Source organism: Gopherus flavomarginatus, chromosome 1 (genome assembly GCF_025201925.1).
Source record: "Gopherus flavomarginatus isolate rGopFla2 chromosome 1, rGopFla2.mat.asm, whole genome shotgun sequence".
In the NCBI taxonomy this organism is placed as follows: domain Eukaryota; kingdom Metazoa; phylum Chordata; order Testudines; family Testudinidae; genus Gopherus; species Gopherus flavomarginatus.
This window is the reverse complement of record NC_066617.1, coordinates 71,693,363-71,812,747: the sequence shown is the minus strand read 5'-3', so window position 1 is coordinate 71,812,747 and position 119,385 is coordinate 71,693,363. Positions and strand designations below refer to the sequence as shown.

The following is a 119,385-nucleotide window of genomic DNA, read 5'->3' as shown; positions in this document are numbered from 1 at the left end:
TTTTTTTGCAGTTTGAAATGTATGAGTTATTAAAAAAAAATCTGTTGCATTTTGAAAGCATGTGACTGTGTTATCCATGTCACATTTCGTTCACCTGAACCATCCACTTCAGGCCAAATTCCAGGTGGCTATCAGGACCTATTTTCAGTTGTAGCATTAAATCTCAGCAGCTGGCCAAGATGTGAATATTTTATTTGAGGATATCATGTTTTGTGGAGGATATTTTATGTTAAATGAATTTAGTGGTTGTGAAAGGCTCTAGACTGACAACACTGAATTTGTATTTTTATTTCTTTTATCCACACATCAGCTACAGACTGAGGCAGTGCAAGCTTCCCAGAGTACTTCAACCCAGAGGGTCTTTATCTAGGGATGGGAAAGTAGTTTAGTCTCCATGCAGGTTTAATTTACAGGAGGCTGCCAATAAGGATGCCTATTCTATCTATGGAACCTTCACCATGGTTATGACAAGTAGAGACACACCTTATTAATTACTGTTTGGAAGCATTACCAAAATGCTATCTGTGTCCCCTGGCTCGTGTATTTTAAGCTACAGTGGAGAATCTGTTACTATCAACCAATCCCTCATTGAGAAGGAGGGAATATGCCTCTGGACTATTTCCAGAAATGAAGTATTCAGGGTTATGGATAAGAGCCACTTTAAAACAAAACTAGGATCATTTCCCTTGATGGGGTCTAGGTCCAAGCTGGTAAGTACTAGAAAAACAGGTTGAGGCAGGCAGTGCTTACCTCCCTGGAGATACTGTTGAAGCAAAGAAACTATTGGGCAATATTGTAAAGGATTTCCACTGAGTTAACAGGGAATCCGCTATATGTTTAAAAAGATATAGCCCGTGTCTTCACTGCTAAAAAAAGGTGGGTTTTTTACCTGGAGGTAACTAACATGTGTGAGCTATCCTGAAGTGAAAACATGATACTTTAGCTTGACCGTGAGGTAGCTAGGTGGGGCAGTATTATACCCCAACCTGGGACTGACCTTGCCTAGCTGATCTCACAGTAAAATTAAAGTGCCTTGTCTTCACCGTGGTTTTACTTCAGGATAGTTCATGCACATGAGTTATCCAGAAGAAAACATATACCCCAGTTTTCAGGAATCTAAAAGGGTGTCATAAGGAGGAGGGAGAAAACTTGTTCATCTTAGCCTCTAAGGATAGAACAAGAAGCAATGGGCTTAAACTGCAGCAAGGGAGGTTTAAGTTGGACATTAGGAAGAAGTTCCTAACTGTCAGGATGGTTAAACACTGGAGTAAACTGCCTAGGGAGGTTGTGGAATCTCTTGCTCTGGAGATATTTAAGAGTTAGTTAGATAAATGGCTATCAGGGATGGTCTAGACAGTATTTGGTCTTGCCATGAGGGCAGGGGACTGGACTCGAGACTTCTCGAGGTCCCTTCCAGCCCTGCAATCTATGAATCTATGAATGAACCTTTTTATGCAGTGAAGACAAGGTCATAGCCTCTTGTCCAGGCCAGGAAGACTCCAGGAAAGACAGTTGTGAGTGGGGTCGGGGGAGGAGCTGACTTTTTAAGAGAATATGAATTGATTCAGTTCTTGTCAGGCACTTAGGCTATATTCTCTTAGCAAATGGCTTGTAGTGAAATAAAGCATAGATTTCAGTGTGATCAACCATGCATTTAATGCTTATGGGTTATTGTTTTTATCAGTCTTTAAATTAACCTTGATTATAAAAAGAGAACTGCTGGTTGTCTGGAGAATTCAGACAGTCTTCTGCCTCCGATGAGAAGTAACAAAAAGGTATCCACCCACCCCTCCATGAACACACAGGGTCCTGTCAGGACACATGTTCTGTGATAGTGCACTCAAATCATGGGATCCTCCCATCAGAAGGTGGGGTAGCAAAAAGCCAGTTACCTGGGGTGATCAGAGACCAAAAGAAGAGACAGTGGTATAGCCAGACTTTTAAAGTTCCACAGTAGTGTCTAATCTGGATTATGCGTTTTTATCTATCATATATGAACATTACTGCAGCTGGATTAAACTCACAACCTCACCATATATAAGCCATACTGCCACCAGAAGGTAACAGCTTTTGAGAACTGTTGAGCTGGACTGAATTTGAACTAGCAACCTAGAGGTGAAAGCGTCACCTCATTTTCAGTTCTTTGAGGCAGCCAGTCCGCTCAGACCATGTGAAACTTTTTTGCAAATCCACTGTAGAAGAGAAGCTTCCCAATGAAGATTCAGACAAACTGGAATCTTTGTACTCTTCCCCATCCTCCCCCACTGTAGGTGAGGCAACAAAAAGATTCATAACAGGCAATAAATATTAGGGAAACAACAATTCAGTTTCACAAAGAAATCTGAGGTTTCAAAATTTCTTTTTGTTCCAGTGCAGAACCAAGATGAGACCTTTTGAAATTATTTTGGAAAAAACATGATAAGAGCAACCAACTGCACAATAGCCTGTGAGAAACCCAGGTTCCAGTCTCTGCTCCATACTCATCTGGGATGTGAGACCCAGGTACAACCCCCTGCTCTGCCTGATATGGAGTAGGGACTTGGTCTCCCACATCCCTGATGAGTACCCTAACTATGAGGTTATGGGCTATTCTGGTCTCTCTCTCTCTCCCTCCCTCCCTCCACCCCCATCCTGGACCTGATAAAATCATCCTGACAAAAATTTCATTGAAACAATTACCTTTCTGCAAAACATCCATCCTGAATAGAGGAAATGAAACAACAAACTATGTCTTTGTTTGTTAATGAAGCTTTGTATTTGCTGCAGTGTCTCAGATTGCTGTTTTTCATGTTAGATTCTGCATCCTGGTAAATGCTGAAATGCTTTACGTTCATTAAGATTAGGCCCATTTACTCTGTGCAAGCAAAGCAAGTACATATATCTCAGATACATAAAGCATCAGTCTGGAATTACACAGCAAATAAATGAGTCTAAGCCAGAAGTCCAGATTCCAGATCACTAAAGCTTAAAAACACCTTCGATAAATGAGACCTATTTTAAATGAAACATTTGTGTAATTTGACGACTGTCAATAATTCCCTCATTATGCCAAACGAGCTTGCCATCCATGAAGATGGATGGATGGCTGATCTTAATTTGCTGATAAAAACTGCAGAGAAATTTCTGCTAAGATGAAACTGATTCTTAAAAACACAGTGGTCCACTTTCTAACATGTCCTTCCTTGAGTCCTGGAGTCTGACTGGCTAAGGCCCCTAGACAATATTTTCCTCTAACCCTATCAAAATGCAGCTTTACAATATGAGAACAGTGAGCAATTGTCTCTCTAAATTACCATGATCCCCTCAGTCTATTATATTTAATTTATTTTTAATCATGGTGTATAATAGAAATAAAATCATTGGATTAAGCATGTATCTAGCAGTGGGAGCCCATTATCCTTTGACAATGTTCTGTTTCATTGACATTATATCTTCATCATAGCAGTTTCTTTTCCATCATTAGTCCTAAAATGGTTATTGGATTTCAAGAGTTTCTCCCTAATCCATAATAATATTTACTTGTTAACTGTACAAAACAAAACAGATGTGCTGCTATTGTTATACTGCTGCAGAAGCCTTCTTTCAAGCTATTCAGAACAGTTGAGAATAAATCCAGACAATATAAATATTAAGTGCTTCTCTGCAAGATTCTATAACAAGAAAGAAACCTCAGTACCTTTGTGAATGTTGCTTATGTGTTTCTCACAATGGCTTAATGTTACCTAAATGAGCAGTGATGATTCCTTTGTTCGATTACCTGACTCCTGAACCAAGTGGAATCTGTGACTCCCGTTCTAGTGATTTTCAGACCCATCAAAGGAAGATCGGGTAAGGTACATTTTCTCTGCAAAGCACTGAAAGAGGTTATCAGACTCCACTTGAAAGAGGAGGAGGAGATGAGTCAGAAAAACTTCTGTGCAGGATCACGAGCAACTCTCCAGTGATAAATGCCTGGCTGCATGGAGTCAGCACTAACATGAGTAAATAAAGAACTCCTTCAGCATATTGATTCCCTAGGGATAAGCCAACAGCTTCTGCTTTGCACCAATGGCAGTCGCAGTTAAATCTAATACTGGATTCTTCCTCACCATGTAGAATGAAGCAGGGATAGTTCAGAGGAGAGAGAAGGTCTATTAGTTATCTTACAGATCTCTTCAAGGAGATGGCAGCCTTCTCCATGATAATCATTATCCCTACAGATTACCTCCTCTTAAGGATGAGTTATTGATGTTAGGTAAGGGCTGGGGTAGGGACATGCACATCCTAAAGATAAATGCCTGGCTGCGCAGATGGTGTCCTCGGCCAAAGAATGCTGTTCCAGAAAGGAGTGCTGCTGGGAAGAGATGGGGTCCACCTGACCAAGGAGGGGAAGAGTATCTTCACACACTGAGTCTCCAAACTAGCAAGGAGGCCTTTAACTAGGGGACAGGTGACAAAAGCCAACAGGTAAGTATTAAAAGGTAACCTTAGAGTGCGAGATATTGGTGGGAGAGGAAATGGAAAATTACAGTAGAATCATAGGAGAAGCAAGAGGGAAAACCGAGGGGGGAGGGAATTTGCTCAACATCTTAGATGTCTATTCACAAATGCAAGGAATATGGGGAATAAATGGGAAGAACTGGAAGTTTTAGTATACAAGCTACATTATGACTTAATTGGCTTTACAAATTTGGTGGGATAAATCTCATGACTGAAATATTGGTAGAGAGGGGTATAGCTTGTTCAGAAAGGACAGGCAGGGAAAAAAGGGAGAGGTGTTTCATTATATATCAAGAATATATAAACTTGTTCTGAGGTTCAGAAGAAGGTGAAAGGCAGACTAGTTGAAAGTCTCTGAGTAAAGACAAAAGGGGTGGAGGAAACAGGGGTAACCTTATGTTATGTGCCTACTATAGACCACCAAATCAGGATAAAGAGGTGGATAAGGCCGTTCTAAAACAAAACAACAGAAATATCCAAAACCCAAGACTTGGTAGTAATGAAGGACTTTAACTACCCAGACATTTGTCAGAAAAGTAATATGGTAAAACACAGAATCTCCAGTAAGTTGTTGGAATGTGTTGGGGACAAGTTCTTGTTTCAGAAGATGGAGGAAGAAACTGTGGAGCAACCATTTTATACTTGATTCTGACCAACAGGAAGGAATTGGTTGCGAATCTGAGAGTTGAAGGCAATTTGGGAAAGAGAGATCATGAAATTATAGCTTTCATGATTCTAAGGAAATGAAGGAGTGAGAGCAGCAGAATAAAGACAATGGATTTCAAGAAACAGATTTTAACAAACTCAGAGAACAGTTAGGTAGGACTCCACGGGAAGATAATCTATGGAACAAGGAGTTCAGGAGAGCTGTCAGTTTTTCAAAGAGACAGCATTAAAGCAAACAGCAGCAAACTATCCTGATATGAAGGACAGTTAGGAAGAATAGTAAGAGGCCAATATGGCTCCATCAGGAGCTCTTTAATGACCTGAAAAACAAAGGGAATCCTAAAAAAAGTGGAAATATGGACAAATTGCTAAGGATAAATTCCAAGAATAGCACAAGCACATAGGGACAAAATCAGAAAGGCCAAGGGACACAAAAGTTAATAATAAGAGGTTCTAGAAATATATTAGGAGCAGAGAAAGACAAAAGAAAGTATAGTTAGAAGGGAAGCAGAGTTAATAACAAATGGCATCAGAAAGCCTGTGGTATTTAATACCTATTCTGCTTCAGGCTTCACTAAAAAGGTTAATTGTGTCCCGATGCTTAACACAGTTAATATTAACAACAAAGGGGAAGGGACACAAGCCAAAATAGGGAAAGATCAGATTAAAGAATATTTAGATAAGTTATATGTATTCAAGTCATCAGGGCCTGAAGAAATTCACCCTAGAGTACTTGGGAACTAGCTGAAGCAATCTCAGAACCATTAATAATTATCTTTGAGAACTCATGGAGGATGAATAAGGTCCCAGAGGACTTGAGAAGGGCAAACAGAGCACCTGTCTATAAAAAGGATAACAAAGAGGACCCAGGGAATTTTAGACCAATCAGCCTAACTTCAATCCCTGGAAAGAGTCTGGAAAAAATTATGTAACAATCTAGTTGTGAGCACTTCAAGAATAACAGGGTAATAAGTAATAATCAACATGGATTTGTCAAGAACAAATAATGCCAAACCAACCTAATTTCCTTCTTTGACAAGATTACTGACCCAGTAGATCGGGGGAGCAGTAGACAAGATATATCTTGATTTTAGTAAGGCTTTGGACACAGTTCCACATTTCATTCTCATGAGCAAACTAGGGAAATATTGTCCATCTGAAATTATTATAAGATGGGTATATATCTGGTTGAAAGACCATACTCAAGGGTAGTTACCAATGGTTTGTTGTCAAAGTGGTAAAATGTATTTAGTGGGGTCCCACAGGGGTCTGTCACTATTCAATATTTTCATTGATGACTTGGATAATGGAGTGGAGAGCATGCTTATAAAATGGGCAGATGATACCAAGCTGGGAGGGGTTGCAAACTCTCTAGGGGACAGGATTAGAATTCAAAACGATCTTGATAAACAGAAGAATTGGTCTATAACAATCAAGATGAAATTCAGTAAAAACAAGTGCAAAGTACTACACTGAGGAAGGGAAAAATCAAATGCACAAACACAAAATAGGAAATAACTGGCTAGGCGGTAATACTCCTGCGACACTGATCCAGTGAGGGTTAAGCAACCAACCAGCAGGTTGAGTGACCTAAAAGCAACCCTTAAGGACATAGAAGAATATTGAAATGATAAACAGGGCCATTCCTTGTAGATAGTTATCAAAGCCATGTTAAATAGATTAGAATCCTTAATATGTAGGTCTGCATTGTTAGAGGATCAAAAGTAGATACGAATTATATGTTTGTTTTTACCTATATATTGTTAGATGTTTAACAATGTGATCTAATTCTGTTCCTGTCTTTAATGATTCATTAGGTATCCTATTGATTCAGAGGTCAAAAGGGGATATTGCCATTTAAATGGGACTTGTGGTGTAATGATAATATGTCTTCATTTCTCTTTGAAATCTGTAACTCCACATAGTAAAACTACCTGTGAACTGTTTGAATGGCTAATTGCCTTATGCTAATGAATACAAACTAGTTACTGATGTATGCCTAGGAAACACACATTATCTTCCAAGCAACAATGTACATTACCTATTCCTCATCCAAGAAAGGCCTGCTGTGATCATTTGCTGTCAAGAGGCTTATCCGCTGAACTTCAGCTATACGGAAAGTTTGGGGCCTGATCCTTTCTACCTCAGATCTGCTTAGTCTTTGACAGGGAAAGTCTAAGCCTACAAGACTGAAGTCTCCAGGTCTACTCAGGATTAATTCAGCAATTCTCATGAAAGAATTTGAACAAACACTGCACATGGACTGCCTATTGGATTATAACCCTTTAAATCGATCCCAGAAGGATTTTTACAAATCAGCAGCCTCACCATCTCTGCTATGAAACTGACCTACGGACTTTATTCAGATCTGTATGTATATTGATCTTTTAACCATAGCAACTCTTTCTGTTTTATTTTTATTACTAAATCTTAGATTTAATTAATAAGGATTGGCTCTAAGCATATATTTGGGTGAGAGATGAAATATTCGTTGACCTGGTGGGCAATGTGTCTAGTCTCTTGAGATTGGTAGAACTTTATATGTGGTGAATAAGGTTGTTAGCAACCTGACTATACTAGACTTGGCTGATTGGGTGGGAACCAAAGGCTGGATTGCTTAAAGGGGACTGTATTTTGGCTTCTTGGTTACCAGTCAGAGCTGGCTCCAGGCACCAGCCCAGCAATCAGCTGCTTGGGGTGGCCAACAATGAGGGGTGGTACGTCCGGGTCTTCAGCGGCAATTCGGCAGCAGGTCCCTCACTCCCTCTCTGAGCGAAGGGCCAGCTGCCAAATTGCCGCCCAAGACTGAAGCAGCGGCGGTAGAGCTACAGATGGCGATCGCGGCTTTTTTTTTCTTTTTTTTTTTCGCTGCTTGGGGCGGCAAAAACCCTGGAGCTGGCCCTGTAACCAGTAAGGGATTACAGAAGATGTATAGTTACTGTCTTGATGAAATCTAATTATAGAATAAACCACCAGTTTGGGGGATTGTTTGATCTATTCTTTGCAGTTTGCCCTGAATTAGCATTCTCAGTGTAGCCCCTCCAGAAACCATCGTCACAACTCCTGAAAAGGACCTGGAGTTGTAGTGAACCACAAATTGAATGAAAGCTAACAATGTGATGCAGTTGCAAAAAGGCCAATATTCTGTGGTATATTAAACAAGAGTGTTGTATGCAAGACATAGGAGGTAATTGTCCCACTCTACTCAGCACTGGTGAGGCCTCAGCTACTGTATTGTGTCCAGTTTTGGGTGGAGTGTTTTAAGAAGGATGGGTATAAACTGCAGAAAATCCAAAGGAGAGCAACAAAAATTATAAAGGGTTTAGAAAACCTGATTTCTGAGGAAAGGTAAAAAAAAATCTGTATGTTTCGTCTTGAGAAAAGACGACTGAGGTGGGAATCTGATAATATTAAAATATGTTAAGGGCTGTTATAAAGAGGACAATGATCAATTTCAGCTGAAGGCAGGAGAAGTAGTACTTGGCTTAACCTGCAGCAAGAGACATGTAGGCTAGCTATTAGGAAAATTTTCTCATTATAAAGCTAGTTAAGAATTGGAATAGTCTTCCAAGGCAGGTTGTGGAATCTCCGTCATTGAGGCTTTTAAGAACAGGTTAGAGAAATACCTGGTCTAGGTATATTTGGTCCTGCCTCAGCACAGGGGACTGAACTTGATGACCTTTCAAGGTCCCTTCCAGCCTTACATTTTTATGATTCTGTGTTATCAAGTGGCACTCATTTTATGTTGAAATTGCTAGCAACATTTAGAGCATCTGCATAGATATTTCAGCTGAGAGAGTGGTTTCAATACATGTCTAAAATAGCTTTGCAGATGCTCAAAATGTTCCTAGTAATTTCAACATAAAATGAGTGCCACTTGATAACAGAGAATCATAGAAATATGAAATCCCTCTGAAAATATTTCTGAATAGGGGAATACGGAAGGCACATAATAATCATAGAAGGTTTTACATTGACACCTAACTACATGGAGTAATATCACGATCCTCACTATTATTTCCACTTTTCAAGGGAAGGATTTTTGGAATTATGTCACAGGTCAGTTGGTATTTCTGTGGCCTCCACAAGTAGCAGCAGGTGTTACGTAAAAATATCCTCCTATTTGAATTGTCAAAAGTTGTGAATTGTTTGCAATTATTCTGCTAATACAACTCAAAAGACCTTTTAACAACAATGTGTGTCCTTCCCTCCCTTCTCAGTATTATATAAATTCTGTTGTTCAGTCACAGGAGACACTCAACTACAGAGGCATAAAAGGAAAAGTTGTCCTCACCAGTAGAGAGAGAGAGAAATATGGATCCATTCAAGGGAAAAATAAAACTTGGAAAATGTTTTTTTCCCAGAGTCTAACACGGACAATAGGTTGTAAAGAACGAATCTGTATGTTTAGAATCCTAATGAAATCACGAGCCATTTCTTATATGTTGCTTTTAAGTGAACAGTCTCTTTAAGTAAACAAAATCATTGCCAGGTAAGCTTTTAATAGTATATTTGTACATGACATTCTCTTATGGAATTGCTGGTTATATGCCACCACATTTCTTGCTGAGTTTGCAAGTTAGCATCGCCTTGTTTCGTCTGCAAGTTACAATTAGAGCTACACAATCATGCAAGTCACTGACCAAGCTGCGGAGGGAAGATGGATGGCTCTGAAACTGGAGCACATGATGTTGCTAGCATAGCCATAGAAGCAGCAGTGGACAGCAAAGCTGCAGTGACACAGACATCAAATACCCAAATATCTGTTCATTTTGCTTAAAGCATCACACACCGTATTCAGATCACTCCGAAGATCCTGGACAACATTTTCTATACTTCTGGTGTCTTTCAGAATTTCAATGCTTTGCGTGTATGGGTTGAAATACACTGAAAAGGGACGATTGATTGATTTTGCAAAGTCCCTGAAAGAAAAAGAAAATTAACACCTATTTCTGCCACATCCAGAGAAGGGAAAATAAGATTTCGTTTTTAAGAGTCAAGGGAAATAAATTTACCTCATTTTTTCTTTGGCTTCTTCAAAACTTTCCGAAACAAAGTAAGCTTCCTGAAAAGTGGTGATAAGGCATTCTTGCAAGCAAGTAGTCTTTGGATCAAATGTTCTCACACTGGCCTTGTCAGACAAAGCATGCTGCAAAATACACCACACAATCTGTTAAACTGTGTTATGAGACCCCTGAATGCCTAAGCAGTGTTTTCTGTATACACTCAGCTTTTATATCACTGTTATTGTACACTTCCAGTCAATAGATAAGCTCTCATGTTTTACACACAATGGATATTCCATCTATTAGCTACTGTCTTTTTTTCCACTCAGTGTTATTACTTTAAATAACCAAGGGCAGTTCTGATATGTATCTACCCCATAGGTATAGAAATGACAATCTTCAGCTGGAAGAGGAGAAAGTAATAAAATATGTATTCCAGAAAAATAACCTATACAACTACACTCATCTATATTCCAAAAATCTCTCTTAAATGGCAGAATTGATAATTACATCTGCAGGTAAATAGAGTCTGACTAAATCATTCACATAATCTGTGCCATCCATTTTCAGGCCATATGTGCATGCAATTTTCATTACAATGAGTTTAGGACTGGAGCTATATATCTGAAGTCCATTACATAATGTTCAGTTAGTGTGTACTGATGAAATACATTACCTTTCTACCATGTACACTTGAGCAATAATGCACCAAATAAATATTGCATGGAAACAAGAAGAAACAGGCATATTTATGTACCAAACAGACATTAGAAAGACAAGGAAAACAAGTGTGATTACCTGGAGAATAGCTATTAGAGCAGTGTTCTTCCTCACATGATTGGCATGCATCCACTAGGAACAAAGACTCTGGATTTCAATGCTGAGAACTAGCTATTGCAAAATTTTGAGGCAGCTCACCTTCCACTCCTTCACTTTTTATTTACAACACCTCTGCTAGCTCCTGTATCTGTCTTATACCTTAAAGGACAAGTATATTTATTTTTGGTGCTCTGCATTGAGGTACCAGAACTGAAGGCAAATGCATTTGTTTTCAGAAGTGCAAGTCCTTGATTTATCTATCTGCACTGAAAGGTGTTGTACATAAACCTTAGATAGATAAATTACACACAGGGAACAGGCCTACTGAGTACAAAGGTTCCTCTTATTTATTGTTTTTTGTTTTTTTTTTAAGAGACTCTTCAGAGTAGCACAACACTAAGCACATGCTAATTCAATTATTCAGGTAGAATATGTTCATGTATATTTATGGATAGCCATAAATTTAAATACAACATAAACCTATAAAAAGGACCATGTTGACCTAACTGGTCTGCCTTAGCCAGCACCCATTTTAAAGAATATCTGCATTCCAATACCACTTGACATTCCTTGAATAGTCTGAACCCTTCCTGCACCTGGCAAGCCATGTCTCCCTTGCAGAGCCCTTTGGATACCCTCTACCTTTAAAGTGGCATTAGCAATTGTACCAGCAGGTTTGTCACATTTTCTTTTGGACCCTGGTGTCACAATTGTCTAAGGATACGTCTTCACTACCGGCCGGATCAGCGGGCAGCAATCGATCCCGCGGGGACTGATTTATTGTATCTAGTCTAGACGCAATAAATCGATCCCTGAGCACTCTCCCGTTGACTCCTGTACTCCAGCTCGGCAGCAGTTGACTCACCGTGGTGAAGACTCCACGGTAAGTCGATCTAAGTACATTGACTTCAGCTACATTATTCACGTAGCTGAAGTTGCATAACTGTGAGGCGGAGCCAGAGCTGAGGTGAACTGGGGGGCTGCCCGTGCCACAGCAGGTAAGCTGGGGGGGGGGGCCACAGGGGAACCGCTCCCTGCCCCAGCTCACCTCCACTCCGCCTCCCTGGGCCTGAGCGCGAAGCTGCCGCTTTCTTCTCAGCCCTCCCAGGCTTCCCACGCAAATAGCTGATTCGCAGGAAGTGGGGGGGCTGTGAGCTCGGCCTGACCCGGTGCTCCAGGCACTGCGCGCCAGGGACGGCCCAGCTCCAGCTGAGCAGCGCGGTTGTAGTGTCACCAGCCACCTCCAGGCAGCACAGTAAGGTGGCAGCGAGTAGGGGGGGCTGGATAGGGGGCAGGGAAGTTCGGGGGGGGGTGGATAGGATTCAGGGCGGTCAGAGGGAAAGGAACAGGGGGGTTGAATGGGGGCAAGGCGGGGCCTGTCAGGAAGGAGGGGGAGGGTGGATGGGATGGCGGGGGGCAGTAAGGGGCAGGGGTTCCAGGGCCAGTCAGGGGACAGGGAGAAGGGGTGGTTGGATGGGGCAGGGGTCCCATGAAGAATGAGAGGAGAGGTTGGATGGGGTGGCAAGGGACAGGGAAAGGGGGTGGATGGGGCAGGAGTCCCAGGGGACGGGTTAAGATTTTGGCAGCTCATCACTAGCCAGGGAGGTGGGAGGCTGAGGAAGCGAGCAGGCAGGCAGGCAGTGTGGGGGGGTGAATATGCGAGCCACGGAGGGGGCAGCTGAGAAGGCGAGCGGGGGGGGGCAGGTGAGTCGGGGGAGTGGGAGTCTGAGGAGGTGAGTGGGCAGGCAGTGGTGGGGGAGGTCAGGTGAGCCGGTGGCAGGGGAGAGGGGGCTGAGGAGGTGAGCAGGGGGGCAGGTGAACCAGCAGCAGGGGAGGGGGGGTGGAGGTGAGAAAGGGAGGGGGTCGGTGGCTGAGGAGACGAGCTACGAGTCAGTGGCTGACCTGTTCTACTGATCTAGTCTGGCTCCTATCCCCTTTCCAAGGGTTGCAGCTGTCTAGAGGTGCTGCCTTCCACAGGCCTGGTCTACACTACGCATTTAAACCGATTTTAGCAGCGTTAAACTGATTTAACGCTGTACCCGTCCACACTACGAGGCCCTTCATATCGATATAAAGGGCTCTTTAAATCGGTTTCTGTACTCCTCCCCAACGAGAGGAGTAGTGCTAAAATCGGTATTACCATATCAGATTAGGGATAGTGTGGCTACAAATCGACAGTATTGGTCTCTGGGTGGTATCTCATAGTGCACCACTCTGACCGCTCTGGACAGCAATCTGAACTCGGATGCAGTGGCCAGGTAAACAGGAAAAGCCCTGCGAAATTTTGAATTACATTTCTTGTTTGCCCAGCATGGAGCTCTGATCAGCACGGGTGGCAATGCAGTCCCAAATCCAAAAGGAGCTCCAGCATGGACTGTACGGGAGATACTGGATCTGATCGCTGTATGGGAAAACAAATCTGTTCTATCAGAGCTCCGTTACAGAAGACTAAATGCCAAAGCATTTGAAAAAAAATCTACAGGCTACACAGTGCTGCGTGACAAGCGTAACAGGAAGCCAGAGACTCAAATGGACACTCATGGAGGGAGGGAGTACTGAGGACTCCAGCTATCCCACAGTCCCCAGCAGTCTCCGAAAAGTATTTGCATTCTTGGCTGAGCTCCCAGTGCCTGTAGGTTCAAACACATTGTCCAGCGTGGTTCAGGGAATAGCTCGTCAATGTACCCCCTCCCCCTCACCATGTGAAAGAAAAGGGAAAAAAATAGTTTCTTGACTTTTTTTAATGTCACCCTATGTCTACTGAATGCTGCTGGTAGACGCGATGCTGCAGCACTGAAGAGCAGTATCCGCTCCTCTTCCCTCCCCGGTGGCAGACGGTGCAGCAGCACAGGAGCCAGCCAACAGAGCTGTAAACAGGGGAGTTTCAGTGGGAGTTTCCAGGGGGAGGTTGCAGGGGAGACTAAGATAGAGGAACCAACAAGCAAGTAAAGGGATAGGGTGGTGGTCTGGTGCCTGCTGGAGGCTTGTGTTGGGTTGACTACCAGGCATCAGGTGGGAAGGCCATGACTGATACTGAGGCAGCAGTGAAAGACACAATGAGGATGACTGGATGTGGAAGCTGCGGCATGTACATGATCCTGGAGGGGGCGCCTGAAAAGAGCTTTGTCTGCATGAAGTGCCACCTGATAGAGCTGATGGAAGAGAAGATCCGAGGACTGGAGGTGCAGGTGCAAACTCTGGTTGAGTTCAGAAGGGGATTTGAGCAGACGATGGAGCACAGACACGAGGGGGCTGAAGGGATAAGCTCAGATGTGCAGATGGAAGCAGGACCAAAGAATTCAGAGAGACTGCTGGGAGAGGAAAGTGGACAGTGGAAGCATGTGACTAAGAGAACCAGGCAGAGGAAAAGACGGGCCAGTGAAGGAGAAATAGAACTCAGGAACAGGTTTGCAGAGTTGGAAAATGAAGGGGCACAGCAAGTGGTCGCTGAAGGAGAGAGGGCAAGGAAAAAGAGAAGAGCTGATAGTCCTGCAAGAGGAGGGGAGGAGTCAATGGAGGCAACACCAAATATAAACCCCAGGAGGATTGCAAGGGGGAATAGGAATCGAGAGGACTTGCAGCCGGTGGGTGCGGGAGATAGACTGGAGAAGCGCATTGTCACCAGGAAAAGGCAGGTCTACGTGACTGGGGACTCCTTACTGAGAAGAATAGACAGGCCTGTGACTAGAGCTGATCGGGAGAACAGAAGGGTGTGCTGTATGCCGGGTGCTAAGATACAGGATGTGGACCTGAGGCTGAAAAGGATACTAGCAGGAGCGGGGAAGAATCCGTTGATTGTCCTTCATGTGGGAACGAATGATACGGCTAAATACTCTCTGGAATGTATCAAGGGAGATTATGCCAGACTAGGGAAGACGCTTAAGGAAATTGAGGCTCAGGTGATCTTCAGTGGGATTCTGCTGGTTCCTAGAGAAGGGCAACAAAGGTGTGACAAGATTATGGCGATCAACAGATGGCTCAGGCAGTGGTGCTATAAGGAGGGCTTTGGGATATACGGCCATTGGGAACCATTTACGGACAGAAGACTGTTCTCTCGGGATGGACTTCACCTGAGCAAGGAGAGAAATAGACTTCTAGGATGGAGGCTCGCCGACCTGATTAAGAGAGCTTTAAACTAGAAATTTGCGGGAGTTGGTTGGGAGATGTTCGGGAGATCTCCACGCCAGAATTTAACCTTGAGAGGGAAGTAAACAAAGTAAGAGGGGATACAGCCGTGGACAGAAGAATTGGCATAAGGAGGAAGGGTAGTGTAGATAACAGATTAACAGGTGATGGTGGTGGTAGAATGTCCATGCCTAACAGGGTACAGAATGTGAGTGAAGCCAAACGACAAAAATTAAGATGTCTGTACACTAATGCGAGGAGCCTAGGGAACGAAATGGAGGAACTAGAGCTACTGGTACAGGAAGTGAAACCAGATATTATAGGGATAACAGAAACATGGTGGAATAGTAGTCGTGACTGGAGTACAGGTATTGAAGGCTATGTGCTGTTTAGGAAAGATAGAAATAAAGGCAAAGGTGGTGGAGTAGCATTGTACATCAATGAGGAGGTTAACTGTAAAGAAATAAGAAGTGATGGAATCGACAAGACAGAGTCTGTCTGGGCAAATATCACACTGGGAAAGAAAGCTACTAGAGCCTCCCCTGAGATAGTGCTTGGGATGTGCTACAGACCACCGGGATCTGATTTGGATATGGATAGAGACCTCTTTAATGTTTTTAAGGAAGTAAACACTAATGGGAAATGTGTGATCATGGGAGACTTCAACTTCCCAGATATAGACTGGAGTACAAGTGCTAGCAAGAATAGTAGGGATCAGATTTTTCTGGATGTGATAGCTGATGGATTCCTACACCAAGTAGTTGAAGAACCGACAAGAGGGGATGCCATTTTAGATTTGGTTTGGTGAGCAGTGAGGACCTCATAGAAGAAATGGTTGTAGGGGACAACCTTGGTTCGAGTGATCATGAGCTAATTCAGTTCAAACTAGATGGAAGGATAAACAAAAATAGATCTGGGACTAGGGTTTTTGATTTCAAAAGGGCTAACTTTAAGGAATTAAGGAAATTAGTTAGGGAAGTGGATTGGACTGAAGAACCTGTGGATCTAAATGCGGAAGAGACCTGGAATTACTTTAAGTCGCAGCTGCAGAAACTATCGGAAGCCTGCATCCCAAGAAAGGGGAAAAAAACCATAGGCAGGAGTTGTAGACCAAGCTGGATGAGCAAGCATCTCAGAGAGGTGATTAAGAAAAAGCAGAAGGCCTACAAGGAGTGGAAGAAGGGTGGGATTAGCAAGGAAAGCTATCTTAGTGAGGTCAGAACATGTAGGGATAAAGTGAGAAAGGCTAAAAGCCAAGTAGAGTTGAACCTTGCAAAGGGAATTAAAACCAATAGTAAAAGGTTCTATAGTCATATAAATAAGAAGAAAACAAAAGAAAGAAGAAGTGGGACTGCAAAACACTGAGGATGGAAAGGAGGTTAAGGATAATCTAGGCATGGCCCAATATGTAAATAAGTACTTTGCCTCAGTCTTTAATAAGGCTAATGGGGAGCTTAGGGGTAATGGAAAGATGACAAATGGGAATGAGGATATGGAGGTGGATACTACCACATCTGAGGTAGAAGCCATACTTGAACAGTTTAATGGGACAAAATCGGAGGGCCCGGACAATCTTCATCAGAGAATATTAAAGGAACTGGCGCATGAAATTGCAAGCCCATTAGCAATTCTCCAGTCGTACGGTACAACCCCTGAGTTTACTGATTCATTAAAAATTCTCGCTAACGTAGTTCTTATCTTTAAGAAAGGGAGAAAGAGTGATCCGAGTAACTATAGGCCTGTTAGTTTGACATCTGTAGTATGTAAGGTCTTGGAAAAAATTTTGAAGGAGAAAGTAGTTAAGGACATTGAGGTCAATGGTAATTGGGACAAATTACAACATGGTTTTACTAAAGGTAGATCGTGCCAAACCAACCTGATCTCCTTCTTTGAGAAAGTGACAGACTATTTAGACAAAGGAAATGCGGTAGACCTAATTCACCTCGATTTCAGTAAGACATTTGACACAGTTCCACATGCGGAATTATTAGTCAAATTGGAAAAGATGGAGATCAATATGAGAATTGAAAGGTGGATGAGGAACTGGTTAAAAGGGAGACTACAACTGGTCATACTGAAAGGTGAACTGTCAGGAGGTTACTAGTGGAGTTCCTCAAGGATCGGTTCTGGGACCAATCTTATTTAACCTTTTTATTACCGACCTTGGCACAAAAAGTGAGAATGTGCTAATAAAGTTCACGGATGACACAAAGCCGGGGGTATTGCTAACACAGAGAAGGACCGGGATATCATACAGGAAGATCTGGACGACCTTGTAAACTGGAGTAATAGTAATAGGATGAAATTTAATAGTGAAAAGTGCAAGATCATGCACTTAGGGATTAATAAGAACTTTAGATATAGATTGGGGATGCATCAGTTGGAAGCAACAGAGGAGTAGAAGGACCTTGGGGTATTGGTAGATCACAGGATGACTATGAGCCGCCAATGTGATATGGCCGTGAAAAAAGCTAATGCGGTTTTAGGATGCATCAGGCGAGGTATTTCCAGCAAAGATAAGGAGGTGTTAGTACCGTTATATAAGGCGCTGGTGAGACCCCACCTGGAATACTGTGTGCATTTCTGGTCTCCCATGTTTAAGAAGGATGAATTCAAACTGGAACAGGTTCAGAGGCGGGCTACTAGGATGATCCGAGGAATGGAAAACCTGTCATATGAAAGGAGACTCAAAGAGCTTGGCTTGTTTAGTCTAGCCAAAAGAAGGCTGAGGGGGGATATGCTTGCTCTTTATAAATATATCAGAGGGATTAATATTAGGGAGGGAGAGGAATTATTTAAGCTTAGTACCAATGTAGATACAAGAACGAATGGGTATAAACTGGACACTAGGAAGTTTAGACTTGAAATTAGACGAAGGTTTCTAACCATTAGAGGAGTGAAGTTCTGGAACAGCCTTCCAAGGGAAGTAGTGGGGGCAAAAGACATATCTGGCTTTAAGATTAAGCTTGATAAGTTTATGGAAGGGATGGTATGATGGGAGAGCCTAATTTTGGCAACTGATCTTTGATTATCGCCAGATAAGTATGCCCAGTGGTTGGTGATGGGATGGGATGGGATCTGAGTTACTGCAGAGAATTCTTTTCTGAGTGCTGGCTGGTGAGTCTTGCCCACATGCTCAGGGTTTAGCTGATCGCCATATTTGGGGTCAGGAGGGAATTTTCCTCCAGGGCAGATTGGCAGAGGCCCTGGAGGTTTTTCGCCTTCCCTTGCAGCGTGGGGCATGGGTCACTTGCTGGTGGATTCTCTGCAGCTTGAGGTCTTCAAATCACCATTTGAAGACTTCAATAACTCAGACATAGGTTAGGGGTTTGTTACAGAAGTGGATGGGTAGGGTTCTATGGCCTGCTTTGTGCAGGGGGTTGAACTAGATGATCACATTGGTCCCTTCTGACCCTAGAATCTATGAATCTATGCTTGATAACTGCTGAGTACCCCTGGCTGGCCTCAGGGGTGCCTGGGTAAAAATAGGAATGATTCCTGGTCATTCCCAGTAGATGGGACAGAACGGCTGGTAACTGTCTTCATCATAGCCACTGGGGGCTGAGCTCCATCAGCCCCCTCCCTGTGTAAAGAAAAGATTCTGTACTGCCTGGACTATCATAGCAGCGGGATGCTGGGCTCCTCTCCCCCACACCGCTTAATGTCCTGCCTGGACTGTCATAGCACCGGCAGGCTGCCTCCCCCTCATTTTATCTCACTAACAAGTCACTGTTTCTTATTCCTGCATTCTTTATAACTTCATGACACAAATGGTGAGGACACTGCCATGGTAGCCCAGGAAGGTTGGGGGAGGAGGGAAGCAATGAGTGGGGTTGTTGCAGGGGCACCCCCTGTGAATGGCATGCAGCTCATCATTTCTGCGGGATCTGACACGGAGCAGCTGTACTCTCTGATACACTGCTTCTCTAGTACACTTGCCCCATATTCTAGGCAGGACTGACTATTTTTAGAAACCATAAAGGAGGGATTGACTCAAGGAGTCACTCCCAGTTTTGCTTTTGCGCCCCCGGACGATCTCAGGCCAGAGGCACCCATGATTTTAGCAGACAGCACAGAAGGACAGATAACCGTCATCTCATTGCCAAACTACACTGGCAGCAGATGGTACAGAACGACTGGTAACCATCTCTGCTGTCATGCAAAAGCAAATGAATGCTGCTGTGTAGCGCTGGAGTATCGCCTCTGTCCGCAGCATCCAGTACACATACAGTGATGGTAAAAAAAGCTGAATGGGCTCCACGGTTGCCATGCTATGGCGTCTGCCAGGGCAATCCAGGGAAAAATGGTGCAAAATGATTGTCTGCCATTGCTTTCCAGGAGGAAGGAATGAGTGACTACATTTACCCAGAACCACCTGCGACAATGATTTTTGCCCCATCAGCCACTGGGCTCTCAACTCAGAATTCTAAGGGGCGGGGGAGACTGCGGGAACTATGGGATAGCTACGGAATAGCTACCCACAGTGCAACGCTCTGGAAATCGACGCTAGCCTTGGACCATGGACGCACACCACTGAATTAATGTACTTAGTGTGGCCGTGTGCACTCGACTTTATATAATCTGTTTTACAAAACCGGTTTATGTAAAATCGGAATTATCCCGTAGTATAGATGTACCCTCAGTCACACCTCATTCATTCAACAGGGCACTTGATTACAAAGTTGGGGGGAAGATCTTATTCTATTTTTAACAAAAAGACATTTTTCTTTTACCTTAATTATACTACATATTACCAAGGTTCAATACCACTGTTTCGGCAGGGAGGCGCTGGGGAAGGAGGGTTTGTTTCTGCGGGGCAGGCGGCTCTTGGGGGTGGAGTTGTTTTCACAGGGTGGGCAGTGCTGGGGAGGGGGGGCTGGGTGGTGCTCTAGGGGGGGTTCAGCCCTCAGCTCTTTTCTTTGGAGTAATGTGGCCCTCGCCACTTTACAAGTTGTGCAGGCCTTATGTAAAGACTGGGTTGTAGTCATTTAACACACATTTATCAGTTTACCAAAAACACAGCCAAAAAAACGTCCAATAGCAAGAGGAGAAACTTGAGATGGGTTATAAATGCTGTACTGTCTGTGGGCCAGAATCAGACCTTCGGCCGAGAAGAAATTATCCGCATCCTTATATTGATTTTATTGTCTTGTTATTCTGTGGGAGAACATGAGTGTGTCTGGGAAAAATATGCTCCTCAATGTTTTTCTGCTGATCTGCAAATGGGCATTTCCAAATTGTGTGCTGACATTCCCAGAACTTTTTTAAGATACCAATAGAATTTTATATGTTGTTTAAACAAATAGAAAAATGCTGTAGTGACAAGAGGTAGTAAAATGTGTACTGGGCATCCAGGTATTGTTTTAGCCATTATCTCCACCCTCAAAAAAAGAAAAAAAAAATTTTTGTAGTCGATTCCACTGCTCTTAGCTTTTAGGTTACAATCAGGGACATACTAGTTTTATCTATTCATAATCAGATGTTTTATTGTGAGCATCTTTGACTGAAAAAGGGATCATGTTACAGGACTGGAAATCTGCTTTTCCATTAGATACAGCAATGTGGCACAGTAGACTAGGTGTACAGTCCAGTGAAGTCAGTAGGAAGACTTCCACTGACCTCAGAGGTCTTTGATTCAGACCCTTAATGAAAGGGCTCAAGAACAACATTAAAAATATGTTGTCCATTCATTTAAACACATTTGATCTGCCTTTTTTAGAATCATAACTACTTCGTAGAAATGTGTGTTGACTGAATTGTGCCTTCAGTCTGATTTCTGAACCACAAATGTACATTGCGTAATAGTTTTATCTAGAGTTAACTTGACTTTATTAGGACTGAACATTTTATAACTACTTACTCTTTTGGTTCCTTTCCCACACTGGTTTTAGCTTTTAATCTTGTCTCTGCTTTGTGTCTGTGTGTGCGAGCTTTCTGTGTTTTCTGCCTAATGCATTTTTTCACTTGTAGCACACTTTTTTTCTGCATGTTGTTTTGTCTGATATTCAGACTAGTTCTAAATATGGAAAAAATCTTTGGGAAAAAAGCTGCTTTGTATCTACAGTCCTCTGATTTTTAGTTTCTCACTGCTGAAGCCATTGGCCAATTTTCTAGAGAAGAGCCATGTAATACAGAAAAAGAGATAATGAGGCTTGATTGAGCTTGAATATATTCCAAAAATATTACCCAGCAAATTCACTGTTCACAGTTGGTGTTCCCTGACACATTCCCAGCTTTTTAAATACTTATAAACAAGACCATTAAATACATATTTACTATTTAGAAATATACTTGACATCTCGATTTATTTGTATATAGGTGTGCCACAACTGAGAGGGATGTCAGCTCTGAAGCAATTTGGTGATATAACTGGGAACGAGGTCGTGGATACAATTTTCAAAAAAAAAAAAAAAACACAACACGTAAGTGACAGAGGTGACTAAGACCTATTTTCAAACATGCCTATAGGCCAGATGTACAAAGAGTATTTAGGTGCTTAAAGATACAGATAAGCACCTAGTGGGAGTATCAAAAGCACCAAAACAGGTTAGGTGCCTAACTCCCATTGATAGTGGTATTTATGTACCTAGCTCACTTAGGCACTTCTGAAAATTCCACTAGGTGTCTATCTTTAGACACCTAAATCAATTTGTAAGCACCTAGAAGATAACAGAGTTAAGAATATTGAGCATGGATTTGTCAAGAATAATGCCAAACAAATTTAATTTCCTTCTTTGAAAATGGCACTGGCCTAGAAGATGGGGGAGGCAGTAGATGTGATATATCTTGATTTTAGTAAGACCTCTGACACAGTCCCACATGACATTCTCATAAGCAAACTAGGGAAATGTGGTCTAGATGAAGTTTAAAGTGGGTTTAAAACTGGTTGAAAGACCATACTCCAAGAGTAGATATCAATGGTTTGCTGTCAAGTGGGAAGGCATATCTAGTAGAGTCCTTCAGGGTTCAATCCTGCAGCCTATACTAGTCAATATTTTCATTAATGACTTGGATAATAGAGTGCAGAGTATGCTTATAAATTTGGAGATGACACCAAGCTGGGAGAGGTTGAAAGCACTTTGGAGGACAGGATTAGAACTCAAAATGACATTGACAAACTGGAGAATTGGTTTGAAATCAACAAGATGTAATTCAATAAAGACAAGCACAAAGTACTTAATTTAGGAAGGAAAAATCAAATGCACAACAAAATGGACAATAACGGACTAGTCGGTAGAACTGCTAAAAGTGATATGGGAGTTGTAGTGGATCACAAATTGCATATGAGTCAATGTGAGGCAGTTGCAAAACAGGTTAATATCACTCTGGGATGTATTAACAGGAGTGTCCATATATATGACATGAGAGGTAATTGTCAGATTTGTCCACATCTTTCCTTAAGTGTGATGCCCAGAACTGGACCCAGTACTCCAGCTAAGGCTTCACCCGTGCCAAGCAGAGTGGGACAGTCTAGAGGACAGCAAAAAAAATTGATAAAAGATTTAGCCAACTTGATGTATACAGAAAGGTTAAAAAACTGGACATGTTTAATCTTGAGAAAAGATGACTAATAACAGTCTTCAAATACGTGAAGGAGTGTTATAAATAGTACAGTGAGCTATTGTTCTTCATGTCCAGTCGAGGTAGGACAAGTAGTAATGAGCTTAATCTGCAGCAAGAAATTTAGAAATTAGGAAAAATTTTCCTTATAAGTGTAGTTAAGCTCTGGAATAGTCTTCCAAGAGATGTTGTGGAATTCCCATCATTAGAAGTTTAAGAACACCTGTCAGGGATGGTCTACATTTACTTGGTCCTGCTTCAGTGCAGAGGTTGGACTTGATGACTTCTGAGTTCTTTCCAGTCCTACATTTTGCTGATTCTATCATTCTAAATATGTTTGCAAATCTGGCCCTTAGGCACTTTTTTGAAAATATTATCCATTTACCCTTTTCAAATAAGAGGTATCATTGCAGAGCTGTTCTCCTGCATTTCTTTTATGTAATACTTTTACAGTTTAATTATTCAAAGAAATGTTCCCCATTTTTTCCTCATATACAACATTCATTAATAAATCTAGTTAATAAAATGTTCACTGACATAACATGAAATTATGTAACCCTGGAACCAAACTGACCTACATGGTGAAATAAGAGGGCCTGATGGATCGAATCAGCTGGAAGTGATACCATTGCATAATAAGGCAAACAATAGGTGGTGTATTGATTGTACAATAATTCATGTTCTGTTAAATAAGACTTCTGAATGAGTGCCATCAAGTCACCTTACAGAGGCCAAATCCTGGTGACTTGACCCATGCTGCAAATTAATCCCCCTCTGTTATTGCTAGAGGGATATAAATATGGTTGAAGCTGATCAATAGATGTCATTTATATGCACATACATCATTTTTAGTGTTGCTTTGGAGAGGGTTGAGTTCATATTTTGAGATTACTGCTGAACAAATACTACTTACTTGGGGTCAGAGTTAAGATTGTTGTTTTGTGATGAAGTATGCATTTCTGTTTATTTGATAAGAATAATCTGTTCATTTATGGACAGCATAAGGTTTATGATGTTCTTGACTATTCACGTGGTTGCACATATGTGCTTATATTTGTAAATCGTGTGATAGGTGACAACAGTTAAGTAATTTCATTGTTATTTTAAAGTACGGGCCTGCTTTACCGTGGGACCTTGTGTAGATTTTTAGGACTCAATTCTCAAGGGTGTTGGACCAAAGGGATGGGAGATGGAGGTGCTCTGCACTTTAATGGATTGAGCCTCAACCCTGTAAAATACTACTATCCTGACACAGTGAGGAGTAAAATTGCCATTGTACTGAAAGCCTTTATTGTATTCAGAACAATGATAAAAGTATCATTTTCCCCCTTATTCCTTTTTGCATATTAATTTTTTACTGCTCTATCATCTTATTCACATAAGGGACGTAATGAGTCTAGTAAGTTCCAGCTAGGACATTTAAATATACAGAACAAAAAAAAAGTAGAGACACTGAGTTATTAATAAAAGCACTAATAGCATTTGTAGGCCCCAGTACAGAACAGCCTGACCGTGCCTGACTAGAGCTGGTTGAAAACACAGTTAAAAATGTTGCAAATCTCTTTTTTTTTTTTAATTCAACCATTTTGACCAGCTCTGCTGTGATCCTGTGAATACTTATTGAACCCACATGCTTAAGTTTACACAGAGTCCAATTGACTTCAGTGGAACTACTCACAATATGTAAATTTAAATACCTTTGTTTCTGAAGGATTGGGGCCCTATTCAGGAATGTCATTTAAGTGTGTACGTAAAAGTTAAGCATGTGCTTACATGTTTTCCTAAACAAGGAGGGATATAAGTACATGCTTAAATGTTTTCCTAAATCAGGGCCTTAATATTTTTAGATTGTGGTCTGACCACTACTCACTTTACTCAGAGTAGTAACCCCACTGCAGTACACAGGATTACTCACTTAATAAGGCAAGCAGGATTTCGCCTTATATTGCCATATTATGCAAACAATTTTTTTACATATTCAAATAAACATGTTTTTTTACTTAAGGGTCTCAGAAGCTGTGATTGTAAGAAATCTCCTACTGAGGAAACAGAAAGGGATTAACAGGTCTTCACTAGCAGTAAATTCATGTGTTTCATAGATTACCAAATCTTTAAATGCAAGCAAGCAACAACAAAAAAAAGCTTTGCAACTTCTGTCGGTTCTAGCACATCAGTCCTTATCAACTTGTTTCACACACCAAATGCCTGCTAAATTTTGGGAATAAACCTTCAATCTAAAATACCTGACAGCTTTTTTAAAAGTAAAAATATTCACATTTCCTTAATAATTTTCCATCATTTTAAAATACTTATTTCAGCCTGCAGGATACATTCACTCACATACCTTTAATTCGCCAATAGAAGACAAGAGTCCTGCCCCATAAGCACGTAGCTGTCCCTCTTGCTTGCAAAGGCCAAATTCGATCGTAAAAAAATAGCACTGTGAAAATAGATACAGACACAGATATACATAGCGAAGCTGTAGACAAGCACCTCAGTAGCACCAACAGGTACCATTTTCACTTGAGTCCCGTTTCCTCAGATTTTCATGTTTTTTAAATAAGTTCAGATCAAAGACATGTTAGCAGTAAAGTAGAGCTGTATAAAAAAATAGCGCACACAGGGAAAAATCAGCAAGATTGTGCTTTTTTTCTGGTTTCCCATAGTTACAGAGGGACTGATTTTAAAAGTATCTAGGTGCCTAAAGATACAGATTGGGCTCAGTGGGCTTTTCAAAAATGCCTAAAAAGATATTTAGATCTAGATTTTTAAAGTTATGTAAGTGTCTAAACCCTACTGATTTCAGTGGGAGTTTGGCACCTAACCTGGTTGGGCATTTTTGAAAATCCCATAAGATTTTACTAACTTTTCCATAAGTGAAGAAAAATATCACTTGCTTCCTAAATTAGACAATTATAGCCACTCCAGTAAGCTCAATGGACTAATCTATTCCAATTGTTCATTGCAGTGTTCAACCCATAAAACTAGAAGGGCAGTTAGTCATCTGAACAATATTACTAATGAGAAACTGTGAAAAATATTAGCATAAGCATAACTACATCTAATTTGCATTGACTACATAAACTATGTTAAATATTACAGAAACCTTTGGGAAACACAAATATTTCAATCTCTCAACTGGAAAAGAAAAGAGAAAATCACTCCTGGTCCTAACAAGTTGTTTGTTTGCTCTTGATATTACACATTAGGACTTTTTCTTTATATATCAGCATGTAAAAATAAGGAAATATTGTTGCTCATCCCAAATAAAGCATCCACATCAAATTAGAGTAGTAAATAACTATGTCTACACAAAGGTTTTGGGAATCTGGTTTCCAATACCCATGGAAATACTTTATTCATATTTGTAATTATGCACTACTGCTTTATTTGACACTAGACCAAATTCAGCGTTTGTGTAAAGTACAACTTCACTGAAGCTAATGGAGTTGCACATCTTGTTTGAGACTTGAATTTAGCCTATTGTTTCAATTAAGTACATCCAGTAATGGATGATGATCAACAGTACTTGGAGCTCAAGGTTTTCTTGAGAAAAACAATCCAGAATTTAATACTTAAGCTTCAAATAAGTATTATCTGAACCTCTTGAGTCTGGATCATTCAAGAGTTTTTGTACTGCCTGTTTCTCTCAGCAGTTCCTCTCTTCTACTTCTGGTAGCTGATAGAACTCAGAAATGAAAAATAGTTTTTAAAAATTAATCAAAAACATTTCAGAAATGAGAGAGAGTTTCATATGGAATTTGGCTCCAGAAATGTCAAATTCCAAATGAAATGTATGGTTGGTTTTTCCCAAACTGTTTCTTCCATACTAATATTTACCTAGCTACTCATTAATATCAAATCTTTTTTCTTTTTCTTATATAAAAGTTGAGGAAGGACCACTAATTTGTTTACTACAGCACTATGCAAAAATATAAAGTAGATTTCAATGAAAACGTGCACCTATGGAGTGAATCAAAGCCCATTAAAATCAATGAGAGTCTTTCCATTGACTTTAGAGGAGAATTTATCAGGTACCACTGTAACAGCCAAGAGGCACTGAAAATCACAAAAAGAAAGCCTGGTCACAGCACAAGAGAGTAAATCAAGAAATCTAGATTCTATTTCCAGCCTTGTCTTTGGCTTGTGCAACTCAGTTGCGGACAGATTTTCAAAGTTAGATACAAGCAGCTAACATGCACTAGTAAATGAATGCCAAGTCAATTGTTTAGATAAGGTGGGTGAGGTAATATCTGTTATTGGACCAACTTCTGTTGGGGAGAGAAAGAGAGAGAAGCTTTCCAGCTACACAGAGCTCTTCCTCTATCTAGACTAGACACTCAGAGTGTCACAGCTAAATACAAGATTGAACAGATAGTTTAGCATAAGTATCTAACACACATTCTAAGGCAGTGGTTCTCAAACGAGGGAAGGGTGGCCAGCATGTCCCTCAGCCCACGCTGCTTCCTGCAGCCCCCATTGGCCTGGAGTGGCGAACTGTGGCCAGTGAGTGCAGCATTCAGCCGAACCTGTGGACATGACAGATAAATAAACCGGTTCGGCCTGCCAGGGGCTTTCCCTGCGCAAGCCGCACCCCTAGTTTGAGATCCACTGTTCTAACGGACCATTTAAGGTGAAGTGGCTCATTAACACCCCTGTGCTCAGAGGACAAAAAGGGGGGGTGCGGGGTTAGTGGGTTACAGAGTGTTGTAATAAGCCATAAATCTAGTATCTTTATTAAGAGTTATGAATTTAAGCTCCCAGGCTCGTCTCTTGAAACTGTTGTGCAGATTTCCTTGAAGTCAATTGATTCACATATAGATGCCCATAGGCAACATGAACACCAGACTGTAAGCTCTCTGGGGCATTGACTGTTTCTTACTATGTATTTGCACAGCACCAAGCACAGTCTCCTTTGCTGGTGTCTCTGTGTGCTACCATAATATAAATACTTGAATTGTTCATACAAATTGAAATCATAAGTTGGGTGCAGGCAAATGTGTATGCAAAATCTAGCCCTTGATCTCACTTTTTGTTCCCCCGTTTATCAAATGGGGATAATAATATTTTCCTTTCTGACAGGGATGTTTAGAGATGTAATTAACTCATATTTATTTGTAAAGCTATTTGAGATTCCTGCGTGGCAGGTGCTATAGAACTGCAAAAAGTATTATTGTTATTATAAAAGGAATAACTTTTATGAGCATGCACATGCTGAAAGAACAGATTTTTGTTAGAACAGCAGTCTTTGGAAAGCCTGTATTCTCTGTGTAACTTATTTAAATCAAACATATCTAAAGTGACCAGATGGTAAAATATAATGTGTGTCTGCCTCCTACTAATTTATGGCAATGTTACACATTAAGAAAAACCCTTTAAATGAAAAGCTGATGTTGGGATACATTTGCCATATGCAATGGCTACAATATATCAATATAGATCTTTTAAGAGGTCTCTGCTTTGTTAAGTAAGAAAATGAGATAGCTCACACAATGCTGCCATCTTCAGATCATTAGTCAGCAGTACATCATTATCACCACTACCGAAGATCCAGTGCATTATTATAATCTGTCATCTTGCAGGCTTTGAACAACTGTTCTACCAAGTCTACAGATAATGAAGCATATTGATAAAGAAGCTACACATTAGTCATATAGGGCCACATATTAAAAAACAGAGGCATAATATATGTGCACAATTGCATATCTACAGCTGTATGGTTAACTGCCATGACTGCACAAATGGTATAAATGCAAATGCTGTTTGAGTTATTGAATGAACAAAAAATTTCCTGCTGTGCAAAATCATTCAATTTGCACATGCGGGCATGGTAATTGCAGGCACAAATGTGAGCATGCAGGCTTTGGTTCTCTGGTTTCAAAGAGACGGCCTACAATTTCTCCAGTCAATCCAAAACACTGCAGCTACATTCATCTTCCTGCCCCGCTGCCCCAACCATGTCAATCCTTCCTCAAGCTCCTCCATGAGCTTCTGGTCTCCCTCTACATCAAGGTCAGCCTCACCTCTGAAGAGCTCATTTGTTCAGCTTCAGCCTAAATCTTGGCTCTTGAGACTCTCCCTCTTGTGCCCTATGCTGTTGCACACTCCCTTCTACTTAACTATCCTTGTTACACTCCCATTTCCAGGCCTTCCCCCCATCCCAAGCCTCTTTGCCTGGAATAGCCTGGCTTAGTTCTTTCTACATGCCCAGTGACGTCACGCCTCTAATTCCTGCCTCAAAACCCTCACTCGCTTTCTGTTTGCTTTCTACCACCCAATCTCCATTGTGGGGCTCCTGCTCCCACTGTCACCTGTTATAATTTACAATGAAAGGAAATGCAAATACATTAAAACTGTAAACAGGTATTTAAAATATTGCAACTCAAAAAATGCACTAAATAAAACATCTCATCAGCTTCCATGTAAACAATGCACCCTTTCAATATCCCTTTCCCCCTTCTCTTCAGTTGTCTCTTATCCTTCCCTTCCAAAAAAAGATTAATACTATACAATAGGAGTAAAGATCAAATGCCTCCATTCAACAGCATTGCAGGATATGTTTACCATAGCAATTTTAAATATTAACATTACACAATGTTCTACAGCAGCTCTTAGTGATCACAGGGATAGATGCTCTCTACTAGGGACCTGATCTAGCTCTCATTGAAATAATCCGAAACACTGCCATTGACTTCAGTGAGAGCTGGAACAAGTCCTGGAATGCAAGATAGGCAGGCGGGGAGTTTATTCTATTAGAGCACTGTGATTGTGGTTTCCTGGAGGAATGATCAATGCAAACAGCAGGCCACAGGAGCAGCAGGACGACTCTCAGAAGCAGAAAGTTTATCCTTCTGCATTCCCTTGCTGGTCCTTGAAAAACCTTTGATTGAAATTCCACTTTTGACCAAAATCAGTAAAGTGAGAAGATTAAGCAAAGGGTCAAAAACTAAAGGGTTTAAAAGAAATGAGAAAACAAAGAGGCAGAGGTGGTGTTCAAGGCTGCGCCTGCAGCTCCAATATAGAGCAGATCTACAGGTCAGCATGGATTTATTTTTAGATTAGATTATTTTGGTACATTTGGCTTAAGAATATGGAAGAGCAGTTACAGGAGTGCACACGAAAGTGTAAGGCCTCAGAGACTGGCACCCTCTGTTTACTGACAGGACAGGTACTGCAGCAAAGCAAGATTTGGCAGAACTTCCAGCCAGTATACCTCAGAGCTTGTTGTAGAGGTACCTATCTCTGCAGAGGTCAAAGGGTAAGTTCATTAGCCATACACAATATTTTGCCTTGCTACCTAGGCTGCCAACAAACATGCCAATTAGAGCTAGTCAAAAAAGATTTTTCATTAAAATTGAAATGGAAGCTTTTCAAAGGCAAAAATGGGGGTTGGATGCCCAATTCCCCATTGATTTTCCATGGGAGTGTGGCACCTAACTCGTCTTCATACCTTTGAAAACTCCTCTTACAACATTTCAGTGTCCTGTCCCCCATCCCCCCCATGCCCAGTGCCATACTGATTATGTGCTGATGGATCTCCCTCTGCTGGGACCCTGGTCTGAGGCCACCAATTCATTTCATTTCACATAGCCAGCTGATGTGTGATCAGAAGGTAATGGCCTTCAATCACTATTTCAGCTGCTGACTTCAGGGCCACCCGGTGGGGGGGGGGGGCGCAAGTGGGGCAATTTGCCCCAGGCCCCACGAGCCCTGGCCCGGCAGTATTTTGGCAGCGGGGAGGCCTTTCAGTGCTGCCAAAGAGACAGAGTGACTGAATGGCCCCCCGCTGCCGAAATGCCACTGAAGACCCGGACCGCTGCCAGGTGAATACAAGCACTGCAGCTCCCCCGCTTTGCTCCAGGACCCCTGAATCCTCTAGGCAGCCCTGGCTGACTTATGTGAAAATCTCTTTTCCTATTCTATCTAACCACTTCAGAAACTGATTTTAAACAATTTTCCATATTGTGCATGACATTTGATTTTAGCACTCCCCAAAAATGCCTATTCAGGAATTATTTAAGATGATGCGCACACTGACCCATGTCAGTAACTTTATACACATGCTTAAGTCGCATTTAAGACAAATTATTGATGTGTATAACTGCTTGCGGGATGAGGGCCTAGGAAGCTTCTTTCTTGTGTTGGTTCTTCCATTTGATCAGCTTCATGAGAGGGTATTTTAACGCACATCTCTTAACTCAGAACATCTGATATATCCCAAAACATGTAAAGGAAAATTCTTGCCTTCTCCATGGAAGGAGGAGGAAAGCTTTGATTTTTTTAGCTCTAAAACTGCTGACTTGAGGACTGCATGGCTCAGAGAATTGGTAAATAGCTATATGCAATGTGGAAACTTACAAAAATCACTTCAGTGCAGTCTAAGCCTGAAAGTTGTAGAAAATTTAATACCTTAACAATTTGCCTACAACTATTGCTGGAATTTCAAACACATTTTAATTCAGGTATGTTTGTGACCCTTTCCTGTTGGCTTTCTGGCATGAATGTTTGCAAAAATCTATTGTTTATCTCAAAGGCTTGAATGTTCACCAAAAATCAATTGTGAATTGCACATTTGATTGAAATATTCTAAATTTGTGAAATTCACAGTGTTAGTTACATACAATAAGTCATCTTTTGTAGGAAAGAGATATAATATGTGACTTAAGTAACCAATATAGCACAAGTGTTGGAATTTGAATATCAAGCAGTCAAGTCTCCTTGGCAGCATTTTATATAGGAAAAATCTTTGCTTAGAAATTCATGCATAATTTTGAACAAATAAATCAAAGAATTTGTTGATGAGCTTATGAATAGTTCACAAACAGAATGAGAGGCAAAATTCAATGAATAAATTCGTTATGGATTATTTGCTCACTTCTGCTAAAAAAGAGTGACCCTATTCATAGCCTACAGCATTTCTAAATGAGAAAACTAAGCTTACTCTAATTTGTCAGGCTATCTTCACTGACGCATATTGTATAGCTCACCACCTTGACGTGCATTTGGGCTCATTGAGTTGAAGTGTCCTTCATGGCTTCCAAAGAATATCTGTATAACACTATTCTGTTTTTCTTCATCAGCCTACTGCTTTGCATTCACATCTTTTTCTGACTTAGTATTTGGAAGTAGGGTGAACAGATGTCCCAATTTTATAGGGACAGTCCTGATTTTGGGGTCTTTTTCTTATATACACTCCTATTACCTCCCACCCCATCCCAATTTTTCACACTTGCTGTCTGGTCAGCCTATTTGGAAGAGTCTGTCTATACACAGAATCTTGAACATGTATGGCACTTGTTCATTGGTGCATTGTGGGTTAGAAGTAATGCAGCACACAGTGGTTGCATTTCTGTTTGCAGACATCCAGACTTTGATACACTGTATCACTTCATGCAAATTCCTGATTCTGAGTTTGAAGGGGTCATACTCAGTGACAATATGAACATTGCTGTCTATGCTGACCCAAAGGTAGGGCGGTTATTTAGCTGCCACACCTTACTGACTGGCTGCCAGAATGACTGTCCCCCCCCACTGAACTTCTTCTCCCCATAATGCCCTCCTAGACATGGTGCTCCTGGATATCTCAGCGTGCAAAGGAGGAATAAAACAGAGCCACATAGAAGGCATAGAAGCCTCTGGAGGCAACACAGAAAGCTGTCATCATAACCAAAGTAAGTATATGACTTCTTAGATTTTGAACTGTGCTTGCAGTCCAGTGCACTGACCATTTTTGCTTTTCAGAATCCTAGAAATACCATGTTTCTTTTCCAGTCAAACATTTGGCATCACTATGCAGTTTCCTGGGTTCCGCATTAAAATTAGTTCACTGCTGTCTTCAACTGTGTCCTCCAAACTTTCCCAGGATAGCTCTGTCCATCCAAGATCCTTCCGTGTCATGGCTTGATCTTACACAGTGCAGGTTAAGAGTATTGTAATTAAAAGGACAAGATTTGAAAAGTGATGACCAGGACAGGGAACACAGTGGGATCCAGTCCTGCACTGATGAAACCATCACTGCTAACTTACTCCTTTCTAGAAGAAAGAATAAAGCTAAAGAGAGGAGCACATAGAGAAACATTTCATTTACATACTGGAGGGTTGCTGTGAAGTCCACATCTTCTCAGACATATCCATTCTCCATCCACACATTGACCTTCTCCTACTTTGCTCTATTGAGCATAAAGGGAGGTGTGCAAATGGGTTCAGATTTACTTCTGCTCAGCACCAGGGCTGGATTAAGACATTGATTCTACAGCACTACAGCCCCTCCCTAGGGCCTCAACTCCTGATCATGTCGCTACATCCAAATCTCAGCTCTCTCTTTTTTAAAAAGTTCCTAGCCCCAAATAACTGTGAAGAAAAGCTTGAAAAATTAAACCAAGCAAAGCTGCCACTGCAGCATCTGCCTGAGTCTACAGCCAGCCAGAAACACAAGCTCAGAGAGGTGTGAGCTGAACCATACAGCTCAATGGGATGTTAGCTCCAAGATGTACAGGTGACAGCAGCGGAGGGGTCAGAAGAGGAGTTTGTAGCCCAGCCATGCAGATACACCCCAGCGCCCGGAGTAGGTACCAGGGGATCACCCTACTATCATCCTTGCCTCTTGGGAATCGTGTGGGGGAGGGAAAGAGAATGAATCCCTTCTACCACCCCTGCTGATCCTGAAGGAGCCTTACTGCCATTTCTTGGGGGAGAGGGGAGAAGGAGCTCCATGCTGCTGTCCTGGCCTCTCTGGAAGGAAAGAGCAGGGCCATAGGGTAGGTGCCATGGGAGGCCCCATACATTGCTGTGCCTAAGGCCCCAAATGATTTTAAATCAGTCCTGTTCAGCACAGAGAACTACATCTTGTGTCTCCACCTCACAACCATTCTCTCTTCACTGCAGTGCAACAGCTTGAAGATGCAGAATTAAGACCCTCTGTAATTAGCCATTAGGTATTTCAATATAACAGGGTGCCGCCAGTTAATTCAGCGGTTACTATGTCCCTGGCTAAAGAAATGGCTTTGGCATTAATTTAAGACAGAGTAGGATTACTACCATGCAAACAGGAAATGCCCTCAAATGATCTCAAAGCTGAGATTTGGATGTAGCAACATGGTCAGGAGCTGAGGCCCTAAGGAAGGGCTGTAGTGCTGTAAAATTGATATCTTAATCCAGCCCTAGTGCTGAGCAGAAGTAAATCTGAACCCTTTTGCACACCTTCCTTTATGCTCAATAGAGCAAAGTAGGAGAAGGTCAGTGTGTGGATGGAGAATGGATATGTCTGAAGATGTGGACTTCACTGCAACCCTCCAGTATGAAATGAAATGCTCAGGCCAGCATTCAGTATTGTTTCCAATGTCACCCAGGAGACTAGGAAGAGCCCACACCCTCACCAGTCTGTTACTCTAACTCCAGCTCAGGGTATCAAGAATAGTAAGGAAAAGAACCTCACATTTCTTCATCCTAATTAACTGGCAGGTCTGCCGCACAACGTAAGGACAAGTTGATAAGACCACTGAAAATCTCCTATGAGCTGCTGCTTAGAGCATCTGTTAAAAGTGCTGCACTTAAGCCCAAAGACTTTGCTCTTCCTGGCTTCACTTCCCTGTCATTTGACTCTACAGCAGCTCCCAAGACTTGGGGCTTGAGGTTTATTAATTTTTATGGCATTAAGATTGAATGATGTATAATAATGAGCAGCATTCTTTCCAATTTACTTTACAATGTGTCACATGAATTCATATCCAAGGTTCTCTACAGGAGCTGGAACATGTGCTCATTTGTTTTTCATGCCCTTGCTTCAGCTTTGGCTGACGTAGCTCTTGATGTTCACTCAAGGCAGAATCAGGCTTTTCGACATCCTCTCTGGGACTCCAAGAGATGGGATCCTTTGAACGTCAGGCTAAAACAAGTTAGCTAGGTAAACACGTGTCATCTCTATCCTCTCACAGCCTATGCTGCCTGGCATGCCAGAATTGATATAGTATCAACCTTTGCAGTGCAGAGGCTAGATTCAGTGAATGTTTTTAGGGCTCTGACATGCCTCTTTTCAAGGACTGTAAGCTACCAGTGTTTTGAATGGTGACTTGATATGACAACACAAACCTCCATAGCAAAAGCATTCATGACTGAATACAGTCTAATCCCAGAGTGGGACCTCAGAAGTGCCTCTCAATGTTCTGATTCATACTGCAGCATGGCACAGCTTGAAACACACAGCAGAGAGCTGTGGACTCTGATGTCAATGAGATTGCACCAGTCTAAGTGAGATCAGACTCTGAAACATACACATGCTAAGATTAGAAAAGTGGAGAGGTCACTTCGCAGTCATTGCCTGCTGGGATTTCCCCTATTTTCTAAGGGGTTATGTAGCATAATGGCTCAGGAGATGGTGACCCCAATCCTGAGCTGCATCTTTCAGACAGTGCAGCTACACAGGCACAATCTGAGGGTGGGCACAGATGACTTTAAGTTGCCTTTTGTGTCTCCTGGATTCTGGGCCACTTTCCCCTCAACCCCATGCAACTGCAGGGGCGCTGAATTATGGATGCTTCATGCAGTTACCTGTAGGCCCCCCCAGCTGTCCAAAATAGTACAGCACACACTGGCCACCCCCTCTAACACTCCTTCATACACCCTAAGATAGGGGCTGTGAGGAGGCACTGTAGGGCTGCTCCACCTGCCCTAGATCACCAAAGAAGTCCCTAAATGTCAAGGAGCCATTCTGGCCTCTTTACACTGCAGCAGTGTCATAAAGGAGCAACAGCAGTGGAGAGAATTGAGGTTAAGGTTTCCCCTAGTCCCCTTGGAAGGTGATTCCATAGCCCAGCCTGTGTCACCATTAGGAAGATTTTAGGGTCACAAGAAGCAAAGTCACAGCTACCAAAGGAAACTGGCAGAACCTCCTTATCGAGCAGCAGGTATCAATTTAGTGCAGTGGTTCTCAAACTTCTGTACCGGTGGCCCCTTTCACACAGCAGCCTATATATGTGACACACCCTGCCCTTATAAAACAAAGGCATTTTTAAAATATTTAACACTATTATAAATGCTGGAGGCAAAGCGGGGTTTGCGGGTGGAGACTGACAACTTGCAACCCCCACATAATAGCCTTGCGACTCCCTGAGGGGTCACAACCCCCAGTTTGAGAACCCCTGATTTAGTGGGCCTAGTGAAGTCCCACTAAACCAACAGCAGAGCGCTCTCTGATTAACCCCAGTACTCCAGCTCTCTGATAAGAGTAAGGGAAGTCAACTGGAGACCATCTCCTGTCAACAGAGCACAGTGATTCAGAAAGTTCTCTTCACTACTGGTGTAAGTTGACCTAACCTATGTCACCTCCAGCTGTTATTTAAATAAGCAATTCTCCTTATTTGAACCTGTGACCATCACTCCGATACCTGTTTTTCAATAGTTGTCCCCTGTATTCATTTGGTTCCTGGGTCCAGGGAGGGGCCTTTAGAAGTGGGCAGGCACCTCCCAGGTTTTCCAATTTAAAAAAAAAAAAATTCCTCCAGCTATGTTATGGCATAGTATAACTTAGGTCAACTTACCCCAGTAGCGAGGAGAGCTTTCTGAAATCACTGGCCTATGTCAGCCCAAAGACAAAATTATTTCTGGATGCAGGGCTCTTTAAAAATGACGCTTGGCTAATGTACAGCCAGAGTCCAAGCCTCTCCCTGCTGTTATTTCAGGGGATGCATGTGATGATCCCCCGATGTCATTCCTTAGGGCAGACTGTGCCCCATCTAACTGCCAGACCAATTACCACCCACAGCAATTGCACTCTAGAGAACAGAGTCAGGAGAGTTACTGAGCCTGCTGAGTGCATCCCCTCACATATTAGCTGTTGGTTAATGGGATTCATGAACATCTGGCTTGGTCAGCCAAGAAAAGCCTAATTTATCTGCTAATGAGGAGAAGCCACCTCCTTAGAACTGTGAGCAGCCTCTATGGACTGTGGAGTCTGGGAGGATCATGGAATTTTTGCAGGCTCTGCAGCTGTGGACGTAAAAATCAGGCAGAAGATAGACCAATACAGTAAACAAGGGTACCTTTCACTCTATCAAACCTCTCTGGGTTGTGTCTCTCATTTCAGGGAAAAATATTTAATATTTTTGGTGGTAATTTTCCTTTTCTAAATTAAAAACTTCCGTTTACAAAAAAGATTATTAAATTTCCTAAGTATCAGATGGGTAGCCGTGTTAGTCTGGATCTGTAAAAGCAGCAAAGAATCCTGTGGCACCTTATAAACTAAACAGACGTTTTGGAGCATGAGCTTTCGTGGATGAATACCCACTTCGTCAGATGCATCAGTATTCACCCACAAAAGTTCATGCTCCAAAACATCTGTTAGTCTATAAGGTGCCACAGGATTCTTTGCTGCTTTTAAATTTCCTAATACACTTAAATTAATAAAAAAATAAATCCTGCACGAATTAGCCATTTTAAAAATTTAAATTTAAAAAAATCATATTAATCTACTGTATCTATTTACTAAGAGCTAATTCACGAGCCAGACAGTACCTCCTTGTTTTTTTAAAAATCTCAGATTCCAAAGAGTTTTACTGTTGTAGTTAAACTTGGAAACTCACTGTTCTTTTTACCATTTTTTATGTGACTGTATGTGGACCCCAGAGACCTTCTGTAGCTCTTGATGTATGTGTCTAACCTGCTTTGAGAGGAAAAAAAAAAAGGGAAGATATCAGTGCAAAGGTATCAGTTTCTAGTTGAAGAACAGACCAAGGGAGAATAGTAACTTGGGGAATTTTAAGTGTCTATTAATTATGTTGCTAAAAAGTATACCCAAACAAGAAATTTTTTTCACAGCCCCTAAAAAAAAAACCCAAAACTCAAAAAACAGAGTACATTGAGCATCTCCCAGCATGCTTTTCAGCAGTAAGCGCATATAAGAAAAATCTGTCAGAAATACAGATTAGATGGGTGAGTCACCACTGAGTTTCCTGCCAGAAGTTTGTAAACATATCATAGATCTGAATATACTCAAAGTGGAAGAAAGTTATACTGAGCAAGTGCTTGCCATTACAAAGATCAGAGTAATTCAATGTGTTGCCAAAACGGCCTGAACAATATACAGTACCTAGGATCTAGTAAGCTACCCAAATGAAAATCACACTGAAGTCATCACTAATCATCAGACAGAGAGGTAGATAAGATCTGTCCTGTAATTTGCCCAAATTAACTGCAAAAGTATAACAAATTGTATATAAACTGCAAACCCCCAAAGTTGAAAGTTTAAGTGTAGGAAAATATTAAAAGGTGAGAAAATGGCTAATTAGTTAAAAACCATAATGATATAGAGCAGGCCTGAACAACATGCGGCCTGTGAAGGGGATTCAAAAGGCTCTGAGCTGCCCGCAGCCATGGGAAGCCCAGAGCTCTTTAAATCCCAGCTGCGGCTGGGATTCAAAGGGCTCTGGGCTGCTTACAGCAGCAGGGAGCCCAGAGCCCTTTAAATCCCAGCCATGGCCAGGATTCAAAGGGCTCTCCGCTGCCCACAGAGATTCTTGGCCGCGGCTGCTGGCAGCCCAGAGCCCTTTGAATCTCGACCACAGCTCCAGCGGATGGGCTGGGGCTGGGATTTAAAGGGCTCGGGCTCCCCTCAGCAGCAGGAGCTCTGGGCCTGTTAAATCCCTGCCCTAGCCCCACAAAGCTCTGGGTTCCCCCAGCCATGGGAGTCCCGGGCCCTTTAATTTGCCTGAGGGCTCCCAGCCACCTCCTCAGCTAGGAGCCCCTGGTTGATTTAAAATCAAGTATCAGCTTCCCACTCCCAACCTTCCTTTTTGGCCCACACCTGTTTTGGTGGGGTGGTGCTGGGGCAGGAGGGTGTGTTTCTTTACAGCTGGGCGGTGCTGGGGCAGGGTGTTTCCACGGGGCAGGGAGGTCCTGGGGTGGGGGTTCCGCGAGGCTGGGAGGTTTCGGCCCTCAGCTGTTTTCTTTGGAGTAATGTGGCCCTCACCGCTTTATGAGTTGTGCAGGCCTGAAAGAGTTATTAGTGAATATAATCTTACTGGATGCCACAAAGATGCATTACAGCCAGTTATGCCTACAGAGCAGTGTGCTAAGACCTGCTGGTTGCATCAATTTAATTAGTGATATAATGGATTTCTTTTGTCCCAGATATTCATAGAAGTTTGCTTTTACTCTCACAGACTCTGCTGAATTAGTACTAACTGAAGCTGACTAATAACAGCAGAATCAAGCAGCAAGGAAGGAAAAAGTGGTGGGTGGATAAGAACGATGGAAGAGAGAAAGAAGTGAAGGAGTGTAAATCATGCATTGGCTAGAAAAAGAGAGAAAGATTTGCACTAAACACCACTTCTCTATATCCAGTTCATTCATTGCAGAAACCCACATGCCTACAAAGCAACTTAATAATGCAGGGTCAAATTCCATCCTCATATATATGTATGGAATCACACTGACTGTTATGGGGCTGCACACACGGAAGTGTAAACAGAATTTGTCACAGAGATCCAAACCCATTGAAGTCAAAACACCCATTCATTTATACAGGGGCAGAATTGGACCTGCTAAGTGTGGTAGATCACCTAAAAAGATCTCAACTAACAATCCGGAAGAGCACATTTCATCCAGCACTTTGGTGCCATTTGATACTAAGATGACAACAGACATTAGAACCAGTTCAAAAGCTGTAGTGCTAAGTAGTTAAGGATCAGGCACAGTCAGCTCCTAACAAATATCAACCATATTTTGTCTAACTTTTTTATTTTATCTACACATGCAAAGATGATGTCCAGCAACATACTGGGTGAAAGAATCAGTCTGGTACATTAATTTTGTTGTGCCCAATCCAGCTAGACAATAGTTAAACAAATGCACAATTGTGAATACTAAAATGAGCACTTTTTCCTTTCAGCAATAAGATAAAACTCCTACTTACACAGCTGTAGAAACATGGATTTTCAGAATCTTTCCACAAAAAGATGTGTCCACTAAAATGAGCACAAATGACAACTATGATTATTTCTTTTGGGAGCAACTATTTACTGAAAGATTCCACATAACTAATGTGTGGTTTGCAGACTTTTCTTTTACCCGCTATTGACTCAGTCTATACCTTAGAAAAAGTTGGAACAGAAATTCTTGGCACTGCTCTGTGGATGAGCAGACCAGGCCCAGTAGCTATGTATGAAAGGGTTTTATTTCCCAGGTGAGACACAGACTTCCTCCTGATTGGCTGGAGTGGAACATTGAGAGGCACATCTTTCGTTTAGGCAATCTTTTTATAGTGTATATACACAAGCACAGAAAAAGTAGGGTTGGATCTGTTGTTGATAGAGTTAATAAATATTGCAGTGTTAACAGTAACTGCTCTCTCCCTAATCTCCAATTTTGCCTTATACCTACACACTGCTGCAGGCAGACCTCAATTATTTGCACTAATGACTCCGGCTAACGACTGTTGCAAGTAACTGAATCTTGCAGATTTAGCAAGTATACAAACACGATAAAAAAACAAGTATGCTGCATCACAAGATGTACTTTGCTCACATACTATGAGTTGAACCTACAGATGTCAAAGTAATTTTTAATATCCTGGTAAATGTACTGTAGTATATGTTACACAAATAAAGTCTTAGTGACTTAGACATCCACAGTACTGATTTGAACATGCACAATGCTGAGACTAAATGCAAAATTTAAAAAATTAGCCGTGTGAACATGTATTACATTTTCACAGAGCTCTCTCTCTCTCTACATGTATGTGAAAGACAAGAAGAGTTAAACATCCTCCTCCTCCTCCTCATCAGGCCCAAGCAGAAATATTTCTCTGCTCTCCCAGCAGCTGACAGGCATAAGAATCTAGATGAAATCTAGCAGAAGCTGAAAAATTCAGAAGTGATTCTTGTTGATGGGGTGTGTGTGGTGGTGGGGTATTGTAAAGAACTAGCAAGCCCAATACTCATTCCCTCAGTTGAGGGTCTATCAATTGTTTCATATCTTAAATTCTTACTAGAATCCTCTTTGCTTCTAGACTACAAGAGAGCTGATTAGCCAATAGACAGCCTTTCCTTTAGATACAGGCCAGTTGTGCCTCTGTTAGCTCAACACCAGATGACTATAATACATTCTCCATAGAGAAGGAAGCTACAGCCAATGCAGTGCACCCTAACTAGAATAGGTGAGATCAGCATTATGCACTGGTTGCCTGTTCACTTCGGGGTCAAACTCAAGGAATTCACTGTGGTATATAACAGTACCCCAGTGCTTGCTTTAATGGATATGGTTTACTCAAAAACCTATTACTCCATGGCACGGCACATGAACTTTGCAGAAACTCTCAGAAGTCAGTCCTAAGGGTGAGCTCAGGAAGACAGGGGGAGGGATTCCACCTCTGAAAAATCACTCCTGACAGAAATCCATCTGACCCTGAAACTGACCACATTCAGACAACCTGGTAAAAATGAGCTTTGCTTTGTTCAGGCCTTCCACTAATGGCCTGCGTAGATGTGCTGACTTACCCCTGCGGCACCTCCTGCTGGTGACTTCTGGGATTTAGCCTGGTTCCAGCTCCAGAGCACCCTCTGCAGGCCAGTGATCCACCTGTCCTCTGGCCCCTGGGTCCCTCCCTGGACCCAGTGCCCTTTTACCTGGGGTGCTGCCCCTGGCAGTAACCCCTCAGTCTTAGGTTCTCCACTCCTCAGGGAACCCTCCACCCACTATCCCCACCTCACCTCAGTATACAGCTACTGCCAGTCATCGTCTAGCCCCCATGCCCTGCAGTATCAGCCTACTCATCACTAGCAAGGTTGGGTTTGGATCTGCTGCCTTGGCCTACTCCTGGGCTGCCCTCTGCAACCCCCAGTACCTTTTAGCCCAATGCTAGGCCACAGCCTTGGGCTTTCCAGGCTGGAGCTCCCCAGCTCCTCTGCCTTTCCCAAGCCCTGCTCCACCCAGGTACTCTTTGTCTAGCTCCCTACAGCCAGACCCATTTCCCTCTACAAACAGAGAGGGACTCACTATTTGCCCCTGGCTTCCCTGCCTTTATAGGGCCAGCTGAGTCTGTTTGGGGCATGGCCCCAGCTGCACCCACTTCCCCCAATCAGCCCAGCCTAAAAGCTGCTTTCTCCAGCCACAGCCCCTCCCAGGGCTGTTTTTAACCCTTCACAGCAGAAGCAGGGGTCCACCCTACTACAGCCTGATATGTGTGTAAGATGTGGAGTATATATCCCCTGCATCTGGGGAGCCTCCGCTGGTTTAAATTATATGAAGTCTACCCAGCTCATATAGTGATGTCTGCAATGAACAAACAACATTGCAAAAATCTCCCTTTCTAAAACTGTGCAAGAAGGGGCATCCTGGTCTAGTGCCCAGAGCACTGGGCTGGGCTCTAGAGCACTTGGGTTCTAATCTCAACTCTGCCATTGACTTTCTGTGTGACCTCAACCTTCTTTGTGCCCATTTCCCTTCCCACACTTTACTATCTAGACTGTTCAAGACAAGGTCGGTCTATTACTATGTGTTTATACAGTGCCTAGCACAATGGGGTCCCAATCTCTCTTGGAGCCTCTAATTGCTACTGTAATACTACTACTACTACTACTAAGGCATGGAAGAGATCAGGCACAAGTGCAATTTTTAACTGTAAGGGTCAAACTCCACTCTGATATTCTCTTGTGGTTCCCACTAACTTCAATCGCATGGATATTTACAGCTCACAGAACTAGTAGGAAAGAATTTAACTCTGATGAATGCAGTAGAGTGTTTTAAATTTCTGCCACGGTGGAATCTTCATTTCAGCCTTGCAGTCAATAAATATATATATAATTTTAGAAACAGCAACAGATTTAGAACCCTTCAATTAATAAAACAGTTAAACAATGTTTTCTTTATGGAAGCCACTAACCCTCTAACTTATGTGATTTTTATGTTTAGAGCCTGGAATTTCTATAGAGACTTGTGCAATTGCTGTTCATCAGTGGCTCTTGCTGTGTGCCCTTCTTTCTACAGAATTCTATGGAGTTTACAAAAGACACCATTCCTGTTCTTTGTTAGCATGATTCCTGCTCTTTACACCTAAAAAGAAAATAAGCAAACAAAACAAAACCAAAAATACTCTGTCAAAATACATTAGCCCCCTTTTACCTAATCTGAACTTCAATCTACATCAGCTAACCAATGCTGAAGTGGCAGATGCTCATTATTTATGTGCACCCCTAAATTCTACAAATTCTCACAGAGCTATTTTGTTAGAGTATCTTTTTTTTTAATTACCATTCTGGCAGAGCACAAACTCACTGTATTAGCTACTGAACTGTCAGCAAGGACTGTGATTGCAAAATCTGTACTTTCTTAATTATAAGAATGTTTCTCCTGAAAATAAGTAGCCATAATATTGAAATGTTTTGTCAAATCCACACCATTCTCTTATTATCTTGTAATGTCAAAATATATTACTTTTGAGATTGTAAATTTGTACTTGCAGTTCAATAATTCACTGGACAATTATTATTTGACAAATTATTTTATTTTTGAAAAAATTTATTTCAGAACTGTAAACACCGTCTAGACTATTATTACAATACACTGCTAAGTTTCTGTGTAGCCTGTACATTTTCAGGCTTTTATGTTTTTTCTGCATTTTTAACTATTTAGGGTCTGGTTTTCATAAACAGCATCTCATTTTTGCAGGAGCAATTTTATATCTACAATGACACCCCAAATTGTGACCCCCAACTAATTTTCAAGTAGTCCTCTTATACATCTACCTACCTGAATACAATGCCAAATCAATGCCTTCATCTTACAGTTGGATCCCTGCAATACCTACAGGAATCTGACTTCAGGCCTGGGGCCTAAGGAGCTAAACGTATAAATGATCTCATGCACATGATCAATCTATAACCTCTGTAATTATTTGTGGGTGCAGAATTGTGCCTGAAAACTGGAGGCCCATTCAATCTTTAGGCTATCAGTTTGAACAATTGCTTAAGCACTTCACAGAAATCTTTACTCCTTAACTTCAAAACAATAAATAACCTTTTATTCCTTCTTTTACCTTTGAATGATATTTTAGAAAGCACAAATGCTTTATTTCCACATGCAAAGGGTGTCCGGCTAGGACTGACCTACTTAGTTTATAAACTACCTAAGCAGGAACCTTGTCTTTTTAAGCGTTTTGCAAAACACATTTACTCTGCACCCTATAAATAATAAAAACAGCAGCAGCAATGGCCCAATTCTCCACCCAATTGCAAGGCTTGGCACGGGTGATTTCTCCACATGTTGAATAATTTCTCCATCTCTACCACAGAGCAGAAGTCCCTGCGGCTGCCCTGAAGCTACAGGAACCCATTCCACAGGGATCAGTGACTGACAGAGCCACACAGCAATTGATCCACCAGGCTTGCCTCCTGCAGAGTATCCAGAAGCCATTTCTTCCCTTTCTAGCAGAACCACTCCAGTTCCACTGCACCGGGGGCCCTCTGTAGCCAGAGGAGAGAGCAGGATTTGGCTTTTTGAGATTATGGGATACCCCACTTCTAAACTCGATACGAGTCAAAAAAAAATCTGGCTTGAACCCTCAACACCATTCGTGATCAAAACCCAAACCACTTTGGAATTGTTTACAGTAGCTCACTCTCTTGTTTGCAGTCTTAGCCTTTGTATCTTTCACTCTCCTTTCTTTTCATAATTCTAAATGCACGATACTTCCTAATCAAAGCCCATCACTATATCCTGCTCTTATCCAGAATGCGGAATTTAGCAGGCTGGGCTTCCCAAAATTTTCTTTGAAGTGCAACATCTCTACCACTTGCAATGAGAGTACCTTTGGTGTTCTTGCAATAGTATTTTTTCTTGTGTCTTGGTATGATTTTCTTAAATAACTGCCTCAGGATTAATTGCTTTTGACTCACAGAGCTTGTTAGATATTGATACTAAGCATTTGTTTCTCTGCCCATGCGTCTCTGAACTAGCATCCTTGATAAAGCATTGTAAGGATTATAGCAATATTCTAATATTGCAAAATTGATTCCTTGAATCCACCAGGTCTTTTTCATTTAGACTAGTTTTTTTCTACCAGTTTATTTGCCTGTGCATACTTTAGGAAGGACTTTACATGATGTGCTGCAACTGCTTTAGCTGAGAGGCTTGCTGAAATAAGCCACCTGCAAATATTATTAACTCAACTGGAAGGCCAAAATGAGAAAAACTGCACATTGCAATGTGCTATTAGATTGCTACTCGATGTGCTGTGCAACAGCTCACTTTAGAAAACAAGAGTAGTAACCCAGTAATAAGAGGTTATCTTTCTCTTTTAATTCAAAGAGATCTATGCCATCCTTGGAATGACTGAGAATCTCATGTGGTTTCAGGAGTTCTTTTGTATTCCATTTCTTGTATCTATTGCAGATTTTGCATTTGGATACATTTCCAAATAAATCCAGTTGGAAGCATTATGCCTGTCCAGAACAGAGTAGCTCAGATGTGTTCTTGCACTTCTCAGTCAGACAGGCATTGTGGATCATGCTTAGAATTTTCAGCCTCATGCTGTGTAGTATGACACAATGTCCTATGCAATGTGTGGCAGTTTCCTCTCTGCTGTCCTAATAAGTTTTTATCATTGGAGGTGCTTGGGCCTTTCCTTTCATCCAAGTATCTAGAATCATGCTCTTTAGCCTTTATCAAGTTGGCTCATTATAGGTTTTTCATCTGAGCCTGTCAAATTTTGTTTGGCAGAGGAGTAGAGTGAGTCATATTTACTTCAAACTCTTCTTGCAACTCCTAGTTTCACTATTTATAGATGTTCTTGGAAAAAAGATCTCTAAGAAACAACTTCACTTATTCATTGTGTTGTACATTTTTACTGTGCTCATCCCTGGCAATACATGTTAAGAGTAGCTTGCTTTCATTGATCAGTGGAGTTTTTTTTTGAAGGCTACAGCAGTCTCATAGGCCTTTGGGAATTTTAGTTCATTGAATTAATTGTTTCATAATGAAAGACTGCTGCCCAGCTTTTAACCCTCTCTTACAACTCAGAGTGAATGAGGATCCTTCAGAATTGAGGTTATGTGCCAGCTCTCCCTATAGGCAGACAAACTGCCGGCAGACACTATGCAAGCCTACTGAAAGAGCAGTTGCAAGGCAACCCAGTCCTTATCTGCAACAGCCCCATTTTTTTGTTCTGGTTATCTCCTTAGTTGATACAGTGGGCAATTGTCCTGAATTAGGTGTCTGCTCTTCAGTCTGGAAAAAAGAACTAGGATGAAGCCAACAAATTCAAATAATGTAGATCTTCAATGAGGAAAAGCAAATGGACTAACCCAATGGATCACTTAGTCTATCCTTACTAAGAGATTTCTGAATGGTCATTTTTAATATGCATATATGCAGTATTTTATATATACACATGTATATAACACACATATATAGACAAATAATATAGTCTGCTTTAAAATGGCAAGCTTGAAATTAATTCAGGAAACCTCATCATATTAAATTCCTCCAATTTCAGAAGCAATTCACTGCAGAAGTTTTCTGTACATAGATCAGCAAAAATAGGATAAATTGCTTGGTTTTCACTATGCTCTACTATCAAAATGTCAAAATAAATATTGCAGAGGAAGAAGGAAAGGTGACACAGATTTTCACCTCTGGAGACTTCAAGGTTTAAATGCAACTTCAAGAATGAGACAACAAGAAAGAGTTTAATGGTGTCACTTAGTCTCTAATGGCCATGCCCTTAACTAGACAGATTTGTTGACAAATCTAGGGAAAAGAGGCGGCAATATCTGTATGCACTATGCCTGCTTTGGAGTACTAACAGTTAACACTTTCCATCCAAAATATTGTGTGTGTGCACGTGTGTGTGTACACACACACACACACACACACACACACACACACACACACACAATCTATCTATATCTATATATAAATAAAAGTAAAATTAGGTCAGCAAATTAGAAACATGAAGCCATAGTACTCCAAGCAGTAAAACAGTCTGTTTTAGTGGTTTGTATTTTTACGTTGCTTTATGTGTTAGCAACTTGCTTTCTACACTGCTTCTCTCTCTCTTTGTGGAAAATTTATTGGTTTCCTCCCTTCCCAAAACTTCTTAAAAGAGAAAATCTATTCTGAAAAATTACTGTAAAAATGACCTTGTGGGCCCCTTTTGATATTTATTTTCTCTCAAGGATTCATAACACAAATATGCTCAGCTTACAAATAAAGAGGCTTTTTCTAGCAGCCAGAGCTTCAAATACCAGCTGAGAGTAGGATGACCAGATAGCAAATGTGAAAAATTGGGACGAGGGTGGGGGGCGTAATAGGAGCCTATATAAGAAAAAAAAATCAAAAATCAGGATTGTCCCTATAATATCAGGACATCTAGTCACCCTAGCTGAGAGTTAAGCTGAGTTCTTGCCTTCTCATGCAGCACCACCACTAATAGAGGTTCAACAAAGAAACCATTTTCACACTGACACCTATAAAATATCAGTCTTTAAAATATGCTCTCAATAACACCAGTGCAGTGTCACTGCCTTTAATGGGCTCACACGGGTGAGTAACTAACTGGAACTTAGTGAACAATTCTGTTGATGTACAAGGAATAGAATCCCACTCACATTCTCTCAGCTGTGTTAGCACTGCAGGACGAATGGGAGTGAAAATAAATAAATAAAAATCAATAAAGTTATTTTTGCCTGTAATACACACAGAATGATCTGCTGAGTAAGAAGGTGCCATTTTTATACAGTTGCTTTTCAGAACAGAACCTCACTTTAAGTTCATGGAAACACCTATTAGAAAATCGCCTGTAGTAAACTTTCCCATTTCTGGTCTGAATTCCTGAGTTTTTTCCTCGCTTCCTAAAGCCATTCTCCTTCTCGGTGATGTCTCAGCTGTTAATCTCATTATCTTTTGAAAAAGGTCATGATAAGGGCTTACTTGCTTCATTCAGCATGTTACTCCAGGCACATTAGTATGCATGCTCTAGGTCAGTTTATCTTCTTTCAGTATTTACTTTGAAGCTGCCTAGCTGGAATCTGATTTTGTTTTCTGTCTTAGATCTTTGGCTGATATTTTGCAGCTCACTTTGTTTTTATATGTTTAACCAAGGATGGAAATGAGACAGAATGTTGCTGTAAAAGTCAATCAATAGCAACTCGGATGTGATTTAATGGATAGAAATAAAGCTGTTCCCTTTGCCTCCCCATGCTGACTGCTGAGAAGTGGTAGAAGGCCCTATTCTTTCCACCTACCCTCATGTAGACTCCCCACATTCTGATCCTACACATTATTAATGTGTGTGTGAAAGATTTTTCCCTGTATAGGAGATGACAAGGCAAATTTTAGGAGCTGCAGAAAGAGTGTGGTATTGGTCTTCTTGTTGTCATATCCTCCTACTGTTTCCCACCACACCCATACAGATGCGACTACTCAATCGTGGCACTATGGCAGGTCACTGGAAGAGCATTCATGCTCAAGCAGCTGGTATCAGAAGAAATGGTTCATATTTTGAGGCTCTCTGCCACAGTATTAGGTACTGGGGCCAGAGATGTAGCCCTACTTGATGATCAAGTCTCTAGAGTGACCAACTCTAGTGTGGAGTTGATTAAGGCAACACCATATAATCCAGGAGTGATCTGCACTGGGTGATATGCGCTCAACTGGTGGAAGATGGAGCACATCATCTGCAGGTTCGTTCTTTATTCTTGTTTGCCATAACTGAGTCCTTGGTGACAATTGTAGGGGTTTAATGATAGCAAGAAAACTTTGTTGTGATTTCAGTCGACTCAATACTGGTGTTATATCATACTACCACTTTCCCATTTCTTATTACTGTGATGCTACAAAACAAAGGAAGACATAAATGATGAGAACTTGCATCCAAGCCTGGACACCAAGAGTCCTCCCTGAGATTAGTGCTATCTGTTCTCTCCATAAACATTGAAGGACTGACAGCTTCTAAAGAGGCAATGATTGCTAAATGGTATTGGTGATTCACTAGGCGCTCTTCCCTCTCACGTGTCATCTTTCACAAGAGGATTAAAGTCAAGGTTCAGATCTTTTGTGGCCACTAAAATCTCATTACATATCTCACAGGAATGAGGGTGTTATTTCCAGTTGCCTGGCTAAATTCTAACTTGAGCATTTACCTTCTGCCTATTTAAAGTTCTCTTGTAGGTTCAACTGCATATGGAATTTTTAGATACTGAAAATATTCATGTTTGTTGAGTTATCTGAAGAACATGGTTTACAAAATTATTTATAGTATTTGTTCTACAAGGATAAAAAATGAAGGGTACAATAAATTAAAACCAAACTATAAAATGGATCAAAGCATCTTGTTATTAGAGTGCCCTAGGGGGAGTATCAGCAAAATACATTCATTCTAAATTCATTAGTCCATCATATACTATATTATATTGCACACCTTCAAAACAGATCAGAAAGAGGGAGACAGACAGTGGTACCACTAAGGGTCACATCAGCTCCCCTATATATACACATGGTTCCCATTAGGAGAAGTTGGAGCTGCATGCACATACAAAGACGACATTTTCCCTAAAAATGTCTTAGTTGCTTTGTTTCCAGAACCTGGAACAGGAATAAGCAACATTAACTAAACCCTGAGCTTAGGTGGTACAATGGAGAAATATCAGAGTGTTACAAAGCATCCAGTGACCATATGCTTGTTCACACTCCTATTAAAAGACAATGGAAAAAATCAATGACTTCAATAGGAGCCATATAAGGCCTTGTAATTGTAATAGCACAGTAGTCATCTGAAAACTGAAGAATACATTTTAGAAGCCATTAGACAACTCTTCACTTTAGTAACCAAAGAGAAACATGAGTCAGGGAAAAGATGCAGCTATCGACTCACAGTAGCTAGTTTCTGAACTTCTTCATCAGATGCTCCCAGTGAGGCCAGTCCTATTTCTTGTGAAAACTGGGCAAACTTGGGATCAGCAAGTAGAGGCACATGCCCCAGGAGTTCATGGCACGTATCTCTGACAGGAATTAGAAGGAGAAGAGAATGTTACACATATAGAAATAGCATTAGCTAATATATTATCACTGAAAGCAGTTTGATACAAGCCATTCAATGCATGTTACTGCCCCTCAAACCTATATGTACCATTAATATTCTTACAATTAAATATTTCTATTGCAGTACCAACACACTCAAATGTATACAACTCTATATAGATGAAGGTATTTGCTTTTACAAATAAATAGATTAAGTTATTCATTATACTACCATTGCACCTCGGAGCCCCTGTCATGGACCAGGTCCCCATTGTGCTAGGCGCTGTACAAACATAGAGAAAAGATGTTCCCCACCCCAGAGAGCTTACAATCTAAGTGTGGATTATCTCCACTTGCCCCTTAACCTCACCAATCACTACCAAGTTGTCAGTAAGCATCTGAGCACTGTGTAACTCGGCCAAGAGGGCAGCAAAGACCTAACTGCCCAAAAGACGAGAAAATCAAGCCCACCCACGGATACAATTTTCACCAATTCTGCCCACGTGGAGTGAACCCGACACTACAAAAAAAAAAAAGTCTCAACTCTCTTGGATTCAGCTCTTGAGCTTTGTGTTTTGTTATTTGGGGTTGAAAAATATGGTTGTGAAATTGTCCGGTTTCTGTTTGGATCCTCTTGCTGTACACAAGTGATTGAACACACACACACTCTCTCTCTCTCTCTCTCTCTGAGATCCCATATTGAAATTTAGACCATAAAACATCATGGGCCAGATTCATGGCCCGCTTTGTGCTCCTAGTGGTATAAACCTATCTCCCCTACCCCCCATCCCTTGGGAATCTTCAGGTGGTACAGAACTGCCATCACAGCTCCTATAGCACATCCTGTCTCTGCTGCAGCACAGGAGGTCCCTGCACCTAGATGATCCTTAGCTGCTGAAATAGCTTCAGGCTGCTCTGGTTTGTGATGGGAGGTGTACTGGCACTGGGTTGACTCCAGGATTAGGGGCTTAAATTCACTTTTGCACCCTCCTTCAGTTTTGCACTAAACACAGCTTAGCCAAAGTAGAAAATCTAGCCTGTTTCAAAAAGGATTGATGTCTGCTCAGCCATGGATCTTTTGCAGTCCATAACTGGAGGTACAATGTTAGTCACCACAAAACCCAATAACATATCCACAAATAAAGAGAGTATGCACAGCATCTAAAAAAGCTCTTACACAGATCTGAGAATGTTCAGTATATCTGTTTCCAAAAAATAATGGACCTGGTAGTAAAGTTCAACTTAAAATCTAATCAGACATTTCCTTTCCTTTTGTCTCTTTAAAGATGTTTCTTTTTTTATATTGTAGCTGTAAACAAATGTTTTAAAGGCAGTGAGAGAACATCAGGTTTTTGCTTTCTATCCGAAATCATCCCATTTGTCTTTTATAAGGTATGTTCTGTGCTAAATGACACAATCTGACATTTCAGATAAATCACAAAAAGAAAAAACTCCTCTCTATTTAATTTAAAGGCTCCTATTCGTAAGCACTCTTCTTCACCAAGATATATGTGCTGTCTGTCCCAAGGTAGAAAGTAGTTCCTGTTTTCACACAAAATAATGTTAACATTTTTGTTATTCTCTCCCCTCCACCACAAGAGTTCATTGATTCAATTGCATTTTCTGGCCTGTTATCCCAGATGTCCTCAGTCACAACAGCATAACTCAGTATTGGCTGGACAAGCTGTATTCACACTGTCCCACTCACTATTGCTCCTAGTGAGTCAAGCCTAGGTCACTAGTTATATAATGCTATGCACGTACATGACTGGCTAATTATATGATACAAAAGAAGTAGAATTTCACTTTCCTTATGTCTATTTTATTTATATACGCTTTCCTATGACAACATGGAAATATGCCCTGGGTATTACGAATATAGTTGCAGCCTTAATACCCAACATTCATAGCCTGGTCTGAGCATTCACTGCTTGGAAAACCAGACTGGTGTTGTCTCCTGGCCAACTGAACAATGTTCCAGATTCTCCTCCAGCACTGAGTATTGCCTTGAAATGTTACTTTCTTCTAAGCACTATAGAAGAAATAAGCAAATTGGGGAGCTGAACATGAACACAATAACTCCAACACCCTGATTGTGAACTGAGCTGCTTTCTAGATTACCACCATGTCAGGGGATCTCTATGCAGGGAACCTGGATACACTCAGTTCACAATGACAGCCCACTATTTCTGCTCTACAAATACAAAACACATATGCAAAAACAACAAGGAGTCTGGTGGCACCTTAAAGACTAACAGATTTATTTGGGCATAAGCTTTCGTGGGTAAAAAACCTCACTTCTTCAGATGCATGGAGTGAAAGTTACAGATGCAGGTATTATATAATGACACATGAAGAGAAGGCAGTTACCTCACAAGTGGAGAACCAGTGTTGACAGGGCCAATTCAATCAGGGTGGATGTAGTCCATTCCCAATAATAGATGAGAAGGTGTCAATTCCAGGAGAGGCAAAGCTGCTTTTGTAATGAGCCAGCCACTCCCAGTCCCTATTGAAGCCCAAATTAATGGTGTTAAATTTGCAAATGAATTTTAGTTCTGCTGTTTCTCTTTTAAGTCTGTTTCTGAAGTGTTTATGTTGTTCAAAAATAGTGACTTTTAAATCTGTTATAGAATGTCCATGGAGATTGAAGTGTTCACCTACTGGCTTTTGTCTATTACCATTCCTGATGTCCGATTTGTGTCCATTTATTCTTTTACATAGGGACTGTCTGGTTTGGCCAATGTACATGGCAGAGGGGCATTGCTAGCACATGGTGGCATATATAACATTAGTAGACGTGCAGGTGAATGAGCCCTTGATGGTGTGACTGATGTGGTTGGGTCCTCTGATGGTGTCGCTAGAGTAGATATGGGGACAGAGTAGGCAACGAGGTTTGCTACAGGAATCGGTTCCTGGGTTGGTATTTCTGTGGTGTGGTGTGTAGTTGCTGGTGAATATTTGCTTCAGGTTGCGGGGTTGTCTGTAAGTGAGGACTAGCCTGCCTCCCAAGGTCTGTGAGAGTGAGAGATCGTTTTCTAGGATAGGTTGTAGATCATTGATAGTGTGCTGGAGAGGTTTTAGCTGGGGGCTGTATGTGATGGCTAGTGGTGTTCTGTTATTTTCCTTGTTGGGCCTGTCCTGTAATAGGTGATTTCTGTGTATCCGTCTCACTCTGTCAATCTGTTTCTTCACTTCCCCATGTAGGCATTGTAATTTTAAGAATGCTTGATAAAGATCTCGTAGGTGTTTGTCTCTGTCTGAGGGATTGGAGCAAATCTGGTTGTATCTTAGGGCTTGGCTGTAGACAATGGATCGTGTAATGTGTCCTGGATGGAATCTGGACATGTAGGTAAGTATAGTGGTCAGTAGGTTTCCGGTATAGGGTGGTGTTTATGTGACTATCACTTCTTTGCACTGTAGTGTCCAGGAAGTGGGTCTCTGGTGGGGACTGGGCCAGACTCGGTTGATGGTGAGGTTGTAATTGTTGAAATCCAGGAGGCTACAACAGTGGTATCCTCAACTCACTTAACAATATTGTTAATCTATCCAACCACACACTTAGCCCATCGGAAGAGTCTGTCCTATCTTGGGGATGGTGGAGAAGAAAGAGTCCCCATGAACATGATACAGTTCTGCGGTGATCTGGAAGCCTACTTTTGTCATCTCCGACTCAAGGAATATTTTCAACACACCATTGAACAGTGCATTTACCCACAGGAGCCTTCCTGCCAGCACTAGAAAAAGAACTCTGTGTAGACTCCTCCTGATGGTCGAAATGACAGACTGGACCTCTACATAGAGTGCTGCTGCAGATGTGCACAGGCTGAAATTGTGAACAAACAGCATCACTTGCCCCATAACCTCAGTCTTTAAGGTGCCACCAGACTCCTTGTCGTTTTTGTGGATACAGACTAACATGGCTGCTCTCGGATACAAAACACATATGATATAGCTGGCCAAAAGCAGTAGGAGACACTGGAAGAGTCATTACCCTAATGTAAATATGAGGTAAAACAGAGATACAACATGAAGAGAATTCCAGGTCTGAGATGCACAGTTACTCATTCTTCCCCAAAGGCAGAACATTTGCTGCTTTAGCAATCCTAATCTCCCTCTGTTTCCTATGATATCCCAGGTCGGCATGATGAAAGCAGCGAAGTCTGACCACCTCATTTCCCAGATGACAGCTGCAGCATGAAGAAGCGAACAATGAGGGATGGAAGAGGTAATGGAATACACAGACATAACCATCAGCAGGGCCGGCTCCAGCGTTTTTGCCATTCCAAGTGGCAAGAAAAAAAAAAGCTGTGATCGGCAGCAGCTCTACTGCTGCCGCTTCATTCTTCGGCAGCAGGTCCTTCCCTCCAAGAGGGACTGAGGGGCCTGCCGCCAAATTGCCACCGGAGAGCCGGATGTGCCTCCCCTTTCCATTGGCCACCCCAAGCACCGGCTTGCTGCGCTGGTGCCTGGAGCCAGCCCTGACCATCAAGATTGAGGCCCTTACTATTTCTAGAGTCAGAACAGACTATCAGATCCAGTGGGAGGCCATGAGCACAGCCAGAGGCACTAATGCACAGACCCAACAGGAATCTCTGAAACTCGAAGTCCAAGAGAGAGCACTCCAGAAGGAAGACAATATTCCACAATACCTCTTATTGAAAAGAAGGACTTCAGTGATAAGCTCCCTAAAAAGCAACCCAGCACCCTTTTTTCCCCCTCAATTAGTGCAACCTGCCTGCAAAGGATGCACCGAGGCAAACCAGTAGAGGTGATACTTTGGGACATGATGCTTCAGCAAATGGTTGTAAGTGCTGAACTACTAATTCTGTCCAGATGTCAAACTGTCATGCCTTAAAGAAGGCTCCAACTCATCATAATCTTCAAGAGGTACCAGTGAAGCAGGGCCCAGAAGCAGTGCCAACTCATTCTGAAGCTGTGATGTACCAATCCTTGGCATGGGAGCTGTAGCCATGCTGAGATATCAAAATATAGGGTGACCAGACATCCCATTTTCAATGGGACAGACCTGTATTTAAGCCTTCCTGCAGGTGTGCCAACTTTTTCTTAAAAACAGGCAAATTTTCCCATATTTTCTGTCCCCCTGCCCATCAATACTGGTGGGTCCTGCTGCTGGCTGGATGCCCGCTCTCCAGCCACTCACTCCCCAGCGGTAACAATGGGGATGGATGTTCAAGGCTGGTGGCAGGGCAAAGCTGCAGAGCACAGGGCCAGACACTCCCCCTGCTGGTCCTTTAGTACAACCCCTGCTGCATGCCAGCTCTCTGGTGGTAGATCCCCACCCTCATCCCATTTTCAGCTGACACAGGTGGTCAGTTACATGTTGGCTCTGCTTAAGTGCTCCCCCTCTCGTTGTCCTCTCTCTCTGCTTTGCACCTTCACAGACACACACACACACAGTCTCATAGCTCCTCCATAACCCCCCACAGTGGGGTGCATCCCACTCCCAGCACTGTGCAGTGAACCAGCCCCTGGTCAGAGTGCTCAGCTCACTAGCAGCCTGACCAGCAGGCTCCTTCCTTCCCCCACTGCCTCTGGCTGGGCTGGCACCCCAGGAAATCCCAAGACCCTCTGGCCCGGGACGCTGGCCAGGAGGAGCCGAGCCCTGCATGTGCCAAAGCCCTGCACAGCACTGGCATGGGGAAGCCTCTTCGCCCCTCAGTTAAGCTCTGGAGTCGCGGGGAGGGAAAATGATTTCCAGCCTGTTCACACCACAAACCTGCAAGCACCATAGCAACCCCCGGGGCAGGGGCTTAGCACCCTCTCCACTTACCCCCACACACCCAGGTCCTGCCCCCTGGGAATGCAGGGCTGCTCTGTCCCCTAGGCACCCTCCTCTGCTGAGACCTTTCTCACCGAGTTCTCTGAAGTCTGTGCAGTCAGGTTCCCTGGGCCCTGGTGCACAATGCATCCTTAGGGCTTAACCCCCTCCTGCCCGTGCTGTAGCCAGGGGACCGGAGGTGGGGCGGGGGTTATGTCGGTGGCCAGCAGCAGCCTGGAGGCGTTAGCTGCCTTTCGACACTGTGCAGGCAGGAAAGGCCAAGCTGCTTCCAGCCACATGGGAAGGGGGGAAGAGATGAGCTCTGCAAAGACACAGGTCAGGTCATCCCTTCCCCCCTTCTCCTCCCCTGCTGCTGGAAGCAGCTTCTGTCCCTTCCCTCCTGCACAGTGCTGATAGGCTGCTGCTGGCCACATTCTGGTGTGAAGTCTGGCAAAAATCTGGTGAAGGGGGCATGTGACCCTGCCTGCCCCCACCCCCGACGTGCAGTGGTGGATTAACAAATTTGCCACCCCTAGGCCCTCAAAAAATTGCTGGCAAGCCTGCGAGAGACGGGGGAGAAAAGGAGTTGTGGCATGCTCGGGAGATGGCAGCAGTGGAGCGGAAGTGAGCTGGGGTGGAGAGCGGTTCCTGGCCCCCCCCGGGTTATTCCTCACCCTCATGGGCCCCCGCTCACCTCTGTTCCGCCTTCTCTGAGTGCCCCTACTCACTTCTTCCTCCTACCCAGCACTTTCATGCGGTAAGCCTGGGAGGGAGGTGGAAGGAGGGAAGCACGGCTCCTCCTGGGGGAGGAGGTGGACTGGGGATTTGGGGAAGGGGTGGAGTTGGGGAGGGGGCATGAGCAAATTTGCCGCCCTAGGCCTCGTTGGCCTAGGCGATAAATACACCGCTGCCCACGTGTTGCCTCGGGAAGACATGGCACCAGGTGAGGTGGGTCCATCCCGGGGGCCCAGCCAGGCATGGAGGATGGAGAGTGCCAGGCAGGGAGGCTTGGGTTGGTTGGTCACCAGAGAGAGGGAGAGTGTGTGTGCGCGTGTCCTCCCCGTGTGAACCCTAAAGCCTTAAAAATAAGAAGGTGAATAAAAAGAATCCAACTACGCAGTATTTCTTTTTTAACACGGACTCAGTCAACTTGATGTTAATTTGAATATTTGTATGATTGGTTGCCGTTGAACTCACTTGAATACAAGTAATTTTACCATGTGTCTCATATTCAGCATAGGGAAAGATAGTCACTCTATCAAAATGCCAAGCCAAAAATAGTTAAACTAAACTGCAGCAGAGCAGCTTCAGCACCCAGAGCTCTCTAAATCGCCAAAATACTAACTCTTAATAGAGATATTGGGGTTATTCTGAAGTGTTGATGTGTCCCAACATAGGCACTGAAGTGCCAAGACTCCGTAGATGCACAAGGGCCATTCTGAGCATACAGAACTGTGCTGAGCTCCACTCCACGGTGGTGATAGGCTGAGGCTATTATGGAAGAAGAACTTAATGTGCTGAGGGCCAGGGCATCAACAGTGGTGCTAGGATCCCAATGCAATGTGAGACTCTGAGTTACTGCCACATCAAAGGACCTACTAAGGCCATTTTTGACCAAAGATAATGCACAGAAGCCTTGTGTGCTGATGGTCTGAGGTATTAATTTGTCAAGGTTCTAAGACTTCAGAATAATGATGACTCACCTAGGGCCTCTCAAAAGGTACTGAGGAATGGACACCACCAGAGTTACCAAGGGCCTGACCATCACAAAAGCTCTGATGCCTCAAGTCACCAAAGTATCAAAGGCCTACTGAGACCTTGTCTGATGAGTCAAGGGCTGCTCCATTTCAATGATGCATTGAGACACTGACAAACTGATTCATGAGGGTTCTGAAGGTTGATCAGAGATCCTAATACATCAAGGGCCATGCCAAGATCCTTACTGAAGGTCTGTGGGCTGCACCAAAGACCCCAGGCCTGTGATGAGCAGAAGCCATAGTGATACTGTTGTGCCCAGGGGTCACTGATGTCAAGTCTAGCCCTATCCCCAACATACTAGTCTAGCCCTGCCAGCCAGTGCAGAACCTTGAACCCTTTCTAGCCCTCTCCACCCACGCTGGAGAAGCTAATACTGCTGTCTATACTACCAGAGAATACAAGGACTACCTCTGCACGTGGACTAGCCATGCATGTGGCAACAGGTCTGACGAGAGGCTGTTTGCATCCTTTACATCCTTGCACACCCACAAAAAGGGTAGACATAATCTAGCCCAGGGGTCGGCAACCTCTGGCATGCGGCTCGCCAGGGTAAGCACCCTGGCGGGCCAGGCCAGTTTGTTTACCTACCACATCAGCAGGTTCGGCCGATCACGGCTCCCACTGGCTGCAGTTCGCTGTCGTAGGCCAATGGGGGCGACAGGAAGTGGTGGGGGCCGAGGGATGTGCTGATCGCGGCTTCCTGCCACCCCCATTGGCCTGGGACGGTGAATGGCAGCCAATGGGATCCATGATCAGCCAGACCTGCCGACGTGGTAGATAAACAAACTGGCCCAGCCCGCCAGGGTGCTTATCCTGGCGAGCTGCATGCTGGAGGTTGCCAACCCCTGATCTAGCCCTATCCAATTTGCTACATTAGCAAGAGGAGGAGGAAGGTTCCCATCCTCCCTACTCCACTTTTGGCTTATATATTTCTCTGTCTGAGGTTTTGGGGTTTTTTTGTTTTTGTTTTTGTTTACATGTGATGTTACAGAGAGTTGCCTTTAAAAAACAAAGTAAAACAAAAAACCAGCACCCTGCTGTCAGAATCACGTACTGATGTTTGGAATCATCATAACAGTCTCATAGATTTCCCAGCAAGTCTGGTTCTTTATAGATAAGTCTAAACAATATAACTCTTTTCTTAACTACCAGACTCAATTCTTTTGTTTTGTGCTATTGAAAAATAATTAAGTGGCTTTAATTTATTCATACACATTGAGAGGAAAAGATTTCAGTAATACAGTTTTCACTGTGAACGATTTTTGTAGGAGCAAATTGGCCAGCAGAGGAAATCCATATCGTTCTATGAAGGCAGTAGAAATCTCATAAAACCAAGAAAGAAAAGGTTTTAAAATGCAGAGAGTGATGATAAAAATCAAGCAAAGTGAATCCCCTAATTTGCATGAGTCTACAGTGCGGGTGGGAAGCCTGATTCAAAGCCCATTAAAATCAATGGGAGTCATTTCATCAGGCTGATCATATCCAAATGTAACATGCAGCCTTAGACACCTGCAACAAACCACAAGATGTTTCCATACATCAATGAAGAGAGAGCAGGGCACTGCATTACTGTACTGCAAAACGGTGAATATTAAGGGTGAAATCCTCTCCCCATTGGAGTCAATATGAGCTTTGTCATTTAATGGAGCCAGAATTTCATCCTCAGTTTTTGAGTGTATCTGCTGTATGCAAAATCTTATGAAAATCAGACAAAGTTAACAAGGCTTTTACTATTTTTTGCTATTCATTTTTCTGAAATATGATTTTAGAGCAAAGATCTCACAAACAGAAGTTCCTTTTTATAATTAGCTTCTTATCTTTTTTTCAGATGCTAGTACTGTACCTGTATAATTTATATAGTTCTAATGCTTGGAGCCAGCAAGGCAATAAGGATTTCCCATTAAATTCAGAAACAAAAGTAACAATTTTAATTTCACGAGAATTACTAGAGTGACTCTTAGAATATCATGAATGGACAGTTTATCACAAGAATTCCTGCTATTATTAGGGTTGCCAACTTTGTAATATTTAAAAACTGGACACTCGAGCAAGAGTGTCAAAACCTCCTTTTCCCTCTGAGGGCCCAACCCTACCCTCCCTCTTCCCGCCCAGGTCTCACCTGCTGCCTTCGCCCCTTTCCCTGAGGCCCTGCTCCTGCCCTACCCCCTGAGGACCTGCCCCTCATTCGCTCCTCTTTCCCCTCTTCCTCCATCACTCACTGCTTTTCCCCCCTCCCCTCCTCCCTCCATGGGTGGGGAGGGACTAGCCTGTTGTCTGATGCAGGTAGGGTGCTGCCCCATCTGAGACAGGGCTGGCACGAGTGATGACCTGGCGCCTCCCCACCTCCCATGCTGGCAGTAACTGGACTTCGGGTGTCCGGTCAGTTGATTGACTGGACACCATCAGGTCCCCATTTCGACCAGACTTTCCATCTGGCCACCCTAGTTATTACATATTACGACCTAATTCTTAAGACTTGCTGCACAGTTCAGAGCCTGTATCAAACTAAGCATTGATACCATAAATATAGTAGTCAAAAGGGACAGCTCATGTGAGCAGAGTTACACACATGCTTAAACGTTTGCTGGCTCAGGGTCTTTGCACTTACTGGGATAACACTCATAAATCCCCTTGAACTGGATAAGAATATACTCCAATTGTTTTTATTTCATAAATATCATCACTCCTCTGCTGAGTGTTAACAGATTTGGGGGCTTGGCAGGTTGACTTCCCATTGGAAAGATCAGTGCAGCAGAGTCGTGTATTTTCTTAGAGCAGTTTGTTTATTTATGCTATGGGTTCATCTACAACTACCCTGCAGTTCGGACTAAGGGGGGCGTGAACAGCAGTGTGCACCAAACTGCTGCACTGTAACTCCCCTGGTGGGCATGCTGAAGGTGCAAACTAAAAGGTTCCCAGTTCTCATTAACGTAGTCTTCTTCACACAGGATTACATTAATACAGAATAGGAACCTTTTGGTTCACACGCACAGTAGGTATATGGAGTTACAGCAGAGCACTTCGGTGCGCACTGCTATTCATGACCCCCATAGTCTGAACTGCACAGCAGTGTATACATGCCTTATATACACACACAGAGGTGGTCAACCAGCATGCAATCAATCCCCTTTTTCAGGAATCTCAGCCAAAACGCTAATGCTCAGTTTCTTTGCAGCAGCTCTGCCTCAAGAACTGACTCTCGTTAGAGAGATTAGGTAGAGAGCAAATTCCTTTGACACTTGCCACAGCTTTCTCAAAAAAAGATACCGCATTACAAAACTAGCAATCCAGCATTTCTTCAAACTTTGTACAAAGCTCCCACCATAAGAAAGAGAACTTCTAGCATGATGTGCAAGAGGGCTAACTGGTAATTCCCACCATGATAGTATATTAAATTATTTTTAGATATAGTTTTTAACTGTAAAATAAAAAAAATGCAGCTAGGTTATTGGATTTATATCTTAAGATGTTTTCCCAGGGCTTCAGTGGATCTGCTCTTGTGAGTGAAGTTATGCATGGGCTTAAGTGTTTGCAGAATTAGGGCCACAGATATTAACTCATTTGTGTAAGCTTTGGCTTTGGTTTTTGTTGCCATATATTATACAAAAATAAAATACACCAAAATGGTACATACTGAATAAAGAAAGGCTATCATTTCATGCTAGATATCTGGTAACTGAAACTGCTCAAACATGGCCCTTATGGATTATGAGATCAGCAGTGTCCCTTGATGGAATTACTATTGTACTATTTACTCGCATAGAACAGGAAACATTCAATACAAAAAACAAACAAACAAAAAACCTAGAGGAGCTAGTTGGAATTTTTTAAAGAATATTAAGAGTTTTCAATGAAAAATCCACCCTCCATATATTTCATCCAAAACCCAAACATTTCAATTTGAAAATGCTGGTGTGGTGCCTCATCGGAGTCATAGTTTGAGAGCTTCACACTCCAGTTCTCTTCTATGGCCGAGGTTCTTTGATCAGATTACATCTCCCATATTGCTCCACAGTCCCCTCTCTTGGTGAGGGAGGCAGTGCATCATGGAATACCATGCCTGAGGTGTATGAGAAATGAAATCAGGCTGGGAAGTTCAGCCCATAGAGTAGAACAGGGACATGAGATGCCCAAACTACAACTCTCATGCACCATGGTGGTATATCTACATTAAAAGATTTCAGTTTGGGGCCAAACATTGAGGGGTGGGGTGGAAATTAGTTTTCATGCATTTGGTCTGTAGACCAAAAAATCCTGGATTGTTGGATGGGCTGAATCAACAGGAAAATTAAGTTTTAGTTAATTTTAACAACAAATGAATAGGACAAGGTATACTTACGGTTCTGGTGTGTAGAGAGGGTCAGAGCCATGCCGTACATATTGAGTGCAGTGAAAAACTCTATAGGCTAATCCTGCTAGAAAATCTCGAGGCGACAGATATCCAGCAACTGGTCTCACCATGAAGCCAGACCTTTCTAAAGTGGAGGAGACAGTGAAAAGACCAAATTGGATATATCAACATCTGAGAGAAAGCAAGGATTTGTAGTTATTTATTCTGTCCAAAACAAGGCACTGAAAACCTTGGCCAAAACTGCTATACTATTTACACCCACATTGCACTGCTAAAATACTCTTAATTAAAACAGCTTGAAGTAATTCATGGCTTGTTTAAGAACTTTTACTAGAAAAGAAGTCAAGTCTAAAGTGAGTAATAACATCACGAAGTATCTGTTTTTATGTATGGCACCAAACAAGAACAATATCGACGTTTCCAGCACAGAAGCTGAATTCTGTGAAATACAATGTAAATCACCTTTACTGAAATTAAACTATATAAAAAAATCATACAGTTAAAGTACTATCTTATAAATTATTTAAATAAACATATGGTGACATGAATATACCAGATGTTCATTTTTACATTTAATAATGCAGTCCTTCATCTGATTACTCCTACAGGGGAGTTATTTCAAACTCCCAGTGACTTTGAACAGGCCAATTCTTTCCCAAGTTCTCCCTCTACTCATTAGCAGCTGTTTTCAAGGTGTTTACAGGAAAATATTCCAAGTTCAGTTTCCACAAAAATTGTGTCTGCTGTGACTGGTCTGAAAGTGTATTTCTGTAGTTCTGTTGCTGTTTTAAGCTTCTCGTTAAGAAAAAAAAAAAACAATCATGATGCTTCAGTACCATTCCCTCAGACCAGGAGTGACTTAAGAATATATGATCAAACTCAAAAAGTGATGAACCATTTGTTGCTGAATGCTGGCAACCCCACAAGAGGTAAGCATGTAGCACGGAAGAAGGGAATGGGTAAGGTTATTCCTTCATACCAAATAGTGTATTTATTTTAAGTTAAAATTCTTCCATATACATTTAGGACACCACTTTTCCGTACCTTTTTTTGTATGGCACTTATAACACAAAAGATTTTCATTTTATAAACATTTGTAGGATATTATACACTTGAGCTCCCAGGATTGCTGCAAGAGACAGCAGCATTTTGTTGCCCCTGAAGTTCTCATGAGATCTTTGAGGAGAATGGACAATGAAAGAATTAGAACTGACAGACTGCTCTGAACCGTGAGGGCAAGCCACTAGAGGGCTCAACATCTGCATCTTGTCCTTTCATACAAGGCATGTTTTCATCAGAGATGGGGAAGAAGGACTTTTTCAAAAGCAAATAATCATTTAGGCCTTGATCATTCAAGTAAATTCCCTGAAGGAGAACCTCTGCACCTGTATGGAGCCCTGTTCAGGCGGTCTGACTGCAAAGTGGGGGTGCAGGACCCGGTGGCTTCCCCAGGACCCCACTGAGGCGGACTCGCTGTGGGAAGCGCACGGAGGGGCAGAGGATGCTGAATGCTCCAAGGAGAGACCCAGGAGGTGAAGACGTGTGAGCTTCTTGCCCTGAACAAGTCTGCTCCAAGGGAGAGGAGGCTCCCCAAAGTCCTGCGTGGCTTGGTGGGGAGCAGTTCCAGAGCATCGCCCGGTGACTCTGTGACAACTGGTGGCAGCGGCGGGACGTACTGCACCCCGTGAATGGCGCTGCTTGCAGTAAGTGACTGGGGAGCAGTAAAACAAAAGAGGGATAATGAGGACCAGGCGTGCTGAAGGCTCAGAGAGGGACGGTTTCAGGGGGCAGTTAACCTCTGGGAGTGTGTGACCAGCGAGAAGGACTGTTGGAGTAACGGGGTCCCCTTGAGGACTGCAGCGAGCAGTCTCAGGGGCGGAGGAGCTTGCCGCTCGACCCTGGGAGAGAGAAGGATTTTTGCAGTAGCAGGGTTCCCCGGGGGATTGCAGAAGCAGTCCCAGGGCGGAGGAGTCTGCAGCTCGACCCTGGCAAAGAGGTGGTGATCACGAGAAGGGTTGGCACACCAGGGGTTCTTCCTGGAAACCATGGGGGAGCCAAGAGCACACAGGCCTGTGAGTCCAGAGCCACTTGGGAACGGTGAAGTGATAGCCTATCACCATCCCCTTAAGAAGGACATTGTAATCCTGTGCACAAAGAGAGGGTTACGCATGGGGAAATTCACCAAGGCACAGTTAATCGTGCAGTTGGAGGAGAAGCACCGCTCTGAGGAGCAGATTCCTGGCCCAGATGGGGCTACAAGAGGATCTGAGAGCAGCTGGAGCATCAGCCAGGCATCCCCGGGAGTCTGGTCCCCAATCAGACGAGAGTCTTCACGATTGGGTTCCCCATCAGGAGATTGGAGACGGATGGGATGGGAGCAGAGCCCGAGAGAGCGAGAGGACCGTGAAAGAAAGCAAGAGCCCGAGGAAAAGCTGCATGAGAAGCAGCAGCAGCGTGGACTGGTGATGGTGGAGCAGAGAGACATAGGGGGCTGCCCAGGGGTCAGTGGGGAAACACGCCTGCAGGGGCAAGACCCTGGGACAGAGAGAACTGTCGTGGTGCAGCCCCAGATGCTGTGGGACTGTGGGACCTGGGTGAAGTTCCCTGGGGTGAAGCCCCTCGCCCTGCCTATGGCCCAGATCCCTGTGCAGACCCAGGAGGCGTCGGGCTGGCTGGTGGTTGGGGTTCTCCAGGATATTGGCTGGGAGGCCCTGTTGGGGGGTAACTGTCTCCCCTTGGGACAGGATCCAGGCTCCGCTCCTGTAATGGCCGAGGGTTTGAATTCAAATCCAGGGAACCAATTGGCTAGGATGGAAATGGTCAGTGAAAATGCAAATGACCTGGCTGGCAGGGGGGAGGGGCTGCTGGGCTCAGGATACCTGCCTACCTGTAACCAGCCCCCTGGGGCTGAGTGGGAGGGAGAGATGCTCCCCACCCCCCTGCACACTGGAGAGGGGGCTCACGCTGGCTCTGATGCTGTGACCAGAGCAGAGAGCTCGCTGCCTGCCCCCACTGGGACAGCAAGGGCAGCACTGAGCACGGGGGGAGCTGAGACCCCAGCTGAGTGGGGGGACACCCGGGCAGGGCAGGTCAGCTGCCAAACAGGTTTGCCTGGTCCAGACGTGCTGCTGGGAAGTGATTACACAGCAGGGAGGGAGCTACCAGGGACAGGGCTCAGGGGGGCTGTGACCCCAGGCCCAGCCTGCGAGAGGGAGCAGATCCCACTCCCTGCCCCAGCTGCTGAATCCCAGACCGAGCTGCAGAAGGATCCCTCCTTGGAGAAGCTGAGAGAACTTGCTGGCCACAACGCTGCAAACCCCCTTGGGGAAGGCTGCAGGGACAGAGTCCTGCAGGAGAAGGGATTCCTGTACCGGGATTGGGCTCCCGAAGGGGAAGTAGAACTGGGGGAAATCGGAAGGCAGCTGGTGGTGCCCCAAGAATCCACAGGGTTCTTCCCATTCAAGCTGCTGGATGGGAGGAGAGTGAGGGGACCCCTGGACCCGGAAAGGAAGGATTGGGAGGAGAAGGGGGAAGACCCCCTGGGGGATCTCTTCCCTGAGGTGGGAGACAATCTCCCCCTCAGGTGTTCCCCATTCAGAGTCACTGGGAAAGCAGCCCAGAACCTGGAGAGAGAGGTCAGGGACATGCTGGCTTTAGATGGGATCCAGCCATTTTACAGCCCATGGGCCTCACCCGTGGGGCTGATCCCCAAGCGAGACAGGATGATCTGGTTTTATGGGGGCTATCAGAAGCTTAAAGCCATCACAGTGTCTGGTGCCGACCCCATGCCTAGGCCTGGGGAGATTCTAGACAAGCAGAGGGCAATGGAGAACTTGGCCCTGGCAGACACTGATAACATGTGCACCTTTAGCCAGACCTGGGAGGAACAGGTGTCCCAGGTGAAGAGGGAGCTGGGCTGCCTCAAGAAGGTGGGACTGACATTAAAAGCTGGAAAGTGCAAGAGGGGACGGCAGAGGTGTTGTGTCTGGGCCACAAAGTGGGAAGCGGCTGCCCAAGCCCAAAGCTGGCAAAGGCCAAGATGGGGGCTCTTAACCAAAAGAGCCCGAATCACAGACCGGAGGGCTGGGGAAAGACCCAATCCCAGCTTGAACCCCAGGGGTATTGGGGTGGCAAAGGGTGTGGGCTGCATAAACCTTCCCACCTGCAGCCTGCAAGTGCCATCAAGCACACTCGACCTAAGGGAGGGCGTGAGACTGGACTGTCCTGGTGTAACTCACACCAAGGAATGGGAGAGATGCTGGGGCATCCATGGGAACCTTGGTGGGTTCGAACTTCCCCAGATCACTGGCTGGAGTGACCTTGCTCAGTTCGGTCTCGAAGGGGGGAGAGATGTGACAAACTGGGAAAGTTCTTAATGTTTTCTCTAAGTACTGTGTTGGTGCCTCAGTGTCCCCATGGCAGTTCTTAAGTATCTGGCAGAGCAAAGGGCCAGTGCACCTAAATGCCTGGCACTCTGTCTCCTAGCAACTGATGGCCTGGGCCCCTCCTCTGCAAAGGTGCCAGCTGAAGGTGTTGGAGACAAAGGGATCAGGTAACCTCCTGGCCCGGGAAAGGGGCTGAGGAGAGAGGAGGGGCTGGGAGGGGTGGTTAGTCTGGAGCTGGCTGAGGGCAGACGTGGGGGTCAGGCTCACTGACCCCCAGAATGGACCCGGCCGAGGGGTCCGGTTCTCTGTACCTACAAGCTCTGTTTTAGACCCTGTTCCTGTCATCGAATAAACCTCTGTTTTACTGACTAAAAAAAAAAAAAAAAAAAAAAAAAAAAAAAAAATCCGGTTTTCTGATTGGTCCTCTGGTCAGGTGCTTCAGGTGAAAGAGACATTAACCCTTAGCTATCTGTTTATGACAGGAGCTCATTGCAGCCCTGGGACCTTGATAAGTGTATATAAAATGGGTCTGCAAAAAGAACAGGGGTACTTGTGGCACCTTAGAGACTAACAAATTTATTTGAGCATAAGCTTTCGTGGGCTACAGCCCACTTCATCAAATGCATAGAGTGGAACATATAGTGAGGAGATATTATCTATCTACACACACACACACACACACACACACACACACACACACACACACACACACACCATGAAAAGGTGAGAGTTCCCCTACCAACTCTATAAGAGGCTAATTAATTAAGATGAGCTATTGTCAACAGGAGAAAAAAAAAACTTTTGTAGTGATAATCAAGATGGCCCATTTCAGACAGTTTGACAGGAAGGTGTAAGGATACTTAACGTGGGGAAATAGATCCAATGTGTTAATGGCTCAGCCATTCCCAGTCTTTATTTAAGCCTAAATTGATAGTATCTAGTTTGCATATTAATTCAAGTTCTGCAGTTTCTCATTGGAATCTGTTTTTGAAGCTTTTCTGTTGCAAGATTGCCACCTTTAAATCTGTTACTGAGAGGCCAGAGAGCTTGAAGTGTTCTCCTACTGGTTTTTGAATGATTTGCTCTTTCAGCTGCACATCTACCAGTGTGATATATGCCATCATGTGCCAGCAATGCCCCTCTGCCATATATATTGGCCAAACCAGACAGAGAGTCTCTAAGCAAAAGAATAGACAGACACAAATCTGACATCAGGAATCAGAACATTCAAAAACCAGTAAAACACTTCAACCTCTCTGGTTACTCAGTAACAGATTTAAAGGTGGCAATCTTGCAACAGAAAAGCTTCAAAAACAGACTCCAACAAAAAACTGCAGAACTTGAATTAATATGCAAACCAGCTACTATCATCTTAGGCTTAAATAAAGACTGGGAATGGCTGAGCCATTACACATATTGAATCTATTTCCCCATGTTAAGTATCCTCACACCTTCTTGTCAAACTGTCTTAAATGGGCTATCTTGATTATCAATACAAAAGTTATTTTTCCTCCTGCTGACAATAGCTCAAGAACTCCCAACTTTTCATGTTCTTTGTATTTGTATATATATCTCCTCACTATATGTTCCATTCTGTGCATCCGATGAAGTGGGCTGTAGCCCATGAAAGCTTATGTTCAAATGAATTGGTTAGTCTCTAAGGTGCCACAAGTACTCTTGGGGCTTGTCTACATCAGAAAGTTGCAGCGCTGGTGAGGGAGTTACAGCGCTGCAACTTTGAAGGTGTACACATCTGCAGGGCACCACCAGCGCTGCAACTCCCTGTTTGCAGCGCTGGCCGTACTCCCGTTTTGTCTCGGGTGTAGAGGATCCAGCGCTGGTGATCCAGCGCTGGTAATCCAATGTAGACACTTACCAGCGCTTTTCTTGACCTCCGTGGAAGGAGGAAGCCTCTGGTAATCAAGCTGGTCTCCTTTCCCGGTTTGCTCTCTCGTTCCCGGAGCCCCGAGCAAGCAGGTCTCCTTCCCTGCGGTTTGCTGGGTGGCTCCGGGAACGAGAGAGCAAACCACGGCGAAGCGGGTCTCCTTTCCCGGTTTGCTCTCTCGTTCCCGGAGCCCAGAGCAAGCAGATCTCCTTCCCTGCGGTTTGCTGGGTGGCTCCGGGAACGAGAGAGCAAACCGCGGCGAAGCGGGTCTCCTTTCCCGGTTTGCTCTCTCGTTCCCGGAGCCCAGAGCAAGCAGATCTCCTTCCCTGCGGTTTGCTGGGTGGCTCCGGGAACGAGAGAGCAAACCGCGGCGAAGCGGGTCTCCTTTCCCGGTTTGCTCTCTCGTTCCCGGAGCCCAGAGCAAGCAGATCTCCTTCCCTGCGGTTTGCTGGGTGGCTCCGGGAACGAGAGAGCAAACCGCGGCGAAGCGGGTCTCCTTTCCCGGTTTGCTCTCGCGTTCCCCGAACCCCCTTGAAGCCGCCCAACAGCGCTGCAGTGTGGCCACATCTAACACCACTTGCAGCGCTGGTTGCTGTAAGTGTGGCCACTCTGCAGCGCTGGCCCTATACAGCTGTACTAATACAGCTGTAACAACCAGCGCTGCAAAACTTTAGATGTAGACATTCTTTTTGCGGACACAGACTAACACGGCTGCTACTCTGAAATCTGTTTAAATAGGTCTGTCACTCCAAATCCAGAACTTCAAAACTGTACTAGAATCCTGCAAAGTTCATTTGGGAATATTCAAACACATCTGGACAAGTGCATTCCCACCATCTGCAACCTTTGGCATAGACACAGACAGACAATGTAATGAATGACGATGCCTGAAGACATCTTTAAATTCTACTATCTCAACATTTCATTCTTCCTCCCACTAGTAGCTGCTACAGGAGACACCGTGTTCGTTCAGCATGTTCATTACAACAGCACAGTTATCTACGCTCAACACCCATGTCACACTACAAGACCTTCCTCTACGTCCAATATAATTTTATGTGATGTGTAGCATGCACACTCATTTAGGTGTGCTACCCAGACACCTCTTAGAACTTCCTACATTCCTATTAAAACAACTATCACTGACTCCAACAATTTCTCTCCTGTGGAAAACATTGCAATGAGTGTGTGTGTGCTGACTAATGGCCTGATCTAAAATCCACGGACAACAATGGAGGTTCTTCCATTCAGCGAACTTTGGATCAAGTCCAAAGAGAAGACAACATTTTTCCACGACATCATGGCTATTCAAAAATCAAACATGAACCTTACCTTTAAGAAAAATAGAAACATCTTCCAGTTGGGGTACATTATCCTCTCTATATCCACAGTACTTGGTCAGCAAAGGGAAGTTTTTTAAATATTCACGACAAGCATGAGTGGGATAGAGTTTAGTGAGTTCCCTGAATACTGTCCCCCAAGTTTTAATTTCTTCGGCAGTGTACTCCACCCTGGGAATGGGTTGACCACTAAAAAGAAGGAGAAATATTCTTAAACACATCACAGTTGCTAGACTGATTTTAGACAGTAAATTCTTCAGAGCAGGAATGTCACTTCCATGTATCTTATTTCTACATCAGTAAATAACTGTGTGCATTAATGGTCCTATCTAAATAATAAAAACCTGAAATCAAGTCTTCTGTTAAAACAAATACAAATAATACTGGGCTGTTTGCTAGAGTTGCTTTTGTTCTATACTAATAATAAATATATTGTGGTATCAGGAAGGACTCCTTGCACCACATAAACTGTGTATTTCTGAATGTGAGGCCACTTATGCAGGTAGGTATGAAAGGATGAGTATCATGATTCAGTCCCTTTGCTTTCTGTCTCTCAACCAGTTTCTCATCCATGACAGAATTGTATTTGTCACCTTAGACTACTTTCCTTAGTAGCCCCTTGTGAGGAATTTGCCAAGCGCTCACTTAAAGTCCAAACAATTAAATCTACCAATTCTCCTTTATCCATTCTTTTGTTGAGGTGCCCAAAGAATTTTAATAGATTGATGAGGCATACATCTCCTTAAAGAAGCTGTGTCAATTTGTCCATATCATATGGGACCACACCTTCAGAATTAGCTGGCTAGCAGCCAGCTCAATTTAGGATGAAGGGCACCACTAAAACAGGTGTAAGCCACCTTAATGCCCCACCCATCCTCAGGCTGCCAGTCTGATCCTGAAGAGTATAACAGCTGCTCTAAGTTGAGTCAGCTGCAATGGACCTGTGGGGCCATTCTATCAGCCAAGGATCACCAGCACAATGCTCTGGCCATGTCCCTTTCTCCTCAACCACACTCTGTCCTAGGGAACCATGAGGTAGAGGTTGGCACAGATCCAGCAACATCACAAGAAAATTCTCTGCAAAAAGGAAAGCTTCATCTAGTCATGTAAGCTGGCTTCATATCCGCTTTGTGTCACCGGAGAGGTGCAACAAAGCCAAGAATTTGGGGCATTTTAAACTTGGGGGTTTGTAATTTACTTGTTGTCCCAACTAACTCATTAGGCCCTGAATTAAGGTTCATTTGCCTTTAAATTCCCTATCAGGAGGTGCATCCTGTCTATGTGAGTTTGTTCTACCTGTTCCTCCCTCTTTCCCTCTCATCATGACACCAATTTCCTCAGCTGAGGGATCAGTGAAGCCAGTTCTGAGTTGAGCCTGCTCTACCACATCTGCATATGCCACATCTACAAATAATTCCATCTCACTGCAATCTTCCACTTCAGCATCTCTGTCCACGGGCTCTGACGCCCACAAACTACCTGCACCACAAAGAAAGTGGTGGTGCATTATGAATCTGCAATTTGTGCAATGAACAGTGTAGCCCCAAACCTGAATTATGTGTTGCTGAACTTTTACTACCTTTAGTTATAGTGGAGGCTTTACTCCAACTGATAACTAAGGATGACCAAGATTTTATCCATCTCTAAGTTCAAAGCTAAGGGTTTTTTCCTGGCCAGGGTGACCAGATGTCACGATTTTATAGCGACAGTCCTGATTTTGGGGTCTCTTTCTTATATAGGCTCCTATTACCTTCTCATCCCCGTCCCAATTTTTCACACTTGTTGTTTGGTCACCCTATTCCTGGCTAGCCACCCAAATATATACCTAGGATTTCGGATGGGGTTGTACTTGGGAGGGGCTAGCCTATGCCACTGCCTGTGCCATCACAGGCACGCTGCTATTTGTAAACAGACTAGTTTGGGCAGAAATAGCATGTGTATGTCTACCTAAGCTGGGAATTACATCTCTCAGCTGCAGTGCAGATAAACCCCACCCAGGTGGCTAAGTCAGACCAACCTAGAGCATTTGGTAGGTTCATATCTATGTAAAAAATGTGAATAGGCAACAGTGAACGAGAGTGTAAGCAAGAGAGAGAAAATGTATTCTGTAACTAATCACAAGATACAAATGCCCTCCCTCACTGTATAGTTATTAGCTTTATAGAAAAACATCATAACTTTTACAGGCTGTTTTCAAGGGGTTGTTTTTTTCCTGCCAAGTTGTTTTTTTCTACTGATTTTTTTTTTTTTGCTTAAATAATCAAAAGTAGATACAAACAAGAAAAATGAAAAATCTAAAAAGGGATGCATAAAGTTGAAAAGAACATGAAATTAATATGTGCCTTCCCCTACGTGCTAGGACTTAGGCCTATTACAAATAAAATTAGAATGTGATTGAAATTAGTTTGACTTGGAAACTTGTGTGACAAGAAAATTACAACACAGCAGGTATTTGTAGGTAGTGCAGAAAAATTACTAACTCTTGGGGATGGTAATGAATTCAAAATATAGGCTTGATTTGGCAAGAGAAAATTAAAAGTATGTAAGTGTTATATTTGTATGTGAAGGAACAGATACCATTAACTGCAGAGAAATTCACTAAATCAATCAGAGTAGTGTTAGCAATACTAATAAGAGTACTCTGCAATCTCCAGAATAAGAAAAGCAGAGAACAAAACAGCATATGACAAGAAAGGAAAACATTGAAAGCAACAGGGAGAGTTTGGCTAACTTTAGTTTTCCTATTACGAGACCAAATACTGAAGTGCTAATTCACTCTTGACTTATCTGAAATCAATGAGACTAAAGAATGACCAAACGGAGTTAGCACTTCAGCCTTTGGTTAACTAAGAGGTACATCTGAAAGACTATTGGCAGTGTGGACACTAATGAGGGGTAGAAAGTCAAAAGGGGTCTGGGCACCTGACTACACTAGGGCCCTTTTGAAAAAAACCCATCTTAATTTACTATTTAGCCTGGACACAAAGTCAAGGACCATTCTCAAAACAGCTGATGTACGCAGGAGATCAGACTGTCCCATAATCATAGAATATCAGGGTTGGAAGGGACCTCAGGAGGTCATCTAGTCCAACACCCTGCTCAAAGCAAGACCAATTCCCAACTAAATCATCCCAGCCAGGGCTTTGTCAAGCCAGGCCTTAAAAACCTCTAAGGAAGGAGACTCCACCACCTCCCTAGGTAACCCATTCCAGTGCTTCACCACCCTCCTAGTGAAAAAGTTTTTCTTAATATCCAACCTAAACCTCCCTCACTGCAACTTGAGACAATTACTCTTTGTTCTGTCATCTGCTACCACAGAGAACAATCTAGATCCATCCTCTTTGGGACCCCCTTTTAAGTAGTTGAAAGCAGCTATCAAATCTCTCATTCTTCTCTTCTGAAGACTAAATAATCCCAGTTCCCTCAGCCTTTCCTCATAAGTCATGTGCTCCAGCCCCCTAATCATTTTTGTTGCCTTCCGCTGGACTCTTTCCAATTTTTCCACATTCTTCTTGTAGTGTGGGGCCCAAACCGGACACAGTACTCCAGATGATGCCTCACCAATGTCAAATAGAAGGGAACGATCATGTTCCTTGATCTGCTGGCAATGCTCCAACTTATACAGCCCAAAATGCCATTAGCTTTCTTCGCAACAAGGGTACACTGTTGACTCATATTCAGCTTCTCGTCCACTGTAATCCTTAGGTCTTTTTCTGCAGAACTGCTGCCTAGCCACTCAGTCCCTAGTCTGTAGCAGTGCATAGGATTCTTCCATCCTAAGTGCAGGACTCTGCACTTGTCCTTGTTGAACCTCATCAGATTTCTTTTGGCCCAATCCTCTAATTTGTCTAGGTCCCTCTTTATCCTATCCCTACCCTCCAGAGTATGTACCACTCCTCCCAGTTTAGTGTCATCAGCAAAATTGCTGAAGGTGCAATCCATATCATCCTCAAGATCATTAATGAAGATATTGAATAAAACCAGCCCCAGGACCAACCCTTGGGGAACTCCACTTGAAACCGGCTGCCAACTAGATATGGAGCCATTGATGATCTAGCTACCCTATAGTCCGTTCATCCAGCCCATACTTCTTTAACTTGCTGGCAAGAATATGGGACACCATATCAAAAGCTTTGCTAAAGTCAAGGAATAACACGTCCACTGCTTTCCCCTCATCCACAGACCCAGTTATCTCATCATAGAAGGCAATTAGGTTAGTCTGGCATGATTTGCCCTTGGTGAATCCATGCTAACTGTTCCTGATCCGTTTCCTCACCTCTAAGTGCTTCAAAATTGATTCCTTGAGGACCTGCTTTTCCAGGGACTGAGGTGAGGCTAACTGGCCTGTAGTTCCCTGGATCCTCCTCCTTCCATTTTTTAAAGATGGGTACTACATTAGCCTTTTTCCAGTCATCCGGAACTTCCCCGATCACCATGAGTTTTCAGAGATAATGGCCAATGGCTCTCCAATCACATCAGCCAACTCCTTTAGCACCCTCAGATGCAGTGCATCCAGCCCCATGAACTTGTGCTCATCCAACTTTTTTAAATAGTCCCAAACCACTTTTTTCTCCACATAATGTCATCCTAATAATTAATAGACGGTCTTGTCACCCACCCACACCCCATTCAGGATTGCACCTACCACTTACTCTGCGTTTGGTGAAATGCACGCACATACACACACACACCACCCAAAAACCCAACAACTTTGTGACAATAACTACATGGAAAAGTAACACTAAGAAAATAGCTAATGGATTTTTATCTTCTTTTAATATGACTTATCTGGAAACAAGGGAGAGAGCCAGCACCATGCAACTAGCCAGCACCAAGTATACCACGAATTGCAGTTTGTGAATCACTGCAGAAGATATTAGCTAGTGATTTAAATATTAATCAGACCATGGTCACTAGATCCTAATAGCCCAAAAGCACTTTATTTGTTGATGAGTTTTTCATGTTGGTGGGGGATAAGTTATGAAATATTTCACTCACTCAGCTGTCCAGATAGCAACAAAATATTTGCAGAGTAACATACCTGACACAGAAAAAGCATGAGCCAAATATCTGGCACCCTAGGAAATTCCCCGAAAGGACTGCTTAAGTTTAGGCCTAGAATGGTCTCACTAGCTTCCAATACCAGAGAATGGGGAGAGGAAACTTCACCAAAATATGAGGAAGCAAGAGAGAAGTGAAAGGAAATATGCTACATTTTTAACTGATCTGGAACAAAACAGAATGAGGCATATATATAAAACTGTGGGCTAAATCCTGACTGAGGTTAATAGTAAACTCCCATTGACTTCAACAGAAGCAGGCCTGAGCCTTTTGTATGAGAACCTTTCTTTGTGAGCAATGGAAGCAGACTCTGGCCCTAGGAAACTTTTGTTTAAAAAAAAAAACACAACACAACAACCAGGATTCCACTGGTTATCATCAACTACAGGAGATTATAAAAGGGCCCAACTCATGTGCACTGGTTGTATATTGGTATAATTCCATTGACTTCACTGTAATTTGCACTGAAGTAACTTTGAGCAGGCTCAACGTATTCTTTGCCCCAACCACTAGACTTTAACCTGTGAAAACTTTGTACTAAACTACTGCAACTGATGTTTACATGCACCTGCTAAGCCAGATCTATCATTTTCTGCATTTTATAGAGGGGTAAAATAGGTCTTACAAGATTAGCTTTGAATTTGGCTGTTTCCCACACTGCAAGCAAACAAATGCATTACTGTAGAACTGTTACATGGCGAATAGCTGAAGCATCCTTCTTGGAGGACCAAATAAATCATCTTGCCATTGCAGGATTTAAGATATTTCTAATGTCCCTATTTATGTGCTATCTATGGCTGGAATCAATGATCTAGGCATTTTTCCTCACAAACATTTTATGATTCTGTCTCCTGTACCTCAGGAATGTTCTCTCAGCTGTGTATGCGCGAACAGGGTAACACTTCTAACAGCTTGTTTTAATCCTAGGTAGTGACATAGGCACTCCAGTGAGCGTGTATCATGTTCCTCTGCAGACACAGAAATCTATGGGCAATGGTCAGCCTGTTTAGGCTTGCTGGTTCCTCGGACACTTACAGATTCCTGTGAATATAAGTTTTGAAATGGCTTGTTCTCCTTCTTCGTACCATTGATTTTAATGTTTTTTCTTACTTCTGTGGATTAAATTATTTGCTTTGCCCTTTCACAGTTCTGATAAGAAACTCAGAGATTTAATACTACCCTCCGATGGGATTCCTGCTGCCTCTTTGATAATTCTCACATACTCTTATTCTTTTCTAGAAGTTCTTTTCCCAATCAGCTGCCTCAAACCTCATCCTGTCTTTTAAAATTAATTTGTAACTGACCATTTCCCCACTTTTGCTCTATGTTCTGGCCTTATAAGTTGGTTCTCTTTTTTTCTCTCTCTCTGTGGGGCTGGCACATAACTATCACCCTACCCCCATATACACCCCTTCTGTTTTCCTCTACCTCATACCTTGAGGCCTCATTCTTTCCCATACATCAGACTGGCTGGCACTCATTCATTGGTTAGAAGTGCAATGTAAGGCTTTTCTTCCTCTTTCCCTTTGCCCAAGGACTGTGTGTGCCATCTCTGCAGCCTCTCCTGCTACCAGCTATGCCTATTGCCAGCTCACAGAGATTTCTTTAGTTCAAATGCTAGGCAGTGTTTTGGGAAATAAGTATCCTTAGGTCTAGAATCAGCATTCTACTCCCAGCTCAGCAGACGTGAGCGTGATTTATTTTGTAACTGTGAGGGTTGTAGGATTTGAACTCTTGTGAATCCCAGGTAAAAGGGAATACAGCAGGTTGAAACATGTGATTTCCCTTCCACAGGACATTCCAACAGTTCAAAAAAGTTTGCATTCTGAATCAGAACGAAAACACGAAATTTCAAAGTTCCCGGAGAAGAAATACTAAAAATATTTCATTTCAGAAAAAAATCAAAGCCTTTTCATTTGATTTTTGCTAAACAAAAACAGAGCAGACAGTGGTCCTGACTCAGATACTCCTTGCATTGCCACCAACTCCTCAGGGAACAGCCAGGGCACTCCCTAAGTTTACATGAATTCTCCACTGTGGAGCAGGGAGTCTATAAACCAGGGGTGGGGGATCTTTTTTCTATCAAGGGCCCTTGACCCACAGAAAAAAAAATCAGGCAGGGGCCACACACAGTCCCACAGGGGGAGAGCGTGAAGGCTCAGGGCTTCCCCCCACAGCGGGAGCAGGTGCTTGTGGCTCCAGTCCCATGGATTGGGGGGGCGGGAACATGGAGGCTCAGAGCTTTCGGCCCACGGTGTGGAGACTTGCCACAGGCCGGACGTTCCCCATCCCTGCTATAAACCCTGAGAGCCTCAACAACTTCCTGGGTTGCCAAGATCCTGGCTGGGAATGTAGAAGCCCGAGATCCCCATTTTAAGCCTGCCTGCCTCAGAGCGCTGAAGGCTTCCAGTGTCTGCAGTTCTGAGGCAGCCCCACCATGCTGACTGCTTCAGAGTCAAGGACAACAGGACTTCCAGGCTCCTAGCAGTTCTGGGAGTCCCATCTGGAACCTCCTGCTGGGAGCCTCAGGGCTTCCAAACTTCTTGCCATGCCTACTTCTGCCCCGAGAAGAAGTTCATAGAAATCTAAATGTTTCCATGAAACATTTCATTTTGGACAATTTAGCTTTTTTTGATGAAAAAATACTTTGGGAATTTTCTGACTATCCGCTCTAATAGTGCAAACACTTTGTATGATGCTGCCCTCTAGTGGCTGTTCCAGAGGGAGAAAAGGGTTTCCAGTTGTAGTGGGGGAATTCTTCTTTGGCTCAAGTGCTAGAGGTCTGTGTTCTGGAGTTAAAAGACCACGGTTCTAGGCCAATTATAGGAGGTGTCTGTGTCCATGGCACATGGATTAATTTCATTATAGGATATGCAAACATTTGTAAAATAGCTCCTTACATTAAACTAGCCAGGAATATAATGGTGAAATGTAGCACTTAGCCTCTAAACACCCCACTTGCTTAGAATTATACTGAAAATTATAGGATTTCAAGCTTTGGGTTTGTCATCTGTAACATATGCTAAACTTGTCAAAGTTCAATGGCTCACTTGTCTTTTCCAAAACTTCATGCTAACAGAATTTAGTGGAGTGGAATTTTTTTCTAATATAGCAGCACAGAAAAGAAATATACCAGTACTTACTATTTATAACTCATGGCAACATCCACAAAATACTTTCTTCTTTGTCGATATACATTGTCCTTAAATCCCTTAAGAAAGTAAGACAAGATTAATTTATAGCAAAGACTAAGAAAATCAGCTGTAAGAATTTTAAAATAAATCATTTAAGTGTTTACTTAGTGTTTAATTATATAGTTTTCTGATTAACAGCATCTATTTTAATGTGGAGAAAAATAAACTAGTGTCACACTTCCTCCAAAAGGAACATTTCCAGGAGAGGTGCTGTGCACTAGTTTCATCATACAGCCAAAAATATTAAGTATGGGAAAAATGGTTATGACTCAACTTCAGCCCACCCAAACACCTCCATGACCTGACTGGAGTCTCCCAAGCAGGCAAAAATCTGGATGCTAGGCTCATGCATCACACTTCTTTCACGGCTTGAAAATTGAAGCATCTCAGAATTCATGAAGAGTTTGTTTTGAAGATACTACTGCGATGGCCACCATCTTGGCTATCACGCTGGCAACTGAACAAAAAGCCTCCAGAGCTAAAGCATGAGCTGCTACAGCTTGAGCTAAAGTCCTGTAACTGGTTTCAGAGTAGCAGCCATGTTAGTCTATATCCACAAAAAGAACAGGAGTACTTGTGGCACCTTAGAGACTAACAAATTTATTTGAGCATAAGCTTCATCGGATGCATGCAGTGGAAAATACAGTAGGAAGAGATTATACACACACACACACACACACACACACAGAGAACATGAAACAATGGGTGTTACCATACCCACTCTAATGAGAGTGATCAGATACTTGGTGAGCTATTACCAGTAGGAGAGAAAAAAAAATTGTAGTGGTAAAAATCGTGGTAAAAAGTTTCTCTCTCTCCTGCTGGTAATAGCTCACCTTAACTGATCACTCTCATTAGAGTGGGTATAGTAACATCCATTATTTCATGTTCTCTCTCTGTGTATATATATCTTCCTACTGTATTTTCCACTGCATGCATCCAATGAAGTGGGCTGTAGCCCACGAAAGCTTATGCTCAAATAAATTTGTTAGACTCTAAAGTGCCACAAGTACTCCAGGCCTGTAACTGTGGCTATAATGCACTTATTTTCTTTGAGGATCAGCCACAGAGGGAGGTATGTGTAACGTAAACATGTGTAGGCTATACTACTTTCCATTACTCTAAACCATATGCAACATCTCTTCTTTATATACAAAACACTCAGATACTACTTCGCCTGAAAACTGAAGTGTAAGTGTCAACTTCAAGGGCAAGATTGGAGTGGGTTTAAATTTAATTTCAAACAGGCATACCAGCCCAGAAACTATATTTGTACTTGCCCCACTCAACTGGGCAGTAGTGTAACCAGAAAAAATACCACTCTCCCCCATCACTAGGCATGGACAAAAACCACAAAAACGGTAGGAAAATGGCTGTTGGTCCACATAGCTTCAATTCACAGATTTCATAGCCAGACGGACTATTTGTGATCATCTAGTCTGACCTCCTGTATAGCACAGGCTAGAGAACTTCCCTAAAACACTTTTAGAAAAACCTCCAATCTTGATTTTAAAATGGTCAGTGATGCAGAATCCCACTTGACCCTTGGTAAATTGTTCCAATGGTTATCTTCACTAAAAAAAATTACACCTTATTTCTAGTCTGAATTTGTCTAGCTTCAACTTCCAGTCATTGGATCATGTTGTAACTTTCTCTGCTAGACTGAAGAGCCCATTATTGAACATTTGTTCCCATATAGGTAGTTATTGATTGTACTCAGGTCACCTCTGACCTCCCCTTTGTTAAGCTAAATAGATTGAGCTCTTTGAGTCTATCACTATCAGACGTGCTTTTTAATCCTTTAGATCAATCTCATGGCTCTTCTCTGAACCCTCTCCAGTTTATCAACGTCCTTCTTGAATTGTGGACACCAAAACTGGACACAGTATTCCAGCAGTAGTTGCACCAGTTCCAAATATGGAGGTAAAATAACCTCTCTACTCCTACTCAAGATTCCCCTGTTTATGCATACCAGGATCACATTAGCTCTTTTGGCCACAGCATTGCACTGGGAGCTCACGATCAGCTGAATACCTATCATGATCCCCACACCTTTTTCAGAGTCACTGATTCCCAGGATAGAGTTCCCCCTACTGCAAGTATGGCCTATATTCTTTGTTCCTAGATGCATATAATTACATATTAAAATGCATATTGTTTGCTTGCCTAAGCTTCCAGAAAATTTTGGATTTGTAACTATCATGGGGCTCCCAGCTGCAGCTAGTGCACTCAGAGTGGCAAGAAGCAGCCACGATAAAGTGCATGAATGCACACATGTGTGTACACACACGTACTTCTAGGAGATGTAGGAGAGAAATCAAAAGGGATTGTGAAAACATTCAAGCCTCCTACTCTCAAGCACAGCCCGAGGCAGCAGAGGCCTTGCAACATCATTCAGATGTTTGGAGGACACATTTTGCCTTTGTTCCACTGGCATGACTTATCTAGCGTACATCTAGAGAGAAAGAACATAAGAACATTATCATATCCTTAGTCCCACATTTGGACCTTAGCGTCCAAAATATGGGGGTTAGCATGAAAACCTCCAAGCTTAGTTACCAGCTTGGACCTGGTACCTGCTGCCACCACCCAAAAAATTAGAGTGTTTTGGGGCACTCTGGTCCCCCTGAAAAACCTTCCCTGGGACCCCAAGACCCAAATCTCTTGAGTCTCACAACAAAGGGAAATAATCCTTTTTCCCTTCCCCCCTCCAGGTGCTCCTGGAGAGATACACAGACACAAGCTCTGTGAAACTACACAGAGAGACTCCCCCTCTCTGTTCCCAATCCTGGAAACAAAAAGTGCTTTCCTATTCCCCCAGAGGGAATGCAAAATCAGGCTAGCAATCCAACACACAGATCTCCCCTTGATTTCTTCCTCCCACCAATTCCCTGGTGAGTACAGACTCAATTTCCCTGAGGTAAAGAAAAACTCCAACAGGTCTTAAAAGAAAGCTTTATATAAAAAGAAAGAAAAATACATACAAATGTTCTCTCTGTATTTAGATGATATAATACAGGGTCAATTGCTTAAAAGAATATTGAATAAACAGCCTTATTCAAAAAGAATACAAATCAAAGCACTCCAGCACTTATATTCATGCAAATACCAAAGAAAAGAAACCATAGAACTTACTATCTGATCTCTTTGTCCTTACACTTAGAAACAGAAGACTAGAAAGTAGAAACTACTTCTCCAAAGCTCAGAGAAAGCAGGCAGGCAGACAAAAGACTCAGACACTAAATTCCCTCCACCCAAAGTTGAAAAAATCCGGTTTCCTGATTGGTCCTCTGGTCAGGTGCTTCAGGTGAAAGAGACATTAACCCTTAGCTATCTGTTTATGACAAACATGGGTAAGGAATGGTGTCCCTAACCTCTGTTTGTCACAGGGTGGAGAAGAATGGCAGGAGAGAGATCACTTATTATGTGGAAAATTATGGAAAAGGTTTCATACAGGCCTAAAGTTGTTGATCCTTACTGGAGTTACCTTGACTGTTTAAAAGCTTTATGAAGCAAGTGCTGAGTTAATAAGTTGCAGTCTTTGGATCAATGGTTAGGGGGATCCCTTTTCCCTCTTTTAAGAGAGGCAAATGGTTTTGTAGGCCCAGGAAGAAAGGGACAGATGGCAGTTTGTTGTGACTCAAGAGTGTCACATGTAACAAAATTCTGTTTCTGTTAACTGGTTAACAGGACTGGTCAGAGGATATTTCTACACTGGGGTGGAGAACCTACAGCCCACAAGCTGGATCTGGCCCACTGCCTGATTTCATCCGGCCTGCAGCAAGTCTCCATGCCATGGGCCAGAAGCCCCAAGGCTTGGCGCCCTCTATGGGGCTTGAGCCACAAGCACCAGCTTACCCCACTGGAGGGGGAAGCTAGGGTTTCCAGGCCATGAAAAGTCCAGTTGGCTCTGCACAGCTCCCGCAAGCAGCTGGCATGTCCCTGCGGCCTCTAGGCACAGGTGCGATCAGGGAACCGCGGCAAATGGGAGCTGCAAGGGCAGCACCTGTGGGTGCAGGCAGTGTTCACCGTGCAGAGCCCCCTCGCCACACCTCTGCCTTGGGGCTGCAGGGACATGCTGGCCGCTTCCGGGAGCAGTGCTAAGCCAAGGCAAGCAGGGAGCCTGCCTCAGCCATGCTGAACTGCTGACTGGGAGCCACCTGAGGTAAGCGCCACCCAACCGGAGCCCGCACCCTGAACCCCCTGACCCAGGTCAGAACCCCCTTCCACACCTCAACTCCCTCCCAGAGCCCTCACCCCTCCTGCAACCCAACCCCTTGCCTCAGCTCTGAACCTCCTCCTGGAGACTGCACCCTGCACTCCAACCTGCATGCCCACACCCTGCCCCAGTCCTGAGCCTGCTCCCACATTCCAAACCCCTTAGCCCCAGCCCAGAGCCCCCTCCTGCACCCCAACTCCCTCATCCCCAGCCCCACCCCAGAGCCCACTGTGATGTGTCATTCCATATTCTTTATGAAAATATGCTTTTATGGTTTGACATAACTACGATATACTTTATGCAAGATGTCTCGTGAGATATCATTGGAAAGGTTGTGATTTACTGAATGCAATTATCCTATTTGTATGCATGTATCATTTCTGTATCTGAAATTAGGAATATTGACTATGTACCTATATTTTAACTATGTTACTTTCTGTGATGCCCCCTGCTAACACTTCAGGTACAACAATGAAAAATCCCAACAGTGCTGATGGCCCATCAGCAAGAGACGATGGACTGTAAAAGAGATTAGTCTCCCTGTGAATGTGTGGGTCTGCCTGTGAAGAATGACTCCAGGGGCCCTACAGAGGCATGTGACCAAGTCACCTGATAGTGGAACCCATCTTGAATTCTGTACTTTTCCACAAGAAGCTGGGGTGAGGGTCAAACTAGAAAACAAAGGTCTCCCGCCTTATGCAAATCCTATTTAAGGGTGGAGAGTGAGGTAATCCAGGTCATCACTTCTCCCCTGCTACTGCACCCAAGATGACTGTTGGAAACAACTAAGACTGAACTGAGGGAAAGAACTGGACACATTTAGGGTGAGAATTTACATGTAACCAGTTTCTTTAGTGTATTAAGCTTAGTTTGCATGCTGTTTTATTTTCTTAGTAATCTGCCTTGTTCTGTCCACTACCTCCTTAGCTACTTAAAATACACCTGTTATAGTTAATAAATTTATTTCTGGTTTACAAGATAACCCGATTTATGTGATTTCTAACTTGAGGGGGGCATACCCTCCTCCACACTGAGGGAAGAGGCAGATTTCATATAATTTTGGATTTGTACTCCAAGCGGGGTGGGGGGGGACCTCTGCGTGCTGTGGCAAGGCCCTTAAGCTGAGCCTTCTCAGAGCGGATCTCTGTCTCTCTGTGCAGTTGGCTGGGGCCCTGCCTGTATGCTTGGCTGGGGAGCCTAGCCCAGCAAGACCAGCTAAAAGGGGGCCCAGGCTGGCAGAATAATCTGCCTCAGTGGCGTCCCAGCACGAGATGACATCAAAAGGAGTTCAACCTATCACACCCACATCCCCAGCTGAAGCCCTCACCCCTACTCCCTGCCCGAGAGCCCCCTCCCAAACCCTGAACCCACTTCTGCCCCCACCCTGGAGCCTAGGGGAAGACCTGAGCTTCTCCCTCCCCTCCTAGGGTTGTGTGTGGCCTGAGACTGCTTTTTCTGTGGGTCAATGGCCCCTGCTAGAAAAACGGTTCCCCATCCCTGGTCTACATGACAGTGTAAGCTTAGCGGTAGCAGAATTTGAATGAGCAGATCCAGGGTTTATAGGGCATGTGCAGAAATTTAATTGACTCTCCCCCTCCTCCCAGCTCTGGTAAAAGCTCACTCTTCCCTCCCTGCCTCTCTTCCCCCTGCCCTGGTTCCTACTCTAGCAGGAGCTTACTTTTCCCTCCCTCCCCCGCACCCCAGTAGGAGCTCGTTCTCCTCCCCAGGTGGCAGGGAGAGTGAGCTCCTCCTAGCCGTGGCCCCAGGGCTGGAGGAGTTCTATGCCCCCAACAATTACTGGTAAGGCCCATGCCTCTACTTGACCCACCCCATTCTGCAGACCCCTCCTGGGTTTGTGAACCTAGTGCTTGAGTGCCTACATTTATTTGTAACCCCAGGTTAAGAATTTTTTAATCCCAGTCTGGGGCTCCAGCATCTACATTGCATTAGGCAGGTCCAAGTCCCACTACCCATAGACAAGACTTGCCAGTGCTCTCCCAGAATGTGGCCGGTTCTACCCCTTTGTTCATGGTGCAGTGTGGGAAAACTTGACTATCCACTGAACTTGACTGTCAGAGGACAAAGAAAGTCAGTCCATTGGATTGTGGGATACTTTTGGTGGACTCCCATGCATGAGTCCAGGGGGGCGAGCCCAGTGCCTTGACTTGACTCGACTCAGGCTCAAACCCTCCACTCCCATGTGGTCCTGGGACACTAGGTCCAAGTGCTGGGTGAGTAAGATGTGTGTGCAGACAGAAGTGGGATTAGACTTGAGCTGAGTTCAAACCCTGGTCTTACTGCAGTGTAGACATACCCATGGTGGCCTTGTGCTGCCCCTGCATAGGGGTAATTCTCTATGGCCCTTTATGACTTCTGTATATCCCCTATACAGTCCAGAGAGGGGTCAGAGAAGGGACCAGAAATAGTCTATTGGTGTCCAACAGTAGGTTTTTTTCCATTTCTAAGTCCTAGCTTTCTGCGTAGGATCACAAATGTGGTGTAAATTATGCCCGAGTTTTCTAAAGTGTAACACATGCTCTGCTTTCATGTCATGCAAATGTTTTTTTCATGATCTATAAAACTAAGGTGATCTGCAGAAACCTGCCTTATGTATTCAGTGTAGACACCAGCTCAAAATATAAAACAATATTAAGTTGATGATTGTGATGGGCCACGTGAGGCTAAAATGTTTCTATTTGAAGCAAAGTTACTATTAGTGGCTGAAAGTATGCTGCAGATTTGAGAGTTTCCAAAGATGCAGACTTTTATCCTCATCCATGATAAAGAAGTGCACAGAATGACTCAGGATTTTAGGGTGTGCACCCCCTTGGGGAATGATCCAATACAGCAGCCTTCAGCTATTGCAAACTACATAAATGTAAATTAAACCAGGTGTCAAGGGTTCCTAGGGACTGATACAGAAGCCAGTGGTCAGCAAGGCACAGGGAAGCTCTAGTAATGCCTGACCATTCCTCAGCCTCGTCCACAACATAGGTATTAGAGAGGGGCTGACACAGCAGTTGACGTGCTGGCTCTAGACCCTTATAAGATCTCCTAACTAAGGTGATCCTCCCTACCATATAGGGCCACTTCGCACCAAAGCACAAAGCAAAGCAGCCTCAGTACAGGGGAGAATCCACGACAAGTCTATAACATGACTCTGAACTACTGGTAGTAACCTGTGAAACAGTAATTTTTCCAATTAGTGTTATATCTTACAGAATGTTTACCACCACCCGCCCCCAGTTACTAAATTCAAATGCTCTATATAGCCCCTCTCCCCATTCTGAAAACCAAAATAGAAGCAAGCCATCCAAAACAGTTGTGGAAAGTTTTTGATTGTTTCCATTCACTTTGATGATTGCCCCTCTATTAGAGCAGCAAAAATGCAGATAATATAAACAGAGGAGTTTCTTCTAGCAGCTTATCATTATAGTTCATTCTTAAGGTCTCTTAGGTTAGACATATGCTGAAGAAAACCATGACTGAATGAAAACAAATAATTACTAAGGACTATGAGTTCTTAGCTTTAGATTTGGAATATCTAGACATTACCAAGGTACGAAACAGGGACTTCTACACTGGCACTGATTTCAGAAAGCAAAGTAAGAAACGTATCCATGCACTGTATTCATACTGAGATTGGAGTGTATTGTGCTGTTGTACCTTGTAACTATCCCCTAGTTTGAGGGTGACCATTCTTTCAAATGCTTTGTTCTCCTACACCCACATTAAATAAAAATTCATATCAGTGTCCATATTCTTTGATTTGTGGCAGAACCTAGGTTTATAATAACCCAGACTGTTTAGAATATTAAAGTTTTTATCCTGCATCTATTTTAAAAAACAAACAAACGCAGTGTATAAATGGGGATCAAAAGTGATTTTGGAGTGCCTCAGTTTTTGAGTCTCCCAACTTAAGAAACTGAATGAATGCATTCAATGACACCCTTTAAAGGGACCTGATTTTCATAAAGCGCTGGTCACTCACCTACTGAAAATTAGGTCCCTTTAAGGTGCCAAAAAAAGAGGCCCCCAATATTGCTAATCAATTTTGAAAATCTTTGCCATAGTGCTTATAACTCGACTGATTAAACAATATGAGTAATTATCTATAAAATTATTTTTAAATTCTATTGTGGATAACAAATTGCTCTGCAACTAGGATTTAAAATCCAAATAAGATAATGACTTTATTTCATGCTTACTGGGTGATCTGCATCCAGCTCAGAGCCATACATTAGAACTCTCTGTGAACATTTGTCTAATTCAGCAATCTTCCTGGGGAACCAAGGGACACAATCAAGTTCTGTGGAAGACAGAGTGGAAAATGAAAATATTAGAGAGGGTAAGACTGGTGTGGTTCCTAAATGAACTGTTTACTAATTTCTAAATAAAGCAGCTTTACCGTCTTCATCAGTCCAGATGTTTTCTGGTGGATTAAGAGTTACGATATTAGTCTGAAACTTTAGCGACTGAATTAGTTCATTAAATTCTTTCTTACTGCAGTCACAGTCCACAAAAATTTCTACCTCTGAATTCCTCCTCTTGGATTTTCTTGATTCAATGTGAACCATACTCACATGCTTCTCCTGTGGGAAGATGAAACATTGGACATTGTTTATACATAAACAAAATTTATTTCGAAAACAAAACTGGTAGCATGAATTTCTGTTAAATATATTTTTAAAGTAATAGAAGTTTACATTCAAAATACTCAGCCTACAACTAAATGCATAGTACTGTTAAAGAAAAAGTTAAAGAAAAAATACTGCTAGCCTAAGGTAAAAATTGTTCTCTCTCATTAGCTGGCTATGATAACTATAATATTCACAGGAGATTTCAATGTGATTTACCAAGACCATCTTTTACAAGGGATATTATGTTCATTTTAAAAATGATAATACAATGCTACACTGATATCAAAGTTAGATATAAAATATTCAGTGCGTTGTCAGTGTTAAAATTTCAGTATATTTTAGTTTTTCCAACTAAGAACACAATTGGTACAAGAAGCTGCATTTATTCAATCTCTCTCTTGACAAGCTAAGAGAACATTTATTTTGTGATAATTTCTCATCTATCTTTCTTGTACTAATTATGAATGACCTGGAATAAGAGTAACAAAATGGAAGTCCAGACCAACTGATTGTCTAGAATAATGACCCTGGCAAGATCTATAACCCTCAGTGAATATGGGTGTCAAAATGGCTTAATCATTAATGATGTCTTTCCATGATAGAACTCTCCCACCACAACTGCTGATCTACAAATGAGTGTCAAGAGGAGATTGCAAAGCATTCATAATGATTTCTACTTTTGCATGCACGAGGCACAAACCTGTCAACTAATCCATTACTTTTGACTTCCTTCCTCCTCACCCATTAAAGGATGCCAAATCTGAAGAGATCTAGGCTGCTATCTACACTTGGTCCCTACATGGTATGTATTTTCATTCTACGTAAAATTCACCCCAGGGTAAAGGGCCAAGCACAAGTTTCTGCCAATCCCTGTGCACCTTCAGGGGCTTAAATGGTATACAGTTTTTCCTCTGGCCTCCTACACAAAGGTATGTTTCAACCTTGGTTAATACATTTGATCTAATACTTATGTTCACAATAAAAGACGTTTCCACCCTGATTACTTGTTATAAACTCAATAAGATATTTCAGTACATGAATTCTGGTATTGAATGCATATCTAGTTGTATTAGGGGCGTTTCCCCTGGCACTATGCCTACTGGCACATCACAGCCTCACTCCTGTAACTGATAGCGTTTGGACAGCCTGCTGTGCTAGCACTCTGCCCATATGCAATCAACTGTATCAGGGCCTTAATGTGTATTAAGGCTTCATAATTCCCATTTTACTGCCTAAGACCCTGATCCAACAACACACATAAGCACATGCTTGACTTTAAGGACATGAACAGTCCTTCTGGAGTCAACACCCACATTAGAGTCAATGAGATGACTCGTGCTTAAAACTTAAGCTCAAGCTTTAGTGCTTTGCTGGATCGGGGCCTTTGACAGCTAGAACTTTAAGCACATGAGCAGTCCATTCACTTAATGGGGACTACATATGTGCCCAAAGTCACACACATGCTTAAATACTTTGCTGGATTGGTTAGTAATCAAATGGAAAAAGTGTTATTGCACATGCTGCTTTGACTTCAGCGGAGCTACACCAGTTTACAGCAGTTGACAATTGATACAGATGTCCCTAACCATTCCAATAATTAGAATGATTTGTAATATTTACCTGGAAGAGTCTGAGAGCTTTCACTAATCCACCAACTTCATTTTGCAAGGAAAACACTACAGCTGTCTTTCCTCTTTCAGAAACTGATTCACTTTTGCCATTTCCTTTACTCCCTTTCTCCTCATCATTTTTACCAGAACTGGCTCTGTTTGGCTGCAAGAAAGTAGATACAAAATACAATAGTTTCCAATGCGTATTTCTGAAAAATATCAAATATTCCTTTCACACAGACAGCTTTTGTCAGAAAACACCTGAATTAAAGTGATCCAGACTATAAAGAAGGAAAGCAGCATATTCAAAGTCAGAAAAGGTAACAGGCAAATATCAGAGACATAAGAGACCAATACAGAAATAGGACACAAATCATGACACCATTAAAGCAGTGTTATTATAGGTAATAAACAAAGACTGGATGGAACAATTCCTCACCTGGCTAAATTGTTGTAGCTCTGATTGCAATGGAGCTGTGCCGATTGACACTAGCTGATGATCTGGTTCAGAATTTTGAAATCATTTGAGTTGTCCGTAAAAGCCACAAGCAGAAACTTCATATTCTCCGTTGCACTAGATTTAATGTTGCCATCTATTTTTCATTGCTCCTAATGAACTAAAAGCTATTCTCTTCCTTTTTAATTTGTATAATCAGTGATGTTTAAGCTCTGTCTATCATAGAAGAAATCTGAATTAACTGAACCTTTTAAAAAAAATTAATCCAACTAAGTCTCACCTCCTGAGAACAGTCCATTTATCCCAAAGGAGCATTTCCTTTTTTTAGTTTACACTGTTGAGCTTCCCACACCTGTAAGATTCTCTTTGCACTGAATTTCCTTCTAAATTTTCCAATAGTACAATATCCACAGCTTAAAGTCTTTTTGAGATGCCTCTAAGTAGTCCATCTAAATCAAGAGCTTTAGTAATACTAGCCAAGATTCTCAAAAGTGACTAGCACTGGGTGTCGAGCTTGAGATACCTGAATGCAGACAGATCTTCAGAGGGCATATGTTCTGCACTTTATGAAAAATCAAGACCCCTTTAAAAGTGTTTCAGATGTTTGCAACCAAAAAACATGACTATCTTGGCCACAGTGTTCATTTCAGATTTTATTGTTCATTGGTAAATTCTGTTCTTGAGATAAAAACAATGAACCAGCGATTTGGGGAAGGGGGAGCCAACAATACAGGAGAGCAACTAACAAGGTCTGAAACATTTAAAGCCATGTTCAAACTCTTCAAAAAAAACAACAAAAACAACCAAAAAACAAAAAAACTCTATTTTTAAGAATTGGTGGGAACCCTGAGGCAGATCACCTCCTTGTTTCCATCAGATCCTCCAGTGGAGCTATGCCAATTTACTCCAATTGAGGATTTGCCCTGAGTCCCAAACACAGTGTTCAAAAGCAGATTTAATAAGATTCTGCCTAGTCCTCATTGACCAGGCACAGTTTTTAAAATTTATTTTATGCTAAATCCTTTTAAAATTGGATCAGATCCTTTCTAAAATAAATCTCCATTGCTGACAACAAGGACTAATCTGTAATTGACATAGTTTCAGTACAGACAGTTCAGTGCATCTAGACTAACCAAGCTGAACTGATTTAAGTTTTACCCCCAGGCTAGTTCATACTAGCAATGTCCTAAACCATTTAAGTTACAATATCTTCTGGGTAAGTAGCCTGCAATTCCCAGAAGCTAGGCATTCTGGAATATGTCACACAGCCACCATAAATGATGGGAAGGTAGAGAGATGACAACTGACATGCAGGGCCAGCTCTAGTCATTTCGCAGCCCCAAGCACAGCGGCACGCCATGGGGGGCGCTCTGCCACTCGCCGGTCTCGCGGCTCCGGTGGATCTCCCGCAGGCTTCCCTGTGTAGGGTCCGGTGGTCCCGCGGCTCCGGTGGACTCCCGCAGGCGTGCCTGCGGATCCTCCACCGGAGCCGCGGGACCAGTGGACCCTCCGCAGGCACGACTGCGGGAGCTCCACCAGAGCCACCTGCCACCCTCCCGGCAACCAGCAGAGCGCCCCCCACGGCATGCAGCCCCAAGCACGGCGCTTGGCGCGCTGGGGCCTGGAGCCGGCCCTGCTGACATGTTTCAGCTTCTCCGAGTCCATACTGGCACTAAAGCAGTACAAGCTGAACCAGATAAACTTTAACTGGTTACAAAACCAATTAAAAACTGTAGCCTATTCTAACCATTTATTAGAGTTTTTGTAAATCATCTGGGGTGTTTTTGTCTGTGTGGACACAGACATCCTAGAGCAGTGATGAGCAACCTGCGACCTGCCAGGGCAATCCACTGGTGAGCTGCCAGACAGTTTGTTTACATTTGCACGTCTGACTGCAGCTCCCAATGGCCATGGTTCGCTGCTCCCGGCCAATGGGAGCTGTGGGCAGCAATGCAAATGTAAACAAATAGTCTGGCAGCCTGCCAGCAGATTACAGACTGCAGGTTGCCCATCACTGCCCTAGAGGCTTTAACCAATTTAATTTCTCTAGTGATGACTTTGAGTGTCAGCAACAAGTGCAGGGGCACCAGCGCTGCGTGCAGTTTAGCAAGAAACTAGGCTCGCACACAGTTTTTTTTGGCCAGTCAACACTTATTTGAATCCAGTTTATCTAGAGCTTGTAGAAAGGGCGAAGTGGTTCAATAGCCATGTGTGGGCCTAGTTCCCTATTTTATGCTCAAACTTTAAAAAAAAAAACAGTTTTAAACAATGTCTGGCTCCATATTGGGCGATAGGATTGTCTGAAATCAATCCAGCTGGAACTATGTTTAGATTGTGTCTACACTTAATGGTTAAAACAGTTTTATAACATGATTAAAATTCAAGTGTAGACAGGGTCTGCATGAGTTTGCACCTATGAAATGGATCGCCCCATTGTCTTTAGCTAGCAAGCCTCTTTTAGGCCCTGATTCAGGAAAGCACACAAGTGCATACTTAACTTGTAAGGCTCCAATTCAGGAGCACATATTTCATGTTTGTTTTTAATCTTTTTTGTTATACTTAAACATTTTTTTCCAATTATTATTTGGGAGATAACTTATATGTCAAGCATGAGGCCTATATGTGCTTTGACAAAAATGCTATTTTTAATTTTGCAGTCTATTTTGTGTCCATTTTTAGAAGGAAAATGCAGAGAAGCAGGTTAATTAACTTCCCAGTCCTGAAAGGTGCTCAGCACCAATTGACGTCAGTGGGAAATGATGGTACTCAGCACTTCACAAGATTGAGCTCCGTGAGTTCCTGTAATTGTATCAAATGGATAATACCTGAAGTGTCTGCTGAAAGCCACCATTCAGCCTGTGAAAACTAGATGAGCACCATAGAAGAAGCTGAGATACTGTGAGAATTTAACCTGCATTGCTAATAAGGTTACTACTGTATGTGATTAAATAATGACTTGTAGATGTTTTTTCCTAATGATGATGCCGTATTATTATTATTATTAGGAGCAAGTGTAAATATTCAAGAAATCATAGAGTTAAAGCAGAATCCTAGTGAAGAGAGAAACACTAAAACGTCTTATATAGGCAATAGAACTGTTCACTCCATTTAGTCCATTTCCCAGTGATATCAATAATGCCAATAAAACAGGTAGAGATGAGTAAACACTTAAATATTCATATGATAGTAGCACAAATAGGAGTATTTCATCTTTACTATAAAGACAATGGGTCAAATTCACAGCTGGTGTAAAATGGCATAACTCCAGTGAATCCAATAAAGCTATGCTGATTTACACTAATTGAGGGTCTGACCTCAAATTTTCCACAGGAGATGTATATTTACAGTTGTAAATATACAACTCTCTCTCTTTCTGTTTTACTATTAGTTATTCGAGTGTCAAAGTAGATTAATATGTATGAAGTATGTTAGCATTGTAAATACAAAAATATACAGATAACGTGTTTACAATCATGAAGCGGTCGGTGTAACAACACTTTGAAAATACCAAAGTATCTGCTGGGTCTCCAGATCGTATTACAAAGATTAGTTTGCATCTTTCCATAGTATTTTTACCTGAGGAGACATTTTTAGCTACATATTTTTCTATATGCTATTGTATCTCTGCCAGTTGAGGAATCAAAACTCTAATATTTCAAAGCCAAATATGCACACTCTATTAAAATGCTGGACTCACCAATTCAGTGTAAATGTTTCTCAAAATAATTGGTCCCAAAGGTACAACTGGTACTGTAACGATAGACTGTGCTGTCCATGGAGCATCAATTGCAAGATCAGGGTCTATACAATGACTTAGGTATTTTCCTCTTATTGACTCTAATTCAACCAAACACTTAAGCACATGTCTAACTCTGAGAGTGCAAGTTAGTCCATGTGACTCTGCTGGGACCGCTTACACGGTTAACATTAGGCACACACTTACTAACTAGCTTAATGGAGACCAAACTCATTTACTGTTGATTTTAAGAGTACTAAATATGGCGATTGGCTCTGATATTGCCTGTAGAGTTTAATAGGCTTTTTGCTATATTTTATCTGAAGACACGATACAAAACTACTAGTGGTGATTAGGACTAGAAGGAATTGATCAAACCTAGTTACAAATAAACGGAATGTCATTCGATATTTTTAATTATTATTAAAACGCAAGACCAATATGTAGCTTTCAGGGTGTCCCCGCGATCTGTAAACTATTTCTAGCATTAGCTAGTCGAATAAAAATGACTTATTTAGAAGAATCTAAGAATAATATTATCTGCTTTGCCTCTATATTTGTGCTTGTTATTTTCCTTGCATGCTTGTTTTCTTTATTGTTTTTGCAGCTATCACCAAGTGTCTTTTAATTACTATTCTTAAATATTGAAACAAAGATCACAACAATTTTCTTTTCAAGAGTTCTCAGTAACTTCTGTTGCTTGCTTTGGAAACCACGTACTAAAAACGGGCAGAACCTTTGATGCTACTTTTTGCATTTAAAAAGCAAAAGCATTTTAAAAGCCCTAAAATACGGAGCACATGCCAGCCCACCAGCTGAGCACAAAACACATCCCAAGAGCGACGCGATGCTGTTGGTTTCCCCCTGTATATCTCTAGAACATCACTGGATGAGATAGATGTTTGCGCTCGGTAAGCACCGCGCGGGAATACGTACATACTTCAAACTGCAATGGAGAGAGTTTGGGCGCACAATGTACGTTAATCAGAGTCACTCGTTATCAAGCACACGAATGCTCTGGGCGGCAGCAGCGTGACAGCCCGCGGTACTTACGGTCAGGTTGCCGAGTCCTTGGTGTTCCCCGGGCACGGCTGAGTCGAGGGAGAGCCCTCTCCTGGCCCAGTATTTACTGGAGAACATCATCATTGCGGGCTGCATGGGGACCCGGGTGTAGTTTTCTTCCGCCACAGCAGAGGGAACCGGCTGCAGGTAGCGCGCTATGAGCTCTGCTCTGCCCAGGCGGCGGCGGCTTTTATGCGCCTGGCAGGCCGGGCAGCTGATGGAAGCTGATAGGGGGGCTCCTGTGTGGCCGGTGGCGGCGGGCGGATGCCGGCGCGGGTTCCCTGGGGCGGGAGCTGGTTCGCTCACGCGCTGGCTGCGCTGCCCCAGCCCGGAGGAGCGGCCGGCAGGGGAGCGGCTGGGTTAGGTTTTTACACCGATCCTGGGGGGTGGCTTCACCTGCGGGCAAAGGAGCCCCAGCAATGCCCGAGCCGGCGTGACTGCCGGGCCGAGCCTGGTGAATGTCCCACTTGTGCCAGGAACCCCCGCCCCAGCCCGGGAGCTAATGAGGCTGTTTGTGGTGTGGAAACGTCCCGCAGCTGCTCACATCTGTGCTGATGCCCGGGGAAGCTGTGGAAGGAGCCCAGCCCCCTCGCCGGGCTGCCCGACACCTGTGGGGCCCAGCCCCCTGCCAGGCTGCCCAGCAACCTAATACTTCTGTCCCGTGACTTCCTCCTCCACCCCGAATTACTTCTGTAAAACACTGTTTTGTCCCGATCACTGGGTACACCTCAAACATTATTGAAGTAAATGTTAGTTAACATTATGCTCATCCTGAGGAAACGTGAACAGAAGCCAGCGCAACACAGCCCCAAGTCAGGTAGCTGGTTCCTCCTTCACTCAGACTGACATGCGGGGGGTGGGGGGGAGAAGAGACTTTAAAAACACAGCACAACAGTCTGAGTTGTCGCCTACAGCCCTGCACTTACGATCTCCCAGGCTTCTCTCAGTTAATGCCAGCAGTGGCGTTTAAACTGGAGCTGTAGAGGAATGGTACTCAACTTACTTCCTGCGTGCATAAAATCACAGTTGTCAGACATGGGAAAGACCTATCAAATCTTTCAGAGAGCCATCCAATCTTGATGTAAAGGTTTCATCCTAATTCATCCTCCAGCTAGCGGGCATAATCGCTCCCTACAATAAATTAACATTATCGAGCTTCCAGGGTCCAAAGATCTGTTATTGAACATTCCAGGTCCTCAGGTGTTCTCTACACTCTATAGACCCTAGAAGGTCCATGGCTACAGCCCAACCCACACACTAAGCCTAACCTTGCTCACTAAGGGCCACATTTAGCACTACAGAGCTTTCAAGGTCTACAGGCATTGCTAAGTAGGATCACAAGCAAGGCTTGATACTCTCCAAGGTTGTGGGATGATTAAGCAGAACTTGTGGGCTGTGTTTATTGGTATTATCCCCATGACTCTCCTAAAGTCTACAGCCCACTAACTGCATTAAGTGTACATCTACACTTAATAGGTAGTGTCTGATCTATCGGGTATCGATTTATCATGTCTAGTGTAGATAAAATCAATCCCCGAGCACTCTCCCATCGACTCAAGTACTCCACCACCATGAGAGGCACAAGCGGAGTCGGTGGAGGACTGGCAGCAGTCGACTTAGCGCCGTGAAGACGCTGTGGTAAGTAGATCTAAATAAGTCGACTTCAGCTACGTTGTTCTCGTAGCTGAAGCAGAGGTGAAAGTAATCCGGTACGGTACGGTACAGTGTACCAGCAAGAGCTGGTACGCCGTGCTGGACTGGACCGGCTTCCCTGGCGCTGATTTAAAGGGCCAAGGGCTCCAACCGCTGCGGGAAGCCCCGGGCCCTTTAAATCACCGCCAGAGCTCCGGCAGCCGGGTTCAGGTGGGGATTTAAAGGGGCCGGAGCGCCAGCCACTGCGGGAAGCCCCGGGACCTTTAAAGCGCCACCCCTGGAGCTCCCGCAGCTGGGCTCGGGTGGGGATTTAAAGGGCCTGGAGCTCCAGCTGCTGTGGGAAGCCCCGGGCCCTTTAAAGCGCCACTGCCAGAGCTCCGGCAGCGGGGCCTGGGCAGCGCTTTAAAGGGTTCGGGGCTCCCCACAGCAGCTGGAGCTTCTGGCCCTTTAAATCCCCACCTGAGCCCAGCAGCTGGGCTCGGGTGGAGATTGAAAAGGCCCGGGGCTCCTGCCGCTGCGGGGATCCCTGGGCCCTTTAAATCACTGCCAGAGCTCCGGCAGTGCTTTAACGGGCCTGGAGCTCCATGGCGGCCGGAGCCCCAGGCCCTTTATTTTGTCCCTGAGCCCTGGGACTCCCAGCCACCTCTGCAGGTAGTAGCTCCGGGGTGATTTAAAGGCCCTGGTGCTCCCAGCCACACCCAGAGCTTCAGGGCCTTTAAAGCCGTGCCTCTTCCGGTTGAGGTCACACCCCCACTCAGGACTCCGATGTACCGATAAGTCCCTTCAGTTACTTTCACCCCTGAGCTGAAGTTATATATCTTAGGTCGATTCCCACCCCTACCCCCCCCCCCCAGTGTAGAGCAGGGCTGTATGAGCTCACAAACTGTGCAGGCACACCCAAGGATGTGCGTATATTCCACGAGTCAAATAGCCCTCATTTAAGGAACTTACAAAGCCAGTAGGACTGAATTCTGTAAGAAACTATGCTGGAATTATGAAACCATCTGAGGCTGGCCCCAAAGGGAGTAAAGCATTGACCCACACAATCAAACCCCTCAAACAGAAAACTTTTTAAAGTAGGTGACATACAGAAAAATCCTTATACAGTGAGTTTCTATGCAAAAGAGTTTCTATGGAGGATTTTCTCTGTGGAAAATTTCTATGCTAGGGATTTAGATGGGGATTTTTTTTCTTTTAGAGAGAAACTCAAGATGCAGAATTTTTTCTTTATGAAAACTCACTTAATTTTTCTTTTTATGTGAAAAATTGAAGATGGTTCAGAGAAGAGCCATACAAATTATTCTAGGACTGTAAAAAAAATGCCTGATTAATTAAAATGTGCTCCTTAAATCTATTTTGTCAAAGAGAGTTTAAGAGATGATCACATTCAATATGATTACCTAGGAAGGAGTACTGTGGAAAGGGATCTTGGGGGTCATAGTGGACCACAAGCTAAATATGAGTCAATAATGTAGCATCCTTCCAAAAAAAGTGAACATCATTCTGGGATGTATTAGTAGAAGTATTGTAAGCAAAACGAGAGAGAGAGAGTTCTTCCGCGCTATTCTGCACTGATTAGGCCTCAACTGGAATATTGTGTCCAGTTCTGGATGCCATATTTCAGGAAAGATGTGGACAAAGTGGAGAAAATGCAGAGAAGAACAACAAAAGTGATTAAAGGTCTAGAAGACATGACCTATGAGAGAAGACTGAAAATATTGGGTTTGTTTAGTTTGGAAAAGAGAATACAGAGGAGACATGATAACAGTTTTCAAGTACATAAAAGGTTGTTACAAGGAGGAGGGAGAAAAAAATGTTCTTCTTAACCTCTGAGGCTAGGACAAGCAGCAATGGGCTTAAATTGCAGCAAGGGAGGTTTAGGTTGGACATTAGGTAAAACTTCCTGTCAGGGTGGTTAAGCACTGGAATAAATTGCCTAGGGACATCATGGAATCTCCATCATTGGAGATTTTTAAGAGCAGGTTAGACAAACACCTGTCAGGGATGGTCTAAATAATACTTAGTCCTGCCATGAGTGCAGGGGACTGGACTAGATGACCTCTCGAGGTCCCTTCCAGTCCTATGATTCTAATAAGTACCTACATTGAGAGACTATATCTGATTGTAGAAGGCTTATTAATTTAGTGGACAAAAACAAAAGATTCAGTGGACTGGAAATTGAAACTAGACAAATTCAGACTAGAAATTAATCTTTGGAACAACTTACCAAGGGTTGCTGTGGATTCAGAACCTTTAAATCAAGACTGGATATCTTTCTGAAAGATATGCTCTAACTCAAAAACAAATTATTGAGTTTGATACTGTAATTACTGACTGGGTGTAAGTGTGTGGCCTGTGTTATGCAAAAGGTCAGACTAGATAATCATGATGATCCCATCTAACCTTAAAAATCTGTATATCAATCTTTTTCTATGAAGATAACTCTTTTATAAAGACCTCAGAGGTTTTTTTTCTGCTTATACATACCATGACTTCATTCCTTGGTTATAGATGTCCATTTGAAAGGGTGAAACATCAAAGCTTTTAAGCAGCCCAAGAGGATATAAGTACTGGAACTGAGGATTATTGTATCTTAGGCAAATAAAACGTGGATGATTTAAGTAAGTAGAACTTAGTTATACAAACTGTAATTTAGTCAGAACACCATGATTGAATGTCTACTGTTTGGAGGACTACTACTGGAATTGTTTCAGGATTTGTTTTTAATCAACAAAATTAACAATTTTAGACCAAATCAAATACCCCATTTCACATGGCAGTCTTCTCTTGCTTTCTCTTCTTCTTCTTGCTCTCTTCTTCCCTTTTCTGAAGCTTAGCCATAAAAACACTTTGAATAAAGAAGTTATTTTATATAATGTAAAATAAACTGAACTATCAGTGCAGTGGGATTTTTAATAAGTGTCAGAATCTCTGTTTTAAGTCTCATTCAAACATACAGTTTCCAGCTTTATGGTGTTCTCTAATGCCACATTGGAGCATTGGTTACTATCATGTCAAATGAAAGCGTGCCCTCTACTGAACCACCAACAGCTTTCTGCAGAAGTCTCCCATCCAGCTGCTGACTAGGCCTAACATGGCCGAGAAGGACATTTAACAAGATCAAAGCCTAAAATGGTATGACTATAAAATACATACAGATTGCAAGTGGGCATCAGTAACTATGGTAGTGACTTATTAGTCCAGCTCTACACTAGAAAAGTTTTATGGGCACAGCTATCATGGCAACTCTCTCTACCGTAGATGCAGCTTATACCAGAAAAAAAATGTATTGCAGTATGAGCAAAACTCACTTTTAGCTGTAATTTTGGTTAGGGCTTATGCCACTATAGAAATGTTGCAATACATAAATCCCCTAATCAACATTGCTATACTGGCAAAAGTTTCTAGTGTAGGTGTGGCCTTTGTCAATCAAGCCATTTCTCCCCAGAGAAGAAGAATGGTCTTGTGGTTGAGGATCAGGACTGTGAATTCAAGTGTCATAGTTTCAATTCCCAGCTCTGCCATAGACTTCTTGTGTGACCGTGGACAAGTCATTTAATCTCTGTGCCTCAGTTCCCTATCTGTAAAGTAGAGTAATACTTCCTTTCTCCCACTCTTTGCTTGTCTATTTAGATTAACACATGAGAGCAGGGACTGTTGCTTGCTATGTATATGTAAATGGTCTAGTTCACTCTTGGTTAGGTCCTGTAGTCGCTACTGTAAAACAACAACAAAAATAGTAACTTACCTTCTCGTAACTGTTGTTCTTTCAGAGATGTTGTACATGTCCATTCCAATCAAGTATGTGCACACGTGCACGGCAGTCGGAAGATTTTTCCCCTAGCAATATCCGTTGGGTCAGGGTCTGGGCTCCCCCTGTAGTGGCACCATCATTGCACTCAATATAGGGCCTACCGACCTGCCACCTCCTCAGTTCTTTCTTGCCAGCTACTCTGACAGAGGGGTAGGAGGGTGGGTTTTAGAATGGACATGAGCAACACATCTCGAAGAACAACAGTTACGAGAAAGTGAGTAACCATTTTTTCTTCTTCGAGCGTTTGTTCATGTCAATTTCAATCAGGTGACTCACAAGCCTAAATTCAAGAGGCAGGGTTGGAGCTATTCACTGACTGGAGCACTGATCTACCGAAGGCTGCATCATCTCTTGCCTGCTGGTTAATCGTGTAGTGCACGGTGAGAGTATATATGGGGGACCACGTCACTGCTCTGCATATTTCCTGGGTTGGGACTTGCGCCAGGAATCCAGCTGAAGAAGCTTGCACCCTAGTGGAGTTTGCTGTGAGTGGAGGGGCAGGCACCTCTGTAGGTTATATCATTCATGGATGCAGGACATGATCCACAAGGAAATTCATTGGGAGGAGACTGGAAGATCCTTCATTCAGTCTGCCACGGCCACAAACAGTTGAATGGACTTCCTAAACGGTTTCGGTCTTTCAATGTAAAAGGCTAGCGCTCTGCAGACATCCAATGAATTAAGCCTCTGTTCTCTTCTGCTTGAGTGCGTCTTAGGATAGAACACTGGAGGAAGATGTCCTGGTTGATGTGAAACTGGGAGACAATCTTCGGGAGAAAAGCTGGATGTGGTCTGAGCTGAACCTTGTCCTTATAGAACATGGTGTAGGGGGGGCTCTGATGTTAGGGCCTTGAGCTCAGACACCCTCCTGGCTGAAATTATCACTACCAGAAACACCACTTTGTATGACAGGTAGAGTAGGAAACATGTCACCAGCAGTTCAAAGGGCAGACCCATCAATTTGGAAAGAGCCAGATTGGGTCCCAGGTTGGGGTCGATTGCCGGACATGCGGATATAGCCTGTCGAGACCATTTAGGAAATGGCTGACCATAGGGTTGGTCAACACTGACTGGCCCTCTGAGCTTGGATGGAAAGCAGAGATGGTGGCCAAGTGAACCCTTATTGATGACATGGATAGACCCTGCTGCTTGAGATGGAGAAGGTAGTCCAGTATGAGTGGTATAGAGGCGAGCATCGGGGATGAGTGATGCTGCGCTGACCAGAATGAGAATCTCTTTCACGTGGCAAGGCAGGTAGCCCTGAAGGAGGGTTTCCTACTGCCAAAGAGGATTTGTTTAACCAGATCTGAGCAGGTGAGCTCTGGGGGGTTCAGCCAAGGAGCTTCCACGCCATGAAGTGCAACAACTCGAGGTTCGGGTTCTGGAGACAGTCATGATCCTGAGTTATTAAAGTCTGGGAGGAGTGGCAGGGTGATTGAGGTTTCTACTGACATTTCAGGCTGGAGCTATCAATATGCCTAAAGCCTCTACCCTCCATATTTTGAGGAGCACCTTGTGAATGAGAGGGATCGGCGGGAATGTGTAGAGAAGATGGCCTCCCCATGGGAGGAGGAACGCGTCCACGATGGAGCCTGGGCTGTGGTTCAGGAAGGAACAATAGTGTTGACACTTCCTGTTGTGTCACGTGGCGAACAGGTCCATCTGAGGAAAGCCCCACTGTTGGAAGATGGAGTTCGCAATGTTCAGGCGTAGGGATCACTCGTGGCCGTGAAAGGACCTGCTGAGACGGTCCACCAACTTGTTCTGTGCTCCCGGGAGGTACGATGCTTGCAAGTGTATCGAATGAGCTACACAGAACTCCCACAGCGTGAGGGCTTCCTGGCATAGGGGAGAGGAGCATGCACCCCCGTTTGTTGATATAGAACAGTGCCATGGTGTTGTCTGTCATGACTGATACACATCTCCCTATCAAGTGGGCTCAGAAAGTCTGGCATGCCAGGCGCACTGCTCTCAGCTCTCTGACATTGATGTGGGGAGTGAGTTCTGCCTGAGACCAGAGAGGCCTTGTGTCTTGAGGTTTCCCAGATGTGTTCCCCAGCCCAAGTCTGATACATCTGTCACTAGTGAGAAGGATGGCTAAGGACTGATGAAGGGAACCCCTGCACACACTACCTGCATGTTGAGCCACCACTGGAGGGAGTCGAGGACCAGGCAAGGCAGAGTCATGACCCTATCCAAACTGTTCTGAGCTTGCCAATACACTGCGGTTAACCATGATTGGAGAGGCCAGGGTCTGAGCCTGATGTGTTGCACCACATAGGTACAAGAGGCCATGTGTCCTAGACGCTTCAGGCAATTCCTTGCTGTGGTGGTGGGAAACTGCCTGAGACTTCGAATGATGTCACCCAGGGCTCGAAACTTCGCTTCCGGGAGGTATGCCCTGGCGTGTGTCGAGTCCAGCACCGCCCCATGAACTCTATCCGCTGAACAGGGCATAGTCTCGATTTCCCCATGTTCAGGATAACGCCCAGTTCGTCAAACATTGTTCTTATGAAGTCAACTTGTGCCTCCACCTGAGCCCTAGAGTGGCCCTTGATCAGCCAGTCATTGAGGTACGGGAACACCTGTACCTGGCATCTGCGTAAAAATGTGTCCACGGCTGCCATGCACTTGGTAAACACATGAGGTGCCACTGACAAGCCAAACAGGAGGACTGTCAACTGGTAGTGCTTGTTGCTCACCACAAACCTGAGGTACCTTCTGTGAGATGGTGTAATTGCTATATGAAAGTATGCGTCCTTCAAGTCAAGGGTGGCATACCAGTTCCCTGGATCCAAGGAAGGGATGATGGAGGCCAAAGAAACCAAGTGGAATGTCAGTTTTTCTCAGGAACTTGTTGAGCTCTCGCAGCTGTAGGATGGGCCTGAGCCCATCTTTGGCTTTCAGTATTAGGAAATACCGAGAATAGAAACCCTTGCCCTTCAGCTCCTGAGGAACCTCTTCCACTGCTCCTAGTGATGGGAGTGCACCTCCTGTATGAGGAGTTGCTCGTGAAAAGGGTCCCTGAAGAGCAATGGGGAAGGGGGCTGGAAGGACGGGAGGGCAGAGAATTGGAAGGAGTATCCCTTCTCTACCGTGTGGAGCACCTAGTGATCCAATGTGATGTGGGCCCACCAAGGGTAGAAAGGGGATAGTCAGGACGAGAAGGTAAGTTGGATTGGAATCCTGTCTAAGTTCTGGTGCACCATTCTCATTCGCACCTTTAAAAGGCCTGCTTCTGGCCGGATGAAGGTTTGGACAGGCCAGAGCGCTGGCCTGAGGACAGGTTCAGCCTCTTCCTGCCACTCCTGTTTATCCTCCATGAGCCGTCCTGCGGTTATGTGGTTGGTAGATCTGTGAAGGATCTGCCTAAAATGCCTCTGCTGCATAGTGGGGGTGTGGAGACCCAGCAATCTGAGTGTGGCTCTCGAGTCTTTTAGGCTATGTAGCCTTTTATCCATCTTATCAGAAAACAGGGTCCCACCCTCAAAGGGGAGATCCTGACTGGTCTGCTGAACCTCGTATGGCAGACTTCATATGGGGAGCCAGGAGCCTCTTCTCATAGCAATTCCGGTAGACATCACCTGAGTAGCCACATCAGCCCCATCCAGAGCAGCCTGCAACAAAGCTCAGGAAATGAGCTTGCCCTCTTCCACCAGGGCCAAGAATTCAGCATGGGAGTCCTGCAGCAGCAACTCTGCAAAATTTACCATTGCCCCGCACATATTGTAGCAGTACCTGCTGACAATGGTCTGCTGGTTAGAAATGCGGAGCTGCAAGTTGCCAGTGGAGTAGGCCTCTCTACCAAAAAGGTCGAGTTATTTTGCCTCCCAATTCTTTGGGGAGGGGCTGTGGTAGCCCTGGCACTCATGTTGATTAGCAACATCCATGACCAAGGAATCTGGTGGAGGATGGGTATACAAATGCTTGTAGCCCCTGGATGACACAAAATAGTGTCTTTCATTGCACTTTGCTGTAGGGGGCAATGAAACCGGGGTCTGCCACAATATTTTTGTGGTGTCAGCAATGGTCTTTATGAGGGGTAGGGCAATATGTGCCAGTCCGGAGGGAGCAAGGATATCCACCTTTGGATCTGCATCCTCCACTACCTCCTCCGCCTGAATGGCCATGCCTGGGCAATCCTCCTCAGCAATAGCTGTAGGACCCTGTTGTCCTCCAGGGCTACTGAAGTGCCCACCAGCACTTCATCTGGAGAGGAGGGGGAAGAGACCCTGCAAGGGGTTGTTGCTCTCTTCCCTCCACACCCAAGGGGTACCGTGGTGCTTGGGGATCCTGGGCAGGAGCCAATGCAAATAGTGCTGTGGCCCTCGGTGCCAGAGCTGTATATGTCGGTACCGAGGCCGCCAGCGCCAAAGCCAGAACCAATGGTGTTGGGGCTGTTGGTGGCAAGGACGTCAGTGCTGCTACTGCTGGGGCTGGCGTAGCCAACACCAGTGCCGCAGGGGTTGGGATGGTGGCGACAGGGAGCGATGAAGCTACCACCAATCCTGCTGATGCTGACAGTGCCGGAGACAGCATGAAAATGGCTGAGGCCACCAGTGCCACCCTGGAATGCGACCCTTTGCTTTGCCCTTGGCCTTGGTGAAAGGCCGATGGAGTCCAAAAGGGTCTCTGTGCTGGGACCTGCCACTTTGTGGGCCACAGTGCCAGGTAAGGGTGCCGGTCTTGTGATGACCTGGACCATCTGTTTCTGCTCCAGTGAGATCAATAGGACATCAAAAGACATTAAGAACTGACCCTGGTGAAGAAACAAAAGAAATTATACACTGGCAGGAAGAAACTTGTGGGACCCATGTTTCGGAATGTGGTATTGATCAGATTTTGGGGTTTATTCTACAGGCTGCTGTCATAAACAGATAGCTAAGGGTTAATGTCTCTTTCACCTGAAGCACCTGACCAGAGGACCAATCAGGAAACCGGATTTTTTCAACTTTGGGTGGAGGGAATTGTGTGTCTGAGTCTTTTGTCTGTCTGCCTGCTTTCTCTGAGCTTTGGAGAAGCAGTTTCTACTTTCTAGTCTTCTGTTTCTAAGTGTAAGGACAAAGAGATCAGATAGTAAGTTATATGGTTTCTTTTCTTTGGTATTTGCATGAATATAAGTGCTGGAGTGCTTTGATTTGTATTCTTTTTGAATAAGGCTGTTTATTCAATATTCTTTTAAGCAATTGACCCTGTATTGTATCATCTTAATACAGAGAGACCATTTGTATGTATTTTTCTTTCTTTTTATATAAAGCTTTCTTTTAAGACCGGTTGGAGTTTTTCTTTACTTCAGGGAAATTGAGTCTGTACTCACCAGGGAATTGGTGGGAGGAAGAAATCGGGGAGATCTGTGTGTTGGATTTGCTAGCCTGATTTTGCATTCCCTCTGGGGGAATAGGAAAGTACTTTTTGTTTCCAGGACTGGAAACAGAGAGGGGGAGTCACTCTGTGTAGTTTCACAGAGCTTGTGTCTATGTATCTCTCCAGGAGCACCTGGAGGGGGGAAGGGAAAAAGGATTATTTCCCTTTGTTGTGAGACTCAAGAGATTTGGGTCTTGGGGTCCCCAGGGAAGGTTTTTCAGGGGGACCAGAGTGCCCCAAAACACTCTAATTTTTTGGGTGGTGGCAGCAAGTACCAGGTCCAAGCTGGTAACTAAGCTTGGAGGTTTTCATGCTAACCCCCATCTTTTGGACGCTAAGGTCCAAATCTGGGACTAAGGTTATGATATGGTGTAGCAGCGGGTGGGATATAGACAGAATCCAGAAGCCAGTAGGAATATTATATTTTTCTTTTCTCTGCTAAGGGCTTTTTAGCAGAGAGAGAAACAGTTTGGTTTTAAAAGGGAACCAGAGAGAATTTTTTTTTCTGCTCTCTCTGGCAGTTTGTGGCTTGCATAATAAGCAAGAAGCCATTTAGAGACTGTTAAGGGTCTTTTGTCACACAATAGCACTCCCATTGAGAGTCATTACCAGCACTATATAAATGCAAATAAAGTGGTTTTTCAGGTTTACTTAACATTGAAGATTAGCTAAAGGCATTGTTGCTAGGCAGACTTCAGGAGGCAACAGAGAGCCTGCAGTTCAGAAGATAAACACCGGAGGGCACCCCAACACAAGAAAACAGGAATCATGACTTCTAAGGCAAAAATTGAGGCCGAAGAGCAATTCAAAGAAGCTGAACACAGGCGACAACTGGAGCTGAAAGAAAAGGAAGAAAGCATCAAACTGGCAGCCTTCCAAAGAGAACAGGCAGCCCAAGAGGCAGCACACAAAAGAAAACTAGAAGAAGAAGAGGTAGCCTACCGAAGGAAACAAGCAGAAGAAGAGTTGGCCCACAGAAGGAAGCAAGAAGAAGAGGAGGCGGCCCACCACCGAGAAATGGAAAAACAACAAAAAGAAATGGAAAAACAACAAAAAGAGAATGAAGAGAAGGAAAAACAGAGAAAACATGAACTGGAGTTGGCAAAAGCTGGGCTGCCTGTGCCAGCCAACCCTAACAACCCGGCGCCAAATATTGCTCCACAGCACAGGAAATTTCCCACCTACAAGGCAGGTGATGACACCGAGGCCTTCTTGGAAAATTTTGAAAGAGCCTGTCTTGGGTACAACATCCCCGAAGACCAGTACATGGTAGAATTGAGGTCACAGCTCAGTGGACCTTTAGCAGAGGTGGCAGCTGAAATGCCTAAGCAGCAAATGAATGACTATAAACTTTTTCAAACCAAGGCCAGATACCGAATGGGGATAACCCCAGATCATGCCCGTCGGCGCTTCAGAACCCAAAAGTGGAAACCAGAGGTGTCATTTCCCAAACACGCCTACTACATTGCAAAAAACTATGAGGCCTGGATAACAGGAAACAACGTTCAAACCTTGGAAGAACTGCACCTCCTCATACAAATGGAGCAGTTCTTGGATGGTGTTCCTGAAGACATCACACGGTACATACAAGATGGAAATCCCAAAGATATCGCTGAGGCGGGGGAGATTGGAGCCAAATGGATGGAACTGGCAGAAAGCAAGAAAGCTACTGTCAAGGGGAACGATCACCCCAGGGGGCACACAGACCATAAACCCTACAACCGAGGACAGCCAAAGACCCCACATACCACCCAAGTAAAGCCACAGATACCCTACCCTTCAACCTCACCAGTCTCCAGTAACTCACCTCGGCCCAGTGACCCATCAGATGGAAGATGCTTTAAGTGTAATGAACTGGGACATATCAAGGCCAACTGTCCAAAGAACACCATGCGAGTGCAATTCATTACACCACCATCACACCAAAGATCCCCAGGCCCGGATGCCTCTCAAATACCCTTGGAGCGAAGGGAAAATTTGAGAGTGGGCGGAAAGAAGGTTACTGCGTGGAGAGACACGGGGGCACAAGTGTCAGCTATCCACCAATCCTTCGTTGACCCCAAATTCATCAACCCAAAGGCCAAAGTTACAATTTACCCCTTCATGTCACAAGCTGTAGACTTGCCTACAGCTCAACTGCCTGTCCAGTACAAAGGCTGGTCAGGAATGTGGACTTTTGCAGTCTATGACAATTATCCTATCCCCATGCTACTGGGGGAAGACTTGGCCAACCAGGTGAGGCGGGCCAAGAGAGTGGGAATGGTTACACGTAGCCAAACCAGGCAAGCTTCCAGACCCATTCCTGTTCCTGAGCCGTCCACAGACACCCCGTCTGGGTTACCAGAGACCCAGACAGAGGTAATGGACCCGGATTCCATACCTACCACTGAAACAGCCACAGCATCTCCAGTCCCAGGCCCGGAACTGGAACAGCAACCAGCACCAGCAAGTGCAAACCCATCTTCAAACTCAACGCCAGTGGGCGCCAGCGAGCCACAACTGGCAGAAGCAACAGACAGCCATACCCAAAAGGCTCAGCCAGAGCCTGAAATACCCTCAGGTGCACCAGCGGAGAGCGGTTCACCAGCAACGGAAACAACCCCATCACCTACATCGCTTCCAGAGGGACCAAGCCCAAGTCCACAGTCTGAGGAAGAACTGGTGACCCCAGCCTCAAGGGAACAGTTCCAGACTGAGCAGGAAGCGGATGACAGCCTTCAGAAAGCTTGGGCGGCGGCACGGAGCACCCCACCGCCTCTCAGCTCTTCTAATCGATCCCGGTTTGTTATAGACCAAGGACTTTTATACAAGGAAATTCTTTCTGGTGGACACCGGGAAGAATGGCAGCCGCAAAAACAGTTGGTGGTTCCAACTAAGTACCGGGGGAAGCTCTTAAGCTTAGCCCATGATCATCCCAGTGGCCATGCTGGGGTGAACAGAACCAAGGACCGGTTGGGGAAGTCCTTCCACTGGGAGGGGATGGGCAAGGACGTTGCCAAGTATGTCCGGTCTTGTGAGGTATGCCAAAGAGTGGGAAAGCCTCAAGACCAGGTCAAGGCCCCTCTCCAGCCACTCCCCATAATTGAGGTCCCATTTCAGTGAGTAGCTGTGGATATTCTGGGCCCTTTCCCAAAAAAGACGCCCAGAGGAAAGCAGTACGTACTGACTTTAGTGGACTTTGCTACCCGATGGCCAGAAGCAGTCGCTCTAGGCAACACCAGGGCTAACACTGTGTGCCTGGCCCTAACAGACATCTTTGCCAGGGTAGGTTGGCCCTCCGACATCCTTACAGATTCAGGGTCTAATTTCCTGGCAGGGACCATGGAAAAACTGTGGGAAACTCATGGGGTGAATCACTTGGTTGCCACCCCGTACCACCATCAAACCAATGGCCTGGTGGAAAGGTTCAATGGAACTTTGGGGGCCATGATACGAAAATTCATCAACAAATTCTCCAATAATTGGGACCTAGTGTTGCAGCAGTTGCTGTTTGCCTACAGGGCTGTACCACATCCCAGTTTAGGGTTTTCACCATTTGAACTTGTGTATGGTCACGAGGTTAAGGGGCCATTACAGTTGGTGAAGCAGCAATGGGAAGGGTTTACGCCTTCTCCAGGAACTAACATTCTGGACTTTGTAAGCAACCTACAAAGCACCCTCCGACACTCTTTAGCCCTTGCTAGAGAGAATCTACTTATTTACTAATTGGGTAACCAAAACAATAATCAGACTCATACTCAAAGAGTGTGTTCTGCCACTGGAAATTTTACTTGTACTGAAATGATCCCAGTAACTAATAATTTAACCTGTACCATATTACAATATACCCCTTCCTATGCTATTAATGTTAATGCCTCTTGAAAGTACCTGAGAATATTTAGACGATAGATGTGGTATAATGCTATCTCCAAGAGAGATGTACTAGGATATCAAATAACAATAATTAATGCCACATCAGGGACTATGAAATTCACCCTGCCCTATCCAGTTTTCAAATCACTTCCATGCCAAATTGCTCCAAGGGAGCTGCTATTTGGCTAGCACAGCAAAGGGCACAAGTCTCCTCTAGGAAGAAAAGAGGCTTAGCTGGATACTTATGGGATGGTGCAAATAATGCAGTAGCAATTTGGAATATTCTTAAGGGCCAATAACATGAGAAATTAGGGCAACTAGAAAAGGCCACTGGTCTTATTACTGGAGCACAGCTGACACAGGTGCAAGCTGGAGTTGGTGAATTATATATTATTTCTGCCCTTAGTTCAGGTTGGCACACACACACCTGATTGGAATGGACAAGCACTCGAAGAAGAAACTTTATTGTTGCTGGTAACCCACATTAAGTTAGTTGTTGCTATTGTTTTTATTGTATTATGCCTATTTTCTCATTCAGGGTGAGAGAGAGAGAGAGAGAGAAGGAGAAGTATCAGAAGAGTAGCTGTGTTAGTCTGTATCCACAAAAACAACAAAAAGAGTCCGGTGGCATTAATACGTCACTGGACTCCTTGTTGTTGTGGTGGTGTGTGTACACACAGTCTACTTATTCCATGGCCTTGCATCTGGATTACATAAAAGATATTCCTTCATGTTTATTCATTATTGTTCAGGGAAAGAAATGTGTGTCATCTTCTCCAGGCCCTGTTATACCACACTGATATATCTGAGGCATCTTGACAAATTTCCTGAGGTTGTCTGACTTACATGGGTAAGATTGCCTGTCACCATCTGAAATGCTCCACTGACTACAACAAGCACTGCTGTGCAGGTTTTACCTTTATTGGAATGCCAGAGCAGGGCCACCTCTGCTGTTAGAATCTAATTTTCCAGCTAGGACATCACACAAAACTAATATGACCCTGTTACCCAGACACAGTAACATTACTCATTTATGCCAGCTGAGTTTGGTAACAAGCGTGTAATAAAGCTATTCTCTCTTTTTCATTCTTTTAATTCTCTTTAGCATGACTGATGAAGACAAAGTGAATGAAGATGCACTATGACAGTACAAACTAGAGAGCGTTCAGGGATGATCAATCAATCAGATTACTCAACTGTTTTAACAATCCTAATCCTGCAATTCATTTCATAAAGACTAATGATTCTTTGGTGTGTTCCATTTTAACAGTTGGAGTCTGGCATCTTAAGGCTATCCTGAGGGACAAACATTTACTAGAATAAAAGTTTATTTCATATCTCACTACTTTATTACAGTGTACATACTTCTCTGAAAGCACCCGTGTTTATGCTACAGAAGTCATTCAGAGTTCATTAAACAAAACTACTTACCTTCAGTTCATAGTAGTACAGCCAAAAAAAGTAGAACACCTGAGTAAATACACCTCTACCTTGATATAAGGCTGTCCTTGGGAGCCAAAAAATCTTACAGCATTATAGGTGAAACTGTGTTATATTGAACTTGCTTTGATCCACCAGAGTGCACAGCCCTGCCCCACCCCGGAGCACTGCTTTACTGCTTATATCCAAATTCGTGTTATATCAGGTGGTGTTATATCGAGGTAGCGGTGTACTCAATACAAATTCACAGACCAAAAACTATATTAAGATGCATGTCATTAACAGATAGTTAAGGGTTAATAGAACAGGAGTACTTCATGTCTCATTTGACTGTAAAGAGTTAACAAGTTCAGTGAGCCTGGCTGTCACCTGACCAGAGGACCAATCAGAGGACAGGATACTTTCAAATCTAGAGGGAGGGAAGTTTTTGTGTGTGCTGTTAGTGTTTGGTTGTTGTTCTCTCTGGGTTCTGAGAGTGACCAAACGTGCAACCAGGTTTCTCTCCAATACAGTCTCTTATATGTCCAGAATAGTAAGTACTAGGTAGATAAGGTGAGTTAGGCTTATGTTTGTTTTCTTTATTTGCAAATGTGTATTTGGCTGGAAGGAGTTCAAACTGGTATTTTGCTGAAAGGATTTTAATTTGTACTTGAATACTTAGGCTGGGAGGGTATTCCCAGTGTCCTATAGCTGAAAGACTCTGTAACATATTCCATCTTAAATTTACAAAGATAATTTTTACTGTTTTTCTTTCTTTAATTAAAAGCTTTTCTTGTTTAAGAACCTGATTGTTTTTTATTCTGATGAGACCCCAGGGGACTGGGTCTGGATTCACCAGGGAATAGGTGGGGAGAAAGGTTAATTTTCTCTCTGTGTCAGGATTACTTTCTCTCTCAGGGAGAGTCTGGGATGGGGAGAGAGAAGGAAGGGGGAAGGTGAATTTTCCTCTTTGTTTTAAGGAATTTGAATCACAGTGATCTCCCAGGGTAACCAAGGGAGGGGAAGCCTGAGAGAGGCAACAGTGAGGGAAAGGGTTTACTTTCCTTGTGTTAAGATCCAGAGGGACTGGGTCTTGGGGGTCCCCGGGCAAGGTTTTGGGGGGACCAGAGTGTACCAGGCACTGGAATTCCTGGTTGGTGGCAGCCCTACAAGTACTAAGCTGGTAATAGAGCTTAGAGGAATTCATACTGGTACCCCATCTTTTGGACGCTAAGGTTCAAAGTGGGGGAATTATACCATGGCAATGCAGTTAAAACAGAATGTAAGAAACAAACCATGAAATAACCATATAATTATGATTAGTGGGCATTTTAGTGTTTGCGGTCCCAGATTTTTAGAGAGATTTTTCCCAATTTTAGCATCATTATAGGGCACAGTGAAATTGTTTGGGTGCCTTAACTGTATATCTCTTACATTTAAGGTTATCCTAAGACATTTGGATTTTCCTTAACTTTGAATTTCCTGGATTTATAATGGTTGGTTTTGAGATAATGGCAACATCTCTGTAATTTATTTTTACCCTTAATTTATTGATACATACTCTCAACGTTAATTCCATTTTAACTTGTGTTTTTTTCTGGAATTTCCATGGAAACTCAAAGAATGCTACCATGTGATATTTCTACTGATTTGAAGACATGTAGTATCAACCTTAAATCTTTATTTTAACATTCAAGGACACATTTTACTAATACACCAAAGCAATGTACCCAGAGCACAGCCAGCCCATCAAAATGTGTTTACAACTGCTTTGCATTGCCAGGTCACCACAAAGCAGATGAAGCATACTGGTGAGTGTGACTGTTAATCTGAAATTGACACACTAGTTTAGAAGGGTGCATTAGTGAGCCCACGTCCAGACTAACCCGCGGCATCGGCGGGTTAAAATCGATTGCTCGGGGATCGATATATCGCGTCTAGTCTGGACGCGATGTATCGATCCCCGAGCGCGCTTACATCGATTCCGGAACTCCATCAACCCGAACGGAGTTCCAGAATCGACACGGAGAGCCGCGGACATCAATGCCGCGCCATCTGGACGAGTGAGTACCTCGATTTTAGAAATTCGACTTCAGCTACGTTATTCACGTAGCTGAAGTTGCATATCTAAAATCGATTTTAATACCCTAGTCTGGACGTGGCCTATGACTGGAGATTTGTGAAGTGGGAGCAAAGAGAGCCTCGTTGTTACGGGTGCTCCTGCACTTCTGCCTCGGTTTCCCCAATATTACTGCTTCAGTGTGCAGTGGAGCCCAGGCACCAATGTCATGTGGAATCCTTTAAGCACTGATGCATGCAGAGATGAAATCTCTTTTAAAAAAAAAAACAGTGACAGTTGGACCAAGTAATCAATTAATAAGAATGTTTGACATCTCCCTCAAACCACTGAGTCATTGCACCAACAGAACTCTTGCATGCAAATTACCTGTAGTGGAAAGGTGATGATTGAGTTACTTTTGATGTCTCAATGAACCTCCTTTCAGCTTTGTCTTGAGAAAAAAGGTGCATTCTTAACTCAAGTTTAAAATCCTGTGAAGTCGGCAGTTTGTAGTTTTTACAGAAGTTAGGAGTGGAGGAAAGCTGAGGAAAAAACTAGTCTAACTCAACTTGCTAATGTCTTCTCTAGGATTTTACCTCAGGTTAGGAAAGAAATGTGTCATCTTAACTAATGAAAACACAGCCTAAGAGTGACCTCAGCTGTTGACCCAAGGCTGTTTAACCTAAACAATCATAGCAATTAATTACATTTGTTAATAATTTAGTTTAATTAGAAATTGGTTTCTTCACATGTAGTCTATGCAGACAGGGTCAATTTAACTATGTGGACAGTTTGGAAAGTCTGTTTTATTACATTGTGAACATTGCTGATGGAAAAAAAAAAGACTGACAAGTGCTAAATTTCTTAAAAGATCCAATTCTAAATAAAACTCAAAACGATAACAATTTCCTGTAAATTCTCAGAAAATTCATTCTGTTCCACAGATTAAATGGTATCTTTTTGGGGAGCATACACTATTTTTCATACCAAATAAAGAGGTTAAATCCCTACTTTAATTGCAAAATGGAACTCAAATTTAAGGCTGGAGTTGGGACCAGTGCCTCCATAATACAGCGCATCTTAGGGCACTAATCACATTATTACTAAGCTCAATAATACAAAACATATTCTGAATCACAATTCCTTTTCTTCAATCCCTGCATAAAAATTCCTGATGTCTTCATTGAAGGAACAAATGTTTGCACACTCAAGTGCAATGGTTGCACATATAAATGTCTATTTAAATACTCAGCTGGACATCTGTGCATGCTATCTCTCAATTTGCATGTGCAATCACAGCAATAATTTATCCAAATGCAGGTGCATTGGACAGAGCTTTAGTCTCTTCTTAAAAATGTGTCTTTCAAGGGCCAAGAAGGATTGCCCATTTTAAAAAATAAATATGATATTGTGGCTCATCTTCCCCCCATGGTTGTATAGCCCAATTTCAACCTATTTTTAACTGCATAGAGAATCTTCCCTCCCATCCATGATCATATAACACCAATGTGGCAAATACAGCAATTTTTTACACGAGACAATAATGTTATGAAAGCATTTAATATATTCTAGCTATTTTAACGTGTATTAGCATCCAGAGCCATGTGAACATCCAGCTCTCCATGAACCACAGAGGACCACATCTGGGGAAATTCAGTTAGGGCTTGTCTATAGAGCCCTGCAAATCTGTGGATATCCAACCATTTTTGTGGATAACAGATTGGATGCAGATACAACCACGCAGGGCTATACTCATTGGTGGCGCCTGGCCCGCAGCATCCAGCTCAGGCAACCCGAGGGGCACAGCGCACTCGGGGACAGTGGCTAGCAGCCAGTGGCTGGGACTGGGTGGCAGGCTGAGGGTGGGGCTGTCCAGCACTCGCTCAGGACACCGCTTCCTGTCCAGCAGTTTGGGTCCCCTCAGGCAGTGCCAGCGTAACCAGCCCGGCCTAGCAGCACTGGCCATGCTCCCAGTCCTGGGCCTGGACACAGGGACTGGCGCGGGCAAGGCCCTGGCACCTCACTTGTTCACCTCACTGTGATGCAACATGCAGTGCTGCTGCTATGTGCCGTCGCTCGTGAGCTCCTGGGAGCAGCATGCAATGTGAAACCGCTCCAGCCCCCCCTCCCCACGTCACCCCTTCTTCTTGAGACCTCCTATGCTGCCCCTTACTTCCAGGCCCCATCCTCGCACTACCTCTTCCCCTCTCACCCCCATCCCCCTCACTCCCAGGTCACTAGCCCTTGTGAGAGGCTTGCTGTTCTGGGTGCAGATATGGATATAGGTAAAAGCCGGCAAGCGGATTGTGGATCGGATTGTGGGTTGATCCTGTTGGATGCAGATTGGATCCACATTTTTGGATCCACGCATGCAGGGCCGGCTCTACAGTTTTTGCCGCCCCAAGCAGCGCACCGAATTGCCACCGCGGGCGGGAGGAGCAGGCGCGTTTCCGCAGCGGCAGCAATTCGCGGACAGCTTCTATGTTTAACTGAAGCCGCCACAGACAGCTAAACATAGAAGCTACTGCTGAATTGCCACCGCCGCGGAAACGTGCCTGCTGCCTTAAGGGCGCACGGACTGCCCCCCGCCCGCGGCGGCAATTCGGCGCGCTGCTTGGGGGCAAAACAACAGCGACTGCCGCCCCTTGCAGATTGCCGCCCCAAGCACCAGCTTGGAATGCTGGTGCCTGGAGGCAGCCCTGCACACAGGGCTCTACTGGTCTACATGGGGAAATTGACTAGAATAACTATTGTGGAATAAGACATTCAGCTATAACTATTCAAGGATAGCTCCCCTGTGGACGTTATTCTGAATCAAACTCATTTTATTCAGAAATAATGAGTGCCCTTCTAAGCAGAGTAAGTATTCCAGTGTAAAATTACTTTTGTTCAGGAATTGTGTCCAGTCACTATCCCCAGGCAAACTATCAGCTATAATATGACAGCAGTTCTCAACAAGGGGACGGGGACCACAAGCAGATTTCAGGGGGTCTGCTAAAATAAACCAGAGAGCAGGACCAGTATTAGACTCATTGGGGCCCAGAGCAGAAAGCTGAAGCCTGAACTCTGCCACCTGAAGCTCAAACCAGAGCAACTTAACATCATGGGGCCCCCTGTGGGGTGGCGCCCTGAGCAATTGCCCTGCTTGCCAGGGCTGTCCTTAGCCATAGGCAGAATAGGCAGCCACCTAGGGCACCACTACCTCTGGGGGCACTGCTGCGAGATCCTGAACAGACAGGAAGCAGTGGAGCATGTAAGAGCAGGGCTGCTGGGTCTTAGAGAGAGCCGAATGCAGCACAGTTGGAGGGGACTGGCTGCTGGGGTCTCTGGGAAGGGGTGGGGGAAGGAAATCATCTGTGAGTGTCTCTTTCCCGTGGCGTGAGGTGAGGCAGGCTCTGCGGCTGTGGCAGTATCCTTCGTTGTTCCCCATAACATCTTCTTCTCCCCTCTGCCCCACAGAGCACCCTCCCTGTTTCTCCTCCTCCCCCCCCATGGAGCACTGTTCTCTTCCCCCTCCCCTCCATCAGGGCTGGGTTGTTGAGGTGCTGGGGGAGGAGGGGAGGCGGGTTGCCTGCCTGCTGAGGAATGAAAAGTGAAAGTAACTCACTTCCTCTGCAGGCAGCCAGGATTGGAATGGTTGCACAGGGCTGGGCTGGAGATAGCCAGATAGCATGTGCGAAAAATCAGGACAGGGGGTTGGGGGTAGGGTGAGCAGATGTCCCACTTTTATAGGACCAGCCCCAGTTTTTGGGTCTTTTTCTTATATAGGCTCCTATTCCCCCCAACCCCCATCCTGATTTTTCACACTTGCTGTCTGGTCACCCTAGATAGGGGTAATTGGGGCCTATATAAGACAAAGCCCCAAATATCAGGACTGGCCCTATAAAATCAGGATATCTGGATCTGATCACCCTAGCTGGAGAGCACATCTCTCCCCTGGGCTGGCAGTGATCCATCTCATCCAGTGGGAGTGGCACTCAACCCGCTGTCGGCCTGGGGTTCCATTCACTCAGCTGGCAGCAGGCTGACAGGACTAAATTCAATGAAATAGGAAAACAAGAGCAACTAATGACAAAGTGCAAGAGCCTAGAGCAGTGGTCCCCAACCTTTTTCGTCTGGCGGGTGCCAGATGAAGGACCGTGGTGGCGGACAAGCATCTGCCGAAATGATGCCGAATTTTGGCGGCATTTCAGCAGATGCTCATTCTCCGGCCAGTACGTGGGTACACTGAGAGGCCCCTGCGGGTGCCGGGACACCTGCAGGCACCGCGTTGGGGACCCCTGACCTAAAGAGCCTCCTGAAGCACCATGATCATTTTGATTTAAATGGACTTGAACTGTATGAAAAATTGAGTTGGTGCCACATGAAAAATCGATGGACATTGTACAGTTTATTCATACCAGCAAACTTGTTGACATATATCCTAATGTGTACATTGCCACTCGTATTCTACTGACAATTCCTGTAACAGCAGCATCAGGAGAACGGAGTTTTTCAAAACTAAAGCTCATTAAAAACGATCTCCGCTCTACAATGAGTCAGGAACACTTGACTGGTCTTGCTATTCTTGCAATCGAACAAGACATCACTTTGTCTTTGTCATATGCCATTATTACTGACTTTGCAGCCAAAAAAGCCAGAAAGATTGCTTTTAATTAAAAACTAATCCTTGTTTTAATACCTCTTCATAGAAATTTCCAATAAAATGTTGACAACTTAAAAAAATGATTTGTATCATTGTCAAATCAGAATTTTTTCTATAGTGCTACTTCTTTAGTGCTAGTCCATCAGCATTACAGTGTGCTTAATTAAATTAAACTGGTTTTAATAACATGCCTGTGGCAAGTTTTTCAGTACTGTAAGCTTATGTTTGTGTTGCTAAGAGCAAGACAGGCACGGGGGCACCAGTTTAATAATCTCACCTAGGGCACCATAAATCCTAAGGACGGCCCTGCTGCTTGCTACCACATAACACTGGCCTGGCTTTTAATTTACTAGATATACAGAAAAACAGTTGTTGTGGCACAAGTGGGCTGTGGAGTTTTTATAGCATGTTGCGAGGGTAAAAGGGGGTGAGGGGAAAGGTTGAGAATGCCTGCAATACGAATCTGTAACAAACCACATCACTTTCCTTTTAAAAAAAGTGGAATTTAACAAGCAGTCTGAAAAGGAGCAGGTGGGGGAGGAGATAATCTTTCTTGTAAGTGATATTTCTCTGATAGGCAATGTCAGTCTCCAACTAGATAGGGATTCACTTGCATCACACTTGAACAGCTATGAGCAGCCAGTGAAACTGCAGCATTTTAAAATCTGTCTGTCCCAAAGCTCCTGTTAACATCTCTAGCAGTGAATGCCATAGCACTTAGAATAAAATGTACTTCCAAGCTGGGATGCAAGTTATGAAATGGGAAATGAATGTGTACTAGAGAACTTGTAGTGCTCACCAGCAGGGTCCATACTGGCCAGTTGGTTCATGAGACACTAATTTACACCCCTTTGGTGCGGACTAAAGAACCACATAGACAAGTCCTAAGAATGTAAAGAGCAATCACTATACAAATACAATTCGACCAAAATAATCAACAATGCAACATTAAGTCACTAATTTGTCCTTTTTGGGGGGCAGGGAGGGAGGGTGGAATCTGAAAATTAAAAAAAAAATTCTTCAAGTGGACAAAATCAGTAACAAGATGGGATCTATTAACATTCTTTCAATGCTCAACTTCACTGTAATTAACTTACAGTTCAATGCAAAAAAAGTTGCTAAATACAATAGAAATCAGGGAACTGGAAATTATAGTCCTTAAAGCAACCACAACTCTTGTAGCACGCATGTAGCATCTATGCTGTTCAGAGGTATCATTTATGCCAAACCAATACATATTCTCTACTATTGAAGGTTTTTGAGATGCATTCTCTAGCCCCCCTAATGGTGCAAACACAATTGTTTAAAAACCATGTCTGACACACAAACCATCTTCACATTTATTTCAGTTGAATTGAACTAGATTTCAAATTTCAGATGTGTACAGAAAAGTAACACTCTTCCTCCCACTAATTCATCCTCTCTTTCTGGCAACATCAACGGCTACTATAAATCAAACACTTGAGTAGGTTTAAAGTTTCAAGGAACTGCTGATGTTTCTCCTTTTCGCTATAGCTCTCCTCTTGCCCAAAACAAAAAGCAAACAAAAAGCCAAGAAAAGGCATTTTCAAAACTAGAATAATTTTTTGTATGAGCAGGCCAAAAAACGGCAAATCACCTATTGTGGACAGTCAGATAAGCACTGCTATATTATATATTTATAACAGACATAAAAAATGGAGTTAAGCAGTTTAAAAAAATATATAGCGGTTGTAATGATCCCCAAACCAAGCATTACAAAACCCAAAAATTCAAAGTCAAGCTTACACTTAAAATAAATCCAAGATCACACCACCACCAAATGGTTACAGCAGTCTGCGGTCTCAGATTAGAGTAATGCATCCTTAAAAAATCAGTGATAGGTTTTGCCCCTTCATTTGTTTTCCTCTACAGCTGCATCACTGAACTGAACTGTCTACAGAAGAAGAGTCTACTAATGAGTGATCTTGCCACGGAGCCATCATTGTCATCAAAAACATATCCAACTGCTCCAAGCCTTCCAGCAGCTCTTTAGCATCAGCTTAATTCAAGTGCAGACTCTTTTTATCTTCAACACCCCAAAAGTGGCAAAGATTTATCAGTCAATGATTAGGTCATTACAGCAACTGAAAGGCAGAGTTTAACCAAAGAAAGTTGCAACCTTTTCTAATGTTAATATCTTCTGTGTAATAAAAATAAACAATTTTAAAAAATGATTGAAACAATTCAATCTGAATATATTCTTCCTAAACTTCTTAACATACTTACGTTCACCACACTATTCAAATCTTGCTGAGAAAGGAACACCACCTAGCACAGTTCTAAACCACATTGCAGAAGTTCAACATTTCTTCTGCAACCACCAGCTTTGTCGTTGGCGGCTAAAAAAGGAGGACTAATACCCCACCTTTCCAATGGCATTTAGTGGAACTCTCAAATATTGCCTTTCTGTATTTTCCATAAATGTGTTGAAATATCCAAGGATCACAGGACAGTCTTTGATCTAAAGATAGAATTTGTTTTACACAACAAGTATGGAACTCTGTAGAGAGACTCAATTTACAAAAGCAATTTGAAGGTGAGTTTTCGCAATTCAAGGGGCTTGACAAATTACAGGCTGAAGATACTGTTGTTGCAATTTCAGTATGGCTTGATTTAATTAACAAAACACTGGAACCACACAAAGACACTTCAAATATATGATTCTGAGCCAGCAGGACTGAATTAAAAAATAACTGTCAGAACATGAGCCCATAGGAAGATCCTAGCATGAGGAAGAATAAACTTAATCCTAGCTCATGAAACAAACATGAGTTCCTTCCATTTCTACCATTTAACATCAAAGAGCCAGATTTGTATCCCAAATATATATTTGCAAAGGAGGTTTTTCAACAGTTCATTATATCAAAGTGTTGACAATAAGTTCACAGAAGCCAGGATATGTTGAATTCAGAATTTCATACAATCCTGAACACCTTTGCATTCCTTCCAGCCAGCTCAGCATCAATGGAACATGTTTCAGCACAGTCAGATTGGTTTTAAATTTTGTAATAAGGATAGTATTACAAAAAAGAAGTAAGTTGGTAAAAGATACTGGTACCTAACGGCAGGGTGAAGATTGGTAGGCCTAATTATGAGATTGAGAAACTGTATTCTTACATTTTAATGACCAGAAAGGCAACTATTATAATTTGGAAAATGTGTGCCTCTTTAGGTTTGAGAAATACATATGCATACAAGATGAACCACACAATATGCCTTTTAAAAAAAAACAAAACTTTGTGCATTTGGAAGGGGTGGGAACCTGTTCCATTGTGCTTTTTCATGAAAGAAAAACGTCACAATAAACCTGCATATTACACTTTGGGGACTTTTTTGGGCAGAGGTGTCTCGTGATACAGCATACATGAGATAATGGCGAAGAACTAAGCAAAGTTTGCCATGACAGTCTTCCTACTAAAA

The 119,385-nt window shown here is 43.5% G+C and overlaps 1 protein-coding gene across 1 annotated transcript; it reads right to left on the bottom strand.

Annotated features, from left to right (window-relative positions):
* Positions 1-9,722: 9,722 nt before the first annotated feature.
* Positions 9,723-93,333, bottom strand: TPH2 (tryptophan hydroxylase 2). The gene is made up of 11 exons (XM_050935565.1): positions 93,130-93,333; positions 87,894-88,046; positions 86,042-86,225; positions 85,842-85,942; positions 77,364-77,431; positions 69,152-69,348; positions 61,538-61,673; positions 49,516-49,642; positions 25,000-25,095; positions 10,161-10,294; positions 9,723-10,067 (listed from the first exon to the last, which is right to left on the bottom strand). Exons 1-11 carry the CDS (start codon positions 93,232-93,234, stop codon positions 9,893-9,895), a joined length of 1,476 nt encoding a protein of 491 aa, XP_050791522.1. The 5' UTR covers positions 93,235-93,333; the 3' UTR covers positions 9,723-9,892.
* Positions 93,334-119,385: the final 26,052 nt, after the last annotated feature.

Bases quoted from the DNA above. Each gene is read 5' to 3' on its own strand.
- TPH2 (XM_050935565.1), bottom strand. From the start codon at position 93,234: ATGCAGCCCGCAATGATGATGTTCTCCAGTAAATACTGGGCCAGGAGA. The intron at 88,047-93,129 runs GTAAGTACCGCG...ACTTTCTTGCAG, and splicing joins AAGGACTCGGCAACCTGACC to CCAAACAGAGCCAGTTCTGG. The intron at 10,068-10,160 runs GTAAATTTATTT...TTTTTCTTTCAG, and splicing joins GAAGCCAAAGAAAAAATGAG to GGACTTTGCAAAATCAATCA.